This window comes from Marmota monax, unplaced genomic scaffold (assembly GCF_021218885.2).
Source record: "Marmota monax isolate L192 unplaced genomic scaffold, Marmota_monax_Labrador192_F-V1.1 WCK01_AAM20220418_F8-fsc00575, whole genome shotgun sequence".
Classification (NCBI taxonomy): Eukaryota; Metazoa; Chordata; class Mammalia; order Rodentia; family Sciuridae; genus Marmota; species Marmota monax.
Window position 1 is genome coordinate 103433 of NW_026692552.1, and position 144179 is coordinate 247611.

Sequence of the window (144179 nt, forward strand, 5' to 3'; positions counted from 1 at the left end):
CCGGTTTAAGATAATCTTGTTTAGGGCGTTCCCAGTTTAGGTTCCAGGTTTAAGGTTTAAGATTATTCCTGCTGGGAATAGGGCGTATCCTGCTGCCTGAGTTCCCCTTGAGTTCTCATGGGATTCAGAGTATATTTTGGAGATAGAAGCCCAGCGGAGGTGGATTTGGGCAGAGAACGTGGATTTCCCCAGAATGTGTTTGTAGACGGCTGGTGTGAGTTCGGGAATAAAGAGTTGCTGTTTGAATCTACAAGCTGTGTGGTGGCTCGTGATTGTGTGCCCAGCCAGACTGTGGCAGAGCCGCACAGCACCTCACTGACTTGCCTAATGCCATTCCACAGAGCAACCCCAGGACTGGGTGGAAAGCCCTGCTCCAGAGGCCTCCCTCTGTACCCTGCCCTCTCTGCTCCTGCTTGCTACCTGCAGACTTCCAGTGCTAGAGCCAAGCACCCCGTATAATGAGCCCCTGGCTGGCTGGCATCCACCTACCCTGCCTTTGCACTCCCTGATAGGACCACCTACACTTGCCAGATGTGACCTGACTTTCCCAAGCCCACCAGCTGCCCCAACACTGCTGAAACCTTCAGCGCTTGCTTTGCCTGTGCTTAGGGGTGAATCTCGGTCACCAGGCTGCAGCTGTGTTGAGCACCCAGAGACTTTCCCACTCCAAGTTTGACGTCTTAAGCTGATAGTGGTCAACATGAAGTGCCTCGTATCTTCATTTTATGCAGTTCCTGATGCAGTTGTTCAAATATGTGGGTCTGGTTAAATTTACAGTGTCCTTGAAGGAGCTCTGGTGTGGGGCGGGGGGTAAGGGAGTGGCCATCTCAGGATGGACAGATCACAGCAGGGCTTGACATTCATTGTTCAATAAATGCCTGCAGACACACATCTGCAGGTATTTATTAAACAATGTCATGGCAAAACTTCATGACAGCTTGCACGTACTAGGTTTCTTTGGGGTGAGTAGGGGAGGGTGAAGGGGATTCCCATCACCCACCTATATTTTTGGTGGACAATGAATTAAATTGACGTAAGGCAGGGTTGAAGCTTTGTGATAACCTGAGCTACAGAAAGGAATAGGGATTGGGGCTTCTGGAGGGGGTGGAGATAAGTTCTCAAAGGTGAGAGAAGTTTATGGTGAGTACAATTTGCCCTGTTGTGCAGATAAGACCTCTCAGGTGACAAGCTTTCTCAGGGAAGCCCCTGCCCGACACATGTACTTGGGCTAATGTAGATTTCCTTCTTAGACGTAATTTTTTTTTCTTTACCAAAAGGCAGCTTCTCAGAGATTCCTATGTCTTTAGTTTCTCAAAAGAATTATCTCAAAATAAGCAAAGACGTTCCTATGTGGCAGCATGTCCTGTCTGCAGCCATGTGTGTGGGGGGTGCATCCTGCATCCCATCCTGAGTAAGGAGGAAGCTCTGGAACCAGGCAGTGTTCATGGTCACACCACACTGACCCTGTCCTTTAAGCCGTTGAGTTGCTCATTTTAAAATGGTTAAATCAGGAAATTTTACATCATGGGTATTTTACCAGGATCAAAATAAACCCAAGAAACCTCAGGTTCTAAACAGAGCAGCAGCCTCTTTTGACTCAGACGATAGGTCTTTCTCCCATCTTGGGTCCCTCACTGTGTACCTGCTACAGGCCAGCCCAGAGACATCTGGGGTACAGAGCAGGACAGGTCTCTGTTGGGGAGGCCTTCATACCCCAGTGGAGGAGAAAGACCATGTCTAGTGGCCACAGAAATGGAGATTTCAGAGAGCAAATGTTGGAATGACTATAAAACCAGGTGTGTGAGGTAAGTGTGAGGCGGACAGGGAGGCTTTAGGACAGGAGGAGAGTGATAGTTCCCCTGGAGACCACAGGCATCCAGCCCCTCCCAGCCATCTGCCCCAGCCTGGGGAAGCTGCAGGTGGGGAGCTGAATTCTCCCTGGAGCCCCAAGAGGGAAGGACTTCGGGTCCAGAAGTAGGGAGAAGGCCAGGGTGGTGGGGTGGTGTGAAACAGAGCTGGAGAGTGGCTGGTCAAGGGAGTCCTGTCCAGGGGTGTTCCCTCTGTCCCGCTGAACGAGGTCTGTCTGCTCAAGCCCCTTTGGATAATGCACTTAACCCCAGAGAGTGAGTCTCATCCAGAGAACTTGAAGCTCAGTAACACCCAGTAAAGGGGAGGCTGGGAGGGGAGTGCAGATGTCCCCAAACAAGAGTCATTCATTAGTGGCACCAGCAACTAATGGAACGAAGGGCTCCTTGTCCTGGGTTGATGTAGGCCCAGGTGTCAAGGAGTGGCAGTTGGAACTAGCTTGTGGGACAGCCATTCTCTGGTTGCAGGCCTCGGGAGGGAGCAGAATCCAGAATCCAGCAGTGCTCTTCACATGCATGTGCATGGGAGCTCATGACTTTGCCCCACTCTGCCTTCTGAGGTGCAAGGTGTCTGTCAACAGTGCTCCCTGCAGTGTGCATCAGGGGCTCTGGGGGACCCCATCAGGCCTCAGAGTCTCTCATCCTCTCCACTTCACAACGGGGGACACAGGCTCAGGGAAACCCAGTCCCTTGCAAAGTCCAGGCAGCAGACCCTACCTTGTTCCCAGGCAGGGTGGCCGAGGAGCCCATGGTCTGGGTCTCTGGGTAATGCGACTGGCCACTCCCCGGACTCCCTGGAATGCAGGGCAGATGCCAGGGATGGGGTGGTGTCTCTGTCTGAGCTGCTTCAACAAAGTTCTGGGGTTCTGGGGGCTGGAAGTCCAAAGCAGTGGCACGTCCAGATTTGGGGACCAGAGAGACCCTAATTCCCAGTTCACAGGCCCGCCCTCTCACTGTGTCCTCATTGGTGGAAGGGCCAGGGAGCTCCATGGGGCCCCTTTTATAAGGACACTAATTCCATCATGACTCTTCTGCCCATATGACCCCATCACCCCATGAAGGCCTCACCTCCACATGTCCTCATGCTGGGAGCTGGGCCTCCACAGGAGGACTTCAGGGGGCACAGACCTTCAGGGCTCAGCAGGTGGGCCCCTAGATCACCAGACTTTGGTGCTTCCCAGTGGGATTGAGGGGACTTAACAAAAGTCACATTTCTTGCTCACTGAACTAGGAATGAAACACCTTCATGTTTCCAAATGCTAATCACTGGGAAACCGGGAAGAGGATCAGTGGCTAAGAACCTGGCTATGACACCTTCCTGCTGGACTCCTCCTCCTCCTGCCCTTCCTTTCCACTCCTCCCTCCACCCAGTGGTGGCCATTGGTCTAATGACCACTCGGACTCTCCCAGAGTCCACAAATTCTTTGCACAGGGATGAGGGAAGAATTCTCACCTCCTCCATTCCAGAGGCAATCACTGAAGGCAAAAGTCAATGGAAACTGCCCACCTCTTCTAAGGTCAGTCAGTGGCCACGGAGGCCCTCAGCCCCCACTGGTCTCCCTTTTCCCCCACTCTGAACAATTCTGGATATTCTTGTTTTATCATAAGGAGAGATAAGGATTGGTTAGGGAAAGAAAAGGCATCTACAAGGAGGAGGGAGGTGAAAATCACTCCTCATTAGCTGATTACAGTCCTTCTGGATGTCCTGCAGCTGTGCTCCTGTACACAGGCAGCTTCAGATTGCACATGGTGAGAGGAAAGTTTAACAATAATCATAGAAAATCTATTTATTCCCGGCTGTCAGTGCGGACACAATCCGCCCTCCCCATATCTGCTTAACGGTGGGTACTGGGAGGGCAGAGCTGCTCTCAGCAGAAGCTCGGAGGCTGTGAACCCAGCTGTCCTGCTCCAGGGGTTCCCTGGTGTCTTTCAGGGTCCCCATCCCATTTCTGAGAAGCTGACACTGGGATGGGAAATGCGTTGTTGGAGATGAATCTTGCCTCTCAGGACGTGGCGGACACCTGCTGGTTTTGTCCCTCTGCCATTTTCCTTGAGGACGACCCCCTCTGCTGTGGTCAGTCCACAAGGGCCAGGAGGCTGATCCAGCATAGCTCCAGGGAAGGAGAAGATCCAGGACCCACAGCCCCAGCCAGGAAATGGATTCAGCAGCAGCACTCAAAGGAGGCCCTTTGTCCTCCAGCTGCCCGGCTGCCAGGCCATTGGGCTGTGAGCCCGTGGGTGAGATTTGCATCCTTCACTGAGAGTCTGCTCCCACAGGCCCAGCAGCTAAGCAGGTGTGGCCAGGGAGTGGCTAAGGTCATCATTTCTCCATGGTGGCACCTACAACTTGTCCTTTTGCCTTCTGTGTAAAAGCCAAGCCTCTTGCAAAGTCCTGTCCTCTTGGACAGCTGTCCCTCACACCCCTTTCTCTTTCTTTTTCTATTAACCTGTTTCCCCCTCCCTGAGAGCAGCCTGGGGGTGTGGCTTATCCAGCAGTGCACAGGTGGAAGTGAGGTGCTCTTCAGGCCGCTCACCCATGACTCTCACCCCACTCACTGAGTGTCTGGTGCCAATGCCCAGGTGTGCAAATGGCAGAGGCTCCATCAGCCTGGGTCCCTGAGTGACTGCCTGGAGCCGAGTCACTGTCCTCTACCCCACACCCCTACACAAACCAGACTTGACCAAAAAAATTATGGACATTGGGGAGACTACTGAAAGGACATTTCAAATGCTATACCCCAGGGATTGTAAAGAGCGAGGGAGTGTGTTCAGCTTTGCTCTGTCATGACTGTCTGTGATAACTGCTGAACTCTGCCATTACAGGAAAACCACAAGGGCAAAGCACAAACCAATGGGCATGGCTGTGTGCCAATAAAACTTTATTTACAGAGTCAGGCCAAGGGCCACATTTTGCCCAGGAGTGCTGCTTGCCCATCTTTGCACATGATCCTCTGCTTTTGCCTCAACAGGGAGGCTGGGCAGGTACTGGCTAAGGCCAGATCCTATTCCTGCATGGGGATGGGGGCTTCCCTGTCTGCCCGCACACCCAGTGGACAGGGCAGGCAGCTGCCTCCTGACCTCCCTGCCTCCTGCCTGGGGAGAAGAAATCTATCTGGTAGGTGCAATTGCCATTCAGAGCACCCCCCACCCCACCTCCTGCCTCCCCTCTGCTCTATTCTGAGCCCTGTAAGGAGAGCTGAGATCTGGGCATGGGTTTCTTCCAGAGGGGATGAGAGCCCCTAATTTGCCCATAGATAGGGCCATGCCCTCTGGTCCAGCTTATCTCATGAGAAAGCAGATGGCCTTTCCTCCCCTGTTGGGCTCCTGTATCCATCTCTCACTTGGTGCCCACATGGGAGGCTAGGGTGCAGCAGTCTGGCTGGGCACAAATCACGAGCCACTCAAGCAGGAACAAACTTTATTTCCGAACTCCCGGGAACGCCACGCACGCGGCCTTCTCCCGGGACACACCACACACCAACCGGAAATCCCTCCTCAGGAACTTCCCTAACCAATGAGAACCCTCCAGGAATCCCCGGGAGAACTCCAAAGCAGCGGGCACCTGAGGCAGCAAGAGCCGCCCCATTGCCCGACAGTAAAGGTCAAATATACAATACAATCAATCCAGCATCACAGCAATTATATATAGCTTAACTCAAATCATCATCTAAATGGTTCGCTGGTGTCACCTTTCAACCATTCCCTCTGGCAAATGCCAGGCATCATTCTGACTGAGCCATGGCTCTCAACACTAGGGCAGGGGTCTTCTGCTCTCTTTGCTCCAGCTGGGTTTGGCTAACCAGAGGCACCAGTGGGGAACAGGGTGTGGGAAGAGGGTAGGCTGGGCTTTCTGCCCTGGCTCACCCCTTGTGACAGTATTTGCCCACTGAAGGCCACAACCCCTCCCTTATGGCTCTGTCCTAATGCCCACTTGTCCCTGTTCCAAGAGCTCCCCTTGTCCTCCACAATATTGCTTTATTTCCTTAAACCAAGAACCCACCTGTGTAAGTGTCCCTTTATAACTGCCTCCGGGGTGTAATGCTCAAATTCGGGACCCCCAAAGACCACCAGAGACCCAAGATCAATGCAAGCAGCAAAGAGGTGTTTATTGCGAGCTAGCTCGGTCCTCCACGCACACACAGAGCAACTGGTGATGCTGGGAGGCCCCAAACCCAGGGTTTGCAGCATTTTTATACATTCTTTGAAGATGGCAGGGACTTCACATACATCATAGCCTCTTTTAGCAAATCATCACACGCCACAGGAAAATCAAATAACAACTCTAAAACATGATTAGCATATTCACTGGTGGGAACAAGTTGGGTAGGGGTAATCGGTCAGTACAAAAGGGGTATTCATTTGAACTGATTGGTTTAAGCCAAGAGGGGTGTACATGCTGAACTACATGGTTTCCCAACTTGTTATCAACCACCATAAACTACTGGGAGGGTTATCTGGCATCCCAGGTATTTCCCAGTCTCATGCTGATTGGTGGCTGCCAGGGGGCTGCTATGGATCCCCACCTAGCCTGACTGAGTCAGGGACACTGGCGCAGCAGATCTCTCCTGTTATTTGTAGATAAACAACTTAGCAGGGTGGGAATGTGCCTAGGAGTGCTCTGTGGGTTTTTCCAAGGACAAAGGCCATGTCCCTTCCTTGGACAGGCTTTGCTCTGAGATAGAGGCTGGTTTTTCAGGGGTACATGGCCACTGTGCATTTCTTGTCTGCAGAGAGGGTAAAGGGGACAGAGCATCCTCTCTAATGCCTGCCCCAGGCTGCCTCTGTATTCTGTGGTGGGTTGAACGGTGGTCTCCAAAGGGTGTGTCCACCAGAAGTTCAGAGTGTGGCTTTATATGGAAAGAGGGTCTTTTTTGCAAGTGCAATTCAGGGAGGAATGGAGATGAGGTGTTCTGGGTTAGGAGGGGCCCTTCAGCCAGTGAGTGTCCCTGTGAGTAACTAAAAGACACACAGATCTGGGGACAGGCTATGTGAAGACAGATACTGAGGTGGAAGCATGCAGTCACAGGCCAGGCATATGGGGGCCTCCAGGAGCTAGAAGGGGCCCCTCTTGAGACTTTGGAGGGAGCTCAGCCCTGCGGGCCCTTGGCTTCAGAGCTGTGAGGCGGTACATTGTGTTTCAAGACACCCGATTTGTGGAAGCTGTTGCAGGAGCCCCCGAAACTGCAGAGCTCCCAGCTGACTGGGGTAACCTGGTATCTCTGGGCGGTGTCTGGGTTTCCCACCTAAGGACGGCAGTGTTTTATCCACAGGTGACACTGATGCAGAGGGTTCCTTTTCTTGAGGATACTTGAGCGTTATGCTCCTAGGAAAGACTTCTGTCCCCACATCAGCCCTGTCATCATCCTGCAGCTGCTGAGCGCCCGCCCGGCCTGGCCTGGCCCAGCCCTGCCCCAGCCCTGCAGGGAGGACAGCTCTGCTGACAGCAGCAACTTTGCATCTGCTCCAAGACCCCAGTTGCTCTGCTCCTGTTCTCCCCCGGGTCCAAAGTGTCCTTTTGCTTGCTTTTCATTTATGGTGGCATCTCAGGCGCCTTGCTTCCGTTCAGAGCCCAGATCAGGGCAAGTCCCATCACAGGATGCTTGTCAGCCCAGCTCAGCCACAGAGAAGAGCTTCTGAGAGTCCTTGAGTCTGGCCCTTTATGGTGCCAGGGAGTCTCATGGCTGTATGTCTTTTCACATTAGCAGGGACCCGAAGCTAGGAAAGAAGACTTGTAGTAAGTGTTCCAGGAGGAATTCTGTGGAACAATATCTCCCCTAGGGTCCATAGGTTTAGGACAGAGACATAGGAGCCAGGAAACCCACAGGCCCACAGATGATTTTAAAGCTGTTTCATATTGTAAGGGTCCCGCGAAACATTGGAGAAAGAGACCACCAAGTGACCACTCATGCAATTGGCAGAAGGGGATTTATTGAACCAGCATGCTGGGGCTCCGTGCCCACTCAAGAAGGGAAAGCAGCCCAGAGCCCCAAGCAGGGGCTGAGCACTGCTTAAGTACACTTTTTGGGGAGGGCAGAGGGCTTTGTATACATCAGAACAAATCATCATGAGGCGCTGGAAAATTGAACAACAAATCCTAAACATGATTAGTTCATTCATTGGCGGGAACAGGTCAGGCTGGAGTGATAGGTCATTCCTAAGGAGAGTACACATTCAAACTGATTGGTTCAGGCCCTGCAAGGCCTACGTGCAACCACACAGACCCCTTCAGTTATTGAACAACCAGACAACCAGGGGAAATGTTTACTGGGCGGTTCTAAGCATTGTCTTAACAACTACAGAAATTTCAGGTTTTGCAGGTAGCATAGAAACCTAACAATACCTCCTTTACATTTTAACTCAGACCTTGCAGCTTAGAAACTTTTACAACACCCGGTCTTTTACCCTTTAACTTTTACGCTTTAACTTCAATTTCTTTTACCCTTACAATATCTTACAGGAATTAGTAGCCCACATCTATGCATGGTCTGTTTTACATAAGAGTCAATTCATCTGTCCTGGACCTTCACCCTGAGAACAGTTGGCCCAAGTTGACCTATTAACTGGGCTGGTGCATGCCCATGAGACACTGCCCCCTCCTCTCCCTACTGTCTGACACCTGCCCTACTGGAAACAGTCACCGAGCCCAGGGGACCTCTCTAGATTGGAGTCTCTGCTTCTCTAACACCTTATCCAGCAAATATATGCTGGGTTAGGAGGGGCCCTTCAGCCGTCAAGTATCTATGTGAGTTACTAAAAGGCACACAGATCCGGGGACAGGCTGTGTAAAGACAGATACCAAGGGGGAAGTGTGCAGTCACAGGCCAGGCACATGGGGACCACCAGGCCCCTTCTAGCTCAGATATATGCTGAATATGTGAACCAGGCCATGTGCAGGGAATGGGGTGGTCAACCAGGCAGGCAGGGTCCCCACCTCTGCCCTCGAGGGCTTACCACTGTGTAGGAAACAGGGTCCTCATATAATGTGACAGGGAAAGGAACTTTAGCCTCTGGGATGCCATCTGGAAGACCCAGGATGGGCACTTGTGTCCTTCTGTGTGTCCACTTTTATTCTTGGTGGCATGGATCAGGTCCATGACTGCAGGAAGTTCCTGGCCCCACATTAGCTGTGCTTGATATTCTTAGTGTTAAATGTGAAATGACACTCCTGAGCTCCCAGCATCCTCCCGACCTTCTGACCTCCCAAGCACTAGCTCAGGTTGTTCATACTGGAAACAGACCTCAGTTTTGGACTTGGTGTCTATAATTAAAATTCTCACCCAGCTGAAACTCTTTAGCAAGCCTCCAAAACCTGCAAACACAGGATCTGTCCCCTGAGTCATCCCAAGGCTAAGAAAAGTCCTGTGATTTTAAAGTAATTAATTATCTGATGTATTTGAAGAAGTAAATTGTCTTAAAGGAACTGAGAGAGCCTCTTAATTAGGGGAGAGCCTGTGTTCACCTTGCGCAGGATGATGTTCACAGAACCAACCTGTTAAGTCCCGTGTCTACAGCATAGTTCTAAAGAGCACCTCAGCCAGAGGACTTAGACTTGGACATTCATCACCTGTGAATGCACTTTCCTCTTTTTTTTCAGTGTGATCTTCAAGACAATCGTGGGAAATAGCCATCTCCACAGCTTTGGGGCAGGTAACATCTTGCCCAGGAGTTAGATGTGACAGTGAGGCTGTAAGGGTAAAAGAAATTGAAGTTAAAGCGTAAAAGTTAAAGGGTAAAAGACCAGGTATTGTAAAGTTTCTAAGCTGCAAGGTCTGAGTTAAAATGTAAAGGATTAGGTATTGTTAGGTTTCTATGCTACCTGCAAAACTTGAAATCCCTGTAGCTGTTAGGACAATACTGGAACTGCCCAGTAAATATTCCCACTGACTCCCTGGTTGTCTAATAACTTGGGACTCTGTGTAACTTGTCACGTAGTCATTTAGGCCATAAAACCAATCAGTTTGAATGTGTACCCCGCTTTAGAACTGACCTATCACCCCCGCCTGACATGTTCCCGCCAATGAATGAACTAATCATGTTTAGGAGTTGTTGTTTGATTTTCCCATGGTGTATAATGATTTGTTAAAGGAAACTGTGATGTATGTAAAATCCCCGCCCTCCCCAAAAAAGTGTACTTAAGCAGTGCTCAGCCCCTGCTCGGGGCTCGGGGCTGCTTTCCCTTCTTGAGTGGGCACTGAGCCCCAGCATGCTGGTTCAATAAATCCCCTTCTGCCAATTGCATGAGTGGTCACTTGGTGGTCTCTTTCTCCGACGCTTCGCCGGACCCTTACAAGGCATGCCCCTGCCCCCGGTCCACTGTCAGGCAGAATCCCCACCATGTCCAGGAGGTGTGGTTTCCTCTTCTCATCCCCAAACCTCCAGAGCTGTCCCAGCTCTTTTCCTCTCCTCCTGGCCCTTGTCTGTTCAGAGACCACAGGGAGAAAGACACCTTTGGGTGCCTGGGCCTTGGCACAGAGAGGCCACCCAAGCCGGATTCCTCAGTGAGTCTTTCCACATCCTCAGCTGGCTGGAGGACATGTCCTGGAGCCCTGCCCAGCACTCCCCCTGTCCCTTTGGCTCGTGTCTAGTCTCTGGGCTCACAAAGCCACTCCCCAGCTGACTATGGGAATGTTCTCTCACACTCTAGGCTAAGTCTTCTCTGAGCTTTTACATCCGCTTTGAAATTGACTAGAAGACATTCCCCCAGGGACACAATTTTGAGAGCCCACAGGAAAGGAAATACTCATAAGGTACACTTTAATACTCAGAGGTCTAACCTGCTGCACGCACAGGACCCTGAGGGGTACAGTAGGTGTGATTCTCAGAGGTGGGGACTCCATCAAGTGGCCAAAGGCTGGGAGCTCAGGGCTGAGGATAACAGGGACCAAGGAAGCTCCCTAAGGTGAGGGAGGAGGAAACAGGAAATGAGGAATATTCCCTTTGGGTTGTCACCAGGGAGACCACCCAGCCTCCTCTGCCATCTATCACTGTGCCAAAAAATGACCACCAAGTGACCCCCTGGCAGCAAGTCACTCACTCAGGAGTGAAAGTCCCCCATAGCAGCCAAAAATGGCCCTATTATCCATCAACTGGTGGATCAACAAGACACGGTCACCTGTAGCAGGGCATGCTCAGCCATGAAGAGAAAGAAGTGGGGCACAGAGGGTGACATGCCAGAGGATTTTTTTCATGTGAAAGTCCAAAAGAGGACAGTCCTTATGATGCAAAGCAAATTAGTCCCCTCCAGGGCCGAGGGCACTGGGGAGAAGCGAGGAGTGACTGGGGGTGGATGTCCCTGGGTTTCCTCAGGGACATTAGGAATGTTGTGAAATCAGGTGGTGGCGAGGGTGCACACAGCTTTGAGAATCAATCCATAACCACAGAATCAAGCACTTAGAAAGGGTGAATTTTGTGGGTATGCAAATTATATCTCAACTTAAGAACAAATTCCAAGCCCCAGGGTTGTGGGTTTGGGGCCCAACACAGGTCACCTGCTGACCGGTGGCTCAGGGAATAGTAGAGAGGGGATGCCTCCTCTCTCACAGGCTTCCTGGAGGCGCATTCTGGGGGCTGGAGTCTGGGGTTGCACTCACCCCAGAAACCACACTCCGCCAGGCAAGGCCCCTTCCCTAGGTGCCATGAGGGAGGAGGGTGGTGGTTGCAGACTGAGACCCAGAGGAAGGCCCTCCAGCAGCAGGATGGGTGGGAAGGGTGTTCACAGCCTTCTCTGTATGTTTCCAGAGACTTTGATTTTTAAAGGAACAAACAGGCAATGCTTAAATAAAAACTTAAAAAAAAATAAAAATAAAACTATGCAGCCAGCCAGAGAAGGGTTCCACTTCCAAAGGGCTCATATGGTCACCCTGGACCTCCCCGTACGCTGCTTCTGGATAAGTATGAAGACACCAACTGGCAACCTAAGTCCATCTGCAAGGCTCCATTGGCCAGCGACGTGGAGGAGTCATGGACAGATGTCTCAGCACACTGAGGACACCCGAGGTGAGGACAGAAGCCCTGGGCAGCTTGGTGCCCTGCCCACCTTTACTCTGCCTTCTGCCTTCTTGTCTCAGCCCCACCCTCCTGCTGGAGCATGGACAGAACCGCTGAGTGTGCAGCTGCCACCCTCCTGTGACCTAACATAGCCAAGTGCATGTGATGGTGGAGGCCGGAAAACGGAGCCAGAGCCTGCATCTGGGACAAAACTGAGCTCTGCAGGAAGCCGGCAGCCCCATCTTCTCCTGCCACATCTTCAGATCAACTCTCATTTGTTCAAGGAACAGCTAGCCGGTGTTCTGTTCATCTCCTGTGGAACAAGGAGGGTGGAAGGTGGTGGAGGTTACCAAATGGCATCAGCACACCCTTCCCGAGATGAAGCAAGCAAACACTGTGGGTTGAATATGGTCTTCTCCTCCAAACCAGTTTAACCCCCACTGCAGGTATGAGGAGTGTAGGGACTCAACCTGGCTGTAGTGCTGAGGGGTGGGGCCCTGGGAAGTGAGTGGGACTCCATAAGGCCTGATCCACGTTATTCAGAACACACATCAGTGTCTTTGGGGATGAATTGACTTATACATTTCTTGAGAGTCTATCTCCTCCACCAGAATGCAGGATCTATAAATGCAGGGCCTGTGTTTTTCTTCAAGGTGGAATCTGGGCTGACAAATGGGTAAGAAAATGACAAATGCTTGTTGAATGAATGAATGAACTGTCAAAGGGCAAAACTAATGTTCCGCACTAGAGCTGCTACCAGGAAAAATGATACAGTGTCCAGAGCAACTCCAGCCCAAGAACTTAGAACTTCCTTTTGTGTTCCATTCTTTGCTTTTTACATCTAGTAGGAAGTAGCAGAGTCAGACCTTGCTGTTGAATTTGTAGGATGACCAAAGCTGTTTTATGAGCCCAACATATAGCCCTCATTTCCATGTGTTCAGTAATTTATTATGTATAGGTCCTGTATATGTATAGGTCTTATTATGTGTAAGGAAATCCTGAGCCAAATTAGCAAGTTCTGTCTTTCATTTTATGCAATATTAGCAATTTGGAATTTAAGCACAAACTAAAAAAAAAAAAGATCTGAAATTGCATCTTTGACTTAGGAAGGAACCCAGCATATGTGGAAGCAACAGGTTTCCTTTTTCCAATAACTCTCCTCTCCTATAAATCATGCTAATTGTCTCCATGTGCCCACAGCCTGCGGAGAGCTTTGCAATAGCCTTTGAGGAGATTAGTGGTCTCTGATGTTCTTTATGAAATTCAGAAAAGCATCTGGAAGTACTTTAAATTAAGGAATTAATGATTTTGAGGTTAAATAATACATGACTTAAAAAAAAAAATAAACACAGGAAACTCTATTAGCCCATGAACCTCTAGGTTCACACCTCCATTCCTGTGGATTTACCTAACCAAGATAAATGACCACATCATCCCTCAGATTTGTTGGATCTGTATTTTGTTTGATTGATTTTTAGAAGATAAATTAAATGAGGTCCCACAGTTAGACTTGCAGAGGGGGAGCTCCCTGTTTCCTAGGTCTACTTCTGCAGGGATGAGAAAGACAACCTCTGGGATGCTGGGAGGCCTTGGCAGGGCTTTGATACAAAGCAGAATGGCCACACAGTCAGGTGGGCTTACCAGATTGAAGGTCATCTTCCTTTTTTTTTTTTTAAATTTCCCCTTCATTTTGAGTGGATACTATTGTGTTGTGGTGGGTTCAATTTCCTCTTGTTTTATTTGCAGGGTGGAGTCCTTAATCCAGGGACCAAATCTGGCTTTGCACAAGAAGAGCAATGTTCTGTGCCAAAAGGAAAGTGCCAGTGCAGGGGAGGGGCAGCTGTTGGTCTGCAAGGGAGAGCAGGGGAGGGGAGGCCCCAATCCAGGGCTTTTATTTTTTGTTCCTATTATGGGATAGGAGGGAGAGAGGATGAAACAGATTCCAATCCCTCCATCAGAAATGGGAGATGTTGTATTTCTCCCTGATGGCGGGAGGCTAGGAACATTTAAATAAAAAAAATATTTATTCTCCATTGACTTCCAGGCTTAAAAAGAAGAAGAAGAGGAAGAAGAAAATGTGCCTTTCATTTTAGGAGCCCATCTACTCCACGACTTCTCCCCACTAGCTGGGCACTGATTTGAGCAATTACCGGCATAATTCACTTAAAAAATTAAGTCCCTACTCCCCAGGCCTATGAGAACCCACCTTTTGGACATGGCCGGCTCCCCAAGCTAAAAGAGAAACAATGAAGCATCATAAGCTGCAGCCTGGGCCATAGAATCTCCAGCCGCACCCCCCCACCCGCCCCCAGCAGGGAGAGGCTCCAGAGCTAGGGGTGCTCCAAAGACCTGGCTCCATCCCTGATTTCTCCTTGTGGGAGACTCAAATTCCCTTGAAGCTGAGTTGAGGGACCTTTCTCCTTTATCAATCAAGGACTTCTTTTCTTTCATTTCAAAATTCTTTCCTCGAGGGTGGGCGAAACATAACCCAGTCGTCCTTCCTTCTGAGGTTGGTCTGAGGTCACCTAGGGTGAGGGCCAGGAGCCCAGGGTAGGTGGGGACCACCAGGACCAGGGTGCTGTAGCTGATGCTGGACTGGGCCAGGTTTCCAGTCTCAGAACCCATCACCTTTCGCCCCCAGACACCAGAGGGAGCCGGGGTCCCGCCCTCTCCTTGCTTGCACCTGGTGGAGGGGGAAGCCCCAGAGTCCACATCGCGGCAGAGACTGCTCCAGGGTCCCTCGATGCGCGCGAGGGGAGCGCTGGGAAAACCTGAGAGGATGGAGAACAGGTCAGGAAGCGGTGGAGAGGACAGCCCTTCCAGATCCATATCCTCAGAGAAACTGCTCTTACAGGACAAGCCTGGGGCACGCGTGTGTGGCAGCGGCGAGCTGGGTTTTGTTTTGACCCCCGCCCAACAGTTAATAAAAAACACATGCGGCGCGACGTGCGAACCCAAGGGCATGAAAGGATATGCAGTGAAAAATGAGTCTTTCTTTGACCCTTCGTCCAGTCCCCTTCCTGAGACTGCTGGTGCCTTGTGTTCTCCACGCACCATGCTACACCTACGCGCATCTGTGTCCATCCGAGTTCCTGCCCTGCACGTTGCTTTCCCCACTAAATAATGCTTCTGGGAGATCCTCCTTAGCAGCCGCACTTGACTTTTAAATCCAGATGGCTCCAGATCTCAGAGCTAAAGCGAGGAATGGCTTGAAGTTGACGTTGGGGTGTGACGACCATTGATTGGTTCTGCAGTGAGCACAAGAGGCGGCGACCAGAGGGTCCAGCTCCATCCTGCTTGCAGGGTGCCTGGGCAGGACACTGCACAAAGGCAAGCGGCTGCGCTGCGAACACAGTGTTTCGCAGTGCTTGCGTAGCCCCCTGCCCTCCTCTCCTCTAGCTTTCCCCGCCTCCAGGGTCCTCCCCACCCTCAGGCGAGCTCCTGGTCCCCGCCCCCTCCATTCATCACGGGTCGTGGGCGGGGCGGAGAGGTGGGGGGCGTGGGGCAGGGTGGGCGGGCCCGGTGGGCGGGCCCGGTGGGCGGGCCCGGTGGGCGGGCCCGGTGGGCGGGCCCGGTGGGCGGGCCCGGTGGGCGGGCCCGGTGGGCGGGCCCGGTGGGCGGGCCCGGTGGGCGGGCCCGGTGGGCGGGCCCGGTGGGCGGGCCCGCCGGGCGGCTGCTTGGGGAAAAGTTGTCTTGGCCGAGCGCCAGCGGCTGCGGAAGCTGGAGCGCGGTTGCGTGAACGCTGAGAAGCAGCCAAACGGACTCCGCGGCTGCCGGGGTGTCCCCGAGCATGGAGCAGCCGGCGGGGGCCGCAGGCGGGCGCTGCGCCCCGGGCTGGCAGCGGGAGGCGAGAGCGGCTGGGAGCAGGATGCGCTCAGAGGGTGAGGCCCCCAGGCAGGCGGCGCCACGATGCAGGGCGCTGAGCCTGGTGTTGAGCGTGCTGCTGGGCAAAGGTAAGGTCAGGCGGGAGTCGACCGCACTGGCTATGGCGAAGTTCCACGGAGTCCCGGTGAAGGCCAGACGAGGGGAGCCTAAACATGGGGGTGCAGTGGGGACATTGACAAGGGCGCCGGTCCCATCAGGAGCCCTCCACTTCGCGCAGTGGGGCGGGGCGGGCCCCAGGCGCTGGCTCTGGGGCTGGAAAGAAGTGCAACCTCAAATCTACCCTATCACAAACCAGAACTCTCCTGCCCAGTGCTCAGGCCAGGTTGGAAATGCATTGGTAGAGACAACTTGCCAATGGATGTTAAAAAGAAGGCTTTGCTTTTCTTTTCTTTCTTTTTTTTGTCATCCGATGTGATTTTATTTTATTTTATTTTATTTTTTTAAATTTTTTATTGTTGGTTGTTCAAAACATTACAAATTTCTTGACATATCATATTCCACACTTTGATTGATTCAAGTGGGTTGTGAACTCCCACCTTCCCCCCATACACAGATTGCAGAATCACATCAGTTACACATCCATTGATTTACCTATTGCCATACTAGTGTCTGTTGTGCTCTGCTGCCTTTCCCATCCTCCACCCTCCCCCCTCCCCACCTCTCCCCTCCCCTCCCCTCCCCTCTCTCTACCCCCTCCACTGTATAACCCTGAGGGTCTCCTTCCATTTCCATGCAATTTCCCTTCTTTCTCCCTTTCCCTCCCACCTCTCATCCCTGTTAAATGTTAATCTTCTTCTCCTGCTCTTTGACCCTACTCTGATCTTAATTACTCTCCTTATATCAAAGAAGACATTTGGCATTTGTTTTTTAGGGATTGGCTAGCTTCACTTAGCATAATCTGCTCTAATGCCATCCATTTCGCTGCAAATTCTATGATTTTGTCATTTTTTAATGCAGAGTAATACTCCATTGTGTATAAATGCCACATTTTTTTTTTTTTTATCCATTCGTCTATTGAAGGGCATCTAGGTTGGTTCCACAGTCTTGCTATTGTGAATTGTGCTGCTATGAACATTGATGTAGCAGTGTCCCTGTAGCATGCTCTTTTCAGGTCTTTAGGGAATAGACCGAGAAGGGGAATAGCTGGGTCAAATGGTGGCTCCATTCCCAGCTTTCCAAGAAATCTCCATACTGCTTTCCAAATTGGCTGCACCAATCTGCAGTCCCACCAGCAATGTACAAGTGTACCCTTTTCCGCACATCCTCACCAGCACTTGTTGTTGTTTCACTTCCTAATGGCTGCCAATCTTACTGGAGTGAGATGGTATCTTAGGGTGGTTTTGATTTGCATTTCTCTGACTGCTAGAGATGGTGAGCATTTTTTCATGTACTTGTTGATTGATTGTATGTCCTCCTCTGAGAAGTGTCTGTTCAGGTCCTTGGCCCATTTGTTGATTGGGTTGTTTGTTCTCTTATTGTCTAATTTTTTGAGTTCTTTGTATTCTCTGGATATTAGGGCTCTATCTGAAGTGTGAGGAGTAAAGATTTGTTCCCAGGGTGTAGGCTCCCTATTTACCTCTCTTATTGTTTCTTTTGCTGAGAAAAAACTTTTTAGTTTGAGTAAGTCCCATTTGTTGATTCTAGTTATTAACTTTTGTGCTATGGGTGTCCTATTGAGGAATTTGGAGCCCGACCCCACCGAATGTAGATCGTAGCCAACTTTTTCTTCTATCAGAAGGTGTGTCTCTGATTTGATATCAAGCTCCTTGATCCATTTTGAATTCACTTTTGTGCATGGCGAGAGAAAGGGATTCAGTTTCATTTTGTTGCATATGGATTTCCAGTTTTCCCAGCACCATTTGTTGAAGATGCTATCCTTCCTCCATTGCATGCTTTTAGCCCCTTTATCAAATATAAGATAGTTGTAGTTTTGTGGATTGGTTTCTGTGTCCTCTATTCTGTACCATTGGTCCACCCGCCTGTTTTGGTACCAGTACCATGCTGTTTTTGTTACTATTGCTCTGTAGTATAGTTTGAAGTCTGGTATCGCTATACCGCCTGATTCACACTTCCTGCTTAGCATTGTTTTTGCTATTCTGGGTCTTTTATTTTTCCATATGAATTTCATGATTGCTTTCTCTATTTCTACAGGAAATTCTGTTGGGATTTTGATTGGCATTGCATTAAACCTATAGAGAACTTTTGGTAATATCGCCATTTTGATGATGTTAGTTCTGCCTATCCATGAACAGGGTATATTTTTCCATCTTCTAAGATCTTCTTCTATTTCTCTCTTTAGGGTTCTGTAGTTTTCATTGTATAAGTCTTTCACCTCTTTTGTTAGGTTGATTCCCAAGTATTTTATTTTTTTTGAAGATATTGTGAATGGAGTGGTTGTCCTCATTTCCATTTCAGAGGATTTGTCGCTGATATACAGGAATGCCTTTGATTTATGCGTGTTGATTTTATATCCTGCCACTTTGCTGATTTCATTTATTAGCTCTAATAGTTTCTTTGTAGAGCCTTTTGGGTCTGCTAGGTATAGAATCATATCATCTGCAAATAGTGATAATTTAAGTTCTTGTTTTCCTATTTTTATGCCTTTAATTTCTTTCGTCTGTCTAATTGCTCTGGCCAGTGTTTCGAGAACTATGTTGAACAGATATATAGAGTATACCACCCAACATCAAGCAGTTATACTTTTTTCTCAGCAGCACATGGATCCTTCTCAAAATAGATCATATATTATGTCACAGGGCAACTCTTAGACAATATAAAGGAGTAGAGATAATACCATGCATCTTATCTGATCATAATGGAATGAAACTGAAAATCAATGATAAAAGAAGGAAGGAAAAAGCATACATCACTTGGAGAATGAACAATAGGTTACTGAATGATCAATGGGTTATAGAAGACATCAAGGAGGAAATTAAAAAAATTCTTAGAGATAAATGAAAACACAGACACAACATATCGGAATCTATGGGACACATTGAAAGCAGTTCTAAGAGGAAAATTCATTGCTTGGAGTTTATTCCTTAAAAAAAGAAAAAAACCCAACAAATAAATGATCTCATACTTCATCTCAAAATCCTAGAAAAAGAAGAGCAAAACAACAGCAAAAGAAGTAGAAGGCAAGAAATAATTAAAATCAGAGCTGAAATTAATGAAATCGAAACAATTGAAAAAATTGACAAAACTAAAATTTGGTTCTTTGAAAAAATAAACAAAATCGACAGACCCTTAGCGATGCTAGCCAAGAGAAGAAGAGAGAGAACTCAAATTACTAGCATACGGGATGAAAAAGGCAATATCACAACAGACACTTCAGAAATACAGAAGATAATCAAAAACTATTTTGAATCCTTATACTCCAATAAATTAGAAGATAGTGAAGGCATCGATAAATTTCTGAAGTCATATGATCTACCCAGATTGAGTCAGGAGGATATAGACAACCTAAACAGACCAATATCAATTGAGGAAATAGAAGAAACCATCAAAAGACTACCAACTAAGAAAAGCCCAGGACCGGATTGGTATACAGCAGAATTTTACAAAACCTTTAAAGAAGAACTAATACCAATACTTTTCAAGCTACTTCAGGAAATAGAAAAAGAGGGAGAACTTCCAAATTCATTCTATGAGGCCAACATCACCCTGATACCTAAACCAGACAAAGACACTTCAAAGAAAGAAAACTACAGACCAATATCTCTAATGAACCTAGATGCAAAAATCCTCAATAAAATTCTGGCGAATCGGATACAAAAACATATCAAAAAAATTGTGCACCATGATCAAGTAGGATTCATCCCTGGGATGCAAGGCAGTTTCAATATATGGAAATCAATAAATGTTATTCACCACATCAATAGACTTAAAAATAAGAACCATATGATCATCTCGATAGATGTGGAAAAAGCATTCGACAAAGTACAGCATCCCCTTATGTTCAAAACTCTAGAAAAACTAGGGATAACAGGAACATACCTCAATATTGTAAAAGCAATCTATGCTAAGCCTCAGGCTAGCATCATTCTGAATGGAGAAAAACTGAAGGCATTCCCTCTAAAATCTGGAAAAATACAGGGATGCCCCCTCTCTCCACTTCTGTTCAACATAGTTCTCGAAACACTGGCCAGGCTTTGCTTTTCAAAAGTCATTACTCACTGCACTGTCTGAAATTCCAGAGGAAGCTGCTTTCCCGGAGGGGACAGTTTACCAGACCAGCCAACTGGGTGCCTTTGTGTTTTGTATGTGGTTCCTTTCTCCAGACTGCCCCAGGTGAATGCAGTGGTGCACTTGGAGGGTGTGTGTGTGTGTGTGTGTGTTGGGGGGGGGGGACTTTTTTGTTTTATTTGCAAGAGCTAACAACCAGAAGCCTGCCCTGAGTTCTGCTACTAGCTCCAGGTCCCTGCATTTCTAGGACTCAGTTTCCCCAAATGTAAAGTGGTCATTGGAAATGCCCTTCTCTGCATTTCTCACCAGGGTCTTTGGGATCAAAGGACCTAATGCACAGCAGGTGCTTCCTGGAGGGCTCTGTCTGGCTGGGTTGAGCCAGAGCAGAGCCCTCTTTCCCTTTTCTTCCCTATGTCCTTGAGAGGTCTGAATCAGGTGAGGACTTCAGTTGTGTTTTTTAAAACAAGTTGTGGGCTTTTCCTATTCAAAGCCTGCATTCTTGGTGTGTGTGTGTGTGTGTGTGTGTGTGTGTGTGTGTGTATGTATGTGTGTATCTGTGTCTTCTACAGGATTTCACTTTTGATTTGGAGTAGCGATTGCTACCTACATGCACGTGGAGGGTTAGGAGCAGCTATTTAGTGGGCATACAGAGCCAGTACCAGCAGTGGATGGGGGTGGGGTGATGAACATCACAAGCCAGGGAAGTCCACCCTATAGGAAAGCCACCTGCTTCTGCCTTGATGTGGTTGGTGGGCTTCTCTGTCCTTGCTGCAGTTTCACAGTGTGTGTGTGCGTGGTTTGAGGTCTGCAAGGGTCTGCAGTTCATCTTCTGCAAAATGTTTTTGCAGCTCATTTCTCATGATGAAAAGGAGCCGTTCAATCTGTCCTCGCTTCTGATTCCACCACACTTGCTTCATAAGAGCAAATCAGACTTCTTTAAGTTTGTGCTATCACAACAACAACAACAACACAACAACAGCAACATCAACCACCCTCTAAGTCTTTCTTTGTGAGGATCTACTTGCTGATTTCTGGAATCCTTGAGACCCACTGGTCAATGTTTAACACCAACTATATGTTTATTTTCAACTGTGGATTGAGAAGCTTTACAGTTTGTCAGGGCTCAGAAAATACATAGTGGTTCTTAGAAGTTTCCATAATTAGGACAGTTTTGAAAGAAGGGAATCTCTTCTTAAGATTTAAGATGAGCAAGTTGAGGCAAAGTATCTTTGAGCTGGGGGGTTTGATACCTGGGGCCCTAAAAAGCAGGTGGAAGGGCAGGTGGCCTGGGGGTACCCAGAAGCTCGTGAAGGTGGTTGGTCACCTGTGAGGCACTGTCAAGGTTATACAGGACCACAGTCTGTTTTCTGAAATCTGGGGACTAAAAATGTTTCAAGAGCCAGGATTATGGACGTCTTTGAATGGCAAGATACAGAGTAGAGACCTAGGCTGCACATTCCTAGCAGATTCCTTCCCATGCTTGGCTCGCAGTGGTGCCTTGCTGTGGTGCCCATGGAAACACGAGTCTCTGACACAGATCGGGGCGAAGACCCCACAGAGCTGAGCTTCACTTCACTTCGGAGCTGGCCATCCAGGGAATTAAACACCCACTGCCAGCTAGACCCTTGCTTCGTCAGCACTTTGGGAATTGGGGGTTTCTGAAAAGGGATTTGGGACCTATTGCAGGTGTGAGAAGGACAAGGAGGTCCCTGGGGTGGGAGGTCCTCCTCAGCTTGCCCAGGGTCCCACTGGCACCAGGGAAAGAGCTCACCTTGCCCTGCCCACGCTTGATGTGTGCGCAGGACACCCAGCACAGAGGCTCATGTTTTCATCCATTCAATCCCTTCCCATCCCTCATGGTGGATCTCCTGTGGCGTTCCAGCTTCCTGGAGCTTATTTTGTCTTCTTGGAAGCCATTCTGATTAACCATCCAGCTCTGGCAGGTGCCAGATCTCTCCTCTAATCCGCATCCCTTGACTAGTGCTCTACTTTGTTTAAAAGGGTTTATTAAGGTGTGACTGCATAGGGTGAAATTCACCCTTTCAAGTGAGTTTTGACAAATGTACCAACCTTGTGCACTGTACAGAGTGTAAGTGTGGCACAATGGAGATATAATGCATTTCCATCAGCCTCAGAAGCTCTTCTCCTCCTGGGTAGTCACCTCCCTCCTCCACCCCAGCCCCCAGCATACCCCCATCTCTTTTTGCCCCTGGACTTTGGCCTTTTCCTTCAAGCCAAAAAAGGGACGGTACAGTAAACATGCTGTGAACATTCACAAACAGGTTTTTAACATTAATGTGTTTTCATTTCTCTTGGAATTTCTAGGCAGTTTGGTGATTGCACTGCAAACTCATTTTAAAATGTGGTTTGAATGTTTTTCATTCTTTCTAGGCTGTGGATAAATGTCACAGCTGTGTTGTATCTTCATCAGCACTTGATATTATCATTTTGTTTGTTTGATTTTGGTAGATAGACAGCGAATATTTTGTTGAGATTTTTAACTTCACTCCTGACAGTGGCGAATATTCTTACTTGTGTTTAATTGCCATTCTTATTATTGGCAAAATGTGTTTTTCAAGCATTGTGCCCATATTTTATTGGTTGTTTATTTTCTTATTATTGACCTTTGAGGGTATTTTGTATATTATGGATGCAATCTCTTTATCAGATTTTGTTTTACAGACATTTTCTCCCATTGCATCTTTGGAGGAACAGAGATTTTAAATTTTAATGAATCTAGTTGATTTATCTTTTCTCTTAATGATTGTGTTTTTGGTGTCACATCTAAGCAGTCTTTGCCTAACTCAAGGTCAAAAGGATTCTATATATTCCAATTGGTATGTTTGTTCTCTTAGTTACTGAGAATGCTTATATCTCTAAGTTTGGCTTTGTCTATTTAAATTTTATTCTGCCAATTTTTGCTTTGATTATTTTGAAGCACTGTACCCTCTGCATTATTAGGTCCTTTGGTTGAATCATATTCATTAGTATAACGTAATGCCTCTCTTTATTCTTGGACATATTCCTTGCTCTGAAGTCCATTTCAGATATTAAGGGTGGCTGCCTCAGCTTTCTTTCAAGTAGCATTTATGTTCCATTTTTTTGTTTTAGTGTTTAGCATAGACCTTTGTAGAGAGCAGACAGTCCCAACGGAATCCCATTCACTTGTTCCTTCAGCCTGAAGGTCTTTGTCTTTAAATCATTGTGTTTAGACCATTTATATTTAATGTTGCTGCAGTCTGGCTGGGCACAAATCACGAGCCACTGAAGCAGGAACAAACTTTATTTTTGAACTGCAGGAAAACACTTCACACAGCTCCCGGGGAATCCTCCCGAATGCCACGCGGCTCGTCCAGGAACTCCCAGCCGGAAATATCTCTCCCGGAAATCCCTCCTCCTACACTTCCCCAACCAATGGGAACTCTCGGGGAATCCCCGGAAATCCCCACAAGAACTCCAAAATAGTGCGAGAACTCAAAAGTTGCGGCAGAGGCGGATAGTAATGCCTCGCCTGTCAATCGTTACTGTTGGCAAAATGCCAGGGGCCATACAGACTCGGCCGTGGCTCTCAGCATCTCCCCCTTTTTGTTTAATTAAACAACAAGCAATGTGGCTTAGGGACCGTGCCTGTTAGGCAGTCCAATTCAACATATGGTCCTTACCCATCATCGGATGAACTGACCTCTAGGCGTCAGCCTCCTGTCTTAGGTTGGTACCACTGCAATTGGATCATACCCATCACTGACTACCGGTCCAGCATACAGCCATACTTGTGGATAGGCCTTTGCACCAGTGGAGGGGGGTGAGGTTCTTTGCCTCACCTCTGTTTGCCCCCAAATTTGGCCTTGGTGCCAGTGGGGGGGTGAGGTTCTTTGCCTCACCTCTGTTGGCCCCCAAATTTTAGACCATCACTAGTAGAAGGGAGGAGGATGCAAAATGCCATGACACTAAGCCAATTGAGGGCTCCTTTGAAAAATTGTACCACCGGTGACACCATCAGCAAAAATACTCCAGCGCTACCACAATTCGCTGTACCAACAGATAGTTCACAATGCATACAAGTGATACATAGTCCAGGAAAGTTCTGCAAGCAATTCAAAGCAGAGGAATCTGTCAATATGTCCATTTCTTCCCAGAGTAAATCGACTCCTTAATTGAGCATTACTTGTTGAGTTATTATTCATTGATGCATCAGTTTTTACAGTTTGTTGTGATAACTATCAAAGAAGCTGTAGTTTGGTTTTATCTTTGTCTTCACCGGCACTGGGATGAAGATAGGAATTCTGGCAATGATGCTAAGAAAAAAATTATGTAACATTCCAACAGGCACTAAGAAAACAATTTTTTGAACAATTTACATTATCCTGAACAGAATTATTAAATATAATGAGAAGGAAAGGTGAAAGTAAACAAACAGATCTGTTAACCTCCTTATTTGTTCACATATTAAAACAATTTTCAACAGCTGTTTACCCAATCTAAATTAAACCATTAAAATCACGTGAATAAAAAAATTCGGATCCATTTATTCATGAGCGCTCCTCATATATGATATATGGACATACGCACATACAGACATACAACACAAAACAGAAGTATGCACACATAACATACAACACATAAGACAATAGTAAAGGCCTTTTAGCTTTACCTAGGTGACATCTCCATTGCAATGCTTAAAAACTCTACAGTCAAAAAATAAGACTGATCAGGAAAATATTAACCTAGGTCTGTATGAGCTCAAAAATAAAATAGAACTTTATGATGTGGGAAAAGGCAAATAATAAAATAAATATTGAAAAAAGCATCCTGGTTAATCACTGTCGCAGATGTAAGAATAGCCAAACTGGAGTTCTGGATATCAGCTGTTATGGATTTGAGTCAAATCATCTTCCTTTTGGTCTGTAGAAATTGTTTTAGTTAATCTCTCTGGAATCCAAATTGGCTGCTGTTCTCCTTGTGGAAAAACACAAACAGAACCCCGACTCCAGACAATCACTGGGTCAGGACCTTTCCATTGTCCTGTTAGAATATCCTTCCAAAGTACCTTAGGCTTATGTACATTTTTTGGACACATATGCCTTTCCGCAGCACTAAGCCCTGATGAATCCAAATTTAAAAAGTTAAGAGTAAAAAGGGTTATTTTAAGTTTATCTTTGGGTGATATATACCCCTTTCCAATTCCCTCTTTTTGCTTTAGTAAGTACATTTTAATAGTTTGATGAGCTCTTTCAACTATGCCTTGTCCTTGAGGATTGTATGGGATTCATGTTATATGAGTAATGCCAAATGATGAGCAAAATTGTTTAAAAGAGATAGAAGTATAACCAGGACCATTATCTGTTTTTAATTGTTTTGGAATGCCCACAGTGGCAAAATTTTGTAAGCAATGAGCTATAACATGTTTAGTTTTTTCTCCGGCATGAAGGGAGCCCATCAAAAATCTGGAAGAAGTATCAACTGTAACATGCAAATATTTTAATTTTTCAAATTGTGGCAAGTGTGTGACGTCCATCTGCCAAATATGGTTAGGTATCAGTCCTCTAGGATTGACTCCAAGATTAACATGTGGTAAAAATGTCACACAATTTTGACATTGTTTTATTATTTGTCTAGCTTGTTCCTTAGTTATTTTAAAACACTTTTGTAAAGTATTAGCATTGACATGGAACCTTTTATGAAAATTTGTAGCTTCTTCTAGTGTAGAGAAAATATGTATGTCATGTGTAGTTTTATCTGCTAAATCATTGCCCAAAGTAAGGGCTCCAGGGAATCCTGTATGGGCCCTGATATGTCCTATAAAGAATGGATCTTTTCTGTCCCAGATTAGACTTTGTATAGCAGAAAACAAAGAGAAAACAGTAGAGGAAGGGGAAATCCTGCCAGCATCTTCAAGGGATACTATAGCATTAACTATATACTGACTATCAGAGAATAAATTAAATACAGAATCTTTAAACATCACAAAAGCTTGTAATACTGCATTAAGCTCCACCTTTTGAGCTGATTGTTTGGGTACTAAAAATGTAAAAGTTTGATCAGGGGTAACTACTGCTGCTGTACCATTATTTGACCCATCAGTGAATACATTTGGAGCATTCATGATAGGGGTTTTTCTTGTCATTTTTGGAAAAACTACAGGATGCAAAGACCAAAAAGACAACAAAGGATTAGATAGTAAGTGATTATCAAATGAAACATTAGATTTACACATGATTATTGCCCAAGTATTTAACTCATTAGCTAACTCATCAATTTGATCCATAGTATATGGAGTAATAATTTTATTGGGAGAAATTCCAAATACTCCCTTTGCTGCTTTTATTCCTTTGAGTATTAATTGTCCTACAGCCTCAATATACCTAGTAAAAATAGTGTTAGGAGAATAAGATAAATGTATCCACAATAATGGACCTTCTTGCCAAAATACTCCTGTAGGAATATTTTTTGTTGGTATTACAATAAATAATAAAGGCAAAGTTATATCAATTCTATCCAAATGCATATTTTCCATATATGTTTCAATAATTTTTAGTGCCTTTCTTGCTTCAGGCATTAACATGCGGGATGAATTTGGATCTGATGGACCTTTTAGGATATCAAATAAAGGTCCCAACATTCCTGTTGGTATGCCTAGATACGGCCTTATCCAATTTATGTCTCCTAATAACTTTTGAAAGTCGTTAAGTGATTTGAGTTGATCTATTCGTATTTGAATTTTTGGTGGATGGACCATGGTTGAGGATAATAGAACTCCTAAATAATTAATTGGAAAATTTAATTGTACTTTATCTATTGCTATCTCTAGATTATAATTTTTTAATAAATTTGTAAGTGTGGCATAACATTCTAGCAATGTGTTTTTATCTTTGTGTGCTAACAATACATCATCCATATAGTGAAATATTTGTAGTTTAGGATTTTGATTTCTAAGTGGCTGGATTGCTTTGTTAACATAAATTTGACACATAGTTGGGCTGTTAGCCATCCCTTGAGGGAGTACTTTCCATTCATATCTCTGATCAGGACCTTCATGATTTAGTGCAGGGATAGTAAATGCAAAATGTGGACTATCCTCAGGATGAATTGGAATTGAAAAAAAAACAATCTTTAATATCTATAGCTAAAACGTACCAGGTTTTTGGCAAAGCAGACAATTGAGGAATCCCTGATTGAGCAGGTCCCATAATAACCATCTCATTATTAATGGCTCTTAAATCTTGCAATAATCTCCATTTACCATATTTCTTTTTAATGACAAAAATGGGAGTATTGTAAGGAGATACGGAAGGTTGTATATGTCCCTCCGCTAATTGTTGTTTGACCAGGTCATGGGCTGCTTGTATCTTTTCTTTAGTCAGGGGCCACTGAGGAACCCATACTGGTCTGTCTGATTTCCAAGTAATTTTTATTGCCTCAGTGACCCCTTCTGAAAACCCAGTCCATGTCTATTTATTCCCTGATCTATTTGAATGGTGCTGCTATGCCTTGTTCTCCTAATCCTTTTTCTTTCCTGAAACCTTGTCTAGCCCTAATAGTGGGTGCATTTGGATTGATGTTATTTGTTAATGTCAAACCTAATTGATCTAGGACATCTCATCCCCATAAATTTATAGGAAGATGATCCAATAAATATGGCTGTATATTTCCTTCACATCCTTCAGGTCCTTCCAATCTAATACCATTGCACTTCTATGGGGATTAGTTGCCACTCCTAGGCCTCGAAGCATTTGAGTGGCTTGTTGTAACGGCCAATGTTTTGGCCATTCTTGACGAGATATGATGCTAAGGTCTGCACCTGTATCCAGTAGCCCATTAAATTCATGTCCTTGAATATTTAGTTTTAGCATGGGGCGAGAATCTAAATTTAAAGACAGCATAGCCCAATCTACACCTGTGGAGCCTAATCCCCTGGAACCTCTTTCTATAGTACTACTGGAAAATTTATCATGTAGGCTGGGTATTATTAATAACTGTGCTATTCTATCTCCTGGTGAAATTACTGATATACCCTTTGGAGAACTAGCTATAATTTTTACTTCACCTTCATAATCGGGATCAATTACCCCGGGACTTATCATAAGTCCTTTTAGTGTAGAAGAACTGTGTCCTAACTATAAGCCTACTGTTCCTTGGGGAAGAGGTCCTTTTACTCCTGTGGGAATGATTTGAACTCCCATCTCTGGAGTTAGTACTGCTCTGGTGGAGGCACAGATGTCCAACCCTGCGCTCCCTCTGGTTTGTCTGATGAGAGATCTGATGGATAATGTGTCCTGGGCACTACCCTGATGGTTTTGCTGGGTTCCTCCATGGTGTTTCTGGGTTCCTCCAGTGCCCCGTACATTTGTGGTCGTGGGCCCTGGAGCATTGGGCCCCCCTGTCCGTTTTTTGATAATGGAGCCCGATGCCTTTCTCCATGATATCGTGGGTAAACACTTGGTCCTTATCTGTGTTTTGATAACAGAATACCCTCTATGGTGGTTTGAGAACGGCATTCATTAGCCCAATGTTTCCCTCTACGGCATCATGGGCAAATACCCGGTATTCTATTCCTTTGATACCTAGCTTTGTTAAACCCTCCTCCTATGGGGCAACTCCTTTTAAAATGTCCTGTTTGTTCACAATTATAGCATGTTTTTGGCCTGGCATCTAAAGCCTGTTGTACTGCTGCTAAGACTTGCCCTTGTTCATTAATGTCTCTACATAATTTAATATATGTGTTTAAATCTTCATGTCTCCATGGTCTAATGACCTCTCTGCAGCAACGATTTGCTTGGTCATAAGCCAGTTGTTTTATAAATGGAATTGCCTGTTCTGTATCCCCCAAAATTCTGGAAGCTGCTTGAATAAGCCTATCTACAAATTCAGCGTAAGGTTCATTAGTTCCTTGTATTACCTTAGATAATTGACCTTGTAAATCTCCATGCCCCTGTAAAGTTTTCCATGCTCTAACCGCATCTACAGCAATTTGTGCGTATATGCCAGGATCATATTCAATTTGTTGCCGTTGACCCTCATAAGGTCCTTTTCCTAACAACATATCTAGATTTCTTTGAAGGTAACCGGCTGCTGCATTTTGCCTAGCTGTCTCCCTGCAAAACTCCTCATTGGCAACCTTCCATAACAAATATTGTGCTCCATTTAGCACAGATTTACACATACTAGGCCAATCTGCTGGCGTCATGTCCAAGTTGGTAATGGATTCGACCATGCTTACAGTGAACGGTGCTTGAGGACCATAGGTTGTTACAGTCTCCTTTAACTGCTTCACTGTTTTGAAATCTAAAGCACGCTGAATTTGCTGCCCTCCTGCCTGCTCAAGTACAGGGCATGCTAATCTTTGAGGTCCTGTCTCAGGATCCCATCTATCAACTACGGGGTTTGAGGGCCACTCAGCTATCTCCATAGGGGGAGCTGTTGGTTGAATTACTCCCTCTGGTGATAGAACGGTGTTAGTAGCAGCCTCCTGTTGTACCTTTTTCCCTAATAGCTGTTTCTCCTCTAAGCTTTCTTCCTTTAAATTTTCTTCCTCTGTCTGACTAGCTTGAGAGACCTTCTCTTTTGCTTGATCTAAAATGTCTTTCTCCATGGTCTGAACCTCTAACAATTTACTTAACACTCTTTCAGTTTGTTTTTTACTAATTTCTAATCTGTTATAAAGATAACGCAACCCAATAAGATAACACAAAACAAAACCGAAACAGAATGAAACAAAAGTGGAACAAAAAAATCGTTGTATCAATTTTCCTATTTTCTTGATATGTGCATTTGTGGTCTATTTCTATCTCTTCCTCAGGGGCAAACAACTTCAAACCTTGAGCCAACCATTTTTCCCAATCTGCCTGAGAAAATTCTAGGGATAGGCAGCTTGAAACAAACACAAAACAAATCAAAACAAGAACACATTGTTTTTTAAAATGGTCACCCATTCTCTCGCCTTCCCTTAGGGGCAAGCAATTTCACTTACCCCGAAGGTTCAGACGTTCCCCGCACAGGCCGCCAAATGCCGCAGTCTGGCTGGGCACAAATCACGAGCCACTGAAGCAGGAAAAAACTTTATTTTTGAACTGCAGGAAAACACTTCACACAGCTCCCGGGGAATCCTCCCGAACGCCACACGGCTCGTCCAGGAACCCCCAGCCGGAAATATCTCTCCCGGAAATCCCTCCTCCTACACTTCCCCAACCAATGGGAACTCTCGGGGAATCCCTGGAAATCCCCACGAGAACTCCAAAATAGTGCGAGAACTCAAAAGTTGCGGCAGAGGCGGATAGTAATGCCTCGCCTGTCAATCGATACTGTTGGCAAAATGCCAGGGGCCATACAGACTCAGCCGTGGCTCTCAGCAAATGTGATTATCCATAGATTTACATTAAGAGCGAACATTTTGCTCATGGGTTTCTTCATGTCTCATCTGTTCTGTATTCTTTGCCCCTCCTTCTTCTGCCTGATTTTGGATTAGGTGTTTTTGTGATTCCATTTTATCTCCACGATTGGCTCATTACTTAGAGTTCTTTTTAAGTTTTAGTCATTGCCCTAAGCTTTACAAAGTGCATCTTTAATTAACCAAAGCTTATATTTGAGTTATGTTATATATAGGAACCTTGAAAGCATATATTCCCAGGCCTTTTTCCTGTTCATGTGATTCTTTTTCAAGCACACACCCTCTTACACCATAGGTGCGGCTACAAGAATTGTCAATTAGAGATTATTTGTGCATAATTATAAAAAATGAAAATCACACTTACTTGGCTTGCACTTGTTTCTGAGTGGGCACTTCTGATATCCTTGGAATCATTTTCCCTGCAGGATTTTATTCTCTCTTCTACCTGCATAGTGAGTTCTCTCGTTTATGTACCCTAGGGATTGAGAAGTTGCTGCTTTCAAGAAGATAAGACAGGTGATGTCCACCCCAGCTGTCAGGGGAGGTAGCAAAGTCTCCGAGACAATGAGTTCCAGCTACTCTCCAATGGGGTGATTTCTCCTCTTCTGCAGTAAGCACGCATTCTTTAATTAATGATCTTTGTATAGGTGTGTTCGGACCACCATACTTGCAAATGGCTGGTTCCCTAGAGCTGCCCCAAGGTTCTGTGTAGAAGATCCTCTCTTCTCTCTGTAAAACACTTCTTTCTTTCCAGCAAACTTTGTGCACTCAGCAGTGGGGTGAAGGTTTGCTCATGAATGAATGGGGTGGGGGGACCACAGTCTGTGTCAGAGAAGCAGAGACTTCATTTTGAGCCTCTGTTTTGCCGGTTCCTGAGTGAGTTGGTTTGAAGTCTTTTGTTGTTAGCAGCCAAAACATTGGAGGGCCACCTAGGAAGGAAGTCCTCAGGGATGGGGAGCTCACCATCCCACTGCAGGCTGGAGGGCCAGGTTTCGTGAGAGGAGAGCCTGCCTGCTCAGGGTCGCTGATGCCTGCCTTCTGTAGGGTACCCTGACTGGATATGGGGCTTTAGTCATTTTATTCATGCTTTTATGCTCAGTTTGTAGATTCCAGAGAGAAGGAAGCTCACAACCTTGATGAACTGTAGAAGCATCTGGAGAATTAAAAAAATAAAACACCAATCCTTAGACCTGCCCCAATGTGGTTGAGTGGGGATCTTGGTAGCAGAGCAGGGAGTGGGCGATGGGAGGGTGGATCACTTTTGATCCTTTTAAAGATCTGCGAGTGCTCCTAAGGTACAGTCAGGGGTGTGACCAGGTCACATAGGTTCTTCTCTGTCTAGAAGAGACATCTTGATGGACAGTCCCCCCCATTTCCTATCCAAGGAAAAAGGAAAAGTGCTCTTACCTAAGAGGCCGGGTGGTCACTGAAGGCAAAGCCCAAGATGCCTTTCCCACTGCCCCGGGCCTGCTGGACAGTGAGGACCATGGTCAGGGGCAGCTCTGCTGAACCCCAGGTGCCCTTCGGTCAGGTGAGGCAGCTCACAGTGAGCGGGTGGCCTTGCGCTCCTGGTGCAGTGTGTGTGTCTTCCAGGACTGTGGCACCTGGTAGGGACCACAACAGGGCAGCTTCATGCACAGCGAGGCCTGGGCTCCAGACTTGGCAGGCCGTATGTCTCCAAGGGGATCCACAATGCCTCCTCCAGCTCTGGGGCACCAGGGGCCTTTGGCATCTGGCTGCATCTCCCCAGCTGGTCTTCTCCACATGTCCCTCCCCTCTGTCTTATGAGGACACCTGTCATTGGATGTGAGGCCCCTTCTCCTCCAGATAGTCCTTTTGAGATCCCAAACTTAATAACACCTGCCAGGACTTGCTGTCTCAGTAAGATGCATCCACAGGTTCAGAGAGGATGTGCCAGGGCCCTTTCCAACCAGTGCACACAGTAGGATTCGGCAGGGGAAGAAGAGCACACCATCAACACAGTGAGGCTGCAGATGTTTACAGCTAACCAACGTCACCAACTAAGTGAACAGTGCTCTGGGAGAGGCCAGAACAGCGGACGCTGGGTTGGTGCAAGGCGGTCAGTGCAGGCCCACGCAGAGCCTGGGAGTCTCTTCTGCTGCAGCAGCGGGCACTGCTGGGCCTGGCCTCAAGGTGGTGCTCTGGACACTGTCCCCAAGGCCCTTCCCCTGGGCTCCCAGAGCCACCCTAACACCGGGGCAGCTCTGAGTCTCTTGGGGTAGCTTTCTTTGTCCAGTTCTGCATCTTTCTTGTTCAGCTGGTCGCTGAGGCCCTTCACTGTGGTTTGTTTCCTGCTGCTCCCTCACCGTCCCAGATGCTGTAGAAATGTGGATGTTACCCCACCCACTTGGGCACATGGAGAATCACTAGAAAATGTTTGAGGCACCAGGGATTCTTGCATTCACAAAATAAAGAGACTTTAAAGACGCTTTACCCCCTTCAAGACATACGCACATGCACACACACACATACACAAAGCTAACAGTTTCTGGTTTTATCATGAAGTTGCTGCTCAGTGATGATTTCAAGAACAAACAAACAAAATAGCAAAAACAAAAAACCTCACAGTGTAACAAAGAAACAAAACCCAGAAGTCTCACGCCCTGTAAACTGGGATCAGCACTGCCAATGGGGTTTTATTTCCACTGGAAACAGTGAGGTTGTGTTTGAGGCACTGGGGACAGCTTTCCCCCTCCTTACCTGATAGAAATGTTCTTAGAAGGTACACCAAATTTATTATTTTAGTCCTGAGTCCTTTAGTTGAAAATGCCAAAAGAACCTACCTTAAGCAAACCATATCAAAGCCAAAATTAAAAACAAAATGTTTTAGCATGGCGTAACTGAGACATCCATGTGGGCTTGCTTCAGGCATAGTTGGATCCAGGAATCAGGCAATGTCACTGGATGATGTTCCTCTCCTCTGTCAGCTTCTCTGTCCTCTGTGCTGGCTTCATTTTGAAGTGTTCATTAGTATCACCAGCAGCTGGCCCCACTCTTACATTCTTTTCATGCTCCCCTCCTAGAGTCCCCACCCTGGGTGAGGGCAGTGCCCATAGAGTGATGGGAGCCTGTCGCTGCCTAGGTCAGTCAGGACGTGCTGGAGGGAAGCTCCGTGGTTTGCAGTGCAGAGTCTCTGATGCCTCCTGCAGTGAACAGGGCTTGAAGAGGGCAGTGAGTCAGGAGGGCCAGCTTGCCCGCATCCCACCAGGAACACACCAGTGTGGCCCTCCTGGGCGTGGCCTGCTCACCAGGGATTCTCTTCCTTGGCCTGGCTGTCCTTTGGGAAGCACCTGTCCTGAGACATTGACAGGAGGTGTCTTGGTGCCCGTGCCATCCTGAGGAGCACCTGGAGCCAGATGCTTGGTGGTGACCAGGTCGAGGAATGTGCTGGAAGTCTGGATGGTGCGTCAGCTTTCATCTTTGCTACTGTGAAGTGAAGCCCTCTCCAGGGAAGCCGACCGTGATGACACCAGAAATCCGCTATGTTAAAATGATGCTCAGGAGATGGCTCAGGTTATTTTCTGACCACTGAGAGGCCACGGCCTGCAGTTTCAAAACCCTGCTCCTGAGGAGGCACCTTCGAAGCCAAGTGCTGAGCAATGCGGACGGGGTTCCTGGGGCGTGATGGGTGAGAGCTGAGAGGGTGGGAGGGCCTGGGTGCTCGGGAGTGGACAGGAACATGGAGGAGTCAGGGGGCAGCAAGGATGGGGTCCGAGGGGCCTGCGGTCTTGTAGGGCCGGAGAAGGATCTGGGTCTCCTTCTGTGAATGGTGGGGGGTCGCTGGAGGGCTTTGGCACTGGAGTGGCAGGCTCTGGTTCACACTGAGCAGTGGGCGTGAGATGGCCAGCCACTGAGTGGCAGAGGGTTGGTAGATTGGAGGCCATGGCGAAGGTCCAGGCAGAATATAATAGCTCCCACCTGGAAGGGGGGTCGCTGCTGAGATGGAGAGGTCCAGGGGTCACTCTCAGCCCGGAGCCCTGGGCTGGCTTCTTGGGTCACCCTGTGAGGAAATCACCTGAGGGTTCTGGGCTGCACCGTGGATTAGAAGTCTGGATACTCAGCTGCATTTATTGCCATCAGAGGCCCCCTGGAAAGTGGCCTTCAGGACTAGGGAATGCTTGGCCCCAGGAAGGTTTCTGAGCGTCAATCACTTGACCTCAGCTATAGTTTTGGGATGTGTCATTTCTCAGAGCTGACTCTGTGGTTGTTGTGATGTGTTGTCTGTCACTGTGGAGATGGATCATGCTTGTGTGCTAACAGGCAGAGTGTGGGGACAGCCGCGGGTGGCCATCAGCCCAGTGCTGCTGTTGAGGAAGCTCAGGGTTCTCAGGGAGCAGCTGCCTGCTCTCCGCGGTCCCGGGATCCAGCCCCCTTAGGTCCTGCTTGTGATCCAGCGGCTCCCTGAGAAGCTGTTACTCCAGGGCCTCTTGACTAGGAGGCAGTTGTGCCCACAGGAAGAGAGCAGGGGAGAGGGCCACCTCCCCAGGAGAGCCTTGGCTGCCTCTGCTCTACAGGAACAGGCACAGCCTCTCTCAGCCCTCCAGGAATCTCCACCCCCCTTGCCTTGGTCTGAAGTACCCACGAGAAATGCGGGTCTGATGGAGGCCACTTGGCTGGGGTGGGGGATCTTATGTTTTGATTAGTCGCTAGCTGACCATGTGGGGTTAAGCACATTTCATTTTGTCCTATGTCACATTTTCATTTTGTCCTATGAAAATTCACATTCTGCTAAAAGTAAACCTTGTGACCATTTAGCAAACCCTTTCAAATACACTAGTTGCTCGTCACTCATGGAGTCAAGAGAGAAAACGTGCACCATGAAGGGCACCAGGAAGCCTCCTGGGCTGTGACGGGCAGGTCTGGGGACAGCTTCCTGGACTCCAGCTGCCCCGGGCAGGCCCTCTGCAGGGGTGGTGGGTGGTCTGGGAACCTCCAGCAGAGGCCACTGGGGGACAGGGCATGGCCTGGAGGGCAGGGGCTTCCCCCATTTCCTGCACTCTCTCCACACGGCTCCCAGCAGCATGCAAAGTCTCTCAGGTGCCACTGTCCAGGGACGAGCCCTGGCCACCTTCTGCAGTATCCTGAGGGCCCAGCCACACTTCCCGTGAGGCCCAGGCCTCAGCCTGGGCAGGGAGGGTGCCCTTGGCCCTGGGGACTCTTCTCTGCTCCAGGGGTGGGCCTGCTCCTTCCATTTGTGACTCTTGTATTACTTAAAGTCTTAAAAAAAAAATCCCAGTTGTCACCCACCTCTGATTGGTAGCGATTCTTATCCTTGGCTCTTCCTAGTCCGATTGCAGGTGTGTTTTGCCGCAGGCTGATGCGTTACCAGGCGTGGTTATGCACTCACATGCCTATTGGCATGACCCTAGAGTGGTATTCTGGCCCCTCACCAACGCTTCTTGTCCGTCTGCCAGTTCAGTGAGTCCCCTGGACACTTCAGCCCCCTTTCCAGTGATACATGACTGTTTCTGGAAGTCCTCTGGGGTTTTCAGGATGCCCAGTGGGAGTCACTCAGGGTGACTTCCTCCTGAAGCTCTAGGTGGCTTAGCTGGTGGTTCCTGTCCTGTGTGGGGCTCCAAGTCCCCAGGGCAGCCCGTGTTAGTGGGTGTCTTGGGCCTCATCCCTAGGTGTGGGGTTGTGGACTGCATCTGTCACTGCGAGTCCTTCCTGTGGATTTTTCCCAATCAGTTCACGCGACAGCCCTATGGTGCCTCGGTGCCCACCTCCAGAGCTTGGGGCTCGGGGAAGCATCTCAGAGGCAGGTCAGAGGTCACAGGGACAGATGCCGAGTCCAGGGCTTCTGGTCCCCCACTCGTTCCCTTCTCCCTGACCACCGCTCCTTGTCGAGTGCAGAGTGGAGCCTCTTTTCTGTTCTCTACTCAAGTCATGAGGAGATTGAGGCAGGCAAATAATTTGTTTTCAAAATATTTTTTTCTCATTGTGAAGTCTGTTAAAGGGAGACTTTCATAAAGAGGAAAATGAAAATACTTCTTTCTCCTCCTGCCTGAGTCCCGTTTTGACGTGTCTATTCCTGGGGTCTTCTCTGGGTCCGTCTTGTTTCTGACAAGGCCAGGGTCCCGTTGGACCTTCAACCTGCAGCTGTCTCCATCCTGGGCCGTGGAGGCTGCTTGCGACTGCTGCAGGAGAGAGCCCTGGACACGGCGCTGGCCAGCTGGGCCTCTAGCCAGGGGGTCCCACCCTTCTCCTGGGACCAAGGCCCAGCACAGCACATTCTTTTCACAGCCGCTGTTCAAACGCAGGAGCCCAGGCAGGGAGCACGGATCCCTTGTCTCTTCTTTCTGCCTCACAAGGGCAAATGGCCTCTTTGTGGGTCTCTCTCCCCCCTCCTCCCTGCAAAGAGGAAAGAACCTCTCAATTTGCCCGGAGTGTCCTGGGTACAGCTGTCACCCCCGTGCCCTCCATGTGAATACCCAGCTCATTTAAAATGCCACCTGATAAAATGGCCTGGGTAATTTTCTTTGCAGATGAATATGAGGAAAAAATAATGATTGTCTATGAGGTCATGGTGCTGTGTTTGTAGTTGCCTCGAGCTCCTGAGGAAATGTCACATCTCTCCTGCTCCCCGCAGAATTGCCAATGAGGCAGAGGACAGCCCGGGCACCTCCCCAGGGCTCCCGTGGGCCTCTTCTCCTGTGGCTAGTTCAGTGGCCACTGTGCCTGCCCAGATGTCTTCCCAGGCAAGAGGAAAGGGGGACCTGTGGCCTGAGGTTTGTCTAGGGGGAGGGTGGAACTGCCCTCCAGACAGAGCAGTGTCCCCAGTTCCCAAATCAGTGCACAATTCAGTCCCATGGATGGAAGACCAGGAGTGACCCACCCACAGACCCCTGCCCCATGTCCCATGCCCTGCCTGTGCCCTCACCCACGCAGAAGGCTCCCTACTGTGCTCACCTCACCTTTCCTGAATGTCACTCTCTCCTTTCTCTGTAAGGTCTGGAGTGTTTGCTTTTTGGTTGATGAGGGTGAGCTTCTAGCTTAGAAACTTCGTTGATTATTTTAACTGAAATTTCATTTCACACCTTAGATGTGTCAGTAGATGGAGCCACTCAGGGCCATCAGCCTGGCTGTGGCAGGACCAGGTTCTGATCCCACCAAGGAGCCTCCCAGCCTAAGGCAGCTTGAACACACTCAGGACTGCTGAGTAAGGTTGCCCAGGCTGTGCACTGCCCACAGCTCTCTAAGCAGTGCCACTCACATTCTGGACATTGCAGATTTGGGAACTTAGTGGCACAGGTGAACAGCAGACAGCAGGAGGCGCCTTGTTGTGCCTGAGTCAATAGACTCATCTTTTTCTGAGGGGCGGAAGTGTCACCATCTTTTCATTTGTGTCCTGGGAGTGGACACAGCGGCCTGAGCAGGGCTGCCGGTCCCAGGAGGCTCCGTAGAGGGTGAGATGCCTTTGCCTGGAGTGTTGGGGTGGGGTGGTCTGCAGGAGGGGACCCACAGAGGCTGAGGTATCCTGGGTGGAGGAGACACATCCAGGGGGTGGCTGGGCCAACACTGAGCTCAGAGTGTGCCAAGTTGTGTCCAGAGGAAGTGACTCCTGATCCAGAAGCAAGGGCCACCCCATTCCCCCCATCCTCCATCAGCTTTCTGACCAGGCCAAGGGGGCGTGGCCCTTACTTCTGCTGGGTTTCCCAAAGCTTTCTAGCCATTTTAATCTCACCTTTTAGTGGAGGATGAGCAGCCCAGTAGCCAAGCCTGGGCAGGCAACAGCATCGCTCTGTGTGAGTTACAGGTGGTCCTAGCTTTGCACAGGAGTGTGGGACCTAAAACCTGCCAGACACAACCATGCGATCCGAGTTGTCAGTGGAGACAGAGGTGATTATTCTGTGACCATAGGATTTTAAAAAAAGCAGAACTAATATTCACTTAGTACGTTATAATTAAAAGTTAGTAAGTGGGGAATTTGTGCTGCGTTTCGTTGTGTAAAACTTGTCAAAGTGGCTGCAGTGACATCTGCTTCTTCCCATTTAGCTTCTGCCTGGGTGAAGCGGCTCTGTCCTGTGCACCGGGCTGCATGGGCAGACTGCCACCCTCTTTTCTGATACCAAATCTGCACCCCAAGGCTGTGCAGTGGCCCCGAGGATTCCTGGCTGTGGCATTTGGCCAGCGTCCTGCCTCTGACATCTTCTTGCTCCTTGTTCCCACGCTTTCCTCAGCTGGGCACAGGTCACCTCCTTAGGTTCCTCTGGCTGCAGATGCCTGGCCCTTGCATTGTGGTGGCGGCAGCATCTCCTTCCTCAGCTGCTCCTGCTGTGAGTCCCTCTACGTGTGGTTTCAATTGAGTTTCACTGTTATCACTGGACACTTCTGTACGGTCCCCTTGTCTTCATGGCCAACTCCACATTCTAGTTATCCTTGTATTCTGCCAGGTCACTTTATCACTGGGACAACAGGAGACAACACCAGCCCATTTTGCTGAGTGTGAATTGAATAACACACACATGGTGACCAGTCACCAGCAGACTGAAATAATTGGTGTGACCAGCCACTCTTGCCGCGTGTCTGTTGGCTAAGCAGGGTCTGGTGAGTCGGGGCTGGTGGCTGAGTTTGTGCTTCCTGTGCTCAGGGCACAAACAGGACACTCTGGTAACTGGAAGCTGAGCTGTGTACTTGGGGTCTGCTGTTGTTTAGTCTCACTGTGGTCACTAAGTCACGTGCACTGGAACCCTGCAGGGTGAGGGTACCTGCGTATGTGCTTTTAAGGTGAATTTATTGTAAGCAAATACTGACCCTTTCATTTATGGAAGAGCAAGCATCTCTTAAATACACCCCCCCCACACACACACACACAGACATAAAGGAACATATATTTATGTATTTAAATAAAATTATATAAAACTCTGAGTCAATTTAAAGGAATATTAAATAATAGTAGTATAGGTGATGGCTGACTGTGGCCAGAATTTCAAGGGCTGTGCACAGACTACAGTTTTCTTTTTTTCCCTGAGTTTGGGGTGGGAGAGAGATTGTGGTCCTTAAAGTATTATTTTCTCAAGAACCTGGAGGACCTTTCATGCTTTCTTCCCCAAAACGGTGCATGCGGGGACATCCTGGGCATATCCAGGTCCCAGCATCTGTGCCCCTTTTCTGAGCCACACAGGAAATATGGGAATCTTCTAGTCACATTTCTTTGTGACATCATGACACAACAGCAGGCCAATATGCACAAGACTAAATCGTTCCCTTCTTCGTAGTATGTGCTATTTCATAGAATGAGCATAATTTGGGGTTTATGGGTACACACCTATTATTCCAGAGGCTGAGGAGGCTGGGGCAGGAGGATTGCAAGTTCAAGGCCAGCCTCAGCAACTTAGCAAGGCCCTAAGCAATTTAGCAAGATCCTGTCTCTAAATAAAACATAAAAAGGGCTGGGGATGTGGCTCAGTGGTTAGGCACCCCTGCGTCAATCCCTGGTACAAAAAAAAAAAAAAAAAAAACCCAAAAAACAAAAAAACATGCACCATTTGTCAGTGCCATTATTAGATGTTTAGATTATTTCCTTTCCCTTCTTCTTCCTTTTTTTTTTTTTTGAGAGAGAGAGAGATATTTTTTTAAAAAAATATTTTAGTTTTCGGCGGACACAACATTTTTGTTTGTATGTGGTGCTGAGGATCAAACCCGGGCCACACGCATGCCAGGCGAGTGCGCTACTGCTTGAGCCACATCCCCAGCCCCAATCCTTTCTTCTTTCTTTCTTCTTATAATTTTTGCTCCTCCACTGATAGAATAAACACCCAGCCACTCGGTAAGGACCCACAGAACCAACTCACTCCAGGAAACTAAGATGAATCCACATCTACACACCAGTGTACACAGTGATAGCAGGCTAGCTTCTCCTGTCAGGAGTGCTTGGGATCTCACCAAAGACAGCACACTGGGCCACAAAATAGGCCTTAATAACTTTAAAGGGTTAAAAACTATTCAGAGTGTGTTCTTTGACCTACACAGAATTGAAAACCAGAAAGATAGCTGTAAAATCCCCCAACATTTGGTGATCAACCAGCATATTTCTAATTTACCCATGAGTTAAGAAAAAATTAAAAAGTCAAAATACTTTTTTTTTTCTGAAGGAAATCAAAACTGCAGCATGTCAAAATTATCAGTACTTATACTCCTAAAATATATAATAAAATTTCAAAATATAATTGAGATTTTAGAGACATCATAAAAAAGAAACATACCATGTTCATAGACACTTTTTTCCTCTTGAATCGACCTACTGGATCATTACACCAGATAAGAATCTCAGTAGGGATTTTTGTAGAAACTGACAAGCTAATTTGGCAATTTGTACAAGGCCTACCAACCTGGAAGGTATGAAACAGTTTTGAAAAATGAGAACTAATATGGAGGATGTCTAGTATGCTTCAGTGATCAAGATTACATGGTATTGGCATATGATAGGCAGAGCTCACTGGATCAAACCAGTGATGAGAAATAGACCCCCTCTCCTCCACGGTCACTTGTTTGACTCTGAAAGCACCAAGATTAATTAATGGAGAAAGGATGTCATCTCTAACAAATCATTCCAGATTGACGTTTGTATGAAGAAAATGAGCCCTGACTCTTATTTCTCACCATAGATATTAAACTAATTCAAAATGGCTCATAGGCCCAGGTATAAAACCTAGTATCCTAAATAATGTGAGAGAAAACAATAGAAAATCTTTCTGACCTTGGAGTGGTCAAAGGTTTTTATTTGGTATACAAAAACAAACAATTTTTAAAAATCCCCAAACAGAAAAACCAAAACCAAACACAAACCTTAAAGAAAAATCTGACTTTAAGTAGCATTGGAACATGGATCAGCACTAACAACGTTTACTTCTCCGAATCTACCTATAGTTAAGGAAAAAACACGTAAGATGTGGACCAGAAGAAATGCTAATCAGACGTGTCTAACAAGGGAGCTGTCTGTTCCAAGATGCTATCAGTAGAAGTGGGGTAAAGAGTCAAATAAAAGCTTCATAAAAATCAAGATGAGCAGGAGACCAGCAGACGTGAGGTTGGACATCAGCCTGGTGCTCATCATCAGAGTGATGCACCTTAAGACAGCTGCAGTGCCACTGCCTGCCACTAGGGGCCGCGGGTGGACCACAGCAGCGCTGGGGAGCCTGTGCATGACCAGACCTGGGGTCCTTCGTGGTCATGGCATCACAGCCGTGGGACACAGTGTTGCAATTGCTTATGATGCTAAACACAGCCTGTCTATGTGACCCGGTGGCTCCACACAAATGCTCCGTGATCATCAGCATCAGGAGTTGAGAGAGTCCAGCTGTGGTCAGCTGATGGTGTATGAATGAGGTGAAGCAGGTCCCTGCAGTGGGCCACTCCCCAGCAATGACGAGACCAAGAGCCAATACGTGCCCCAACTCTGAGACATTGAGAGGACATTCTAGGACCCACACATCTAATTCATGGACAGAAAGCAAACCATTTTTTGCCTGGAGCAGGGTTGAGGGCCATTTGGCTAGGCAGGGGCAGGAGGAACCTTGCAGGATACAAGTCCAGCTTTCCCACAGTGTCCCACAGGGCCCTGGTTTCCGGCCCCTGCAGATACCAAGACCCCCAGATGCTCAGTTCCTCATGTGAAGTGGCACCGAGTGAGCCCCCACCCTCTGTGACCCTACCACTTTCAATCATCCCTAGGTCACTTACAATGCCCATCACAACCTAAATGCTATTTGAACACCTGTTAGGCTGTGCCATTTATGGACTAATGACAAGAGGAAGATCTGTCATGTTCAGTACAGACACAGTGTTTGTGGGATTTTTTGACCTGGGATTGGTTGGTCCCAGGGCTGGGAACACTCAGGCACAAAGGGCCAACTGTGTTCTCTTCTGAGTTGTCATGGTGGTTACGCGCGTCTGTGTACTTGTCAAAAAGCATTAAGCGGATATGATCTTAAAACAGGTACATTTCATTGTGCGCAAATTATATTCCCAAAAAGCTGGTAGAAAAATAAACGATGTGACATTTTGGTTGAAGGCAAGTGGATGTTAAAATGTGCCCCAGGCTACCTGCACTAGTAAGATTCTTGAGAATCCTGCTGAAACAGAGCGCTCTGTCTCCACTGAAAGGCGTCCTTCAATGTTAGGGAGAGGAAGGCAAAATCAAAACAGGGGCTGACGTGGCTTTGGTGGTGGGGAGGGTGGGAACTCAGTCTTCCCCTGTACCGTGGGGAGGCAGAAGGGGACGGATTCTCCTCTGATGTGTCCTTAAAATAAGAAATGCTGGTGACAAAGTGGGTGTGGAGCAGGGGGCCATAAATTGATGAGGGCCCTGGAGAAGAGACAAGTCATCTGCAAACTGGGAAAATCAGGATACCTGAAAACAGCCACTGCCCACCTGCCATCTTGGATGTCTGCTGACAAGTGCCCCCTATATTTTGGAGGTGAGGTCTAATGCATCTCTAGCTCACCCAAGAACCTGTTTCAGCCAGGAACCAAGAGGCTGCTGACCCAGCAACCTGATCTAAGCTGCCCCATGGGTTTTATTCCCACCAGTGTCACCATTGTCTCAGGGTTTTCCTATACCTCCACCTGGCCCTCGCCTCACAGAGTGACTCCTTTTTGACATTCTTGATCTTTTGTCCTGTTGGTATGTGACTGTAGGAGCTTGAGCTGCATCTGAGGTTGGCTGGCTTTGTTCTAGCAGCCTTGAGGCCTCAGGGAAGGTTCTCTTGGCCTTTTCCCCCTAAGTGTAGATCATGATCACAAAACGGCTGCTGCACAGGTAGATACACTGTATCTACAGACTCACAGTGTCTCTGTTCCTGACCATAAGAAAGGTAAAGGAATAATGGCCTTTTCTTTATCAGGAGTCGATTCAAATGCATTACGTATGCCACATTCTCAACAAGAAGTACTGTGTTGCCATAAACACACGTGCAGCCTCCCACAGAGACGTTCATCTCCCCATGCATACATATGCAAAGACGTATGCCATCTTTATTTTCAGTCCTGTATTTCCATCCCTGTACCTTAGAAGACCTTCTTAGTGGCCTTTTTGCACACGTACTTGGGGTTGAAGTCCCTCCTGCCCCTGGATGAATTGTTTATCCAGGAGACTTAAGTCTCTGACACTGATTTAGACCAATCCAACTTATCTCCTGGGGTTGGCGGAGGGAAAAACCCTCCCAGAGATCAAGGTCTTTCTAATATCTGAACAAAATGGGTCTTGGTAGCATGAAAAGGGGGAGATGGATATTGGGAGGTGACACAAGGATCCGTTGCATGTGCTCAGTCTACCTACCTACCTTAAATCAGAGGCCAGCGCAGCCACGCTTTCTTTAGGCAGGATGCATTTAGCTGAGGATGCAGCATTTTGTTTGAGGTTCGGCTTGAATTCATTCATTCATTCTGTGAGTGTTAGCTGAGCACTTACTACATGACAGAAACTGAGGATACTGCAGACAGTGAGTGAATTGCTAAATAAGTAACCTCAGAACTTCCTGTGAGTGATGTGGAGGGGAAGAAACCAGGGCAGCGGTCAGCACAGTGATGGACTCTTTGGTTCACTAATTCAGGAGTTTTGGTCAGTGAACAGAACCTGGGGTGGTGTTTGAGCAGATTGTGAGAAGGACCTGGCTCTGGGAAGAGCTGGAAGGTAAGGAGATGTGGAAAGGGGCAGACTCAACCTGAGAAGACCCTATGGGAGTGTCTTCAGGGTGGTATCTCCTGTGGGCTCTGGTCTCTGGGGTAAGCAGGCTGTTCCCGGGCAGGACCCTTTGGCCAGCCCCTCGCCTGTCCTAGGAGCCGTCCCTTCCCACTTACCCCTGGAGGTGACACATGAAGACAGTGTCCCTGTCCTTTCCACAGGCCTCAGAGCGGGAGTCAGAGGCTGTCACAGGACATGTGTGTACTAGGTGACTCGGGCTCTGCCACCTGAAACTCCGTGGCCGGTGCAGTTTTCTTCCCCCATGTAGGGAAGGGCTAGAGAATTCTGTGCTGAGAACTCAGATTTCTCACCGGAAGTCTGTAAAGTCAAAGGACAAAACTAGAAAATCTGCCCCAAGGCATAACTGACACCCATGAGGACCACGTTAGTTTTCCAGAGTCAGAAACCAGTCAAGGGAGGCTGGCCTGGGAGCACCTGGGCGGGAGGACGGGGCATCAGAGTCCGAGGCTTCTCTCTCACTGCAGGGCTGACATGAACTCAGGGTACGGGCGAACCTCCTAACGTAGACTTTTGTAGCAGGGAAAATGGAGGCACACAGTCCAGGTGACAGAGAAAGCCTTTGTGCCATCTCCTAATACAGACTTCATTCATCCATCTGACAAAGGGCTCTGCAAATAGCTGCACTTACAGGGACGGTATTAGACGAGCCTCTTCCTCTGTTCTACAGGGTGTCAGCGTTAGAGGCAAAGGGTGTTCGTTCTGAGGCATTTTAGATCAAGAAGAAGAGTCTCATCAATTGATCTATTAATCAAGCTGTTGGTGGATACACCCACACACCCGCCCGGCTGCCCCCAGCACCCACTGACCCTGCCCTTGTTCCAAGGCAGAGGGCCAGTTGACCACACTGATGGTCCCTGCCCCTCAGCCTGCCGAGGGAGGGGCTATCAGGACAAAAACCCCTGTATTAATCTCGGATGAGAACACATGATTGTGGGAATTAAAGGTGGTGGAGTGTCGGGTTCTAGGAGAGGGTGCTACGACTTTTATGTGATCAAATTGAGTGTTTGAGAAAACAGTCCCTTACCCAAGTGTACAGGTTAGTGGAGAGCCCAGGATTCCAGGTTGGAAAGTGGGGGGTTCTAAGAAAAGAGGGGGGAAGATCAGTGGATCAGAGGAAGGGGGCTGAGGAGGGGAAGGAGGTATGGGAAAGGGAGGACTGTGGAATGACATGGGCCAAATGATGCTAGGCACATACAAGTGTCCCCCATGGATCTCAATTTATCTATACGGCAGTGATTAAGGAAAACACATGAAGGCCAGCGGAGGAAGGGGACAGGAGGGATGAGGGGCAGGGACGAGGAGGCACTGGGGACTGAAGTGGAGCAAGGACGTCAGGAGGACCCACCACTGAGCGAGACTGTTACGCACTAATGAAAATGTGAAGAGGGCCGCCCGGAGTCTCCCCACCACACAGCATGGTGCAGATGCTGTGATTGTACACACAATCTTTCCAAGCTCTAATTTAAATAAGTAATAAGAAAAATGTCCCAGGAGAAATAAGCACCCAGAAGAGAGAAGAGGGGCTCTTGACTGGGCGGCTTCATCACCACTCTGTCCTCTCTGAGCCTCAGCCTCTTCCTCTGTGTGTGTGGGGGATGGACGCACCTTCCTGCTGGCCCCCAGGGTGCTGTGACTCTGCTGTTGCAGCTGATGTGAGGAAGGGTGTGCCGGGGATGTGAGTCACAGCTGCCCTCAGGAGGGGGAGGCGTGCAGGTGCTGGACAAGCTGGCCATGCAAATGGGTGTGGTGCCCTGCAGGCATCCTTACCCACAGGAGGGCTGGCCAGTCTCTGATTGAGACTGACATCCTGTGTTGGTCCTCTGGAGCTACCTCAGCAAAGTATCACCTAGGAGGTGTCTGCAGGAACTTATTCCTCTCTATTACCAAGGCTGCAGTCCAAGGTCAAGGTGCTGGTGAGGGAGGTTTGGTCACGAGCCCTTCTCCAGGCTGCTGGAGAGCTGTCGTCTGGCTGTGTGCTCTTGTGGCTTCTCTGTGGTCTCTTCTTATAAGGACACTAATATTGGCCCCACCTTTGTGACCTTAACCTATTTTCTTCCTCAAAGGCCTGATCTCCAAAGTCTCCACAGTTGAGGGTTAGAACTTCAACATTGGAATGGGGGGTGCAAATATCCACACTGATGGGGAATTTCACCTGAATTAGGCAGTGATTGAGTGTGGCCCAGCCCTTATGCAGAGGGCTTCCAAGTCTACCTGGACATTTGAGAAGAGACAGGAGCAGATGGTCAGTTCCTTTAAGGGGGAGCCGTTGGGCCACCATCCTAATTTCAGATTGCAGCCCTGCCAGGTTTCTAGGTTTCACCCTAAGTTAGACCAGCTGAGAGGGTCATGCTGGCACCCCTCAGGGCTCTGGGTTAGGGAGCAGGTTGTCAGTAGGAGTTGCAGAAAGCCACATCTTATTGGACCAGGTGGGGTCATGTGCTAGACCTTGAACCAATCCGTGAAGCCAGAGGAATGCTGGATGCTGGTTGGCTGTCAGCTGGTGCCCTGGAAGCACTTCTGCTGGAGGGGTGGGCTCAGGCCCAATCAGGAGAACATGGCCTGAGAGGGGTCAGGGGTCAAGTTCCCCAGAGCCCCAAGCAGATGAGGGGCCAGACTTTTCTTGTCCTTAGATATAGCCAGTGCCCATCTTCTTGAAATAATAGGCCACTCTGTCTTCTCTCTAGGGTTTTTTTTTTTTTTTTTGATCCTTCAGAAATGATTTCCAAAGTCTGTGATGACAAATCAATGTACAAATTGGATAAACACTGGGCACCTGTGAACAGTGCACTGTCTAAATTACAGGGTTCAGGGATGTCTCTTTGCTGCTATTCCACTTCACCTGCGTTCCCAACAGCAAACACAGCTTCTTAATTTGCAGTATTCAGGGCATAGATTTTTTTCTTTGTCTAACAGGATTAGCTCAAATCAAATATCCAAAATAGCTCATCTGTCCCCTTGCCTTTGAAAGGAGCTTATTTGGGGAGCAGCAACCCAGAAGGAAATCATTGAACCACACTTGGCTTCCTGCTCTCATGGAGCCACAAACCCTCTCACCCTCGTCTTCAGGGGGAGGTAGGCAGAGCCACCAGTCACCAGGCATCCATACTGCTTCCTGGCCCATGGGTGGTCTGAGCAGGGTGTCATCAAACAGCTGTCTAAGACCCCAGGGTCCGCCAGGGGCATGATTAGAGACATGTGTGCCATTGATGAGGTTGTACAGAGTAACTTCCTGGGGACAGCTACGTTATCCCTCCTGTTTCCCAAAGACAGCCAACCACTGTTTCCTGGGTTGATTCTTTGAAAACAAAAAGTGAGACCTGTGCAAGCTTTCAGGGTGTACAGATGACTGAAGCTTGTGACTTCATCTTCACATGAGGAGGTCCAGTCAATAGGCAGTTGCTTGTTTTGCAAACTGAATTTTGAATTTGAAGGAAAATATGCAAATGCCGCACTAATTTCCCCAAAGTGTGGAGCATTTTTTTTTTTTTTTTAAAGAAAGAGAAATATTGGACTTTCAATTCAGGAAGAGCCACATGATTGTCACTATTTTTGTCTTCCTAACAAGGTGAAGGTCAAGGTTTGCCATTTTGTGCCTTGCTTTAAATACTCCAGAAAACCAAGCCCCCACAATAGCTCCCCCAAAAAGGTATGTCCAAAGGTATGTCCCCCTGGTACCTGTGAATGGGAACACACTTAGAAACGGAGGCTCTCAGTCAGGGATCTGAGAAGATCCCATCCTGGACTTCTCCAGTAGCCACTGTCGTTAAGAGCAAAGGGACAGCTGGGATACCCAGAGGCTGTGTGGAGATGAGGTGGGGATTGTCCATGTGCCCCCCCCAGGCCAAGGCGCTCCAGGAACCACCAACACGGAGAGACTGAGCCTTCTTTCTGGGTGATTGTGGCCCAGCTGGTACCCCAGCCTTTCAAGATAGTTTCTGTCATTTTAAGTCACCAAGATTGTGGCCACTTGCTGTGCCTCCCAGGGACACTGATAATACAAGCCCACTCATGTGCTTCAAGACTCGGATGAAGAAAGGATATAGTTGGATTTGATATAATTCAGCTGTGGAGACAAAAATAGGTCTGCCGCCTGTGTTTCATGAACTTGAGTCCTGAAACCCTTTTCTCAATGCCGGGGCACATGGTAGATGACTTAGTTTGAATTATAATAATATGGCAAACTGCTTATTTTAGATATTAATACTTAGGTCTAGTAAGGAAAAGATGCTGCATGATTTATCAAATGGATTGGAAGGATGGCTTCAATACTGACACCGCACATTTGGTCTTGCCAGGTTCAATGTGGAAAAAAACCATGGAGACGAGCATGTAATTTTCATCGAGTTCTGCTTCTTGCTACCTTCTCTCAGCTCCTCCCAAGATAGAAATTCTAAAATGCTGTGAGTGGAAAAAGTGGGACAGTCTTCTGTCAGGTTCGCCCGTTAGGATCTGCAGGCTTCTCTGTTGACAGATAGATTGTTCACAAAAGTTCTTAATTAGCCAGGCTCTTCTGAGGTGGCACTTGGTTTTGAAGGGGGTTGGCGAGGCCCAGGAGGGAGGGCTGGGGAGTTTTCTGTGGCCTGCCTTCCCCTCTCTCTCCCACTCAGGCTCTGTGGTCTCACACTGTGGTGTTCATTAATTTGTTTAAACACGCTAAAGTTTACAGGCTTGTGCTAGGCTCCAGGAAACCAAAAGTATACACAAAACCACACCCAAGACAGCCAGCTGATGGGTGTCCCAGGAGGAGGCATTTATAAGGCACTTTGGGGACACAGTCAGTGGAGGAAGCAGCTTGTCTGCCTGGGAGAAATTGTCAGTCAGGAAGGCCACATGTGGAGGCCGGGCCTTTGAGAGTCTGGAAGGATGGATGGAGAAAAGTCATGATGGGAGTCCTGAAACCAGCGACCCTTTGGAGCAGCTACCCAGGGCCCGGCAGGTCCTGAGTCCTACCTGCATCACCTACATCAACACTCAGTCCACTTTAGAGGCCCAGTGACCAACCACCTCTTATGGATAAGGAAACTGAGTCGGAGTAAGTCTGGGTGACAGTCCTAAGTGGCAGAGCAGGACATGGACCAGGGCCACCCTGAGCCACTGTGCCACCTGCTGGCTCCTGCAGGAGGAGGAGCACTGTGGGGAAGGAGAGCTCGAGGCCCAGGCGTGCTCAGGAGAGGCCAGCCAGGGTTGATCCTCCCAGGGTCAGTATGGGGCGCTGGCGCTCCGCCACAAGAGAAGAGCTGGCCCCCAGGACCGCAGTGGCCCCTCCAAGTAGGGTGAGAGGTGGACCTGCTGCTGGCCAGTGAACCCAGTGAGTCCCCTTCCCTCCCCTCCCTCTTGTGTTTCCCTTGCTTCTGGTTCTTTCCTGCTTTCAGAACAAGTGTTCCCTGGGAGCAGATGCTGGGGTCCAGTGAGGAACCAGCAGGCAGCGAGGTGGAGTTTTTCATCACACAGTAAGATCCGTCCCTTCTCTGGTTCCCTGTGCCTTATGGCCATTGGACCAATTCTGTATCGGTCCATCGATGGAAGTGGAAGTTGTGAATCACTTTCAGTGAGACGGGCAGATTAAAGAGACAGGCAAACAGGTCAGATAACTTTCAGATTGTGGCAAGTCTGATGACTAAAGCAGGTGACATGGAGAACTAACGGAGAGCGGGGTGGGCTGAGAAAGACCCTCTCTGAAGACTAACAAGATGCAGAGACTCGCCTCACACCTGGCTCCACGTCTCTGGTTGCTCCAGTGCTGGTGTGGGTTTTCTTAAGGAGCAGAACTGCCCAGGGGTGATGCAGCCCCGGGCTCTGGGCGCTGGTGGCAGGTGCAGCACTCAGTCTTCCTACCTTGGCTGAGATCCTTGAGCCTCTGTGTTCTCATCTGTAAAATCAGAGCTCTGGCTCCTCCTCACAGACTTGTTTGTGGATTATGTGAATAAAGCCTGGGAGACATAAGCGGCACCCACGGTCCTCCGTATGCGTCCAAGTGCTCTGTTCTGATCCTTTTCACTCGCGCACCCGGTAGCCCCCGAGTGTTTGCTCAACAGCTGGCTTTTTAGATCAGCTGCTTCCCACCAGGAGACCTTGGGAAACAGAGTGTTGGGTCCTTACTGGACCTCCCCAGCTGAGGGGCACTCTGCCTGGTGTCCCCGTGCTGTCAGGTGCTGCTCCATGCTGGGCCCCGATCAGCCACGTCAGACTAACCTCTGCAGGACACAGTGGTCAGTGGGTTGACCTGGGACAGCCGGTCCACACACCTGCCTCTCGGCTTCTCTAGAGCAGAAGGCCTCTGGCTTGCGAGGTCCCAGTCTCCTGGTTGGCTCCTCCTTGGTGTCTCTTTCTGTCTTTCTGTCTGCAAGCCCGGTTGGTCTGCCTCCCCTGGCGGCTCTGCTAGCTCTCTGGATTTGTCCCCTCCAGTTTGTCCAGGTCCCTTTGTCCTTTCCCATTTTGTCTCACTCCCTCTCTCTCTCTGTCTGTTCTCTCTCTCTTTAGGACCGTACTTGCTTGCCCATAGTCTCCCTCTCCCCTCCATCTTCCCTCCCTCCTTCCTCGTTCCTTCTTGCTCTACTCTTCCACCTCTCTCACCTCCCCTCTCTTCCTTTCCAAACCATGGATCCATCCACCCACCCACCCACCCACCCATCCATCCAGTGGCCTGACTGAAGGATGGACAATGAGTGCAGCCTCCTTCCAGGGCTCCCCCTGCTTCCTGCAGTCACCAAGCCCTGGCCAGTTCACAGCACTATCAGGGAGTTCATTCATATTTAAGTAAGGCTATCCCTGCAAGCCCAGGTCTCAGCAACACTAAGTGTGTCCTCACTGGTGACCTCAGCCCACATTTTAGGTTTTAATGGAGCGGATGCCATTTGCTTGCTAGCCTGGTGGCAACTGGGAGTTGTTTTAAATTTGAATTCAGCTCAAACTGGATGAGAGTTTTTTCAGACAAGAGAGAAATAGTTGACAGGTTACGCTGTCATTAGCGGCCTGACCATCAGGGGAAGGAGAGAAGGCACAGGTGGCTGCTGTCAGTGTTAGAGCTGGTATGGGCTGCACAGGACCCCTGGAGGTGGAGTGGAGAAGGAAGCAGGCTGGGAGAAGGGCAGAGCCAGCCTCCATGGTCCTGCGCCTCTCTGGCTCCTGTGCCCCATCTCTGTGGCAGTCTTGGTCTCTGGGGCTCATGGTTCTCTCTCACCCTCCCTGTCTCTGTCCAGCTTGGCTAACGGTGCCTGTGGGAGCCTCTGCTCTTCCGCTCTGGCCCAGGTTGGATGTTACTGCCCACTTTACAGAAGAGATGATTGCTGGCCCGGGGCCACTAGGAAGTCTGTGGTGCAGACAGATCTCCTGGCTGTAAATTGAGGGGCATCCTTGTCGACCTGGCCTGCTCCCCTGCCATGGGTGTGGGGCCTCCAGGGAAGGGTGCCGGATCCCGTGTCCTCTCCAGCTGGTCAAGTGAAGCATTTGAGAAACTGAGGACATAGTGACTTTGGTGTCATTTTGGAAAGTTGGAGCCTTGGGGTGCAGCTCCTCTGTCTTCCCCACCAGGACTCAGGGAGCAAAGGACACTGGCATGGTTGAGCCCTTGGGGAAGGATGACTCTGGTGAGAGCAGAAACCAGCTAGGACCCATGGAAGCTGCTCTGCAGGTGAATTCTTGACAAGGACATGACCATGACGTGTCCTGGAATCCGAAGGCTGTGAAGGGCCACCTGCCTGAGCTCTGCAGGAAGCCTGCTCCCTGCCAGTGTTTCACCCACCTCTCCACCTCCCGCCTTGGCCACTCTGCTGGGAGGAAATGCCCAGCAACTGCCCTTTAGTTAATGTCTTTCTTTCTGGAAAGGAGTCAGAGAGACTGAGATCTCTTCATCCCCATTCCACATGCTTTATCTGGACCAATCGATGGTGACTGGTGGGGGACAAGTCCATTTTGTATAAAATGGTGACTTGGCACCTCATCACCATTCCCAAAGTGATGGGAATGAGGAGGAGGGAGGTTTCCAATGGATGGTCCCTGGGTCACATTGGGCAGCTTTACCAGGGTTCAGTATTTGGTGTCTTGTTCTACCTCGGGCAGTGTGGGGGTCTCCAGTGGGGTTCTCCTCCCTGTGGTGCCCACACTGCTGGTTTTTACTGAGAAGGTGGTGTCATGTTTCAAAGCCATGGCAGAGGTGGAGAGTGGGGGAGTGGCCTCAAGTTAAAATGCCACCAAGGTCTCTGTGTTTGACCAGGACCTGGCCCTCTATTTCTTGTATAAATGCTCTCCCAGTCGTAAAAGTGTTTGGAGCATCTCCAGAGCCCAGGAAACATTATTTTGACAGCGTTTGCCAGTTTCCTTGTGACTTTTATGGAGAAGAGTGTTTTCCGATGGCTTCACTGTGACTTTGCCCTTGGTATCACCCTCATGGGACAGAGGGGCCTTCCACAGAGGAGTGTGGAGATGCTCTCTAGGCATCAGACCTGGGGCTTCCGCAGACAGAGCAGAAAGGACTTGTTCTGTGGTCAATGGTGGATGTTTAGCAGTTTCCGCTACCAGATCATTGTTTTGATATAATATTGGACGTGGTAATTGCTCTCTCGGTGTGCCAAGGGTACGTAGGGACCTACTTTAGGATTTTATAGAGGCTTAACTTATTTACATTATTTTGAAATTATCTTTTCAAGACCCCATCCCAAGCTGGGTGTGGTGGTACACACCTGCAATCCCTGTGGTTCAGGAGGTTGAGGCAGGAGGATCACAAGTTCAAAGCCAGCCTCAGCAATTTAATGAGACTGGAGGCAGCCTAGTGAAATGCTCTGTCTCAAAATAAAAAATAAAAAGAAAGGGCTGGGGTTGTGACTCAGTGGTTAAGCACCTCTTGGTGGAATCCCTTGCACCAAAACAAAACAAAACAAAAAGCCTCACACCAAGGAAAGAACACATGTCAAAACAAGAAGATTGACTTACCACCCTGTTGGATTGGGCCGCCACCTTTCCCACGTGTTCCTTATAAATTTTATATTTTCTCTTGAAAATTAGCTATTATTTGCAGGTTTAATATCACTGCAAAGCAAATCATGTATAAAATGGTACTAAAACTCATACTATGTTGGGGAAACACAGAGGATGATTATTTGCATGCCAGTCATTTAGAACACCGCCCGTCTCCGAGTAGCTCAGTCTCAGTGGCCAATGTGGTTGTCATTCAAGGCCCGCCCCCTCTCTTGCCCCTCTCCTGGTTTGGAATGGAGAGTGGGAGGGGCCAACTGAGGACACAGAGTGTGGGACCTGCCTAGTGCATGGGCTGAGTCAGGGACTGAGGAGAGGAGTGATGGGCGATGGCCTGTTGGACCCTCCTGTGGGAGCTGAGCCAATGCTGTGGACTTCCGCTGCTGAGCTGAGTTGTGCAGCTGTGGCCGGCTGTCTGCTTGGCCTTCTTCTCCAGCCTGGTGTGGAAGTAGCTTCTCCACCGTGGTCCCTGCGTGAGCCTTGAGGTGGCTCTTTAGCTCATTCGTTGAGTGAACATTCTGAGCTCCACTGTAGCAGCTGCATGGAGGGCTGTGCTTACAGCACCTTCTGTCCTGAGGTGGGCACAGATGGTCTGTTCAATGTCCATAAGCTCCCTGTGGAGTAGGGGTTTGTTTGTCCCTGTTTGCAGACCAGGGAACCTCTGCATGGGAGGTAGCGTGGGGCAGAAGCTGCCCAGACTGTGAGAAGGCTGGACTGTGCAGGGGTCAGAGAGAAGGGGACAGGAGAAGGACAGGGAGGTGGGCAAGGCCCAGGTGGCCCTCCTCAGTGAGTGGGATCCTACCTTAAGAACAGTAGGGCACCTTCCAGGGGTTTTGATCTGGCAAAGAGATAGTCTGGGTTGGAGATCTTGAGCCCTGTGAAGAGAGACCCAGGGAGAACCCCGGGGTCAGCAAAGCTGACCAGGCCAGAGGTGCTGGGAGGTCAGGGGAGCTGGGAGAGGCGACAGCAGGAAGTTGACAGATGGAGATGAATTAGGAAGACAGAACCCATGAGCCCCCAGGGGTCATCAGGGTTTGCAGGGGAATCTCTGGGGTCCCGAGAGGTTAGGGAGGGGCCACGGTGCCCAGCCCAGGTGCGCAGAGGTTTATGATGAGACGAGTTCTCCTTTGCTCTTTGTGCTGTTGTCTTTCTTCATTTGAAACAAAAATGAAGCGTGTGCTCCTGTGTTACTAAGCCCAGAACAGGCAATCATTACACAAAGGACCCTCAGACCGAGCCCTGGAGAATGCTGGGAGAAATCCTGTGCCGGTGTGAGCCTGACAGATGCAGGAGGTGCAGAGTGTGGGAGGAGGTGGAGGAGGGAGAAGCTCGGGGCTCCCCGAGAGGCTGGGTGCCAGGAGAGGGTCTGGCTGCCCGTGTGGCCATCAGTCTGGCTGGACCCCACCTCACATGGCTGCATCCCTGCAGGCTCTTAGGGCAGAGGCGGTGCTGGCCGGCCTCACCCCACTCCCTGGGATCCAAGCTTGCTCACTGGCACCTCTTCTCTCCTTCAGGACACGGAGGGTTTGAACACCGCCATTCTCACCGGAAAGCCAGTCTCGGTCCCTGTCAAAGTCATGGGGGTTCAAGAGGACGGTTCCGTGGTAGACGTGTCAGAGGCTGTGGAGTGCAGGTCGGCCGATGAGGACATTGTGAAGGTACGTGATGGCTTCGTCTGCCTGTCTCCCAAGTGCATGTGGCTTTCATGGCTCACTGTGTACTAGTCTGGATATCTGGTGAGCACCCTGTGCTCCTAGGGTTGTGGGCCAGAGTGACCTCACTAAGCAGCAAACGGCTGAATCAGAGACACCTGGGTCAGACAGCATCTGTGGGTGGCCGAGCTGCTCCCCTCTGCCAAGCCTGAATCTCAAGGGCAAATCTGTGCCCACGCTCAGTTCTATCTCCCTCCCCCTCCTCCCTCTCTTTACTCATAGGGTGCTGTTCTCTTAGCATCAATAGTTCCCATACCATCTCAATTGGTACCAACTCTCTGTGCCCAATCATTTTATTTACTAAATATATTTTCTTTAACTGCCTCGCTGTTTTGGAGAGGCTGGTTGGCCCCGCTGGTTGGCGTGTGGTGTTAATAAATGCCTCCCTGTTTCAAACTTAAAAACAGATTTCGTCTCATTACAGGATAATAAAACTCATGAGCCTGATGTACTAAATTTTTGTTAGTAACATTAAAATAAGTGACTATTAAATTTTTTAATAGCTCATCCTGTGCTACCTGCCCTAATTTGAATATAACCTGAGGCACATAGCTCAGTTGGGGAGTCTGTCCAAGGGACATTTTACTGTGTGCTTCATTCTAATTAGCTACACTTCTGACTCCGAATTCTGCCAGGAAGCAACCCATGTTTTCAGTTTTCCACGGTCTTCACAGGGTTCTCCTTGAACTGCTAAATTGGGTGTTTCTGCCCACTTTTTCTAAGTACATTGGTTGCTGCTTCTTTTTGCAGCAAAGACCTGGGGAGAAGGGACTTCAGTCTTGAGGACGATCCTTCCTCCTCCAAGTGCCAAGAGAGGCCTCGGGTCCACTCTGTCCCCATGTTTTAGGAGAAGATGTCAATGCCCAGGCCTGCCCTTCCTCACCTTCTCCCAGCTCTGGTTCAGACATTCAGCAAAACTGTTCATGGCCAACAGGAAGGCCTTCCAGGGTTCTCCAGGGAGAAAGGGTCACAGAGGGGTTTATTTCTCCTCAGTGTGACCTGCGGGAGGCTGTGTCTTGGTCTAGAGACAGTTTAGTAAAGAAGAAATGGTGTATTTGTGAGATCTAGTGAAAAATAAGGAGTCTGTAGGAAACTCAAGCTTGGTGTCGGTGGTTTCCTGGGCTTGGAACATTAATTCTTCATGAGAAGAAGGCTGGACCAGCTTAAGACCAGGATACACGGCCCTGTCTGGTGCCTGGAGATGGAACAAGCCCAGGCCTTACCTTCTCAGCTCAGGGGACCAAGTGCTCGTAGGAGATCATGTGCATGGATGAAAACATGGTCAAAGTGCCTTTGGCCACACACACTCCTCATCATCCCCTGCCTTCCAGAAAGCAGGAGCAGACACTGGTAAATGGAGATGGCTCCGTGTGCTTATGCCATCACGGACCCCGACAAGTGACTCCCCTCAATGGGTACCTTAAGCCCTCAGTCCCCTCTTGAGAGCCTCTTGTGGAGCCCCACACAGGATCATTGTTCTCCTGCCTGGAGAGCTCCACTGGAGGGAGGCCAGTTCAAGTTCAAGTTCACGGATCCCACCAAAAATATCCTCTGTCCCTCCTGATAGATACAGTTTTGGAAGAGGACAGGTTTTGCCTATTGCAGCCTCATGAAAAAGCAAGTTCTTTAGCAAATGATTGTTTACTCTTCTAGGTGTGAAATGGAGCCCACAGATCACCAAGCTCAGCCCTGCAGTAGGACAGGTCCTCTGCCGGTCCCTGCTGCTCGTGTCAGTGGGCCAGACTTAATTAGACAGCTGTGATGCACAGCCTGTGGCTTCACTCTTAATTTTTGTAGTGAATTTTGCTGTGACTCTAAGATGGATGGAGGTGTCCACAGAGCCCTGTGCTGGCCTCAGCCTCAACCCAGGGACAGCCCTGGACATTGGCACAGTTGTTAGTACCCTCAAGAGAGCCCCTCCATCTGTGGGGCTGCTGCTCAGCCTCTCCTTCACAGCACAGGGAACACCATGGGGTCCTAAGGATGAGTTCGCTGGGTCCCCAAAGATCTTCATGCACTGGGGGTTCAGTGGCCTGAGTCTGGGATTGAGATGGTAAGGAAGTGGGAATCCAGGAAGATGCAAATTATGGCAATGCACAAATTAGCTTCTTCAACCTGGGATGGAATGACTTTCGAAGGACAGAATCTAAAGGTATAAATATTTTAAAAACCTGGAACCTGACCCTAACTGGGCAAGATTGGAGGGGATAAATGTCAAGTTTTAAGTCAACAATTACTCTGAAGTTAAAAATAAAAAAAAGTAGGGGATGTGGCTTGAGAATGTGTGTGTCTGTGTGCATGTGTGTGTACGTGCATTGTGTACATACACGTGGCTGGCTGCCTTTTATTCTTTAATCATTCTGGTCATGTAAAAATGGACAAATTGGCACAGAAATTTGGATTTCCAGTTTCTAATGAAAAATCACGAGATCATGTGGTCCTGGGCCTTGGGCCCACGTGGGCTGCACCTGGAGTTGAATAGAGGAGACCCTTTGTGTAAGGCCTGCACCCCCCAGCTCACCACAGTCCCCACTACTCCCTCTTGTCTCCCCCAAGGAGGTGGAGGGACATTTGCCACCTCAAGTCATTCTGAGGAGGCTGGCTTTCCGATCTTAGATTTTAGATGAAAGTGAGTTTTTTCTCATACTGTGGTCTCAAAAAAGAGAAAGGAGCATTCTGTCATCCTTCAGGCCCTAAAAGGACACCAGAAAATTGGATTGTGTTCTGCCAAAGAATGTCTGGGTGGCCAAGGGTTCTTGAAATCAAATCACAGGAGGAAAGACTACAGCAAGGGCGAGTGTTTAGCCTGATGATAAGAAGAGGCCCCAGGGTGAGGTGGTGAAGGCGCTTTTAAGTCTTTCAAGGGAAAAGGGAGATTTGTGCTTTGTGTATTCCTAAAGTGGAAGTTAAAAAGGACCATTTTCAGTTCAAAGTAAAGGAAGGACTGCAGAGGTGGTGAGTCCTTTGGTTAAGCATTCAGACAGAGGATGGGGTTCAGATCTTAACTCCACCTTCCTTACCACCAGACCTTGGGCAAATTGCTTAACTCCTGTGAACTCAGATCCTTATCTACAAATGGGGAAAATAATGATTTGGTGGAAAGTTACCTTCTACAGAGGTAGAATGAACCACAATCAAAATAGTCCTGGAAAGCCCGTTAGAGGAGACCTGGGGTTTGGAAGTACAAAAGACAGTTGATTAAAAAAATGTTTTCCTTGCTTTAAGCCACAGGCATAGGGCAAGGGTTAGTTTAAAGGAAATGCTGGTGTGTGTGTGGGGGGGTTGCCCAGGTAAGCTGGACATGGGCAGCTGCCTTTTACTCTCTGTGTCTTCTGGTGGAGGTTTCATCCAGTGGCAGCCCAGCTATTCTGAGCATGTGTAATTGGATTGCTGTTTGTTAAATCTGTGTGATGAAGTCCCAGTGTGAATTTGGGGAATAATTGAATGAGAATGTACATCTAAAGGAAGTCACAAAGTGTTTGAGCCATCATATGTCAATGTTGCATTGATAGATGTGCAAATTTAGATCCAGGAGCATACGCATGTCCATGATCACGTTTACAAATCTTAACCTCTACTTGGTTGTAGGGCCGAAGTATCTATGGGTGTGTCTGTGCTGTTCCCAGCCCTGAGCACAGTGTCTGGAACAAGTAAATGTTGGTTGAATATTCAAATAAATGAATGCCAGGGATTCCTGGAGGTAGGAGGAGATACCATGCATGAGTGGCTTTCTCATCTTTGGGGGCATCTCCACTGAATTTCCTGTTACTGGAAATCTTCAAAAAGAGGCGGAGAGAGCTCTAAAGCCATAGGACTTGGCGATGGGTGGAGACATGAGCCTGGCCTGCGGTCCACCTTCTTCTGACCCTTGGGGATATTCCATTCTGTAACACGTCTTGATCATCTGCTTGTGGAGGGCAATGCATATAGAGCCCCAGGAGCTACCAAGGTGGAGTGCATGTGACATGTTCCCTTCGCAGTTTTCAACAGCACATGAGTATTAAAGAGGCACCTCTGGTTGAGCATTTATTAAGTGCCAGGTACTACACAATAAGGACATTATTACTGTTGACTAACTTCATTGTCACATGGGCCTTTAAGCTAGGAACTATCAGGGCCTGGAGTTTGCACACGAGGAAACAGCAAGTAGAAGGGCAGTGCCACTCCTTGCACTCTAGTGGATGTGGGGGTTGGATCCCTTCCAGGGCCCTCAGACCCGCATATCCTGATTGTCACTATAATGTCATGTACCACACCATGTGGGTGAGGTGGCAGGGACAGTCAGGGAGTCACTTGATGATGGCTTACTCTGGATCTACAAAGGACCTGTTTCCGCCCACAGCACCTGGAAGGTGTGTGTGTTAGTCCCTGTGGTTGCTGTAGCAGGTCCCCATGAACTTGGTGGCTGCCTGGGTTCTGGAGGTGGGAAGCCTGGGAGAGGCTGGTAGAGCCACCTCTTCCTCCAGCTTCAGAGGCAGGCTGCCTTCCCAGCTCGTGTCCCTCCTCCATCTCAAAGTCAGCAGTGTGATGCCTTCACCTCTCCCCGTGGCCCCTGATCCCATCACCACGTCCTCTTATCTGACTGCAGCCCTCCTCTGCCCCTCGCGAAGACCTGCCCAACAACCACCCCAGTCTAGGTCCTTAAAGGAATCTGTGACATTCCTTTGCTACACATGTTGCGTTCCTAGGGCTGGTGTCACAGGTTATACAAATGGGGTGACTTAACACATGGAAATTTTTCTCCTGGAGGCTGGGAGCCTGAATGAGGGCATTGGCAGCCCTGCTTCCTCCAGCGACTATGAAGAGGGTCCGCCCTTGCCTTGCCCAGCTTCTGGGGGCTCCAGGCATTCCTGGGATTATGGCCTCCTCACTTTAATCTCTGCTTCCCTTGTCACCTCTTACCTGTGTCTCTGAATGACCTTACTTTCTCATACTGGTGCTTGTCATTGAATTTGGGGTTACCTTAATTCAGGATGATTTCTTCTTGATATCCTTAAAGTTTACCTCTGTCAACCCCTTGTTCCAAACAAGGTTGTGTTTTTCTGCACTTGCGATTGTCTTGTGTCAGTGGATTGTGGCTTCCAGAGCCACTGAGGTCAGTCGAGTTTCTTAGCAGGAGATGAACTCGTGCATGCTCCCAGAGAAGTAAATATAAGTTCATGCGGATCTTGAAATTGTGCCTCCATCCTGTGGCTGCTATGAGTAAGTGTCTGGCCTTCAGGTATCAGCTGGACTCATAATAAGGAGATATTAAAGGGCCAATAACAGAGCACTAACATGTGAGAGCCTTACCTGCCCAGGAAGTGTCTCATCTCCACAGGTGACCTGGGAGGGGTCAGGTCAGGCAGAGGGTGTTAGAAGAAACAAAGTCAGCAGCTGAGCAGCCTGTGGGCTGCTGGTCACCAGACAGTCTGGAGGACCCGGTCAGCACCTTGGAGAGCAGCCTCACTCTTGGGATCACTGTATCCCTATGAGGGCTGCGGGGAGTTTCTCCAAGAGGCTGGACTTTCAGACAGGACGGGCTGGACGATGGTGTGTTCTTAGGGGGAATATATCACATGGAATATATCACAGTTTGTCCCCGTGGATGGACATTTGGGTTGCTCCTGGTTGGGATAATGCTGCTGGGAGCATTCATGCAAGCTTTTGTCTGTCATTTCTGTCACTTCAAGCAGTCATATCTCTAGGAATAGAAGAGTTGCACAATACACAGAAGCACATGTTGAACTCCTTAGGAAGCTGCCAAATTGTTTCCTGAAGTGGGCATGGCATTTGCTTTCCTGATGCGAGTGTCTGAGAGTCCTGTTACCTCCACAGTTGTGCCAGCACTTGGTGTCATCGTCTTGTTAATTTTTGCTATTCTGATGGGTTCAGAGAGGTGGGCCATATTGGTTTTAGTTTGCATTTCAGGAATGATTAGTGCTATGGAATGTCTTCCCACATGCTATTTGACACCTACAGATATTTGGTAGAGTGCTGCTCAAATTTTTTGCCCATTACAAATTTTTAAAAATGCTTGTGATTGACATTATCAGGTATGATTTGAGAGACTTCATCCCAGACTTTGACCTGTCTTTCATGATCTTTCATCTTTTGAAGAGCATAAAATTTTCACTTGGTGAGATCCAATGTATAATTTTTTCTTTTATGAATTAAGCTTTTGCTGTAGAACCTAAGAAATATTTGCCTCATCCTCGTTCACAAGATTTTTCCTACATATTTTTCTACATTTTCTAAATAGTTCAGCTGGTACATTTAGGTCTGTGATCCATTTTTTCAGTTAATTTTTGTGAATGTGAGATAAGGGTCTAAATTCTTCTGTTTAGCATGGATTTTCCGGTCCTCTCAGGACCATTTGTTCTCTGTCGTTGAAGACATTCTTTCCATGTTGAATTATCCTGGAGTCCTTGTTCTCTGTAAAGAGAGCTTTATTTCTGCCTTTCTTGTCTGGGTGGCTTATTGTCTTGCTTAATCACCCTGCTAGGCTTGCCTGTAAAGAATCCCTCACAAAGCCTTGACCAAGTGGCATGAGTGGGTGTCCTCCCTCAGCCCTTATCCTGGGGAGAGGACGCTCTCCTGGCTCCAGTAAGTTTAACTCTAGCAGTTTCTGTTGCTCTGCACACGACTTTCATCGAGTGTGAGGAATTTTCCTTCCAATCCTGTTTGTTTGTTTCTGTGTCTGTTGAGATGACTGCATGGGTTTTGTCCTTTGTTCTATGTTCTATATTTCTTAGAGAAAAAGAGCTTTGAAGTATTTCAAAATTCTTTTTTCTTGATAAAGTGGGAGATGACAGCACCGTGGCCCAGCTCTTTTTGGGCTGTGTTTTAATTTTTATATCTAAGTTAAAATTCTTGCTTGTTTGTTCCCTAATTCCATAGGAGGGTGGGGAAGTTGCACCAATACTGTCTTTGGTTATTTAACAACACTGAGAAGGAAACGCTCTGGGAGCAGGTTCTTTGGTGAGCTGAGGAGCTCGAGTTCCCAGGGCAGCAGACTTGTCCAGCGGTCACTCCCAGCTCCAGCTCCTCCCTGTCACCTGGGGAGCAAGCGCGGCTGGGGGAGTGCACGGATGGCACCATGGATGTGCCAGAGGGAAGGTGCAGCAGGAGTTTGGTGTGGCCCTCTCCTGAGATGCAGGGCTCCCTGCTCTGCCCTCTCCCGTGGTCAGCCTCCAGTGGCCCTGCTGCTGGTGGACTGGCTGTGCCGCCCCCCCTCAGCCCTCCAATGGGGCAGGATACTATCCGTCTGGCTCCTCAGTGCATCCTGGTCACCTGCCACTGAGCCTGGCACCAAGCAGCTGCTCCACAAACAGATGCTGAGTACAGCCTCTGGCCACTCCCTGAGGCCTGAAGAGGACAGCACTGCTGTGGAAGAGGGGGGCTGTGCAGTCAGGGATGCGGGTCTAGACCTACTCAGCCTTCACTCTCAGGGGATCCTGGGAAGGCTGCTCTTTTAAAAAAATGGTTCTTTTTAGTTAAACACAACAGCAGAATCCATTCTGCATAATTATTCAAGAACAGAATGTATCTTATTCTGGTTAGGACCCCCTTCTTGTGGATGTGTGTGATAGTGGGGTCCACGGTGGTGATTTCATACACGAACACAGGAGAATCATGTCACACCCATCCCACTGCCTTTCCTTTTCCTGCACCCCTTCCCTTACCTTCACTCTCCTTCGTCTAATCTGCAGACTTCTATTTTCCCTGCCCTTTATTGTGGTTTACCTTCCACATATCAGAAAAAAACTTTCAACCTGTTTTTTTTTTTTTTTTTGGGGGGGGGGATTGGCTTATTTCACTTAGCATGATATTCTCCAGCTCCATCTATTTATCGGCAAATGCCATCATTTCATTCTTCTTTATGGCTAAGTAATACTCCATTGTGTATATGTATCACACTTTGTTTATCCATTCATCCATTGATGGACACCTAGGTTGGTTCCATAGCTTAGCTATTGTGAATTGAGCTGCTCTAATCATTGACGTGACTGCATCACTGTAGTATGCTGATCTTAGGTCCTTTGGGTATAGACCGAGTAGTGGGTCAAATGGTAGTTCCTTTCCAAGTTTTCTAAGGAATCTCCATACTGCTTTCCAGAGTGGTTGCACCAGTTTGCAGTCCCACCAGCTGTGTATGAGAGTACCTTTTCCCCCACATCCTTGCCAAAATTTATTGCTTGTGTTCTTGATAATCTCCATTCTGACTGGAGTGAGATGAAATCTCTGTATGGCTTTAATTTGTGTTTCTCTACTTGCTAGAGATGTTGAACATTTTAAGTGAGCTTCGGAGCCTGACTCTGTAAAGCCTCATAGGTACTGGGCACCCACACATTTCTTGTGCATGAGTTCATGTGATACTGTGCTCACAGTACCTGAACACCACAGTCAGTCACCCCACCTGAAGCGAGTACAGGGCGCCATCTTGCCTCTGAGCAGGGCTCTCAGGCTGCTTTCTTTGGTGCTCCTTGACTTCACCCTGAGCAAGCCCTGCTGATCTCTGGGGTGGGCTCTTCTCTCCCCACTCTTAGACTGCACATTGGCCATTTTAAAGACACCAATGAGATTGTATGATTATTACCTTCTGCAGATAAAGATGTGTCCTCTTTTTCTCTTAAATATCTCAAAGGTCTACAGAGAAATTCACTCATGTGAGGAACTAACAAACCTAAAAAGAATGAAAGACTGGAACTCCTTTTGCAGCCAAGGTCCTGGCACCGAGGAGATGCGAGGAACATAGATGAAAGATTCTGAGACTCTCACATGCTTTCCCCAAATACTCATGAAGTTTAGCTCGAGCAATTTATTAGTGCTTTATTGATGTTTATCACTAGACTGCTACAGACTCTTGGAAGTGATTGCTGCCCATTCAGCTGGTGAAATATGACTTTTATCTCAGTGGGAATCAAGGGTATGTGCTTCCTCCAGGAGCAGGTGGAGTGGATTATGTGGTCTCCTGTTCACAGACCCAGGCTTCTTGCTTACATCCCATTGTTGAGAGGAATGGGCTGTCAGTAGTAAGAGACCACTTCTCACACACACACTCTTCTCACCCTTCTCTGATTATATTGTCTCTCCCCTGCTCTTGGTTTGTTTTCTAGTTATAATAATGAAAGACCTGAGGCCAGGTAACTTTATAAAGAGAAGAGGTTTAATTTTGCCTCATGGTTCTGGAGGTCCAAGGTCAAGGGGCTGTATCTGGTGATGATCTTCTTTTCAGCAGAGTTCTTAGGTCATGTGGCCAGAGACAAAAAGCACACATAGAAAACTTGCTATTTCAAGTAGAGGTCAAAGTAGCCCCTTTGGATAACAGGAATTTTGCCTCTATGCGAAACATGCTCTCCTGTCCAAACCCAAAGAACGGACCAAGAGACACAAAATATCACAAACAGTGAGGCTTTACTGACAGTCCTGCCAGCACAGACACACCCTCGACTGTTCCAACCAGCATTTTGTCTCCTCGAGGTGCAAGAGCCCTCCTCAGCTCCTCAGTGTCTGAGAACTATGGGGTGCACAGTCTTCCTGAATGTCACCTAGGTTTTACTGTCCCCTATTAGTTATTTTAAGGGATGTACCTGGAGTTTCCACATCTCCCTTTGCTTTCCTGGGCAGGAAGACCTTTCCAGGATTAATATGTCCCATGTGGGGTTTATCCCTGTTGGTCAGCCGGGCCTCCCCCCACCTCCTGTGAGTCGATTTGTCTTGTCTCCTCACTCAGGCATCAACCGCTGGTTTAATCATTTGCTCTGTTTCCTCTTTGGCTAGTTTTCTTATATCCTCAGTAATTTTGCGTTGAAGGCTAAATTCTGCGTTCTGATAATGGACCATGGGACTCTCTGTTTCTACCTCCACTGCAGAGATGAGGAGACCAGTGCTCACAGAGGTCAAGTGTTCAGACCCTGAAGGTTGAAGGAAGGCACGGGAAGCTGGAGCCCCGGTTCGCATCACTCCAGAATCCGCACTTCACCTGTGTGCTGCCCACACAGACGTGATCTGTAGAATTTAGGGAAGATTTAGTGAATCCGGAGGATGCTGAATTGGGAGGGGGGTGTCTGGGGTACAGGACATGGGAGGGCACAGGTGAGGCTGGAGGACATCGTGGTGAAGGGTAGTGAAGGGTACTGAGTGAGTCAGAGCCCTAGAGAGATATGTCGGCAGCACCAAGTGAGCAGACTGCAGTCCTGCTTGGAGCCCGGACTACTGGTCTGCTGAAGGTGGAGAGAGTGTGCGGCTGCACAGCTGGTTGGCATGGGGAGGGCCACTGCTATTGAGGTGGAATTCCCTGAGGCTGGACTTGGAGGTGACATCTGGTCATTGAAATCCAGAACATGGATCATTAATAAATCGATGACCGTCCCCAACCCATGACAGTTCAGGGCCCAGGCCCATCGACAGCAGAGCACGGCTGTGGTGTCCTGGCCGGAGGAGGCCCTTCCGAGGCTGCCAACAGGCACCACCCGCAGCCTGCCTGAGCTGGATTCTGTACGGAGTCTTCTCAGTGAGTCAGGGAAGATGGGCGTGAAGCTCTCCGAGAGTCACATCTATAAGAATAGAAACAAAACAGTGCAGGAGAAGCATCCATGAAAATCTTCCTTTGAGATGTGCACTCTGCCTTGGTAGGCATGCCATGGGGCGGCCTGGTCCACTCTCCCCTGAGAAGGAGCTGAGCTCTGCGTCTCTGGAGGCGGAGGCAAAGGTGTGTTAATCAGGACTGTGGCTCCGAGTGGCTAGGTCCAACTTAGTTCCCCCAGTAGAGGGGTGTGTTGGTGTCCCAGCAGACAGTGGAAGGCCTGGGTCTTGGTGATGGCAGCAGCCAGAGAACGGAGCTGCTCACTATGCTTTCTGTCCCTGTTACCATGCACGGACTTTGTCCTCCCAGAGCAGCTTGTCCACAGCCGTTGTAGCCTCAGGTCCCATCTGTATAGCCTTGCAAAGAAGGAGGAGAAGAATCTTTCACTCTCCCTGTTCAAAACTTTTGAGGCAGTGTCCTGGCCAGTTGAGATTGATCCAACTCCTCAGCTTTGTGCTGGGGCCAGTGGTGGGAACCGGGCTGGGGTGGGATTGGGGGCCAAGTGATGCGGGCATCCTCAGGGAGCCGGATGGGCGTGCCTGGGTCACCTGCCCATCTTGCAGGCAGGATCTTAGGACAAAGGAAGGGGCTAGGGTTGCTGGGTACATCAACAAGACAAGAGCCCCTCTGCAAACATTTTTGCTTAGAAATTAGAAATTCAAATGTGTTTCCAGACCTAACTGATGAGTCTGGGAAATCTGGAAATACAGGCAATATTCTGGTTACCAATGTCTGCCCTCAGTACTCATGTGTGGGGGACAAGCAAGCTCAGACAGGGGCTTGAGCCTCCTTGTGAGCAGGGGGAAGTTTACCTTTGTTCTCTATGGTGACAGAGGGCTTTACCAGGTAGACTGAGAACAGCCAGTTCCCCTTGGCAGAAGGCAGCAAAGGCAGAGATTCAGAGGAGTCGGAAACCAGATGGCCGTGAGCCTGGGAGGCAGGTGGGGGCTGGGTCAGGGTGGCCACTCCAGCCATGGCAAGGAGCTGGGGGCTCTCTCCTCTCATCACTGGAGGACATTATTTTATTAAGTGAGAATTTTAGAAATTAACTGAAAATGAGGTGATTTTGGCAACAGAGAGAGGGATGAGTGAAAGGGAGGAAGGGTCCTTGAAGAATCCCCTTCATTTCTCCAGTGAGAACCCTGGAATGGTTCAGACCAGCGAGAGATGGGGCAACGAGGCTGAGCAGATTCAGGGTGAAGAGGACCTTGCCATCCTCGTGGTCCATACTTTCCTTCACTCCTGCCCAGTCCTGCCCAGTCCCTCTCTGCCATCTCCTTATTGTCACCCATACCTTTAGCTCTGGTTGACATTGTGATGTTTATGTGCTGACTTATTTATTGTTGGTGTTTGGGTATTTGCTGTCCCATGTCCCACATCGTTCTGTGAAAGGACAAAGTATCAAACATATGATCAGGTGCTTATGGGGCAGGGTTTTCATCTTGTTAGGAACCGGTGATGTGAGGGGACATCTCCCAGTAGCACACTCCCCCAGAGGAGGCAAGGTCCCCTCTCTGAAGTGGGTGCCATGAACAGGGAAGAGCACTGTGGAATGTCATGCCTGGCCCTTGGGGGACAAGCTTTGCTTCCTAATCTTGACTGTGGTCTCATGAGCTCATAACCAGGTCACAGGAGAGAGGCTCTATGACAGATGCTCCTGAGCCTGTCATGCCTTCTGACCCCCTTGGATCATAAGGACAAAGGCAAGAGTGCAGATCTGTTTGAGGGGCGGGGACTGGTGGTCAGCCACGTGAGGGAGAGCGCAGTTTGGCCTACAGATGACACAGTGGGAAACGCTTCTTCGGTGGTCCTTGGCTCCCGTGAACAAGGTGTCGATCACCCGTGATGAGGAAGTGGCCAGTGTGCCAACCACGTTCACTTAATTAGACCAATACAGGAGACACCTGTGGGCATCTGCCCAGGGTGATATTATCTTTCCCCCTTTCTTTCTGGTAATTGCTTCCCTCACTTCTCCTTGCACTTGTGGGCTGGCTGCTCGCCATGCCTACCCTGCATGGCCTGTCCCTGAGGAGCCAGCCTAAGGGCCGCTCATCCCCTGAACAGGACCCAGCGCACTCTCCCTCCCAGGACTTGAAGTAGTCAGCCTGGGCTTCGCTCTAACAGGTGAAGTCCCCATAAAGTGTCTGCCAGTGCCTGGAAGGACAGGGCCAGTCCCGCCACAGAGTGAGAAGGGGCAGCTGAGAAGCCGAGAGGCAGAAAGACGGGCCAGGGACGTTTCCTGGTTGCAGTGAGGCTCTGCCACTTTCCTGCCTTAGTATGACCCACCCCCACCCTTCTCTTCTCAGTGGAGTCTGTGCCTTGTAACTTGTGTGTCCTCACTCACGTGGTCAGAATGCCTAGTTGTCACTGAGCCCTCCACTGCCCAAGCACTTTCCAGGCAAGACAAGCTTCAAGGTCAGTGCTGATTCCCTTCAAGGTGTGCAAACTGGGGACAAAGGCAGAGGACTTGCTGGCCTCACACCCCTCCACCTCCTCCCTCAGGAAGAGGCTTCTCTGTGGCTCTCTCCCCTGCCCAGGTGGCTTTCCACCACTTGGTCAAAAGCCCGCTGCAGCTGGTCCTGCCCCAGGTTTCAGGACCACAGACAGAGCAGCAGGAACTCTTGGAAGTCACAGGAGGGCAGGGGGAGCTCATTTCCCAGAAGCCCTCAGCAAACGCCTTTGCATGCCATTGGCTAGCACTGAACCAATCACAAGGCAGGAGGGTGCCCCCAGGAAACCAGCATCCTGTATTGTGTGTTACTGTGGCCAAGGTCACCACGAAGTTTAATGTTAGCTGTGGGTTTTCGGAGGTGCTCCTCATCTGGGCCAGGAAGCCCCTTCTGTCCCTAGCTTGTCATCCCTGACACAGTTGCTTTTAGGTTTTGTCAAGTGCCTTTTTTTTTTTTTTTTTGACTGAGATGCTGGTGCACTTCTGTTCCTTATTGGTATGGGGCACTCCCTCAGTCAGTTTTCTGATGTCACTCCAGTCCTGCGTTTCTGACAAATCTGACCTGGCCATGGTGCACAGTCTTCATATAGGTTGCTATATATTCCAGGATCCTGTTGGCTATTTTCTTGAATACTTTTACTTTTCTTTGGTTTTGGTATCCGGCTAAGAGTGGCCCCATGAAATGAATCGGGAAAGATTTTCTCTTGTATTATTTGAAAGAGTTTGTCAAAGGTTGGTGTCGGTTCTTTAAACATTTGGTGAATTTGCTGAGATGCCACCTGGGCATGGGCTTTTTTTCCTGTGATCACCAGTGCCACCTGTGCTTGTCACAGGACTGTTCAGGTTTAGGTTCCTCCCTGAGTCAGCTGGAGGAACTTGTCCATTTTCTCTAGTTTTTCTGATTTGTTAATACACAACCATTCATAGTGTTCATCTGTAGCCCTTTTTCTTTCTTTAAATGTCGTAATAATGTTCTCTCTTTCACTCCTGGTTTTAGTTATTTAGGTCTTCTTTCCCTTTTCCTTTGTCAGTCTAACTAAATGTCTATTTTTTATTTTTAGTTGTCAATGGACATTTATTTTTATTTATTTATATGTGGTGCTGAGAATTGAACCCAGGGCCTCACACATGCTAGGCAAGCATTCTACCACTGAGCCACCACCCCAGCACACCTAATGTCTATTTTGTTATTTTTAATGTACCAATTCTTTTCTGTGTATTTTCTCTATGTTTTTCTATGATCAGTTTCACTAATTCAGATCTAATGTTTATAATTGCTATTTCTTCCTAATATCTTGCCAGTTTTACTAATAACAATGTCCCTTCTTGACAGAATCCACTTGTCTCCCGTTGATAGCTGTTGTAGTCTTTGTAGAGTGGTGTGTACAGAGCTCCTTCCTTTGCCCTTTTCCCCTCCACCTGGTTCACCTCTGGACATAGGTGCCTTTGCTGCAGGCATCACATAGTGGGACCTCCTGTTTCCGTCATGTCTGATGATCTTTCTCTGTTGGGCTTTCAAACCAACTCACGGAACATTCTATTGATATATTTGATCACCTCTTCTTTACACTTTTTGCGTATTATTTTCCTATTGTTTTTCTCTCTTCCACTTTTACCAATTTCTTTTGCACTAGCTGAACACTTTCTAGTGTGATATTTTAATTCTTTTAATGATTTGTTTAAACTACTTTAGGGTTAATTTCTTATTAGATGCTACAGGATTTCCATACACATCTTATCATATCAACTTGAGATTTTTGTAGTAATAATTCCTTTGAGATACAGAAGGATTACTTCCGTATAACTCTTATCCCTCTTTGTGATATTATTATTGTGCATATTAAATATGTCATAAGCATACCAGTGCATTGTTACTACCATGTAATTTATGACTCATATAGAAGCTTAGAGCAGGAGAGCAGGTCCATAATTAGATAATTTTAAAATTAACTTCCTTATTTACCATCTTGGCTTGCTCCTTTGGTTTGTTTCTATGGCTCCAGCCTTTGGTGTCGGACTCCCACTCCGCACAGCTTTTCTCCTGCCTATCTCCTTTTTCCTGTTATTGTTCACCATATTACATTTCTACATGGTTTGGGCCCAACAGTACAATTATATACATACTGCTTGAGATAACTGCTTTTAAAATCAGTTTAAAGTAGGAAAACAAATACACATTTATACTGTCTTTTATAATTAGGCAATTACTTTCAATAGTATTTTTAATGTGGATTCAATGTACCATATAGCTAACTTGCTCTCAGCTTGAAGAACTTTCAGGAATGTATTTCTTTTGCATTCATTTTGAAATAATCTTGCTGCCTATATGATTCGTGATTGACAGTCCCTTTTGAACCTTTTTGATGGTGTTCCTCAGCCTCCGGTTCCATTATGTCTGATAAGTCAGGTGTTAATTTGAGTTTCCTTTGTGCATAATGAATAACTTTTCTTTTGATGTTTGTATTATTTTCTCTTTGTCTTTCAAAATTTTTATTGAGATGTGTCTGAATGTGACTGTCTCAGTGTTTACCCTGCTTGTTGTCAAGTTTTTGGATGTGTGGTGTTTTCATCAGGTTTGGATGGTTTTAATCATTATTTCCTCAACACTTCCTGCTCCTCCTCTTCCCCTCATCTAGCATCCGGGTCCACGTCTGTGGGTGAGCTCAGTGTTTCTCTTACGCTGTGTTCACTTTCCTCATCATCTTTTCCTTTGTTCTTTGGGGTATGATCTCTATCAATCTCTCAGCTTGGCCTCTTCTTTCTGTCTACCTCATCCTAATTTTGATCTTCTCTAAAAGATTTTTTGTTTCAATTTTTGTGCTTTTTTTAATCTCTGGAATTTTTTTTTCCAAAGAATAATTTTGCTTTCTGATATTTTCTACTTGTTATGACATTGTCATATTACTACCCTTTTATTATTTAAAAATATATGATATTTTATATGCATTATTTATAATATGTAATATATGTTTATATATTGTATGATATATATTTTTCCATATTTTAAATCTTAGCTAAGATCGACATCTGAGCTCTCATAGGAAGTTTCTGGCACCTGCCTTTCCTCCTGTGGGTGGGTAACAGTTTTCTGTTTACTGTGGACTGTATGTTTGAGTCCTTCCATCAAATCCACATGTTGACACCCTAACCTCCAATGTGATGATATTTGGAGGTGTGCTCTGGGGCATAATTAGGTTTAGATGAAGTCATACAGGTGGGACCTTCATGATGGGGCTCATTCCCTCCAGCAGAGGAAGAGGACAGACCCTCCTCTCCTCTCTGCATGCCCCAAGGCCTAGCAGTGGGAGGAAGGTGTGCATATAGTGGGAGGCAGGGCTGGGCAGGCTGGGAACACTCTTTCCACCCCTGCAGTCCCCAAGTGTGCCAACACTGTGGTCTCAAGCTTCTCACCCTCCAGAATGGTTAGAAAACAATGAGGCTGAAGTTTCCTAGTGGGTCATATTTCTTTGTGGCAGTCTCAGCTAAGACATGCTTCTTTTCATGTCTTGTGGTTTTTCTTGTTGTTACTGAAAACCTGCTGTTTGGGGTGATACACTTGACGGAGCCCTAATTCAGGCTTTGTTGTTGTTTGCTTGTTTGTTTATTTAGGACCTGTAATTAGAGCTTCTCTTCCCTTCGTGTGGGGCTCCTGCTGCTCCTCAGAGGGCACAGCCCTGGTCATGCTCAGAGCCTTCTGGTAGTACAGTGGGGTCAGTGTGCTCTTCCACTGTCTAGTACTTGAAGTCTCTGCTAAGCTGTCTGAAATTCAAATTGTGGCCTTGCAAATCCATCTATAGATGTTGCTTCAGCGTTTCTTCAAGCCTGGCACATGTGCCACTTCTGGTACAGAACATGAGACTTGGTAGGACGTAAAACAAATAGCTATTGGATTGTTTCTAAAGTACCTCAGTAAATGATGCATTTAATGCAAGGAGCCCACCCCCCACAGACACCTGCCTGCTGGGGGCCAAACTGGGTGGGAAGAACTGAACTATTACTGGTCGTTCCCAAACTGAGTGAGCTGGGGAGACAGGAGCAAGCTGTGTCTATGAAAGTTATGAACCTACAGCAAGTGACTTCCTTCTGGGATCCTTGGAGGGATGGGGAGATTGAGGTTATGAGTCACCAGCAGACTTCCTCCTGCTCTCACTTCAAAGCCTCACTGGCTATCTTTCCCAGTGGGAAATCAAGTTGTTTATGATGTGGAGACGTGGCCGAGTGGGTGACCACACCACACAGACAACCGAACTTTGGGAGACTTCGCCTGAGAAGCCATTGGCTCAAACCTCACAGGAACTTAAGTCTCCGTTAATCGTGTGTGCAAAGTGAAATGGGGACAGGAGAGTGAGGGCTGATAGGCCATAGTGACTTCATGGAGCAGGTGGTGTTGGAGCTGTGTCTCCGGATGTGTAGGATTTTTACAAGTCATTTACAGTAAGAATCCCTGTAGTTTCACCCCAGGGGCTCCTTCTCAGACCAGCCAGAACCAGGATTTTAGCCAGGATTCAACCAGCACTTCCCATGCCAGAAAGGACTCAGAGTCAATTAAGGGGTGGATTCTGATGACTGACTGGGCCATCACGGCCTGCCTGAGCACCAGGCTTTCCTCTCTGACCCTGGTTGGGGTCTGTTTTCCTGGACCCCCCTGGAAATCTTCACTGTGAGTGTGAATGTGGGTGTCCAGACTTCTCTTGGCCCTTCCAGGTGTCTAGCCTGGGCCTTCCTATGACCTGGAGTAGGTGGTATGAGGCTACTTTTCCCAAAATCTCAGAGATGAAAATTCTTAGCTTCTGATTTTTACAAGTTCACAGTTCACACTATTCTTTTTGCAAAAGTTTCTGTTCTTAAAAAAAAAAAAAAAAAAAAAAAAAAAAAAACAAATTTTCAGTTGTCGTGGCACACACCTGTAATCCCAGTGGCTTGGGAGGCAGAAGCAGGAGGACCACAAGTTCAAGGGTAGCCTTGGCAACTTGGCAAGACCCATCTCAAAAAATTAAAAAAAAAAAAAAAAAAAAAAAAAAACGAGCTTGGAAGGTGGCTCAGTGGTTGAGCACTCCTGGGTTAAATCTTTAATCCCTCCCCCACAAAAGTAGTTTCAAAACAAGTTTGAAAAACACAAATAATTCTATCCTTCAATATTCTTCTCTTTCTGAGACTATGATTCAGAATCCTGCAAAATATTTGTCTTTTAGGTGGCTGATCTATATACCCACCCTGAAGACTTAAGCTTGTGGCCCCTGCACCTGTGTATGTGGCATGTGGCATTTATGCTGCAGAGATGCTCCCCAGAAGCCCAGGGCCCTGGTCACAATTGTGCAGGATGCTAGCAGCACCATGTGCTGCTGGGCTCAGCAGGTGGACACTGTCTTTCCAGGCGCGGTGGGATGCATGTGAAGTACGGGGCTCTCATATAAACCTATATTGGCAGTGCATTTTAAATACTCCCTGTGAAGGGATAAAGTGCTTAAATGAAGACATCCCATAGACAAGTACATGCTAAGCTTTGCACCAAATCCTAACCTTGGGCCTTGGTTGTTGGCATTGAAAGAATTCCCCACACAAAGACACTTCGCTGGGAGAATTCCAATTTTATTGCAAAAAGCAGTGTGCTTTTATAGAACTAAGGGGGAGATGGTAGGGCTTAGATAAATGGCAGGCAACCAACCCGTTTATTGGCAAGTTCTTTCAGATATCAGCTCCAGAGCCCAGGAATTAGTTCTCATTGGGGCTAAGGTTCCCCGCCAGCGAGATTTGAAATTGGCACCAGCGGGAGAGTTCACAGGGGCGGGAACTTTTCCTGCCACTGCAGAAAAGAAGAAGGTAGGAAGAAGAGGTGCTTAGGCGCCATGTTGGGGTTTTTTTTTCTGGGGTATGGTTGCCGTTTATACTTTTCCCAACAGGCATAGTCTTGATAAGGGGCACCATTTTGGTAGTGCTTGTTTAAGCTTTGCTGAATGCAATTTGGGTAGCTTTTTTGTTTCTTCCTTTTTTTCCTCTATAGAGGTGGTCCAGTGGTGGGGGATGAGGGACAGAGAGTCTCTTTGGGCAGGAGATGTCATGGGCACCTCAAATTAAGGTGAGCAGCAGCCCCTTCTTGTTGTTTGGATGGACTGAATGCAGCCAGCAAGACCTGGGCATCTCGTAAGCACAGAGTGCACATGTGATTCTACAGTGCAGAAAGCACATCAGCAGTTACACAGAGCCAGGAACTCAGGGAGTGATGGATGGAAAAGAGGCATTCAGGGTGACAGGAATATTCTGAGTGGAGGGTGGGTTCATTGGTGTATACAGCATCAAATTCATAGGACTGTACCCTTTAAACATATGCACCATGTTAATTATAAATTATATCTCAGCAAGGTTGGTTAAAGATCCCCATGTGTGCATTTAGATCTTGCCTTTTCCCATCAGCCTATGGTTCTCTGGAGGCAAGGCCACATTTTCCTTGTGTGGGGTACAGCAAAGCAGCAACACACTGTACCTAGGAGGCCTCTGACACAGACCCCAGTGTGAACCCACACTCTGCATCTGCCCTTTGTGATCACTGGAGAAGCAGCCTAACCTGGGCCTCAGTTTTCCCATATGTAACATAGGGACAAAACACCTCATATACCGAATATTTGGAGAGTCTAATTGATATGATTCTAAGTAAATCTTTGAAAATAATTGTTATGTAATAAAAAATACATGATAGCTACTATTATTCCTTTTTATTTTTTGGCAAAAATTCAAGGTAAATTAAATAGTTTGGGATCTATTGTACCTTAGAGTATACTTTGCTAAACAGTAGTATATACAAAGTGTTTGGTTCAGATTTCAGTTAACTAGGTTTTTCTTTTTGTCTGTTTTGGTATAAAATTTCAATATATTCTGTGAATTTTGTGAGCAACATACTACCTGATTCTGTAGTGCTCTTTCCTTCTAACTTAGTGGCACAGTTCTTGGGTTGGGGGAGGTGTCCTAAGGAAGAGGTTTAATGCAAAGTCTCCCATCTCTAACCAATGGGTCAACAATTTGGCAAACACAGAGGACTGGTAATGCAGATGAAATTCCTGCTGCTTTCCTAAACAGAAAATGAAGGAAATTATGTCTTACAAGATCCCCAAGGAGATATCTTTACATCTGTAGTGTCCCCTTTGGTCTCTTTTATTCATGACTAATGTAGTTGCAAAAGTGTAATTTGACAGTAAAAATATTAACCTCTAAAGGCAAGTTTCCTAAGATGACATTTACAAGCCATTTTACACATACTTATAGATTAATGTGACACAAGTTGTCTGTTTCCAATCCTGTCCTCAGTTCTTCTTATATTAGGATTGATAGCATTTGGTTTTCAATGTTCCTCTTGGGGCTCAGACAGCCTTGAAGGTATCATTTAGAAAAATGATGGAAATCAGACTCTAATTTTTATCTCATCATAAATATCTCATCATTTATCTCCTAAAATTTGTCTGCCCCAATACACATGTACTCTGTATAATTTCATATATAGGGATCTCAATTCCTAGTAAAAAGGCCAAATTGACCCCTGGGACTCCAAGGTCATACACGTAACAGCTTTGTGTTTTCTTACCTACTTTGTGTCTTCCCACTGTATTTTCTCTAATGACCTTTGAAATTACTTTCATTTTTCTTTATGCCATCAACATGAGACCTCAGTGCCCCTGTTTCCCTTTCACCAAGACACATACTGCTTTTGGTGATGCCTGGGAGGAACAGGTCCCAGAAGAACCGGTTGTGACCTGGTCACACATTCAGCATCTACTTATTGAATGCTTTCTAAGCACCCTGCACTGTGCCAGAGGAGTGAAGAGGAGACAGGTCCACATCCACAGGCAGATTACCTTCAGGTGGAGTCCAGGGATAAGAATCAACCAGGAGCATTCCAAGAATAGCTACTGAGAAGGAAATGATGTAGCATAACAGAGCAATCTGGTTCAATTTACTAATGTAAATCATGCAACAATACCAAGCATAAGGAAATAGTGTAGTGTGTACTCAGGGGCACGCACAGCAAATTAGAGGAATGTGGAGTAACATAGATGGAGAGGGACACCAGAAGGGTACAGGAAGTTTGGAGTGGACAAGCCTAAAGGGAGGCCCTCTGAGCAGTGGCCCTTGAGCTGGGGTCTTTGGCATGATCTTAGTGGTGACCATGAACATGGTCTTCACAACGGTGCAGGTCTCCAAGTCAGCCCTTCTGGCAGAGCCGGTCCAGCAGCCTCTCCGGGTCAGGGCCCAGGCAGCACTTGGGTTCCTTCCATCCTTACCAGCTCACAGCGCCAGGCCCTGGCCAGCTCCCTGGAGGTTCTTGGAGCCTGGGGCAATCCTCTTGCATTTTGAAGAGACAGCATCCGGTGGAAGGATGTGTCACTTCTGGAGTGTCTGGTGAAGGAGCCCTTTCCCAGAATCCCGAGTGGACTTCTCACACGACATTGGCCAGGGTCGTACCACGTGCCTCTTCCTAGCCAATCAGTGGAGGGGCAGCGAGGCCGAGGTGGGCAGAGTGCCATGGTCTCCTGAAGAGAAAGGAAGTCGTGGTAGTGTTGGAACCCAGGAGGTGTGGGCCGAGGGCTGCTGTGTGGTGAGTGGCCGGTGGTTTCCTACCTGTGTGACCCCCAGGTCTGCGGACACGGTTCACATGGGGAAAAGTGGTGGAAGGATGCGGGCGAGATCGCTGCCTGTGAGTGGGGAAGCGGCCCTACGCCTCAGGGGATCAGCTGCCTCTGTGTGGCCTCAGCCCCTGGGCAGCGCTGGGCGTGGTCTGCCCCTACCCCCTCAGGAAACTGAGCATATGGCAGCCTTTTCCTGCCTGGATTCTGGACAGGTGAAGTGAGCATCTGGACCCCTCAGGGAGTAACGGTGGGGCTTGTTGTGTGGAGCGGCAGGAAGGGCCGGCAGTGATACCCTGGGCAAAGGCGAGTTGCCCCCAAGGCGGTGGTCCTGTTGGAAGTTGTGGTAAAGTGACAGGGAGCACTTAGCTGGGGGTGTGTGCGTGGGACAGGTGACTCAAGAGTTTTCAGTGCAGTCTATGTTTCCACCAGTCACCACAAAAGTCCTATGAATGTTGCTTTTGGGGTTACAAATAATTTTTAGAAAGCGTGAATTTACAGATACAGAACCCATAAGTAACAGGGCCAGCTGTAAATTGGTGAATCCGTGGAGTGGGGAACTCTGTTTTTTGTATATCTGATATGGCCCCTGTATGTTTTCACGTATTCAGATGTTAGCACTCAATATGATAAACCATATTAAATGAGCTGTTTTAGTTGAATCACACAAGGATGGAGAACGTACATTTTTAAAGGGTATTTATATCCTTGGAGAGAAAAAATGATAATAACATATAGAACTGCTAAATTCTTTCACTCTTTTACATTTTTAAATAATTAATTATTTTGTCCATTTCAGTTGCACATCGATTCCTGAAATACAAGGCAGGGTTCTTCACATGCTCTGAAAGGGTGCAGAATCACTGAATTATGATTTCAATTCTAATGACAGAAAAAAACTCTCATGGTTTCCAAAGATGAAGTGCTCCTGGCAGTGAGATGTGGTTCAGAGTGATCCAAAGTGGAATTAGTTGTGGGTGGGAAGCAGTTGACAAAGAAGAACCAGAATTTTTCATAAATGTAGGAGAGTTGAGGTCTGTACTCTAAAACGTAGGATTGGGAAAGTCCCAGCAATCGGTGACAACTATTTGCATCAGGAGAAGGTGAGGGCAGAAGGGAACCTCCTAATATGTGCATTGCAGCCTTCTGATTGGCAGGGAACCAATGGATTGGTCTGCAAGGCATGGGCAGATTACATTCTTTTGCTCCAGAGGAACTGTTCTTCTTGAACCTCCACTTGCCCCAGTGTAGTGCTCCCATGGGAAGAGGGTTTGCTTTGTAATAGGACTTCTGTTACCATTCCTAAGTATCTAAATGGATGGCAGCCAGGTTTAACTTTGAGTCAGCATCATGGGATTTTAAAGTAAGAGCATGACCCTCCATTCCATTTTTCTGCTCTAAATAGAAATCATATTCTGATTGTTCCCTTTCCTGGGCACAATAATGTAGATTTAAGTTCTTTATTCATGCCCCCCAAAATAGCTGATTTTTTTTTTTGCTCTTCATTTTCTCCCCTTTAAAAAAGTAAAGCAGAGAAAATGGGAAAGTATTCTTTTTTCCTAAAATTTGAAGAATCCAAGAATTGCCCTTTTCAGCTCAAACTGTAATTATGGGGCAAAGAGACTTGTTAGCTCCACTGTCTACTATCATCTTTTAAAGAAATTTTAAAAATTGTTCTAATTAGTTATACATGATAGTAGGACACATCATACATAAATGGTTTATATCTTCTCATTCTTCTGGTTGAACATGATGTAGAGTTATATACTCATGAAATCATATATGCACATAGGGTTATAATGTTTGATTCATTCTACTATCCTTCTTGCTCCTACACCCTTCTCCCCTCTTCACTCCCCTCTGTACTAATCCAAGTACCTCGATTCTTCCCTAGCCCCCCCACCCCCTTATTGTGAATTAGCATCTGAATATCAGAGAAAACATTCAACCTTTGTTTTTTGGGGATTGGCTTATTTTTCTTAGCATGATATTCTCCAGTTCCCTCCATTTACCAGCAAAGGCCATACTTTTATTATTCTTTAAGCTGAATAATATTCCATTATGTTTCCATGCCCTACTTTCTTTATCTGTTAATCTGTTGAAGGGTACCTAGGTTGGTTCCATAGTTTAGCTATTATGAATTGTGCTGTTATAAATATTGATGTGACTACATCACTGTAGTATGCTGATTTTAAGTCCTTTGGGTATAAATCAAAGAGTGGGATAGCTGGGTCAAATGGTGGTTCCATTCTAAGTTTTCTGAGGAATCTCCATACTGCTTTCTGTAGTGGTTGCACCAATTTGCAGCCCCATCAGGAATGTATGAGTGTGCCTTTTTCCCCACATCCTTGCCAACATTTATTGTTGCTTGTATTTTTGGTTATCGCCTGAATCATCTTTTAAAAACAGTATTATTTTAATTCTATAAATTCATGGGTACTGTGTGATAATTTATGCTTACATAGAGAACATAATGTTCAAATCAGGGTAGTTAACATTTTCATCTCAAACATTTCAAACTTTAAATGAACACAATAATTGTACATGTTTATGGGCCACAGTGTGATATTTCAATACATGTATACAGTGGGTACTGATCAAATCAGGACAATTAATATTTCCATTTTCTTCTCACTACCATATAATTGGGGCCTTTGAGCTTTTATCTCTGGTTAGACATAAAACATAATAGGTCATTGCAAAGACTTGTCCCCCAACTCTTTTGTAGAGCGCCAGAACTTATTACTGCTATCTAACTCTTTTGGTACACATTATCTAATCTACCACTACCCACCCCTCAACACTTCTCAGCCTCTAGTAGTCACTGTTAAACATTTAGATTAACTTTTAAAAACATACATGTATAAAAACATGGAGTTTGACTTATTTCTCTTAATGTAATACCCTCTAATTCCACCCTCTTTACTGTAAATGATGAAATATCATTCTTTTGTGGCTGAATAATATTCCATTATATACAACTGTGTGTATATAGCACAGCTTCTTTATCCTTTCATCCACTGATGGCATCTGGGTTGATTCCATATCAGCTACTGTGAACAGTGCATCCATGAATGTGGGTGGCAGGTATCTCTTTTATATGCTGATATCATTTCCTTTGGAGATATACACAGAAGTGGATTATATAGTAGATCTACTTTTAGTGCCTCCATCTGTTCTCCATATGACTGTATTAGTTTGCATTCCCATCAATAATGTATGAAAGTTTCCTCTCACTCACATCCTTGCCATCATTTGTTTTTTGTTTTCTTTTTGGTGATGACCACTCTAACTTTGGTGAGATAGTATTTTTTGAGTCTTATGGCCCTGATGGCTAATTAAGTTGAGGGATTTTTTCCCATGAATTTGTTGGCCATTTGAATTTATCCCTTTAAAAATAGACATGCAGACCAGTGGAACAGAATAGATTCATAAATAAACCTATATACTTACAGGCAAATGATTCTCAACAAAGGTGCCAAAAACATATGTTGGAGAAAGGAGAATGTCTTCAATAAATAGTGCTGGAAAAACTGGATATTCACTAGGAGGAGATTTAAATTTGACCTTTATTTCTTCGTATGAAAATAAACTTGAGGACTGGGGTTGTAACTCAGTGGTAAATCACTTGCCTGGCATGTGGGAGGCCCTGGTTTCATCCCCCATAACACAAACAACAACAAAAAATGACAATGAGAACAGAATGGGTAAGAAACTCAAATGTAAGATCTGAAACTGTGAAACCACAAGAAGGAACCAGAGTAAACATTTTGTGACATTGGTATTGCCAATGGCATTTTTCATAAGACCCCCAAAATATAGGGAATAAAAGTAAAAATAGACAAATAGGATTAGTCAAACTGAGAAGCTTCTATGCAGCAAACTTGCCATAGAGGGAAGAGACAGCCTGCAGAATGGGGGAAAATTTTTGCAAACAATTAATGTGACAGAAAGTTACTATGTGAAATATACAGGAACTTAAAATACTCAATAAGAATAGCCACATGAGCAACAACAACATCAACACAAAGTACTCCACAAATAACCCACTGTGATGCCAGGGCAGATTTGTTGCTCAGAAGAGAAGATTCTGGAGAGAAGGGGACTTTGGACTACTCCATTCTGACAGGGTAGAAGGGGACTCCAAAATGACCCAGTTGCTCTCTGGCTACCTCTGCGTTGCTTTGTGGACCAGGGTTACTCAGTCAGGGTCACTGTGATTTCAGCTGATCTTCTAGTTAGTGGCCTAAGTGAAATACACATTTTTTAAAATTTTTTATTGTGGGTTGTTCAAAACATTACAAATTTCTTGACATATCATATTCCACACTTTGATTCAAGTGGGTTATGAACTCCCACCTTCACCCCATACACAGATTGCAGAATCACATCAGTTACACATCCATTGATTTACATATTGCCATACTAGTGTCTGTTGTGCTCTGCTGCCTTTCCCATCCTCCCCCCTCCCCCCTCCCCACCTCTACCCTCCCCTCCCCTCCTCTCTCTCTACCCCCTCCACTGTATAACCCTGAGGGTCTCCTTCCATTTCCATGCAATTTCCCTTCTCTCTCCCTTTCCCTCCCACCTCTCATCCCTGTTAAATGTTAATCTTCTTCTCCTGCTGTTCGTCCCTACTCTGATCTTAGTTACTCTCCTTATATCAAAGAAGACATTTGGCATTTGTTTTTTAGGGATTGGCTAGCTTCACTTAGCATAATCTGCTCTAATGCCATCCATTTCGCTGCAAATTCTATGATTTTGTCATTTTTTAATGCAGAGTAATACTCCATTGTGTATAAATGCCACATTTTTTTTTTTTTATCCATTCGTCTATTGAAGGGCATCTAGGTTGGTTCCACAGTCTTGCTATTGTGAACTGTGCTGCTATGAACATCGATGTAGCAGTGTCCCTGTAGCATGCTCTTTTTAGGTCTTTAGGGAATAGACCGAGAAGGGGAATAGCTGGGTCAAATGGTGGCTCCATTCCCAGCTTTCCAAGAAATCTCCATACTGCTTTCCAAATTGGCTGCACCAATTTGCAGTCCCACCAGCAATGAACAAGTGTACCCTTTTCCCCACATCCTCGCCAGCACTTGTTGTTGTTTGACTTCCTAATGGCTGCCAATCTTACTGGAGTGAGATGGTATCTTAGGGTGGTTTTGATTTGCATTTCTCTGACTGCTAGAGATGGTGAGCATTTTTTCATGTACTTGTTGATTGACTGTATGTCCTCCTCTGAGAAGTGTCTGTTCAGGTCCTTGGCCCATTTGTTGATTGGGTTGTTTGTTCTCTTATTGTCTAATTTTTTGAGTTCTTTGTATACTCTGGATATTAGGGCTCTATCTGAAGTGTGAGGAGTAAAGATTTGTTCCCAGGATGTAGGCTCTCTATTTACCTCTCTTATTGTATCTTTTGCTGAGAAAAAACTTTTTAGTTTGAGTAAGTCCCATTTGTTGATTCTAGTTATTAACTTTTGTGCTATGGGTGTCCTATTGAGGAATTTGGAGCCTGACCCCACCGACTGTAGATCGTAGCCAACTTTTTCTTCTATAAGACAGCGCGTCTCTGATTTGATATCAAGCTCCTTGATCCATTTTGAATTCACTTTTGTGCATGGCGAGAGAAAGGGATTCAGTTTCATTTTGTTGCATATGGATTTCCAGTTTTCCCAGCACCATTTGTTGAAGATACTATCGTTCCTCCATTGCATGCTTTTAGCCCCTTTATCAAATATAAGATAGTTGTAGTTTTGTGAATTGGTTTCTGTGTCCTCTATTCTGTACCATTGGTCCACCCGCCTGTTTTGGTACCAGTACCATGCTGTTTTTGTTACTATTGCTCTGTAGCATAGTTTGAAGTCTGGTATCGCTATACCTCTAGATTCACACTTCCTGCTTAGCATTGTTTTTGCTATTCTGGGTCTTTTATTTTTCCATATGAATTTCATGATTGCTTTCTCTATTTCTACAAGAAATTCTGTTGGGATTTTGATTGGCATTGCATTAAACCTATAGAGAACTTTTGGTAATATCGCCATTTTGATGATGTTAGTTCTGCCTATCCATGAACAGGGTATATTTTTCCATCTTTTAAGATCTTCTATTTCTCTCTTTAGGGTTCTGTAGTTTTCATTGTATAAGTCTTTCACCTCTTTTGTTAGGTTGATTCCCAAGTATTTTATTTTTTTTTTTTTGATGATGTTTTGAATGGTGTGGTTGTCCTCACTTCCATTTCAGAGGATTTGTCGCTGATATACAGGAATGCCTTTGATTTATGCGTGTTGATTTTATATCCTGCCACTTTGCTGAATTCAAATATTAGCTCTAATAGTTTCTTTGTAGAGCCTTTTGGGTCTGCTAGGTATAGAATCATATCATCTGCAAATAGTGATAATTTAAGTTCTTGTTTTCCTATTTTTATGCCTTTAATTTCTTTCGTCTGTCTAATTGCTCTGGCCAGTGTTTCGAGAACTATGTTGAAGAGAAGTGGAGAGAGAGGGCATCCCTGTCTTGTTCCAGATTTTAGAGGGAATGCCTTCAGTTTTTCTCCATTCAGAATGATGCTAGCCTGAGGCTTAGCATAGATTGCTGAATTCATGAATTTCTTAAATTATATTTGACAATCATATTTGGTTGAAACAAAAACTTAGGACCTCATCAATGTGGTGCTTAAAGTACATAGAGGATGTCTTTAAAACAATTGTTTGTGAAAGCAGGGAGGCCAAGGAACCTAAATGGAATTAAGGTGCTTACCTTTCAAGTGGTCAAACTTTGTTACCAGGTCAAAGTAAGTTATGCATGGAGGTTAAATTGCACACCCATGCATGCATACAGGCACAAGTGACTATAAAGTTGGTGAAATCTGAATGAGCTCTGTGTGTGCCAAGGCCAATTGCTTGGTTTTGGTATTGTCCTCTAATTACAAAGATAGTCACTTTGCAGTACTGGGTAATGAGTGTATGGGATCTCTCCATACTTTTTTCTTTCTTTCAGTGAATTTGTGATTATTTCAATATTAAAAAGTTAAAAGAATTAATAGAATACAGTTTATCTTAACCTAACAGAACTGTTTTATTTCAATAATTCAGAACTTCTAAAAGTTCACGTATTTACTGACAACTTTTATCATACTGCCACGTTTTAATGAAGTGTAAAATATACTTTATAATGCACTTCTTTCAGTTTTATCCACTTAATTAAGGGGAACTTCTCATCACTAGCACAAAAAAGACAACTGGTATCATTTATTATAAAATAAATTGTATCAAAAATTAATACAATGGAAACAATGTTTTAAATTTGTGAGTAGATGCTGTCTCTCTGTGTGTCTTTGTTAAGTATCAGGACAGCATTTAAAGACTTTGTAGCACTGAACAGAAACAGTGCTGGTGATGTATTCTGATGGACTCAAAAATAGAATGGGAATGACTTTTCAGTATGTAACAATGTTTTTAATGCTGTGTCCCTTTCCTTCTGAAGGCATCTCTCTTACCCATAAAGATCTTTACTTCTCGCTTCAGGAAACTGGAATTGCTGGTCACAGTGCTGGTTCAAGGAGGCAGATTGACCTATTGTGAATAACACATATTTCAGAAATCAAATGGAACTGGATTCAAGCCTGCTAGTTAGCAGTTGTCACATGTTTTAGTCAGTTTGTGTCACTGAGATCAGAAGACCTGACAAGAACAACATAGAGAACGACAAGTGTATTTCAGCTCATGGTATTAGAGGTTCAGTCCATGGTCAGCTGACTCCATAGCTCTGGGCCAGAGGTGAGGCAGACCATCATGTCAGAAGGGCAGGGAGGAAGAAAGCAGCTCAGGACCTGGTAACCAGGAAGCAGAGAGAGCACCACACTCAGCAGGGACAAAATATAAACCCCTAAAATCTACTCCCAGTGACCTGCCTCCTACAACTATACCCTACTGCCTACAGTTACCACCAGTTAATACATATCAGTGGATTAATAGGTCACAGGACAGGTCTCATAATCTGATTTTTTCACCTCTGAACATTCTTTCATTGTTCTGTATATGAGCTTTTGGGAATGCCTCAGATCTAAACTGTAACACGTGTTAATCACTGTGAGCCTTTTGTCCCAGCCACAGTAAAGATGAGGTTAGTTGTAGAGCCAGTGAGGATGCACACAGGGACAACCAGATTGGGCTTGGCCCTGCCTCTGCACATGATCAGTTATGTGGCCCCTTTCTTATCCACATGATCAGGATAGCAGTCCAACTTCAGTCTTCAGGTTTTGTGAGGAATGAATGAGTTAAATGTGTGGCTGTTGTAAAGTCAGCTGTCATTGTGGGGAGACTAGGCCCATAGTAGGTGTAACAACAGTACATAGGAATTGCTGTCATTTCATCCCCTGATGTATTACTCCTCACTGGTGGTCGCAGACTAGGCAACAGCCATGAATCAAAGTCCTCTCCTATGAGGCCACAGGAGAGGTTCTTCTTTAGGGGAAGGTTCTGGAATTGCAGAACCAGAGGATTTCTCAGGGTGGGCTGTGGACAGGTGGAGAGCATGTGCCAGGATTGGAGGAAAGGCCAGAGCCTTGGGGAAGGAAAGCAAAAGCCAGGATGGGTGAAAGGAGAGATCCACTCACAAGTTTTACCAGTAACACGAGCAGCTTTGCTCCCAGAGCAGTACTTGTGGGGAGGGCAGGATGTGCCAGGGGAGAGCGCTCTGGCACCCCAAGGGCCTAAGCAGGAGGAAGCTGCTTCTATGGAGTCCACTGGCCCAGGCCAGTGAGGAATGGTATATGAGAGCAGGCCAAGCCCACTGGCAACTGGTTTATCTTTGCAGTTCCTAAGGGGCTTTCCCAGTGTCTTCACACCTTGATGTTCTTGGTCCTTGATCTTTATACTCCCAAAGGGGAGGAACAGGCAGCCATTCTTATTTTCATTTCCAGCATGAGGTACCTGAGCCCATGGGAGAGCAGAGCACCTGGCTCAAGGCCCAACAGGGAGTGCAAGCAGGAATCCAGACAGCTCCTCTGTCTCAGGACCTCGCATTTCTGCTTCAGAAGCCATGGTCTTGCTTCATTCCCACATGGGGAATCATATTTTGATGCCCAGTTTCCAGAAGGCAAATAGCAGAGGCTCCATTTCTGCCTGTCTGGTCTAGAGTCTCCTGTGGCAGTGGACCAGGGAATCCAGGGTGCACTTGCTGTCCACCTTCTAAGTGTGAAGCAGCCTGTGTGGCTCACGGTGACTGCTGAAAAGGTATTGAATGAATTAACTGCTGAAAGTTGAGTGAATCAAAGGATGAACAGATTTGGCCTGAGAAAAGCCACTTTATTTCACTCTGCACCGTCACCTGGACTCTAAACCAGGGCACATGACACTCCTTCCCAACAAGGACGCTTACTCTGTTGTGGTCTGTTTGTGTTCAGGCCCATCCGGGAAAGCGAAGACGAGGAGGACGAGGAGAAGAAGGGGCGAGGCTGCTCCCTGCAGTACCAGCATGCCCTGGTGCGCGTCCTCACCCAGTTTGTGACCGAGTCATCTGACTTGGGTCAGCTGACCTACATGTTGGGCCCAGACTGGCAGTTTGACATCACTGACCTTGTGACAGAGTTCATGAAGGTGGAGGAGCCCAGAGTCGCCCAGTTACAGGATGGCAGGACCCTGGTTGGTGGGGAGCTGGGAATCACCACTGTTCAGGTACAGGGGGTTCATGTTTTGCCACCTCTCCAACACCAGTACCTGCTGATGATGCAGGCAAATGCTGCCATGGAGGGGTGTGCACATGTGTGAGGGTGATTGTGCAAATGTGCAGATACCGAGTCTTCCTGTAACAGAATCATGAGAAGCAATAGAGTATTCACCAATTTAAATAACCTAAACACATTTTGTATTTTAGAGAGGGTTGAGAAAAATGCCTGATCTGTTTTTACCAGAGAAAGCTAAATGAAACACATAGCATTAGTCACCCTTTTCCCAATATGACACTTTTTTTTTTTTTTTTAATCTGTACTAGGAGGTGGTAGAACTTCTGAAAGCAAATTTCTCCTCAACCTTGACATTTAACCATTTAGCTATATTATACCTTTAACAGTAGGCAATGATTTTTTAAAGCATGTATTTGGCTATAAATCACAAAGAATCCATAGTTAAAAGCTCTCTATTTTCATCATACTAATAGTAAAATAATTTCTAACTGATTTTGGCAAGATTATAAAAGAAAAAGTCACAGCTTGTTTTATTTTTGCAAATTTAAAATATTGCTGCTCATAGTTAATTATGTCTTATTTTAGGTGTTGTCAAAGTTAATTTCGACAAAGTTGAATTAAATATGTAACATTCTATATTCGTGTCTATTTCTGTGTAATGTATTACCACCAATTTAAAATTTCAAGACAACAGTAGTTTATTATGTTATATTCTGTGGGTACACAGTCCTGGTGGGTAGGCTGGTTCTATGCTCAGGGTTCCTAAGGCTGAGATCCAGGTGCTGGCTGGGCTTGGCCCTTAATCTTGGAGTTTTGGGAACTCATTGGCTTTTAATCTCATTCAGTTTCTTGGAAGAACTTAGCTCTTTTATAGTTATAGCACTGAGGTCACAGTTTCCTTACTGTCAGCCAGGTGTTGCCCTGTCCTCTAAGAGGACCCCTCCATTCCTTCTCACATGGTCCCTCTCTCATCAGTAATGGCTGGATTCAGTCCTTCTCACACTTAGAGTCTGAATTCTCCTGCTACCAGCTGGGGAACACACTCTGCTGTTAAGGGTTCCTGTATAATTCGGGAGACCCTTGTTTTAGAGCCAGCTATGCCATATAACAGTGTGATTGTAGTGTGTTTTCTCATTGTGTTTGAAGGTTAAGGTCAACATTTAGGGGACTGTTCTAGAAATTGTGCCTTTGACATATTCCTGTCCCAGTTTCAGTCTCCTGTGGTTGCACATTATATGGTAAAGTGGTAGGAACGGCTCCTTAGGACATGACTATTCCCTGCCCCACTTTAACTGTTCATCCAGTTATCCCACAGTGGTCCACACAGTGATCATATTGTCCCATGATAGGCATCTAACCTGCCCATTGGAAGGGATGTGAGCAGGAGAAGAGGGCTGAGCACCATTTACTTCAAAAGAGTTGACCACAGGCCACTGCTTTCAAAGCCTGAATGTCAGTTGTTGGGAAAGCGCTACTCTTTGAGTGCTGAGTACCAAGGCAGGCAATTTGAGTTATTGCCTCTAACTTAAAACAAGCTTATCTCAGAAAATACACTGTTGTTATCATGGCATGAATCCCAAGAAAGGAAGTGGATTAAGGTGACCTTTATAAAACTCCTTCAAGTGCTAAGTTTAATTGGACAATGGCAGGATACCTACATAAGCAGTCTTCCTGTGTGCGCTCTGTAGAGCACTGCAAAGTCTCCCGAGGCCCCGCAAGCTCCAGGACTTGAAATTGTCACGTGGGCAGAGACCGCGCTTTCTCACTTACTCCCCAGGTCCTCTCCCCTCTCTCTGACTCCATCCTGGCTGAGAAGACAGTGATTGTCCTGGATGACCGCATCACCATCGTGGAGCTGGGTGTGCAGCTGGTGGCTGGCTTGTCCCTCTCCCTGCAGCCTCACAGGGTGGACTGAAGGGTCATCGTCTCCACAGTGGCTGCCCAGGATGTCCTCCAGGCCCCACAGCAGGTGAGAGCCTGGAGGCCTGTGCCCTGGTCCATGGTCAGCTCCTCTCCAGGTCGTTTTGTCCTACACAGAGGGTCAGCAGGGTCTCGCAGCCCCTTGCTGTTCTTGGAGCTGCTCCCTACATCTCCCCCAGCACATTGGATCTTGGAAAGCATGTAGAGACGGAGGCTCATTTCCTCTGCCATTTGTTCTCCAGCAGGATAACCTGTGATAGGCACAGTCTGCTATTGGACTGTGAGCTGAGGGCCATGTTTTTTTTAACTTGGCCAAACCAAATGGGTAATTTTTGATAAGTGCATCTTGCTAAGTTGCTGAGACTGGCCCTGAACTCATGATCCTCCTGCCTCAACCTCCTGTTTGGCTAGTATTACAGATGTGCATCACTGTGCCTGGCTGTTGCAAATCATTTATAAAGATAACTGAGGCACTGGGCCGTTCAAGTAGTCCAACTTCATAATCCATAGTTTACCAAGAAATTTCCCAGAGTGTGTTTTGCTTCATCAGCATTGGCTTCCTAATAAAGAAGGTTCAAAGCAATATTATCTTTAGCAGTAGCCTGATTAGTTGCACCTAAAATTGATTCAGATAAATTGCCTGATCTTTCAAAGTGTTTATAGAAAGGTCAAAGTCAAATTATTTGATATGGCATGCAATAAATTAATTTACACTTTAGTGCATTCATGAAAGCTTATTATTTATTTCTCATACCAGTGGAGCTCCTGCAGATTATTGATACCAGTTCAAGGCATGACAAGAACTGGTAAAGATTATAAAATGGAAGATTTTTTTCTACATATACTTAAAAGTGTTTATGTAGGAAATCTTGCTTATGTTGTAAATTTGAAGGGAGCTGATCATGCTTTGATTTTGTTTCCCTCAGGAAGCCATAGTCAGTTCTTGGATTTTGTTCAGTGATGGCTCCGTGACACCTTTAGACATTTATGATCCCAAGGATTTTTCCATAACTGTCTCATCATTGGATGAAATGGTGGTGTCTGTCCAGCCAAACTTGCAGTCCCAGTGGCCGATTGTGGTTGTAGAGGGCGAAGGACAAGGGCCCCTGATCAAGTTGGAGATGATGATCAGCAAGCCTTGCCAGAAGACCAAGAGGAAGAGTATTCTTGCTGTGGGTAAAGGAAGCGTCAAGGTCAGGTTTGCACCAGGCATCAAGGAGGAGCACAGAGGAGGCAGCAATGACATTGAGGGCATGAACCGGGAATACAAAGATCACCTGAGCAACTCCATACAGCAGGAAGGGAGCCAGGAGCGAGCAGTCCACGAGTGGCTCCAGTGTGGGGGCCCTGCTGGCCCAGAGGACAGGACCAACAGGAGCACAACCCTGCCGCTGCCTGGGGAAGGGAAGGACAAGAAGTTGCTCAAGAGTGGTTTTGCAGATGCCTTCACCAGCTTCCCCACCCAGGGGAAGTTTCCAGAATCCAGTAACCCTAGTGACCTTACAGAGGCCTCCAGCAGCTTGACGGACTTGGAGATCGGCATGTACACCCTGCTCTGCATCTTCTGCCTGGCCATCCTGGTCTTCCTGATCAACTGTGTGGCATTTGCCTGGAAGTACAGACACAAAAGGCTTGCGGTGAGCGAGCAGGGCAACATCCCCCACTCCCACGACTGGGTCTGGCTTGGGAACGAGGTGGAGCTTTTGGAGAACCCAGTGGACATCACGCTCCCCTCAGAGGAGTGCACGACCATGATAGACAGGGGGCTGCAGTTCGAGGAGAGGAACTTCCTGCTGAACGGAGGTTCCCAGAAGCCCTTCCACAGTCAGCTGCTCATACCTTCTGACTCTGTCTATGAGAAAGGGATGAAAAACGAACCTGTAAACTCTTCTGGCCCGAAGAGGAAGAGGGTCAAATTTACTTCCTATACCACCATCCTCCCCAAGGATGGGGGCCCGTACACCAACTCCATCCTGTTTGACAGTGATGACAGCATCAAGTGGGTCTGCCAGGACATGGGGCTGGGGGACTCACAGGAATTCAGAGACTATATGGAAAGACTGCAGGACCAGATGTAAACTCCTTTCTTATGTTGTATTCACCTTTATGCCTTCTGTTTTCTGAAAGGTGGAGCAGTGAGTCTGATCAGCAATAGGGTGATTTCACAAAGCTGAGTTCGTGGAGGTCTGGAGGGAGCCCTTTCTAAGCATGTTTCAGAGGCCTGGAGAGTTACATCAGCTGGGTTTTAAGCTGGGAAATGCCTCTAAAACAGCTACATGTAGGGACTGGAGGAATTCTGTGACAACAAACAGTTTTGCCTACAGCCTGGTACCAGCTCAGTGCAGGTAGAGTAAACCCGACCCCACAGACATTGTTAGTCATCTCATGGCGAATGGCTGTGTGTAGTGAGGAGAGAGTTGGATGGTGATTTTCCTGTTCCTAGACCTTTTAAAGCACAGTGGGCAGGTACAGCCTGTGGCCTGGGTTTGGACACATGAGAGGTGACTGAATGTAGCTATCCTTATTTGTTAGGAGCGCTGCTCAGTATTTTTATATACATTTCCACCTGCACCTGTTCCTTTGACATCTGGAATTTTTTTTGAAACATGAAGAGAAGAAATTTTAGTCTTTGAGATCTGTGTGATTTACAAATGAGTTTTATTCCCTGGGAATTGCCGCGTCACGTCATTTCCTGGGTCTCCATACAGGATGTCAGGTTTTTCAAGTATGGAGCACATCTTTCTTTAGTGACAGCATCTAAGAAGCTTATTCTCACTTTCTTTTTCATACCTTTTGCTGTTGAACTTTCTTGGGTATGACTGGGACAGGGGTTTTGCTTAAAATGTTGATATCCAGTGAGGGAGGGTCATCTCTTTACATTTTTCTATGTGAAGTTTAAAACAACTTGAAGAAAAGTTGTGAACACACACATTTATTTTTGTCCTCTGTTTGCTAAGAATCCTGGGGAGCTCCTGGAGTACACTGCTGAGGGCAGAAAGCCCTTAGGGAGCAGTGATTATGCAGGTTCTTTGTAGTCAACACAATGTACCATCCAAACTGAATCTAAAGGTAGAATCCATCTACATCTGCGCTGAAGGGAAATTGTCCAGGAAATAGCTTCCAATTAAACTTTCCATTTTACCAGAAAAAAAGAAAATTAAATGATGTTTCAAGTTAGCAATACATATAAATCATCCATACAATAACTATCTTCACAGGTGTACGTTTGTGGGAAAAGCAATGGGTTCCTCCCAGAATTCACAAAAATAAATGACTGTTCCAGAGCCCAGGAAGCAGCTATTATGAACAAAATATAGCTATTGAAAAATCAAAGTGCTAAGAGGAAAAAAGTGATTCTTGTATAATTTTTAAATAAAAATATTTAGAATCATCATGAGTCATCATCTCAAAGCAAGAATTTCAGATTAGCAAAATGTGATATTTTTATTTATTAAGATGCTATAGGTGGAAAAGCAGACACTGGAATAATCTGTCTCATTATGAGTTAACTGAGCCATTTGCATCCCTAAGAAATGGAATTTGAAAGGCCCAAAGTAGGAGGCACATGCAGCAAGTCACCCTTACTCCCAGTGGATGACAACTGAGCTATTCAAAAGAGAATTGTTTTCATTCAATTGCTCTCTTATTTTAGATTCTCATGGATGGAAACTTGACAACTCAGCCTCTTCTAGCCATGAAGCAGCAGCCAGAAATTTCTCCTATCCTATATCTCTTGAATGCCACAAACAGGGCTGAAATTGCAGGTGGTATAGTGGTGACCTCAGAGGCTGGTATTGAATTGGTTTTATAAGTATTTAAAATGGCACTTAGGAGCTGAAGCCAGGGACTGCAGAGAGCTTCAACTTAACTGGAGAATGAAGTAGAATACCTAGGCCTTAACTGCAAAAGGAGTTTGCAGGACAGCTGGCGCCTTTTAGGAAGAGCTCCCTGGTTAGCCAGTGGCCTTTCAGAAGGCTTAGTGGGAAGGTAGCACAGAACAACTGTGAGGACAGAAGAGAGTTCATGCCTGGGATGGATGCACAGCCAAGCTATCCAGGAAGTCTGGCTCCTTCTAGGAGATGTTTTCAGTTCCATCTTCTTTTGGAGCTTCAATATCAAAGAAATAATGGAGGTCCTTTCTGAAAGTGAAGAGTGTGAATTGAAGGGGAGGAGTTTACTCAGCAGACTGCCTCCCAACCACTGGCACATCAAGACTTTGGTGGGGGCATAGTTTGGGAGGAATTGCCATTGTCGTGGGGAGCATCACTAAGGAACATACAAATCGGAGCCTTTCCTGAGGTGGGAACATGGGGCAGGGACAGAGAGCAAAAAGGGAGTATTGGGTTGTGCCAGATCAGCCTAAATGGAGCTGGATGCTGACCATGATCCTGAAGAAGCTTCTGGTGGACAACACAGACTCACCCAGCATGAATCAGCGCCCATATAGTCACCTGTGCTCCTTCACATTAGAGTTCATTTAGTTCAACATGGAGGAAGTCAAATGGAAGATCATGGGAAAAGGTCCCTTTTACCATATAATATCTACTCACAAACACATATACATATGTACACAGGTGTGTGCTTGAAGCTGAAGAGTCAAATGTAGACCATTTAGTGGGACTCGAGTGACAGTTGTTTTCAGATGTGGCATGGACATCTTTCATTGAAGTATTTTATGCTCCTATTTACTGCAGAGTATAAACCATGGGTTAGATCACCTTGTTTTCCAGCTAGTCAGCCACAGCTATTAAGCACTACACCTCAAGATACCTAAACCCAAATGGGAACAACATAAACTATTAAGCCTTGAACTCCAGTTTCCAGTCCCCATGCTTTCTCCTGTCTTCATTCTCTGGGTTTTCATGGTTGAGATATTCAGATCCTGGGGCTCGATGAATAACCTAGCTCCAGGTTGTCAAGGGCTGCCAAGTCCCCTTTTCCCCATAGAGTGGCATGCTCAGACTCCTCCTGAGGGAGGAACCAGCAGGTGTTTGGAGAGGGCTGCAGGCTGTGGACATTGGTCGCAGGCAGGGAGCTTGAGATGTGAGCTGAGGACTGCGTTGCTTGGAGCAGTTGAAGATGTGCAGTCACTGTCTCCAGGTCCCAGTGTTCCTCTTTCAAGTCCAGAGTACAGGGACCAAGAAGCAGCTGCCAGACCAAAAAGCCTGCTTTAAACATAGGTGTGCTGCATTTGAGAGAGCAAGAAGAGGAAGAAAAAGATCCAGCAAACCCCAGAATACTCTGTGTACCAAGAGGAGGAACATCACCTTCCTAGCTGTTGCACACAGTGGCCAGGGTTAATTCCCAGCCTACAATAATCCTCCATATCTACACAGAAAGTTTCGATTTATGCACATGAATGCAGTGAAAACATGGATGGTGTTTCTGTCCCATCACCATATCTGGAGATATGTACTTGCTGATTTTTAAGTTTTAAGAAGTCCACCTTTGTGTAAATCGATCAGCTTTTTAGAAAGGGATCTTTCTAATATTGGCAAATTGAGACCATAGTAAAAGTTTTGTCAGCAAAGATCCATTCAGTCCACTGAGGGTGGCTTCATCTGAATCCTTCATGCCACTGGCACCATTGGGCTTTCTACTCTAATCATCTTAAAAACTATCTTAATTCTCCATTTTGGTCTCTGTAAATGACACCTCAGATGGTTTATAAACTTAGTAACCTTCCTCTCAATTAAAATTACATATGTGTTCTGTGACGTACATCACCTGTATGTAAAGGGACAGGTTGGATGGTGGAAAAGCTATGCTGAAATGTGCATATTAGATATTTTTGTATGTAATATAGACATTACACTGAAACTCTGAGAGGTGTATCAGAATAAACACATTTTAAAATAAAAAGCATGCAAAACTGTAGCATTTAAATGTACAGACCTCCAACTCAAAAATATCTCAACTGATGATGGGAAAAACATTAGGACCTGACATCGTGAAATGCATTGAGTTAGGAATTCTGGCCTGGAAAGGACGTGGCTCATGTTGGCAATGTTGATGAAACTTGCTGGAATATTTTGATTTTACTCTTCATTACTTTTGGATCTTTCCTTTTTTCCTGGAAATATTTCAGAAATAACGTGACTTCACTTTTTCAGCATATTGGTATATTCTAACCACAGGGTAATTCATCGTTTTTAACATGAAAATAAACATTTAAACATTCTTCAATTGTTTCATTATTTTACCTACATGTTCCTTTTCTAATTTCAACTTCTATATGATTGGCTATATTTATAGATACATATATTTTTCTTTTCAGCCATCATCCTTGATGACGTAATAAATGGACACCAAAACGAAATATTCCCTAAAAGTCAAAGATGACTTTGAGATTTAAAAATTTTCCCATTTGTTTTCCTAACAGGCTGGGGAAACTTTCCAGATGTCTTACAAAAAGGACTCATTTCTCATGTCTCTGTTGAGGGTCAGACCACCTTGAAATCAGGGCTAAAGTGCAAGGTGCAGTGGGTGTTTGGTAGTGTGATAATTGGCCACCCTCTTGCTTTCCCTGGTCAGTGACTTGGTTTTGTGGATGCATTTGGGCAGTAGCTTTGCATGGGCTTGAGCCTGGGTGCTGAGGATCCAGATGGAAACTCTAGAGATGCAAATGAGACATAGGACAGCTGGGGCCTCTGCTTCGAAGATGAGATAGCTGGTTCATTTGAGGGACTGGTGGGTGTGTTGGCCAAGTACCTAAGGCTGCAAGTGCATTTCTTGAAACTGCCAGTGTTATCTTTGGCACTTTGGCAAATACTACCCATTGTTCCCATGGTGCAAATGAGTGTCTCCGGCAGTAACTTGGCATGTCGTAAATGTTTCATGCCACACCTGGTCTCTCATCAGACCCTTCAGACCCCTGTAAATGCTGGCTTGTGAAATCTAGGCTGTGAGGTAGCAGGCTTTCTTGCTTATTTATAAAATGTTTGGCTCATTTGGCAGCAAATGAGCCAAAAAACTTTGCTAGGTATACAAACCCACCCCCATCAGGAATATTTTTCAGCACTTGGGTAATTGTTACCCACTAACAGCTTTCAAAGCCTCTTTCTCCTTGAAACATGGGAAGTCTGAGCCACAGAACCCAGATATCTTGTCCTAGATCTCAGTGTGTCTGTTCACAGTTTATATCTCAAAAAGAGAAGGAACAAGAAAGAAGTTTGAAATGAGATATGTAATACAGGGATCACTTTGTATTTAATTTTTTGTGCATATGAGCACAAAATGCAAAAACTGTATTTCAGTTTTTTAAAATATTAAAGTCCTTAATACTTGTTAGTTTCATTATGACTTTATACAATTTGGATAGGTAATTGAGTGTTTTTGTTGTTTGCTTTTAGAAATTTCTAAAAGTATAAAAGTAGAGACATCTAACCTGGGTTACAGTGTTCACAGACTGTTCCATGGTTCAAACAAGTAGGACACCAACACTTTCCAGGTGGAAATTCAAGTTCATTCAGGGACATTATCTTCCCAGTTTAAGGAAGCAATAATGTTGTCAACTCAATGCTGAACAACCTTCATGTTCTTTGAAATGTCTTCAAAATTTCTTTGGCTTTAATTGCTCCTCTTGGTCAGTTGTTCAGATGAAACATTGTCATTGTATGTTAAAGATTGAATCTCCTTAAGATGCTGCAGAAACTGAGAAGACAATGGCTTTTTCATACATCTCCACCGCCCTCTGCAGTGATACATTTAGAGTTGGATGCTGCTTTGGAATTTGGGGTCTGTGTGATGCTGAATTTTTTTATCTGTTTGAAAATATTATGGTCCCTTCTTCATATCTGTAGTACTTGATTCCAGGTCCCCCTGAAGTTACAAAAATCTGAGGATGCTCAAGTTCTTTATGTAAAATAAGGTATAGTAGGATTTGCCTAGAACCTATACAACCCTCCTGTAGAGTTGAAATGATTTCTAGATTACTTATGATTCCTAACACAATGTCAATGCTATGTAAATAGTTGTTATACTGTACTGTTTAGGGAATAATTACCAGGAATAAGTATTCATGTTTAGTACAGATGTATTTTTTTTTTTTTCTGAATGGGTTGATCTGGGTTGAATCAGTGGATGTAGAAGCTGTGGATATGGAGGGCCATTGTACTTCTTCAGGATGGCGGAACTCACTTTTGACTTGGCACTTCTTTTTCACTTCCTTCTACCAAAAGAGCACATGGGATTTTCTACTTTCCATTCTAAGGTTGGAGCTGTTCCCTCTCCTGTAAGAATCTGACTCACTGAATGAAATAGCTTATGTTGTATTCACTTCACTCTAAGATGCTTCCTTAGAGAATGTGTCTTTTCTCCTGATCACTATACACTTATTTCCCGTGTATATTCCTAGATGGTACAAGCATTTCCAATCCATGAACATCGTGGGCTGACAGGAAGCACACCACTCCTGCACTCAGCATCCATATTGCCAATCTCCACTGGACACTTCTGGAAACATGCAGTAAACCTTCCACCATCCCAGTTCTCCTGTGCAGTGAAGTGTTCCACAGCCACCAGTTCAGACACCAGAAGATGCCAGGACTGGCAGATGTCCCTCCTCTTAGCACAGATCCAGTGGCTTCCTTCCTTAGTTGTCCTCCTCTGGAGCCTTACTTTGGACTTACAGCAAGGGTGACAATTCAGAATTCAGAGTGGATTCTGAGAACAAACCCCTTGTCCAGGGCTCCATTACGAGATATTCTAGGCCTTCTCCACATATCGTTGTTGGTTTAAGCAAACATCAAAACTGAAAGGCAGGATCTGAGAGTGGAGAACTAAGGAAAGAAATGCTTGAGCTCAGAGGAAAAGACGTGAGACCCAGTGAGAAGCAGCACACCCACACGCTGAGCACCACACTGCAGGGCCACGCTCGCAGGGGGCAGCCACATGTCTTCTGTGGCCAATCATTTTTACAGTGCTGATAGATGTCTAGAGAGCATGATGTTACCTAGAGATTTAAACCTGTGTCCCCCTTATCAGGCCCAGCCTCAGATGCCTCTTGTACAGGTGGACCCTTGGCTGTAGACCATAGTGAGTGGCCAGACACACTGGACCCAGTCAACTGTACATTCTGGGTGGTTTCCAGGCAGCAAATAGAAGAAATAATTTTTATCTGGCATTTGGAAGAAAAGGGTGTTATCCCTTACTTTTTACTTTTCTGAAATCGGATTCTTAATGCCAGATATTATGAACAGAGCATGCTGGTATCACCCTGTGCTTCTCTGACTCTTGGTTGTGTAATGTATTTATCCATTTCAATGCCCATGGCTTTCAGTACAACCTGTTGTGTATGTTCCACAATGTACCTCACCATACCTGTAAAGGCACTTCCAAATATTTTAAAAAGAAGAAATAAAACATGTTGGATGATTTCTTGTGTTAGTAAGACAATTAATTGGTAGGTTCCAGGAAAGGATCTCTTCAAAAAGACATTCCAAGGAAGATACTGAGAAATCCTCAAGTTGTACATAGAGGTGGCCATAACTACATTGTCATAGTTGTCATTGTCATGGACATCTATTGTCTGAGACCCTCAGAGTTAGAGAAAATAATGACTTATTTAAGTCTGAGAGAAAGATTCCAGGAGAAACAGGCTGCCCTTGAGTTCCAGGGAAAATCTCGAGAACTTGTTGAGTCCAAGTCTTGCTCATCACTGACATTCCCAAGTGGCCCTGAGTGTCTATAGCTAAGACAGGCAAATTCAGTTCTTGGAGAAGGCCAAGAAAAGTCCCTATTTCCATAAAGCTTACAAAGTTGAATTTTAATGAGAGAAAAAAACTTTATTCAAATGTGTCCCTGCCAGACAGGGGCTGTTAGTTCTATGTTTAAAACTGGAGACGCAGGAAAACTCACGCAGGCGCCAATTGCATTTAACTCGGGAACAACTAGAATACTTCTGTACATTGTGCTTCCAGGGCTTCACACATGTAGCCACGGAAGGCACCCTGCTGTACCACACTCCTGCCCTGTATTGACAGTTGGTTCCAATGTCTGTTGCCTGAGCTGGAGTCTGTAGAGAGGACCAACCATGTGAGAATTCATTCAGCTTTAGAAATACCCTCCACGACAGGGTAAGGTTGATGTCAGGCAGCCGTGGCATGAGCATGAGCTCTGCCCATGTTCCCCGGCTCACTGTGATGCTCGCAGGTTCTACAGCACTTGTCAGCAGCAGCGTCATGAGCAGTACTCTACTGTTAGAGAGGAATTTACTGAACACCTGTATCGTCGTGCCAAGGACAGTAACTTCCAGCACCGAGAAGGGATGGCCAGCATACGCATGCTATGGGCCCAGCTCTCCTTCGTAGAGGTGAAAAAACTTAAGAAGTCAACATCTTCAAGAAGTTTGGTGCCACTTTGGAGCAAGGGTAATGTGCAGGTGAGTGTCCCTGAGGTCCTGAACTGCCCATGAGCACTCTGCTTGGCATTGGAGGTCACACGGGTCCCTGCTGCTGACAATGTGGCATCTTTGTCAGGTCTGCTGCATTTAAATATGTAACTGGCCCAGGTGCAGAACACTCATGTGGCTTTATACAATTGATTTTTAAAGCAGTTAAAAATGGAGAAGAGATATGCATTTATACCATGTTTATAAGCACCTGATCACCTTTTCCAATGCCACCTGTCACCTGTCACCATCTGCTTTCATCCTGAAGGACTTTCTTTAGTATTTCTAATAAGGAAAATCTCCAGCAACAAATGCTCTCAGTGTTAGTTTCCTGGGCTGGCTTTATTTAGTTTTCCTTCTTGATATTTTTTCTAGATGTGGCATTTTGGGGTGATAATTTTTCTCATTAGTTTACACGCCATTCCACTCCCTCTTGGCCTCCACAGTTTCTGATGCAATAGAGTGTGACCTTGTTGTTGTTCCCTGGTATATGAGGAGTTATTCTTCTCTTGATACTTTTAACATTATTATTACTATGTCAGAGTGTGGATCTCTTTGCATTTATCCTATCTGAAGTGTTTTGAGCTTATCAGGGGTATAGATGAATGTTTTCTATTAAATTTGGGAAGTTTTCAACTGTTGTTCTCTTAAAACTTTTCCCTTTCCTGCCTATACTCTCTTTGTATATTGGTGTATTTAATGGTTTCATACAAGTCTCAGAGGCTTTCTTTTTCTCTATTCTTTTTTCTTCTGTGTTCCTTGTGTTTTTTTTGGATTATATAATCTCTATCAATATATCTTTTTCACTGAGTATGTCTTCTGACAATTTCAACCTGCGGTTGGGCCTGTTTCATATATATATCTCCATGTAGAATAAGTGATATGAATAGCAGCACAAGGAGGGTTAAATGAAGGGACACTGCTAACAGTTCTGCATTATACATGAAGTGCTCTATATCTGTGCTATTAGGTGATAACTAGTGATCTAGGATAAGACTGAAAATGCAGCAAGGTATATTGAATAAGGTCATAGAAGAGAAAAATTGGAACACCAAATAATACTTGATTAATATGAAGAGTTGTTTGACAGAAGGGGAAAAAAAGAAGAGGTGACAACTAGAAATCAAATGACTGAGGCCCACTCTATCAGCATGTCAGGATTAATAGGAAGAGAGCCATCTGAAGTTCATAAGAGACATACTTTATTTTTAACATTTGTTCTTTTTAGATACACATGGCAATCAAGTGTATTTTGATTATATAACTTATCCTAATTAGGATCTCATTCTTGTGTGTTGTACATGATGTGGAGTTTCACTGGTTGTGTATTCATATATGAACATAGGAAAGTCATGTCTGATTCATTCTACTGTCTTTCCTAATCCCATTCCTGCTCCCTTCCCTTCATTCCCCTTTGTCTAATCTAATGAACTTCTACTTCCCCTGCCCTTATTGTGTTAGCATTTACATTTACATAGCAGAGAGAACATTTGGCCTTTGGCTTTTTTGGATTGGCTTATTTCACTTAGCATGATAATCTCTAGTTCCATTTATTTACCAGCAAATGTCATAATTTCATTCTTCTTAATAGCTGAGTAATATTCCATTGTGTGTATACACAGATTTTATTTATCCATTCATCTGTTGAAGGGTACCTAGGATAGTTCCATAGCTCAGCTATTGTGAATTGAACTGTTAAAGCATCTATGTGGCTGCATCACTGTAGTATGCTGATTTTAAATCCTTTGGGTATATACTGAGGAATGAGATGACTGAGCACAATGGTGGTTCCATTCCAAGTTTTCTGAGAAATCTCCATACTGCTTTCCAAAGTGGTTGCACCAATTTGCAGCCCCACCAGCTATGGATAAGAGTACTTTTTCCCCCACATCCTCACCAACATTTATTGTTGCCCGTATTCTTGATAATTGCCATTCTGCCTGGAGTAAGATAGAATCTCAGTGTAGTTTTAATTTGAATTTCTCTACTTGCTAGTGATGTTGAACATTTTTTTTCATATTTTTGTTGACCTTTCATATTTCTTCTTTTGTAAAATGCCTGTTCAGTTCTTTTGCCCATTTATTGATTTGGTTATTTGGTTTTTGGTGTTAAGTTTTTGAGTTCTTTGTATATTTGGAGATTAATGTTCTAGCTGAGGATTAGGTGGCAAAGATTTTTTTTCCCATTCTTTAGACTCTCTTTTCACATTCTGGATTGTTTCCTTTGCTGTGAAGAAGCTTTTTAGTTTGATACCATCCCATTTATTGATTTTTGATTTTACTTCTTGTGCTTTAGGAGTCTTGTTGAGGAAGTCAGTTCCCATGCTGACATGATGGAGAGTTGGGCCTGCATTCTCTTCTAGTAGGTGCAGGGTCTCTGGTCCAATGCCCAAGTCCTTTATCCACTTTGAGTTGAGTTTTGTGCAGGGTGAGAGAGAGGGGTTTCATTTAATTTTGCTACATATGGATTTCCAGATTTCCCAGCACCATTTGTTGAAGAGTCTATCTTTTCTCCAATGTATGTTTATGGCACCTTTGTCTAGCATGAGATATAGCTGTGTATATGTGGGTTTGAAGAGACATACTTTAAATGTGAAGAAACAAAAAATAAAAGTTTGAAAGAAGATATAATATTCAACACAAATAAGTTTTCCAGTGTGACTAGGCAAATATCAGATAAAGTAGACTTTATAAAAGAAGGGTCATTACCTCAAACGGATACCATCATCATCATCATCATCTTTTCCCTCCTCCCCTCCTTCTCGTCATTGTCCTCCTCCTCCTTCTTCACTATCACCACCACAACAACATGGTCAGCTTATTGATATGAAAATCCTAAGTGGACATGCACTAAAAATAGAACTTCAAATTAAATGAAGCAAAAATAGCAGAACTGAAGGGAAATTTGAGAAATCTATCAATTTATCTGCATGGAGATTTCAACACTCTTATCTGAGAACTGATAATAATACGAAAAAATTAAAATATAGTTAAGTGGAACTATGCCAATCATTTAAATTTAAATATATTTTTTGAGTTCTTTGTATATTCTGGATATTAGGGCTCTATCTGAAGTGTGAGGGGTAAAAATTTGTTCCCAGGATGTAGGCTCTCTGTTTACCTCTCTTATTGTTTCTCTTGCTGAGAAAAAACTTTTTAGTTTAAGTAAGTCCCATTTATTTATTCTTGTTATTAACTCTTGGGCTATGGGCGTCCTATTAAGGAATTTGGAGCCCGACCCCACAGTACGTAGATCGTAGCCAACTTTTTCTTCTATCAGATGCAGTGTCTCTGATTTGATATCTAGCTCCTTGATCCATTTTGAGTTAACTTTTGTGCGTGGCGAGAGAAAGGGATTCAGTTTCATTTTATTGCATATGGATTTCCAATTTTCCCAGCACCATTTGTTGAAGATGCTATCCTTCCTCCATTGCATGCTTTTAGCCCCTTTATCAAATATAAGAAAGTTGTAATTTTGTGGATTGGTTTCTGTGTCCTCTATTCTGTACCATTGGTCCACCTGCCTGTTTTGGTACCAGTACCATGCTGTTTTTGTTACTATTGCTTTGTAGTACAGTTTGAACTCTGGTATCGCTATACCTCCAGATTCACACTTCCTGCTTAGAATTGCTTTTGCTATTCTGGGTCTTTTGTTTTTCCATATGAATTTCATGATTGCTTTATCCATTTCTACAAGAAATGCCGTTGGGATTTTAATTGGCATCGCATTGAACCTGTAAAGAACTTTTGGTAATATCGCCATTTTGATGATGTTAGTTCTGCCTATCCATGAACAGGGTACATTTTTCCATCTTCTAAGATCTTCTTCAAAAAATTAAACAATAAGATAACAAATAACCCAATCAACAAATGGGCCAAGGACCTGAACAGACACTTCACAGAGGAGGAGATACAATCAATCAACAAGTACATGAAAAAATGCTCACCATCTCTAGCAGTCAGAGAAATGCAAATCAAAACCACCCTAAGATACCATCTCACTCCAGTAAGATTGGCAGCCATTATGAAGTCAAACAACAATAAGTGTTGGCGAGGATGTGGGGAAAAGGGTACACTTGTACACTGCTGGTGGGACTGCAAATTGGTAAGGCCAATCTGGAAAGCAGTATGGAGATACCTGGGAAAGCTGGGAATGGATCCACCATTTGACCCAGCTATCACCCTCCTCGGACTATTCCCTGAGGATCTTAGAAGAACGTACTATAGGGATACTGCCACATCAATGATCATAGCGGCACAATTCACAATAGCTAGACTGTGGAACCAACCTAGATGCCCTTCAATAGATGAATGGATTACAAAAAATGTGGCATCTATACACAATGGAGTTCTACGCAGCAATAAAAAATGACAAAATCATAGAATTTGCAGCGAAATGGATGGCATTAGAGCAGATTATGCTAAGCGAAGCTAGCCAATCCTTAAAAAACAAATGCCAAATGTCTTCTTTGATATAAAGAGAGCAACTAAGAACAGAACAGGGAGGAAGAGCATGAGGAAAAGATTAACATTAAACAAAGATGAGTGGGGGGAGAGAAACAGAGAGAGAAGGGAAAGCATATGGAAATGGTAGGAGACCCTCAATGTTACACAAAATTACATAGAAGAGGATGTGAGAGGAAAGCGGGGGGGGGGGACAAGGGAGAGAATTGAACAACAGCAGATGAAGTAGAGAGGATGATGGGAGGGGAGGGGAGGGGGGATAGTAGGGGAAAGGAAAGGTAGCAGAATACAACAGTCACTAATATGCCATTATGTAAAAATGTGAGTGTGTAACCGATGTGATTCTGTAATTTGTATTTGGAGTAAAAATGGGAGTTCATAACCCAATTGAGTCAAATGTATGAAAGATGATATATCATGAGCTTTGTAATGTTTTGAACAACCAATAAAAAATAAAAAAAAAATAAATTTAAATATATAAGACTGTATTCAATAACTGAACACAGAAGCACCCATAGAACATTCTCCAAGATAGAAAATTCATTGGGGCATGAAACCAGTCTCAGTATAACATCAGAGGGTTAAATTCCTCTGGCATCTATTCTCTGATCCCAATAAAAGTAGATAAGAAATCAACTGAATAAGACGGGTGCAGTGGCACATGACTAATCCAGTGGCTTGGGAGGCTGAGATAGGAGTATCACCAGTTCAAAGCCAGCCTCAGCAATTTAGTGAGGCCCTAAGCAACTTAGTGAGACCCAGTCTCAAAAAGTAAAAAGGTCTGGGGATGTGGCTTAGTTGTTAAGTGACTCTAAGTTCAATCCCTGATTCAACAACAATAAAAACTGAATAAGAAAGCTATTTAGCAAATTTCCAAATATTAGAAATTAATCTGCACAATTCTATGGAACCCATGGGTCAAAGAGGAGAATCAAAAGAATCTTTAGAAAACTTTTTGAACTGAATCAAAGTGAAAAATCAGAGTATATCAAACTTTGTAAGATGGCTAAATATTCATGACATATTTTCATTAATTATAAATGAAGAGCTTATTAAAGCTGATAATCTATGTAGGAATCAGTAAACTATAACTCACAAGACAAACCTGCCAGATGCCTGTTTTTGCCAATAAAGTTTTATTGACACAGAACCATTGTCACACATTATATAATGTCCATGTCTGTTCTTGCACACAATGGCAGAGGTGAGTCATTGCCTTAGAGATTGTGTTGTCTACAAAATCTAAAATATTTATTATTGGGCCTTTTTTAGAAACAGGGTTTGAAAGTTCTTGATCTAAGCCATCACCTAAGGAGTGTGTAGAAGAAGAGCAAATTAATACTGAAGTGAGTGAAAATAAGGCATAGATAATGAGTGGGCACACATGGCCAAAATTTATTTCCCCAGAAGAAGTCATAAAATCAACAAATCCCTAGTAAGACCAATGAAATAAAATGCACATTATGAATTGCATCACAAGAAGAAATTACTACAGCTCTAGAAGCATTAATAAGAAAATGTTATGAGTAGCTTTATGCAATAAAATGTGCAATTCAGATAAGATGGACAGATTCTTTGAAAGATGCAACTTAGCGTCAAGCTTGTCAAAACTGAGACAAGAAGGAATCAAGGTCTGCATGGACCAAGTCAATTAAATAAAATATTCCTCACAAAGAAACTTAAGGGCTTGATGGCTTCACTCATGAATTCTGTCAAATATGTAAGGAAGAAATAGTCTTCTTAGGGATGGGAGTGTTGCTAAATAGTAAACCGCTTGCCTAGCACACAGGAGGACCTGGCATTCATTCCCAGCACTTAAAAAAACAAAACAAAATGGAAAACTATTATCCTTAAAGACATGCTGTGAAAACGCAGAGGAGGAGAAAATAGTCCGCTATAGTTAGGAAGCCAGTCTTAATGCTAATATCTGAACCAGACCATATAATATAAGCAATGAGATACAAGACTAATGCATAATGAAGCAATTTCCATATTCTAGAAATAAAAAAATTGGAAAAGAAATTTAATGAATATCATTTACTGTATTATTGAAAAACAAAAAAATACTCTAGAATAAATATAAGAAAGTAAATATCTGCCAGTCATTAGAACAGGACAGTGTCTTGAAATAGATCCACTCTTTTATGATTGTTTGATTTTGGAATACAGGAGTCCTGGGAATTCCATGGGTGTTAAGGAATCTTTTTTTATGAAATGATGCTGGAAAAAGTTGATATGCATGTGGAGAAAAATGAAATTTCACCCTTAAGTCCCACCATACATCATGTCATAATGAATCACAGACTTAAATGTAAAATGAGATTTATAACCTTTTGAAGACAACATAGGAGAATGCATATTTTTTAATCATGGGGCAAGAAAAAGTTTCTTAAGACAAAGTCAATTAGCATAAAGAAAAATTAATAAATTAGACTTCACAAAATTAAAAATCTATGATTTAAAACATCCTTAAGAAAGTAAATGGGCAATCCACAGAAGGGGAGAAACTATTCTTAATTCAATACTGTTATCTAGAATGAAAGAACTACTGCATTTCAATAAAAAGGCAAGCAGCACTTTGAAAAGTGACAGAAGAGTTGAAGAGAAAGTTCCCAAACGAATAAAGAAAGAAAAAGTGTCCCACTGTCTTTGTCAATTTGGAATGGAAATTAAAGCCCTGGCAAAGTGCCTTCACACACCTCTATTGTGCATAACACCCAGTGCTGGCGAGGGCTGGGGACCAGCACTGAGGCACTGTGGGAGGCTGCACAGTACTGTCGCCATCTGGGAAAGGTGCTGTCACTTCCTGGCTCAGTTAAACAGATACCATGTTACCTAGGACAACACTATTTGGCTTTCAGCCAGGGGAGTAAAACCACGATGGAGACGTGAGCAACATGTTCCTAGAAGCGTTATTCATAATGAACAGAAAAAGAAGGAGCCACCCAGATGGCATTAGGAGAATGACAGGAGCCGTCCTCAAGTGGTGAGAGGTGGGTGCTCTTCAGAAGGAAGCTGGCCCATGTAGCTTCACGAACTGCAGGAGGGTGAATGTGGAAGAGTGGCCCTGGTAGTTTTCATGGCTTGACAGGTAGCTGCAGGCAAACCAGTCTCCGAGAATGGACAGCAAGCATGCCTGCCTCCACCAGGGCCTGTGCTGACCAGGAAAGTTGCCTTCATCTAGACCTGGGACTCACTGTGTAGGTGAAGGCTTTTTAAAAGCCCTCAGAGCTGTGCCCTTAAGATGTGTCCATCCACTGAAAATTGCACTCAGCATAAGTCATGTCACAAGGAAAACAATCCTCTTCAAAAACCAGATACCCTGGAAGGCCCACCTTGTTTCTCTCCCTGCACTTGGGGCAGAGTCCTGTACCTGGAGGATCGGCTCCAGCTGCCTGCCCCTAAGGACACTAAGCAATCAGCAGGAAGACTCTGAGGGGAGGTTGCTGTGACCTGGGCCAGAGGTCTGCTGCTGGGCTAATGCAGGAAGAGTCTACCTGGAGAAGCAGAGGAGCCACAGGCAGTGACAAGACACACACGCCCCTGCAGATGCTCCGACCTTCCTGCCCTGGACCATGGGTGCAGAATGTGGGTGACTGGCTTAGCTTCCATCCTCTGGGGTCCAAATTACCAGTTCCAGCTGGTCACCTCTGCCCTTAAGCATCCTTACCAATTTGTACCTCATGCTCTTCACATATAAGAGGTTGGACAATAGGTGACACCTCCTTATTGAACCTGGCTCCCTCTCTCAGTCTGCTGACAATGCTCCCCTGGTCCCCTTGGTCAGATTCCAAGCATCACAATCCACAGGGTTCCATGTGGCCCCAGCAGGGGACTGGCAAACAGAGGCAGATCCACAGGGCCCCTCAGTGCTGGCCACCACCCCATCACTTCCAGCTCCTGGAGAGTTGGGCAGGTGCCCCTGGTGGTGCCTGAAGCTCTTGACTAAGCCAGTGTTGCTCTGCAGAGGGTGTCAGGGCCTGCTGTCATGGTCTCTACAGTAAACATTCATTTTAATGTGGCAAAAATGGTAGCCCAGTGATTTTTGCATGAGTTAAAAGATTTCATGAAATTCAAGACCAGCGTCACCTGCTTGGAGAGCTTGTAGAGACCAAGTCTCCTTCCACCAAAGTCACCACTCTCAGCCAGCCAGAGACTCTGTGTTTGATGGAAAGTAATACAAATCTGAAAAAGTCCATCTCTGAGAATAAAGCAGACCTTCTCCAAAAAAGAGAATGCCGCACCTTTCATTTTAACTGTTGATGGCTCATTTGAGGATGGCTGTCATCCCAAGAAACAAAAGCCCCCAACCCTAAGGGGTCCAAGCCCAAAGGGACCTCAGAGCCCGGGAGGGTGTTAGGGGACGCTGACCTGCTTTCACAGGAGCCGAGGGGGAGAAGGAGAGGATCTGGATGAATAGAAGATGGGTCTGCCCAGCTTCTACTAGGGACTCTGCTGAAGATGTCACCTGCCCTCCTGGGGAAGATCCCCAGAGGGTGACAACTGGGAGTTGGACAGAAAGTGAGTCCAGAAATGGAGACCACCTGGGTCACATGGAAAAACTTCTTCATAGGAATGGATGTGACAACCAGGCTGAATGCAAGCAGAGCATTAAGAAATACAGGGGTTCCCTGTAGAGAATCCGATGAAGGAAGCACTCAGCGACCCAAACTCTCCCAGCTGGGCTTGCCTCTCTGTAGTCAGAAGATGCAGGGCAAGATGAGCATTGAAACCAGCTGAGGAAAAGGAGTAGGAAGTGGAGGGACAGCGCTTGGCGAAGCTCCCCGGGAGAGTGCACTGGGAGATGCACCATTTGGGGATAGAGATGAACCTTGCATGTACATGAAAACATCAGTTCCTGAGAAACTGATGTGACTCCATTTTTGAGAAACCAGCCTCTACCTCAGAGCAAAGCCTGTCCAAGGAAGGGGGTGTGATCCTTGTCATTGAAAAAACCCACAGAGCAGTCCTAGGCACATACCCACCCTGCTGAGTTGTTTGTCTGCAAATAACAGGAGAGATCTGCTGTGCCAGGCATCCCTGACTCAGTCAGGCTAGGTGAGGACCCATAGCAACCCCCTAGCAACCAACAATTAGCATGAGACAGGAAAAATACCTGGATGCCAGATGACCCCCTAGTAGTTTATGGTGGTTGATAACGTGTTGGGAAACCATGTAGTTCAGCATGTACACCCCTCGTGGCCTAAACCAATCAGTTCATACGAATCCCCCTCTTGTACTAACCAATAACCCCTACCCAACTAGTTCCTGCCAGTGAATGTGCTAATCAATGTTAAGAGTTGTTGTTTGACTTTCCCGCGGTGTGTGATGATTTGCTGTGTGATGTTGTGACTCATAGAGTATCCCCCAAAACCTATAAAATCTCACTGAACAAAGGACCAGGGCTCACTCCCCGGGACCACTGTGTCAGGAACAGTTGTGAGTCCAGGCTTGAGCTTGCAATAAAGACTCTTGTGTGATTGTATCGGATTCAGCTCCTGGAGGTCTATTGGGGTCCCTTGAACCTGGCATTACATCCCCACCTCCAGCAGGTGCAGAGGGCTTAGGAAGGGAGGAGTCCCTCTTCCCAAAGCCAGATCCTCTAAGAGGAAAGAGGCGGCTGGGGCGGGCCTGCGGCTCCATGCCGTCAGGAGCTGCGTGACATGGGTGAGCAAATGCACACACTGGAGGTGAGTGAGTGGCTTAAATCTGAGCTTTCATCAAAGCCACTTATGCCCCTGCTGTTCCCAGTACAGGGCTCAACAGAGGCCAGGCAGGGGACCAGGGCATCCCTTGGATATTCACACACAATGAAGGAGGAGGGACAGACAACGAGGAAAACCCAGCATGGTGACTGCTGGGTCTGTTCTTCCGTTGCCCACATTAAGTAGAAAGATGTTATCTTTCATGAAAATAATCTGTAGACATATGATCTTCTTTCTTTTGTAAAAATTCAAGGTTGGGGTTGGCAGTAGGGAAACTAACACTTTAAGAACATGACAACCATCTGTGTTGAAGTATACTGCCACCCTCTCTCTAAAACCAGGTTTCCAGAAATTGACACTCACAGGAGGGTGGCGTGGCTACTGTCCAAGGAGTTCACATCATGTTCAGATTATCAGGAGCATGATGTTAGTACCTCCAGATGGTTGCTTAGTGTCCTCTCTCCCTGGGTTGGGAGCTTCAAGAAACCAAGGCAGTGAGTGTCTGGTGCTGAAGAGCTCTTTTTATTGTCCTTTATTTTGATTGACAATAACTGAAATCCATCAACATCAAAAAACCAGCGTTTATGGATAACTTGTAATAGAAAAGTCAGGATTGTGCCGGGGATGGTGGTGCACACCTATACTTCGATCGGCTCAAGAGGCTGAGGCAGGAGGATCCCAAGTTTAAACCAGCCTCAGCAGCTTAGTGAGGTACAAAGCACCTCAGTGATTCCCTTTCTCTAAATAAAATACAAAATATAGCTGAGGAGATTGCTCGGTGTCAAGTGCCCCTGAGTTCAATCCTTGGTACCCCACCCCCCAAAAAAAAGTCAGGGTTGTGATTTCAGTTATAGTTTGATCCAGCTGTTTAGACAATACTTTTAGCCATTCTCTTGCACTTTCTCTGTGCCTGAGATATGTTATCCTCTGCATTGACTTCATTTTTCAGATAACCTTTGTGCACATGGTAGCACATAAAGATACAAGTTGATTCAGACTTACAGTCTGTTAGCTCATAACCACACATACCTGGAAAAAGAGATGAATGAGGAAGCTTGTGTGTCTGGGAGTTTCTGGCAGCCATCTTGTGATCATGAGGCATGCTTGGGATATAGTCACTGCAAAAGAGAAGAAGACAAGAAACAAACACACCAGTTCTGTGGAAGTAATGTCAAACTGGGACAAAATGTTGTGATTCTTTAAGTGAAGCACTAATTTGCCTTTAGTTTTTAAAGTCATTTTGATTCCAGTTTTCTATTATTAGACATTGAAAAATTTCAAACTGAGACTAATGAGCCTGTTTTTATGTACAGCTGAGAGGATTTTAAAGAGTACATTTATTTGTAAGGAAGATACATATAAGAGCTGCAAACAAATTTTTATTGTTATTTTCATCAGCAGCTTGATTAACTTCCTTCTTAATGTCTTTCATTGTACTGATGAGAACTCCTACTCCTCCCGTCCTCCTGCCTCAGGCTAAAGTCTCATTTAAAACACTCCATGGAACACCCCTTGGGGGCTTGATCTTTGTGGTGACCAGGGGGTGCAGCAATCTGTAAGGTGCGAGCTTTACATCCAAGGAGGATGTCATGAAAACAGGGTGGAAATCATGAGCATGGTTGAGACCCCCCAGAGCCTGGGGGCAGAGGCAGGCGCACCCCTGCAGGGCACAGCAAAGCTTGTGCAGCCCCTGTTCAAAGGGATGAGAAGACCTTAGGTGTGGAAGGAGAAGCGGTGCCTTTCTCCTGTGGCCTCTCAATTTTTCATGGTGGTTTTTTTTTAGCTTGCTGTTTAGTCTTTTTCTGAGTCAAGAAAACCCAAATTCTCCAAGTTATTGGCATGAATATTGCAGTCGTCTTGAAGCAGTTGATGCCAGTTTTAAACGCAGCGCCTGCACACAAGCCTGGGTACAGAACCCCCACATCTGAAAGTCCCTGATTCCTAGCTGGGAAGGCACGTGTCCTCTGTTCTCACTGCAATGGTGTCAGCACTGCACAAATGGACTCCCCCGTTTCTTTCACTTCCTGGTGTGATGCCACCTGCCGGCCAGCTTGGCCCCAGCCTGCCAGTGAGCAAGGGGGGGCTGTCCAGAGAAGCACCTGGCATCATCCTCCCCGTCTCCTCCCTGGCCTCACGGCAGCCTGAATGGTGGCTGATGCTCCAGGAGAGACCGAGGCAGGAATGGGCCAGGCAGCTCTTTGGCTGTCATGGCTCCTAGGATGCTGCTGCCTTCTTTTTGCATTCAAAGCAGCTGCAATTAGGTGTCAGCGCCTATTGGGGCAGCTGAAGCATCCCCTCCTGGGATGCACCTGCAGTACTCACTACCCATCCTGCTGGCCCCTGAGGCACCCTGCCAGCCTACCGGGTGTGCTGCAGGCTCTGCAGGTGACAGGAAGCCAGGTGCTCTGTGCTCCTGCACTGCCCTCTGCCCCCAGACTGCACTTCCAGAGCACAGGTCCAAGGATTTCAAGACGGTGAGCGCAGCACAGCAGAACAACTGGGGGACCCTCTGGGCACGGGATCTCGGGTACCTGTGAGGCTGGCACTATCTTCCCAGAGTCAGAGGAAGGAAGGATGCTGGGATTTCATGGACACATGGACACAGTTCACAGGACTTGAGGGAGGCTGTATGGGGACTCAGGGGGCAGAGAGCTGTTGGGAAGGTCACTAACCCAGTGCTCATCTGCACCCTCCTGGAAAAGGCAAGGGAGGCATCTTTGACATTCCATGAACTGTGGGTAAGAAGCAGGATTCTCAATCCAGACTTGGTCCTTACTTGGTGCTGTGTGTGGGGGGGGAGGGGACTGACCTCTTGGACTCCTGTCTCCATCTGTATCTGGAGAGAGCAGGTCAGACCACAGTCTGCAGCTGAGAGCGGAATGAGGCGGGACTAGGCGATGGCGAGATGAGCTGGTCCTTCTTGGTCCTGTGCTCAGTATCAGCCAAGGCAGGGACTCGAAGCAGGGTCCTTAGACTGGTCAAGTTAAGTCCACCTGCCACCGGTGGCATCCTGGCTGACCACATGCTTGAGACCCAGGGCCTCAATGCTGCAGAGCCATGGACCAACTTTGTGCCTTCAACTTCACCCAAGGATCTGCGTCTCGCACTGCCACACCTGGGTGGGCATTTTTAGCTTTGAACATCTGAACGCGCAAGATAAACTGTGCTGGAAAAGCTGCGCTGCCAGCATCGACGGCACCATCCTGGCTGTTGGGTTCTCTCCTCATTTTGAGTTTGAGGAGAGTGAGGCCTGGACACTAGAACAAAACGTAAAGGCCAGGTGGCAAGATAGTCGGGATTTGAGCCCATAAACGACATGCAGCCACTCTCCTTGCCCCGTGTCACTATGTCACCATGTTCCCCTTGGTTTCCGGAAAGTCTACTTATTGCAGAGTGTATCAGAGGGTTGAGTGACGTGTGGCGGTCTCACAAAGCATTTCACATGATGTCCCTTTCTGTAGATTCAGGGGTGCAAAGCCAACTTCCTGACGACAGGGAGAGGATGCACTTCATGCTGACTTGGTAGGGGCCTCTGCCCACTGTAGGCCATGGAGAGGTGAGGGGCAGCAACTTGAAAGTCATGAGTGATCTCTCCTCAGACTATGGCCCATTTGGGGGATTCTCCGGGCTGCACCTTTGAGGAGCACCTCTGTTTTGTACAGTGACTCCAATTCTGCTTTGGGTCCACAGACATCTGATGTCCCATTATCCCTTCTCCTGACCACCCACCCCCCTGACTCACTACTGGGCATCTCCTCCAAGCCAGCTACTTGTGGGCAATAACTCATCCCCATGAGAAAATGTGAGACACCAAAAAGACCAAAGCAATAAATTAGTGAAGAAACTACAAGTATAAATAAAACAGATGGCCCTTATTGACTTTATCAAACTGATGAATTTCTTTCCCCTTGAAACAAGGGCAGTCCATATGGATTTCCTGGCAAGTTTTGAAATAAAAAACACGGTCATTATTCCAGAATATCAGGTTAAAAACATTCTTAGGAAACGTGCAACCTTGTTAATTATATGTTATGTTTTTCTTCAAACTGGAGTGAATAACAGAGTGACGTTCACTGCCTCACACTAGATTTGTTACTGCGCTGCTCTTAACAATCACATGTTTGTGTTTTATCTGTAATGTCCTTTGATCTGCCTCAGGCTGGTTGGTTTCTGTGTGAGGAAGATACCTGCCACAGCAGGCACAGCAGGTCACGCTCAGGCTTTATCATGAGGAGCTCACCAGGCCATCACGTGCTCACACCCAGGAGCTTCTCTCGGTCTTTCCTGGAGGTACAAACCACCCCATCACTGCATTCTTACCATGGAAATTTCTTGTGCCACCTTTGCTTTTGAGCTTGATGGAAGGCACTGACCCTATGCATTGTAGTCTCTGCCTCAGAGGTCCTGGTGATGCCCTCCATCTGGGGATGATGATGATGATGACAGCAACGGTGATGATGACAATGATGGCGATGGTGATGGTGGTGATGGTAGATATGGTGGACATGGTGGAGGTGGTGATGGTGATGATGATAATGATGGTGGTGATGATGATGATGATGGTGATGGTGGTCATGGTGGTGATGGTGATGATGATGGTGATGGTGGTGATGGTGGAAATGGTGGGTGGTGGTGATGATGATGACAATGATGGTGATGGTGGTGGTGATGGTGATAATGATGATGACAGTGACTATGATGGTGATGACAATGATAGTGACAATGATAGGATGATGGTATGATGATGATGATGACCATGTGGTGATGATGAGTGTCAGCAGCTGAGACGGAGGAGATCATTTGCTCTCTCTCATTGGGCAGAGTCCAGCCTCGATTCTGTTGCCCTCAGCCTTGGTCATGTCACCTGTTTCACCAGTGGGAGAGAGTGGACAGACAGAGGATTCTTTGGGAGGCATGAGGACTCCACTTATACCCACGGTTTCTGTTGGAAACATACCCTCACATCTCAGCTCTCCAGAAACAGGTTTGAGTGGAGGGAGGGTCTGTGTCACTGGATGGCGTGTGCTGAGTTCCTGTGCTAGATGTTGATTCAGGATTTGTCCCAACAAACATTTATTGAGCATCTCTGTTCTAGGCATTGGGCATAGAATGTAAATGGAGCTTGTAATTTTGAGGGGGGAGAGAGAAAATATATGGTAGGCCAGGAGGGGTAAAGGGTAATGTGGGGGGCACAGGAGTGCCCATTGGAGACAGGGCTGGGAGGGGGAAACCACCAGACTATTGAGCAGCTGGTCCAAGCAGGACCCAGGAGGAGTGAGTGGGCAGTCCATGGGGTAAGTGGGGAAGGGAAGGTTCTAGACAGGGAGAAGAGGAATGACAAGGGCCCTGAGGGACATATCAAGCTGACCAAGGGGGACAGTCATGAGTGAGGAGGCCAGGAACTCCAGGCAGGGGCTCTTGGTCAGCCATGGCAGCCATCATGGCTTGGGAGGGCTGCAGATGACACTGGCCATTCTGAGTATATCTGCCCACCATGGGTGTCCCTTCCTTATAGCACCTGCCACTTCTGCTCAGGGTCAATCATCTGATTTACTAACCTGGGCGGCTCTACAGTTACAATCCTGTGGTATTTCTGGTTAGATGTAAACTGGACTTATTTAATCCTTGCCCCTGTTCGGCAGGTAGGACCAACAGGTACTGAAGTAATTACTTTATGGATGTGTGTGTGAGTACTTATTGATAAAAGTGTACATCAAGACTCCCTGGAGAACATTATCCTAGAGAACTAATGTAGACATTGAAGTCTGAGCACTTTGCAGCTGGATAGTGACCTCCAGAGCTCCCCGCCCCCAATGATGGGGGACTTTGAGTAGTGTTGAAGTGACTTTCAGTCTGTTGGCTGGCTTGGCAGCAGAAAGGGCGAGCATCACTGAACCCCTCTGAGGTGGAGCCTGCCTCCCAGGTGAGGGACATGGTGCTCCTCTTGCATGGCTGCCCTTCCATTCTTTACTCCGCATTGGGAGGCTTCAGTGCAGAAAACATGTCGTCTCTTTCCCAGTAGCTAGATGCCAGCTCCGGTCAGAAGTCAAACCAACAGCCATTTGTGCCATGAAGAATAACAGTGATGGATTCTTTACACATGAAAATATATGCTGAGCAATACGTTGGAGTTATAAATATAAGATGCTAGAAGATAATGAAATTAATATTTTAAGTATCATGCCCTGTTTAAATGGCAGTTAAGCTTGTGGCTGGATCGGGAATCAGCACATTGTTTCGTTCTGTTGGGTAAACACTCATCAGCCTGTGATGACATGCTGTAATTAGTGAGGACTTGAGGAAAATGAGATTTTCTTCACTACCTGTAGCTTTAGCTCATGGCATCCTTGAGGCCGATTGGGGCAAATCTTTGACTACAGGTGTCCCTTTACCATCAGGTAAGTTGTTGTAGCAGCTGGGAACAGCTCTCCCTAGCTTGGGGGTAGAGTCTAATTCTAGACCTGGATAATTAGGTCAACAGCCAGATCTAATTGCCACCAAATAGCAGAATCAAGTTCAGGCTGATTAGCGTTGCAAAGCCATTATTTGGTTCAGTGAAAAGTGCACCTTTTTTTTTCATGAGCAACGACAGCACACCAGAACAGTGCATGGGTGCTCACTCGTGTCTCTACTGGGTGCTCCGTAGGCATAGACTTATTTAATCCTTGCCCCAAACTTATCACTTAGGAGAGTCATTATCTCCATTTTAGGGGCCAAGGGAACTGAAATTCAAGACATAGCTTCCCCTTTCCAAAGCATGCAGTCAAGCACAGAGCTGAGATACCATTTTAGGGATGCCTGACTCTCAGACATCCTGAGAGATGACTTTGCAAAGATCACTGGACTATTTATTTGCAACACTCCTCACAATCTCTCCAAAGCAAAAGTTGCTATCAGGATTCAGCTCCTGCCACCTCTATTTAGAGTACCCCTGCTGGCCTGCTGGGTCTTCAGGGTCTCCCGTGCCTCTAGCACCAGCAAGAGGGAACACACCATGGTGCCCCTGGGCTCCTGCAGATGCAGAGTGCACCTGGGGACATAGCACCCTGCTGAGGCCACAGCTCCAGCCCTGCAAAGCAGCCTTCTCCAGTTTGTGGCCTTTCTGTCCCCCTTTCCATTGTTTTCCTGGTCCTCCCCTCCCCTCTATTTCAAGTGATCTAAGTCAGCGAACCCTTTTGTCAAAAATGCAGAAATCTACACAGAACTCATCTCAACATTTCAAATTTCAGGAAATCACAACCCTTTTTGCAGATCCCCTACAAGAGCTTTGATCATATTGGAGCTCCTTTGATGTAAGGAAAGGACCATTTTCAAATTAGAAAAAAAATCTTCTGCAAACAAACAAAGCCAATGTGGAGTTTCTAAATGAGTTCTGCATATTAAATGTTCACACTTGAATTAGCAAATGCTTTTAAATTTTGCAAAAGGTGTAATACAGGGGCTGGGTTGTGCCTCAGGGGTAGAGTGCATGCCTAGCTTGTGTGAGGCACTGGGTTCGATTCTCAGCACCACATATAAATAAATAAAATAAAGGTCCATTGACAAATAAACAATATTTAAAAAAAATTAAAGGTATAGTACATACTTCATAAGGGACTCACAGGGTTTGGGAGGCCCATCCCCAGGACAGTAGAGGACACGGGGTGGGGGGGGAGGGAATCCTCTGGCTTGTGATGAAGGCCCATTTCCCCATCCCATCAGGGTGGCTCTAACTTTGGGTGGGGAGTCTTCTCTGGACTCCAGGCCCAGGCTTACTGCCCCAGGAAGGTGGGGCCTGAGCACACACTTTGCTGTCCCTTGAGGATGGGAGCCCTTGGCCTCTGCCTCCTCTTTCACTGGGTGGGATGGGATCGTGATGTGCACATACTCAGGGAATTTCCTAGCACCTGTGACAGCCATGACTGCCCTAAGGGATGGCCTGGATATGCTTGTCACAGTCCCTGGAGGAGATACGATAATGAACGCCCTTTCTTGGAGGCTGAGTGCAGAGACGCAGCTATAAGCATTGGCGTGAGCCTTGAAGCCAGGGGTGTCTGAGTTGGGAGCAACCACAAGACGGCCACTCAAGGAACAGGAGAAAAGTGGGGATCACAACAAGGAGCAGGCCTGCTAAGCATGGATGTTGAAGGCCTGCTGGAATGCTGGCAGCTAGCTTGCGTCCAGGGTCCTTGGATGGTAGGACATGACCCACCACAGGGACATCCAGGAAGATGGAAAGAACACTGTGACTTAGAGCCCCAAGGGAGAGAAGGTTCCCATTAGGGCCACAAGGGGCTGCACCCACGGGCTGGGTCATAGCAGTTGGGGTGCTAGGGGCAGCCTGTGTATGCACAGTGGAGTGGGATTGGCTGGATTGGAAGGGCGCCCTGTGGATTGGTGGTTTGAACATCTTCTTGGGCTCTTGAGCATGGATGAGGGTTGTCCAGGGTGGCAGGGTCTCTGTCCCTGGAAGTCCCGTGAGAGACCATAACAGAAGTGCCTGGGGGTGTGGACATAACTAGTGACTGAAGAAGAGAAACTGCCCCTCCTCTAGCCAGGAGTTTAAAAAATGGATCAGAAAAGACTGAAACTAATAAATCTACTACACAGTTCCTACCTTGGGGGACTGTGGACTGTCTACATGAGAAATGCCTTCCCCATCCCAGGCCAGTGTCCTCGGGGCTTCGTGTCTGGCAGGACCCTGGGTGAGATGAAGACCTTCCTCTCTCGCAGCAGAGGAAGCTAAGGCTGGGCTGCTGGAGGGACGGAGGACTTGCCCACCAGCGGAGCTGCTCTAGGCACCAGCCTTGGCCCAGCCCGTCATTGGCAGTGTTCCTGGGAAGCCCCTGGTCTCGTTAGCTCTGGTGATCCAGGACTGGTGGCCCAGGGCTTTCCTAGTTGTTCTACGTAACTACTGTGGGACACAGCAGATGTTGAAGGCAGCTCTGTGTGCGCAGTCAGGCCTGATGGGTTTCTACTAATTCATTAATCGTGGAGGCCGACCTGGAGAGCCGTGTGCAGGAGTGCCCTTTCCCTCGGAGGGAAGTTTCTGGAACCCCATCTGTGCCTGTAGGCCACTTCCTCTGGTCCACACGCCCTCCCTTTATGTTCACATCCCCACTATGATATGGCAGAGAGGGGAGGGGACGCTCCTGAGGGGTGCTTTCCCAGCCATCACTGCAGGCCACCCAGAGCTGTCCAAATGCTATGTCCTGACCTGCTGTCCTCTGCCCCGAGTCTGGACGTGAGCATCACGCTCAGCACCTCTGTGAACTCACACCCCCGCCAAGAGGAACTGCCACAGCTAGAGCCATGCTGCTCCAGCAGGGAGTCAGATGTCTCTGAAGGAATGCTTCAGGCAGGTCTATGAGCCCTGCACAGGTGGACCGTGTGACACAGTGACCAGTGACCATGCCTTTGGCGCTGTCCCTCACCAGTGGGGTTCTCTTGCATGCCCCAAGTCATAGGTGAGGTAGCCTGGCAGCATCCTTTAAAAGATGGGAGCAGTGTCCCCAGGATGGATCCTGAGCTTCAGAGGCACTCACACCCCAGGTGGCACCCACCCCTGCCTCGGTGCATGCTAGCAGCCACTTGGGGACCCCTGAGAGGCAAAAGAAAGGGCAACCTTCCAGCTTTGTCTAAGGATAGACACTGGCACTCACAGCAGCGCCAAAGCCATGCAGAGACCTCTGTGCTGTGCAGAGCCCGCCCTGGAGCCACAGGACACTGAGCTGAAGACACTCCTGGGGACCCCAGGCAGGGCCAGCTTGCCTCTGGATTCACCCATCTGAGGGTGTGGGAGCCATGAACAAGCAGGACGGGGTAACGGGGAGAAGCAGCCCCTTTAGTAAATTCTCCCCAACTTCTCCATCCAGGGTCTGTGGTTTGTTTTGGTGCTTGTGGTTGGACAGAGAGAGACTGATGGAGGGAAGGAAGGAAAGAAGGAGAGCCACCCAAGGAGAGGCCACCACCACAGAGACCTCTTCGCCATTGGCCACACCATCGCCTTCTGCTGATGGTGCTGCCATTGCCCTCCTCCCGTCCCGAGAGACTGAAGAGCGTTGGCCCCTGCAGGCGGCTCCATCTATCTGCTCAGGGCAGCCCCGACTGGGCCGGGGAGCTCTGTAGCGCTGTGGGGAGACATTGCCCCCTGCCCCATTTCCCCATGTCCCTGAGTGAGCCGAGAGGCTGAGTCTGCCAACCGGGGGCAGCTGGCACTGCAGATGGGCAAGCAGAGGGCAGTGCTCTAAACAGGGGACAGTAACCCAGGGCTCCTGGGAACCCATAGCAGGGAGTGAACCCAGGAAGCCCATGGCGATGGCAGGGACAGTTGATTAAGTGACAGCTCCTTCACCACTTTGAGCTGCTGAGCTGGGTCCCGCAGCAGATTGGGTGGCCAGCATGTCTGGGAGCCCAAGGTCTTCTTCAGTGTTTGCATCTGGGGACATTTTGTGTTTCCTCCAGTTGCTCTTGAAAACTGCGGGCCTGGCGTGAGGAGCACGTACTCCAGTCTGCCTGACCCGATTTCAGCCGGTGTGGCCTGACGCTGTGTGGACTGGCATTCACCTCTCTGCACTATTCGGGAATGCTCTCCCGTAATGAGGCATTTAATGATGAGCAATCCCAGTGTTTGTCTCCGACTGTGGTGTCTGCCAGTAAATAGCCAGAAAAATAATAAGGAACATTTTATTCAGGGGTCCCAGGGCCAGCCATGACCCTGAAGATGTGCCAAGTGTTTCTTCGGGTTTCCTAATGACCATCTTCCATCTCCACAGGGTACAGGAAGCAGAATGACCCCCCACTCTTGAGCGCTACTGCTGCTTGCTCTGTGACATTGGGCAGGTCAAGGACCTCTCTGTGCTTTGGTTTCATAACCTCTGAAAGGAGCAGTCATTCCAAATCAGAGGTGAATTGTGATCATGAGCTGAATATCTTTTGCAATTCTCCATTTCCGTTTTCTTCTTTAGGGCAGAGAGACTGGCCCAGTGAAATCCATGTCACACAGCTTGGGTTCTGCAACTGTGACCCCGCAGCCAGTTTCCTTTCTACTCGTTCTGCCCTCTCCCCACCTCTTGCTTGATTGTGTGAAGCAAAGTACAGACATTGTATGGCTTTGTTTGTAAATAGTTACATAGGCCTTGGAAATATTCTACATATTGTCAAAGATCATTTAACTGCTCAGATGTACCTGTACTCTCAACAAGCAGTCGGCGCTGCAGTTTTCCCAAACGCATCTCAAAAATCCCCTTTCCCAGCTCTTCCCCCCATCAGGGACACCAGGGAGCCCCTGTTTCCCCACAGCCTGGCCCTGGAGCACCCGGCTAGGGAAGCCCCTGGGTGTAGTGTCAGCTGCCGGGAGAGACCATCTTGCACATGTAGCATCTGTTTATTTTTTGGTCGGTTCTTGTTCATAACTCTTGCCCATGTTCCCACGTGGGCCTTGGTGTCTTTCTCCTCTTCTTTTAGAAATTCTTTATGTGCTGAGATGAACCCTCTTCTCTGATGAAAGTTGTGTCTTCTCTTAGTTTGCATTTCTGATTATCTTATTTTCAGAGGAAATTTTAATTATCCTTAATTTTTTTGTAGTTGTCAGTCTTTTCGCCTTACTGCCTGTGGAGTTGAATAGAGAATATTTTACCTTTTCCTAAATGGTAAAGAATTCACCCTGGTCTGGGGATTAGTTCCCTTGGAAGGGTGCCTGCCTTGCATGACAAGGCCCTGGGTTCAATCCCCAGCACTCGCCACCCCCCAAAAAAGAAACTTCACCGTATTTTGTTTAAATACCTGCATCACCACCTTTCCAATCCTTATTTCCCATTTATGTTGTCTTTTAAAATTCTCTGAGCCCGGACACCACCCCAGACCCAACAGCAGAGCAGAGCAGAGTGGACAGGCCTCTGGGCTTTCCCCTTAAGGAAGCTCCCATTCCTGCCCTTGGCACAGTGTCCCTGCGGAAGGGGCTGCTGCCCTGTGCACGAAGCCCAGCAGATGATTTCAAATGCTCAGGCTGCCAGGACGCCCAACACAGGACAAGGAAGGGCCACAGGTGTGTGGACTTTGATCTCGGGTGGCCAGGACGCCTGGCGGTGGAATGTCACTGATGAGGAGGTGGGCAGGTGACCGTGGGGAAGTGCATTACTTAACAGTGCACGGGAAGGCCAGAGGATCCACAGAGGTTTCGGGCAAACAGGAGGGAGATGCCCAATTATTGAAGGCCAGAGGGACAGGATTGTCATGTGTGCTGCGTGTCACACCCCTGTGGAAATGGAGAAGATGAGGTGCTCTGCCGTGACTGAGGCACAGTCGCAGAGTTGAGGCCAGGGTTTTGTCCTTGGTCACATCTGCCTCAGTGCCCAGCACCCGTGAGGCTGCGGCCGTGCTGAGCTGGGCTGTCTTCTCTGTGGCTGTCCACTGTGGTGGCCACGGGGGTGGGTAGGAGGGTCGGGTGTCTCAGGCGCGGGTGTCTCTGAGAGCACTTCCCCCCTCCCTGCTGTAGCTCTTTGCAGGACCCTGGGCAGCAGCTGGGGAGATGCCCTTGCCTTCGTTTCCCAGGTGGGGAGCCCAGCAGGTGACTGCTGTGCAGCAGCATAAGCTTGCACCCCAGGGACATGCTGCTCCTCTAGGGCTCAAGAGGACAGGGACCCCTCTGCCCTGGGTGCAGGAGTGCCAGGCTGGAGGCTATGGGGCAAGGAGGGGGGATTCAGCTGCTCCTCTCTGTCATTCTGAGGTGCTTTAGCTGGCCTGGGGGCTGGGGGAGGGTTCGGGTATGTAAATTAAAGAAGCCCAGAGCCTCCTCTGTGTGGCACCAGGGCCTCATACTGAAAGCTCTTGTAAAAGCCACCAGCACCCTGGGCTTCACCCCCAGCAACAGGGGGAGGAGGAGAGGCCCCAGGGCTGGAGGGCTGGAGCGGGAGTGGAGGTTCCAGCAGACTCCCAGGCAGGGCAGGGTCCCACAGACGTCCCCCAGCAGTGCCCTTAGACAGTCCCCTTAGCAGGATGCCATAAGCTGGAGGAAGAAGGGCCCCGGAGCATGATACCATGAGGCTTCTTGGGAGGTTTGGGAAGGAGTTCTGAATTAACTACAATTCCACTTGAATGGCAAGCACTTGCTATTTATTTTATCCTCGGGCTGCTTGGCCATGAGCACATGGCTCCACCTGCAGGATGCAGGGTGGCAGCAGGGTCTGTGGGGGGAAGGAGCAGCAAGAATGTTAATTTTAGCTCCCGTTATTGGAGGGGACACTGTAACTGGAACACTGGGTAGTTGTCGGCTACTCCTGTGAAGAATGGCCGGGTGGCCTTCAGCTCTTCCCGTCCATGGTGACTCACTGCTGTGACATGAGAGTGGCTAAAACCTGGTCTATTTAACCTCCCAGATGACCTGACCTCAGTCTGTCATGGGGCGGTGCTTTAATGCCATCTCTACTGCCACCTATTTTAGAGAGGAGGAGGAATGAGGGGAGAGCAAAGGTGAAGAGGAGCTGCTAGATGACTTCTCTATTTCTGTGACCATGCTAGGACACCATGCCCAGTGGCCTCTGTCCACTTCTCATCCCTGGGGACTGCAGGACATGTCTGTTCTTAACTGTTCTTAACTGCAAGGAAGACTGGGAAGGGTCTGTGCCACCAGCTTGAGCAGAACTCAGGTGTTGTCATTGGGAAGAAGGGAAGAGCTGCTACGGGGACAGTGACCGGTTGCATCTGCCAGTATCCCCATCACATAGATGAGGGGACTGAGCTGTGGGGACTTCAGCTATTTTTCAAAACCACATAGGGCATCTGGATCTGAGTTTTTGTGGGCCTCAGGGATGGCCTCTCCCAACTAATAGGCTGGGCCCAGTGAGCAGGTCCAGGTGGCTGGAGCAAGGCGGGGGATGGTAGGGCCCTGAGGGTAGAGGAGAGGGGCTGGGGACAAATTCCTCATGGCAGCAGGACTGCAGGCTTGGGTGTCCCACAGCAGGGGGCAGCCAACTGCTTCTCACAGATTGTCCAGCTGGGGTCAGAGGGGATGCAGGGGTGTGGTCTGAAGGCCTCTGTGGGCAACACAGAAGCGCAGTTGGGTCTTCATTAAGAGTCTGTGTGACTCCTTTCAGAGTCCCTGCTGGGAAGCCTGGGCTTGGGACAGAGGAGAAGACTGCTCTGCCTCTTGCCACCGGGCGGGAATCCCAGTGCCCCCAGCAGGTCTGCTCTGGAGGGCCAAGGCTGGGGGTCGGCATGTGGCTGGAGAGTGAGGGGCATCCAGCATCTCCTGGCCAGGGGTGGCAGTTGTGGAGGGGCCTGGTGGTGCCACCTCAGCTTGTAGTGACCACGAGCCAGTGTCCAGAAGGTCCCAGCACAGCGTGGTCATGATAGCCTGCTGGCTCAACATCTCTCTAACACAACGAGGGACATTCTTTTCCCACAATTTTCTGTCAACCCAGAATTCCACAAACCCCAGCGGTTCACTTGTCCTGATTTTGAAACTCATTATGGTTGAGACAGGGCAAGATGAGAGTTGATTAAGAAAATATTTGTGACCCAAGAAGGAGTGCCCAAGTGAATGTCACAAATGGGACCAGTGGGCAGCTGCTGCCAGCCCTTCAGGAGGAACAGTGACTCGGCCTGACAGAGAGGGACAGTCGCTGAGTTCACAGCTGAGGCTTGGTGTTTGTCCTGTGCTTAGATGGCCTCTGCGTGAGTCCGGCAGCGATGCTCTGTATGGATTTCACCACCTCCAATGCCTCAGTCTGCTTAACAACTTAACAACCATGGAGTTGGACAGAAGGGAAATCGCCACCAGAAAAGGAAACTGGAAGTTGTCTTGTCAGTGGGCGCCTGTCTCATGCAGCTCTCTCAAGACCTGCTGACTCTTCTGGAAAACCCTATCCTCCTCCTTTGGCTCTGAGCCTTGGGTCTGAGATGGAGAGGACCAGGAGGCGTGCCCAGCCCGAGGGGCAGACTTGTGCTGTTGCCTGTCCTGTGCTCTTGCTGGTCCTGGGCTCAGCTTCTGATGCACTTCGTGAGTCCATTTCTCCCTGGCTACCCATGGCCGTACCTGGGGCCTCTGTCTTAGTCCTTCAGGCTGCCATAATCCTTCAGAATTCAGAAACAACAGAAGTGTGTTTCTCACAGCGTTGGAGGCTGGAAGTCCGAGGTCAAGGCCATGGCAGATTTGATGTCAGGTGAGAGCCACGGACAGCTCATGGATGGTGCCCGCTCCCTGTATCCTCACTCAGTGGGAGGCTGGACCAGTGCTCTGGAGCCTCTTTCATAAGGCACGACTTCCATTTGTGATGGCTCTACCCTCCTGATTTGGGTCATCTCCCAAAGTTCCTCCTCCTGATGCCACCATCAGAGGAATGAAGATTTCAAAATCTTAATTTTACGGACACAAACATTCAGATCTCTGTGGCCTCCAAACACCAAGGAAGTTGTCCTCCATGGTGGAGGAACACAGAGGGCCACTCACATAGGTCTCCTTGGCCCTGGAGCTGTGCAGACAGATGCATGGCCCTGCGGCAAGGCCTGACATGCACCAGAACTGGACCCCGTGGCCAATTACCCAGGGCCCACAGTTTTCTAAATATACAGCGTCTTACACCGACTTTTTACAAGTTACTATTTGTCTTTTACTCAACTTACCGCTTTTCCTTAACAAACATCTCAAGATGAATCACAAGTCACAGACATAAATGTATTAGCTTATGGCTTTCTCTGTCATTATAATTCTATATTTCAAGAATAAAAATTGATGTGCCTTGAATCATGACCTTGCATACTTCAGCTTGCTTTCAGAACCAGCAGGGACGGTGGCAGTGATCAATGTGACATGCTGACATGGCACTGGAGCACGGGCAGACGTGGGGTTGTCACATAGCTCACTGGCCACATGTCAGTGCACATGCCTGGGAATGTGTGGGGATTATCTGGGGGGAGCAGGCAGGCTGCAGAGGGAAACAGGCCTGGTTTCCAAATATGAAATAAGCTGAGGGTGTTTCTTGGGAAACAGGATGATGTTGTGTGACTTTGCCTTACGCTGGTGCCGCCATTCTCAGGCTTCACTGCTAGGATCTGGGTTGTCCTGGAGGCTTTTAAAAGTCCCAAATCTTCTCTCTTAACACTCCCCTTGAATTTCCAAGTTCTCAGTCTTTGGTGCAACACCCCTCTGTGGCCACAGCATTTGTTGACTATTTAATGTTTTTCTTTAAAATACGCTGCTTAAATCCATGTTTAAAAGGGGAACCACTTGGACACTAGGAATGCAAAACAGTATCATTTCCTATCAGTAGAAGATAACTGTTACCAGGGAGCATCACACCAGGGAAGGCCTGATGCCACCAGGTCCATCGTGAGGGATGTTGGTGTGGTTGGGGAAAGGGCTGAAGGTCCTTGCGAGCTGAGACTCCCCTTAAAGTATCAGAAAGTCTGCAAGAGATGTGCTCAGGGAAACTCTCCTCCCTGCACCATGCAATGGTATTTACAACCCAGTTAAATGACACCGAAACCATCTGGCCTGTCACCTAAAATTCTGTCTTTTATCACCAGGTGATGTGCTGCACAATTTGTGGCTGACACTGGATCTGTGTTCAGTGGCCAATTCTGGATTTTCTCAGATATTAAGCAGCCGCATTTTGCACAACCCTCAGTCCGGGGCATGGATCACAATTGGTTTAACCCACGATTGGCCTCATTACAACTTATCTCCAAGATGCTGCCATCAGGGGCTCTTGAGGGCTGCAATCTTCTTGAGGGAGATATAGAGTAACTGAAGCAGGTGCCAGAGCCATCACAACATGGAGGAGGGGGATGGACCAAAAGGAGGGAAAACAAAATAAATTTTAGGTGACTTTTCCTTTCTTTTTTCTTCATTTGTCTGTTAAATATTTAATGATCACCTGCTAAGTACCAGGCACTTTGCAATCCCAATCTGGAGGGATGGCTCCCTTGTTTTCATCTTTCAGTGGTGTTTAATTCTGCTCAGTGATGCTTTGCTGCCTAAGGTCACTTGCTCTCTGGAACCTGAAGCCTGGGCTCTCTGGTTGATGCTTCACGCTCTTCATATGGGAAATACCGTTGGAGCCAAGTGGAGTCTTGGACAGAATGAAATGACAGAAAGGAAGGAAGTGGATGTCCCCTCCTTCCTCATCTCTGTTAGCTCAGCCCAGCCTGTTGCCCCTTTCCTAGAAATTAGACCTCAGTGGCACCAAGTCCTCTTGTGTCAATGATGCCTCCCAAAGATGGTACCAGGATCGGGTGGTTATGGACCTGTTATGATGGGTGGTCATGTGCAGGGGAAGGGGTAGCCTCTTCTGAGAATTTTTCTTTTCTATTTGGGTGTCACTTCCCACTGCTAATTAGCAAAATGACCCAGCAAACAAGTTGCTATGGCTTAAATATGATGTGTTGCCCCCAAATCATACAGTTTAACCCCAAAAATCTTATATCAGTGGTATGGAGAGGTAGAGACTGGATCTAGCTGTGGTGTCTAGAGGTGGGACCTTTGAAAAATGACTGCATTAGATATGTCATCAGGGTGGAGTCCCCATGATTGGATCCTAGTGGCTGTATAAGTAGGGGGAAGGCCACAGACCCAGGGATGCAAACAAGCTCCTGCCATGATGAGATGCAGCCACAGGGCCCTTGGAAGCACTTGAGCCATGCTGGTGAGACTTCCAGCCTCCAAACTGCAAGCTAAATAAAACTCTCTTTTTAAAAATAAAGTAGCTGCCTCACATATTTTGGTACAGTACTTGGTTAATTTTCCAGGAGCAAGTGCCTTGTTGATTAGGGTTTTCATTCTGGTTTAGAGGATAAGAGTGAAGAGTTGCATGTGCCCAGCTATTCTCCACATGCTCGTGGAGGAGGTGAGCACCATGCCAGGATCTCCATGTTTTCTAGGATGGTTATCCTGCTCAGTTTACTGACTTTGCTGTAGAGACTTGTGTTTGAATGCAGCTAACACACTGTAGAGATTTTAACATCATGGGGTTGGCCTCTTAAAGTCTTTCATTTTAAAAGATTAATGATACACAGAATTAGAGAGGGAAACATACTGAAGACAAATATATCCTGAATAAAAACTGCCCAGAATTCGTGGCTGGGTCACATACTAGGCTGTCAACAGAGCCCAATGCAAACCTGTGATTCTGGCTCTGTGCTCAGGCATGTGGGGAGGCTCTGTGCAGGGAGGGCTCCTCTTATCCTGCTGGAGGGGATGGGGTTCTGCAGGCCTAACTACAAATAAGCCCCACATGAGCTCCAACTTCCAGTATTGCAAGGGAAATAGGGCAAGCTCAAGATGGAGAGTGACCCTGGGACAGAGAGTGACGCCAGGACGGAGAGCGACCCTACCAGTGGAATTAGATGTTAGTTCATGGCTCCAGCACACCATGGAGGCAGGCATGGGGGGGGGCTGGGAAGAGAGAGAGAGAAAGGAGCTACAACTTCCTGGTTCATCTGCAGAGGTCACAGACATAGGTGGCCCTTGATGGACTGAGGTGGGTGTGTTTCTGGCTGAGGGACAGGGAGTGTTCCAGAGACGCCACGGGAATCCGTGAATGAAGCCAGTTCCCTTCAGGCCTCAGTGCCAGCCACACCACCCACAGTTCTTCCTACACACTTGATTTGAAATAGTCCTCAATTCCCTGGAAGATGCAAAGAATCACGGGTCCTGCGGACACTTGGCTCAGCCTCCCAGACCTGGCATCTGGAATGGCCGTGCAGAACACCAACCAGGTGGTCAACGTCAATGTCATCTGGCAGCTTGTTCCCTGTCATCAGTTGGGTGTGCAGGCAGCCTGTGCTTAACTTAGCTTCACAGTCCAATTGGATGTCCCCGTGGATCTTGCTGTGGCGGCCACACCAAGGTGTCTGACCTGTCTGACTTTCCTTTGAGTCACCCCCTAGAGGCTCAGCTCCTCTCCACCTACCCGGATCCCTGGTAGCCCGATCTGTCCCCACCCCTCCAAGCTATGTCAGTGGGTAAATATGTTACGTAATGGAGCCATGTAAAGCGTGCCCTCTGAGACGCCTCGCTGTCATGCGCCCTGGATGTTGAGCTCGTCTTGAGGATCAGCAGCTCCTTGGTCTGCCCAGCATGGTCCCTCAACTTATATGAACCCCGGCTTCTTAAATCCTTCTTAAATCCTCATTAGAGGAGTGCAGGTGGCTGCCTGGGGTGCATTTTGAGGCTGTTTGCTGAGCCTCCAGATCTCTCCACAGCACTTGAGATCTAGCATTGGCCACTGCAGCAGGATGGGCCTGCGGCCTGCAGAGGGATTGCAGAACTTGGCTAAATGGGAATTTTAGCAGATAAAGACATGAAGAGCGACTATGTGGTGGTCTAAAGTGAGAGAGGAGTGGACATGAGGTCATGACATGTAGAGTCAAGAAAAATAGGCAAGCGCCCCCGTGAGCCCCAGCTGTGCCCAGAGAGCACTTGCTTCCCAGCCACCAGAACAAGCTGAAAACCACTCCAGGGTGTCCCCCGCCCACATCCCGTGGAGTCTCTCAAGTGCAAACTCATAAGCTGACATTATTTGCCTGAAGCCTTTATTTCATGGGATGTATCGATGAGCATTAAACAGGAAAATAAAATTAAAGTTGTGTGAAAGATTGAAGCCATTGGGTACTAATGAGAGACATCTGCCTCTTCCTGGTTGTGCATTTACCCAGTAGGCAGATTTTTTTTTTTTTTTAAATAAGTTAGTAATAAGGTTAATTAAAAAAAGGGAGGGGGGGAGCAAAACAAACCAGAAATGGTTGCCGGTGCTCTAGGAAAATGGACAGAAGAAGGCAAAATTTGGTCTTAGAAAATTTGTGCTGTGAAAGAAGATCTGCAGTTCTTTCCGTTTCCCATAGATATCTTTGCATTTCAGTCTTGCAGATGCTCCGCTCGACTCGCACAGACTGCCCTTCCTTCACCCGACAGGTATGAATTGAGCTTCTCCATGAGCTGGCGCCATGCTACTGCTGCTGAGCCACCTGGGTGACCGAGCCAGACTCGGCCTGGCCCTGGGGAGGCAGTGCGAGAGGCTGAGACAGGCAGGAATTACTAAGGGCCACCGGTCCTCACCGGGCAGGGGCACCTTTCTAAGGGCTTTTCAAACACAAACACTTTTTTAAAATTCACTTGATAATTCTAAGAGGTAGTGACTGTCATTATTTTTGTCCACAGAGCATGGATGAGTGACAAGGCACTCAAGCATGTTGGGAACCTGCCTACACCACCTGGTTTTGTGCTGGGTGCTGGGGACGCAGTAATGACAAGTCACTGCTGTGGGCTGAATTATGACCCCTCCCTTCCCTCTGCTTATTACCCTCCAAAACCTCCATGTGGCTGTGTGTGTGAGACAGTGGAATTAGGGTCTGGGGACCGGCAAGCCTCTGTCCCCTCTGCCTTCTCAGAAGTTCAATGGGCAGAACATGGGCAGCCCCTTAATGAACCTTTGGGAACTTGCTGGAGCTGCTTAAAGGGACACTTAGAGAGCGGTCAACTCGTAAGTGTCAAGAAGCGTCCACGTAAAAAAGGAGGAAGGTGCTGGCCTGCAGCTCGGGCTGGGCATGATTCTGCCCCGTGGGTTTTATTCAGTGGGTTTTCTTTATAAAGGTGTTTTCTGTATACAGGGCAGTTTCTTAGTATGGGCTGTGTTCTGTTTCAGTTAAGGACAAGCCTGGGCCTCCATCACCTGCAGAGCCCCCGTGAGGACATGCCTCTGTGTCGCAGCTCCCCAGGGATGTCCTGAGAGCTGAGCTTTCAACACAGGGACCCTAGGGGACAGGCAACACCCAAGCTCCTGCCTGTGACAGGATCAGGACCATTTCAGCTTCGTTGGTCTCAGCTTTGTTGACTGGATGAATCTGGTTTTAGGACCATGGGAAATTTATATGAAGTAGGGGTCTCTGGTTTAAAGTAACAGAAGTGACCCTGAGTCAGCTTAACTGAGCTGCATGTCTATAAAAGGAGCTGAAGGAGCTGGCTTGTCTGCTGGGCTGCAGGGGGAGCTGTGCCCGTGTGAGAAGCGAGGCCCTTGGCAGACACGGGGCCAGGAGGTGTCCTTCTCTGTGCCTCTCATCCCCCCTCCAGTGGTCATGGCCAGACCACCTCGGGGCCACCTCCGCATGGCAGATGGAAGGCGATTTCCTGCAATGTCCACCTTTGCACTGACGACCTTGCCGGGAGCAGGCCCAGGCTGGAAAGCTGAGCCGTGGCGGAGTTTTCCTGGTTGCGTGAAGATGACACCATGCATGAAATGTTGCTTCCAGTCTTGAAGTCAACAGCTGTCATCAGAGTGGGGATAGGAGCTGTCCAAGATTCAGACACTCTGACTAGTGCCCAGGGCCTCCCAGGATCACGGGCCCTATCTCAAAGCTCAGAAAAATTAGGGTCAAATGACACCTTTTAGTCACTGTCCCTGCACCTGCACATTAGTTATATGATGCTCTTTTCTTTTCTGCCACTCCCATGCCACCTTCCACAATGGAATAGCATTTCTCATGCCATCACACTGTCCCCACCTGTGAAAGGGTGTGGGGAACAGAAGAGTGTCCTGTTTCTCTGCCATGATGTCAGGTTCTTCTCTCGTGGGGGAACCACAAGCACCCCCTTATAGGCTCCAATGTGATAGAGAAGTGGTCCCTGGCTTTGCTGGTCGTGTGCACTCCAGATGCAGCGGGTGGCTTCTGGGGTAGAGAGCAAAGTGCTGATGGTCCCAGGCCTGGGCACACACTTGCACCATCTTTAAGGGACACTTTCAATAGACCTCTGATTCAGAGTTTTATACCTACCAGTGGAACAGAAAGGGAACCGAGGCTGAGCACAGGACAGAGGGACGAACCCAGCCTGGGAGGCTGAGAAGGGATGGTAGGAGGGAGGTTAGTGCGGCTGAGGTACGCTGTATCCATGGTGAGGGGTCCGTCTGCAGAGAGGGTTGGGTATTTCTGGCAGGTTCCCAGCACAGGTTCAGATCCTGGGAGAGCACAAAGCAGCACCTGTGTGGGGGCAGTGGTTCTCGTTTACCTGGATGCGTGACACTGCTGCTTTCCATGGGACCAGGGAAACCCTCTCACCGTCTCTGCCTTGGCTGTCTTCTGTCCAGTCCCCTGTCTGTGTTCCTTGGAGACATTGCTGAATGTCACAGAGATAAACCTGCTCCTGTGTGAGCTGGTGGGCAGCAGTATGTGCCTGTGGGTCCTGGCACCCAGGGGGACACGGGGACTTCTGCTGGTCATGAACAACACTGTACCATTGACTGAGGCGTGATCTGTCACTTGCATCCAACTTTAGAAAGCCGAGGCCATTATCTTTCTATAGTAGCCTTCGGATAATGGCTATACAATGATTTCTGTTCCTGTATTGCTCTGGGAGAGGGAAACTTCTCAGCAGACATTATTAAAAGGCTTTTAATCTATGAAAGCTTAACCAGCCAAACTGGTTAAGAGCACCAGGGCCACCGCTCGGCTGCCGTGCCCAGCGTCTTTATCCAATAGCCGCCATCCACTGCAATGAAGGTTGAAGATCAAAGCTGATGAATCAAAACTTTTTCAAATCTGTTTCTGCCAATAGCTCTGGATGTTCATAACCTCTTTATTGCCTTCTCCTCCTTTGAGAGCTGAACGAGGGGATGGATGTTCTTTTCCCTCCAGAGTCCCTGAGGCCTCGGAGTCAAATGCTTTGTGTTCTCCCTCCACATACAAGGGACCAGACCCCACAGGGCTGGTCAGGAGCTGTGGGAAACAGGAAGCTCCTTTGTGTGTTCAGAGCTTTTCACATAATAGAGTTTCTTATCCGGGTCTCCAAAAAATAATACTAAACAGTTTTGTACCTGGTTTCTTATTGGGAAGAGGAATTTCACCCCACTTTTGGCTCTGAATTACAGACAGGGGCTCACACACAGGGTCCCAAGATAATGACAGAATGACAATAATGGTGGGCACCTGAGAGTGTTTTCCCATCTAATTCGCACACCCATCATGCCACAGGCTGGACGCAGAGCCAAGTGCTGTCCTTGCACTGTCTCCTCCAGGTTCAAGGGTGCCCAGGAGAGGTTATGTCATTGTGGCGAGGACTAGCCTTTTGGCGGTCAGAGGCAGCAGGCCCAGCTCCGGGGGTCAGTCTGCATTTCACAGGCTGAAGTGCTTCCTCTGAGAACTGGTCAGCCCAAGAGGGGCAGCCTCTCTTCAGCCAGAAGGTGGGATTTCAGGATGGCAGACACCACAGTATGCAGTCCACTTATGCAGCACCTCAACAGCTGTGCGCAGAAACCTTCAATAGGGAGGGTCAGTGAGCAGACAGTTCAAGAAAGTCAGATGTAGTGGCTTCTGGGTTAGCTGGGACCCATTCTTTTTTTTTTTTTTTCTAAAGAGAGAAGGAGGTGGGGGGGGAGAGAGAGAGAGAGAGAGAGAGAGAGAGAGAGAGAGAGAGAGAGAGAGAGAGAGAGAGAGAGAATTTTTTAATATTTATTTTTTAGTTATCGGCGGACACAACATCTTTGTTTGTATGTGGTGCTGAGGATCGAACAGGGGCTGCATGCATGCCAGGCAAGCGCGCTACCGCTTGAGCCACATCCCCAGCCCATGGGACCCATTCTTATAAGTGACAATATTAACTCCATCAGCGGTGTGGCCAATTTTTCTTTAAATTTTTTTTTGTGGCCAATATTTCAATCTTTCAATATATTTCTTTCAGTTAATGCCATTGGAGGAAGTGGTAGGAGATTAAACTCTGGATTAAAATGAGAATTAAATTAGGAATTTTATCCAAGGAAGGATCCATTATAAAGCTGTTTTAACAACCTTTCCTGCAGCCATGGGAGGGAAGCACTCTGCTGCAGGGGTAGAGGAACTCTCTAGACTCACACACATGCACATTCAATCACATATTAGAATAAAAGTCAGATCGATTTTCCTCTTGTTGGCTTAATACACAATAAAGTAAATGGCCCATAAAGAAGAAGGAAAAGGTTTTCTTCAACAAGAAAGTATTTAAATATGCAAACATTTTGATTTTTAATAGGGAAGTGCCGCAGTCTGGCTGGGCACAAAATAACCAGAGGTCACGAGCCACTTGTAGGTTCAAACAGGAACTACTTTATTTCCTGAACCCCACGGGAACCCCACGGGAACTCAACTGAAACTCCGCGAGAACCAATGGGAACTCAATGGGAACTCCCCGAGGACTCAACGGGAACTCAAAAGTAGCGGGCACCCGAGGTAGCAGGAGCCGCCTTATTGCTGGACAGCAGAGGTTTATATGCACAACTGAATACACAGCTTGTTTCAATTTAGCATCATCCAGTTACCACAATCAGTCTTAATAATTATACACAGCTTAACTTAATTATCATCATCTTAATGGCTCGCTGGCTCCAGATCATGGTGTCTTATTTCCTTGGAGTTTCCAATTTAACCTCAGGGTGATAAGGTGACATTGGAGTATTTTAACCTGTGAGTGATGTCATTAGCTTTGTAATTAAGAAATATACTGACCAGGTATAAGATAAACACGTACTGGGGACCTCATGTCCAGCAATGTGGCTGTAGCATTGATATTGTCCCTGTTTGTCTGAAATAAACTGAGTAGTTCCCAAGTACTCTCACCACCCGTCAGAAAAGAGGAAGTGATGGGTGTGCTAATTAGTTTGATCATAGAAATCATTCCACAGTGGAAACTTCTAGGATGTAATTTCTATTTGTCCATCATACTCAATAAATATGGACAAAAATGCAGAATATGAGGGTCACAGGGTGGAGAATAGACTGGGCAGAAAGGGCTGGACGAGCTCAGCTGGGCACGGCAGGGCATCTGGGAAGGAAGAGGTGTCAGAGAACAGATTAGACGCCATGGCTGTGGAGGGAAGGGGGCGAATGTGCTCCTCTGTCCCAGCACCAGGGAGGCACTGGCCCAAGTCCCACCCCTTAAGGAGCCTCTCCCTTTGTGCTCCCAGGGATCAGGATGGATTAATTCAGCTTTCCGTCCCCATCTCCATGAAAGCTAAAAGTCCCTTAATGAACAATGCACTACTGAGAAAGAATGATGCCAATTGCAATTTTGAGACCCCATCGAATGCATGATGCATCCCATTCTCAGTAACATTGAAAGGTGAAGGAATTATCACTAGATAACTTACTAGAATGGAGAATGGAATTCCCTGATCTTCTGTGTCGCTGTAGCCAGCCTGTGAGTTCTGCAAGGGTGCGGACCTCGCTTCATACTTCTGTAAACATCTCTGGCCAGCTTGGAACCAGGAGCATGATAGTTGTTGCATAAAGATAAACTGAGCTACAAGGAGACAGTGTGGTGGGGAGGAGCTACTGCTTCAGTATTAGGAGGACATTTTATATTTTGGAAATGAGGAATCTGTATATTGTGGAGAAAAAGTGGCAAAAATATCAGTACCAACTTGCGTTTAAAAATAAAATTGAGATGACTTTAGAATTTTGGAAGAGTTGCCATGTTGCCATACATCCCACACACAGCTTGCTATGTTAGCATCTTATAAAACCAGAGAACAATAGTCAAAGAAATTCATCGAGGTGCGCTAATAGTGACTGAATGACAAGATTTATTTGGAATTGCTTTTCCTCCTGTGTGCCTTTACATTCCAGTAGGAGCCAAGTCTCCTTAGGCTCCTGTGATATAATGTGCCATACTTCTGCCATTCTCATTCTGGGAGGGACTGAGTGCAGAGCTTTCCTGGGCCTTTGATGGTTCCTGATTTTGCAGCTGGGTGGCTGGTGGTCACCCCTCTTGGTCTACTGCAACTCTGCGTCCAGAAGTTCCTGTCCTCAGTGGGTCTCCTGAGTGCTGGATGGATTTGTGCTTTGTTAGCTCTGTCTTAGGAAGGAGTCAAAGTCCCTGCTTCTGAGCAACCTGTGAAATTAACAGATAAAGATTCACTGAATTTTCAAATGTTCCTTTGAAAACTTCCATTTTATATAGATAATATCACAATCTTGGATGAAATCTAAACTTGGGTGCTAATGGATTAAATTTAGAGTTTTGCTTCACTCCTTCAGTTATTCTCTGGCTTTTGATGCCTCTCATCACTTCAGGCAAAGAAATGTGAATTGTAAAGACAAACGTCCCCCTCCCCCCATGTTATTCTAGTTTGAGGGAAAGCTAAGTACCTTGTGGAATCAGAGGGTGGAGAAAGCAAGCAAGACAACAAGGAACTGTCTGGTGCTTCTTCATTTGCTGCTTTTGGTCATTCAATATTTCAAATTAACAGAGCAAAACAAATAGAAGCTCAAGGCTGGTGCACACCCTGGAACCCTAGGGAGCAGACAAAGGTGCCAACATGTTTGTAAGTTTGTTTCCCTTTTAAAGTGACATGTATTGAACCAGTGGATTTCTGAGCCACAAATATTGATGACCATTCCAGGTTTTAGATTCATGACACCATAGTTAATGACCCCGACGATCAATAGGCATTACTTGCATTTTTATTTTCCTATAAAGTCAACCAAGGAGGGAAATAATAGAAGAAGCCTCCTGTTTAGCCTGACCAGTGACTACAAGGATCTTTTTACATTGACAACTCAAATGATTACTCTGTGCCTAAATTCTCTTTGCATTTGATCTTTATTACAACGATGATCAGATTAGCTGACAGTCACTGCATAGAAAATGATAGATTCTCTGCAAGAGGCGGGATTTGGGGTGCATTTGCAACTCAAAGACTAAATCAATTCATCCTAAAGAATTATATCCTTTCGTGTGAAATATGATATGTCAAGAACTATGTAATGTTTTGAACAACCAACAATAAAAAATTAAAAAAAAAGAATTATATCCTTTCTATTTACAAAATTGAGATGAAACTATTTTCATAAAGTAGTTCTCACTTGCCTGGTTTAGCATACACTTCCAAATTTGTGCTCTTTGGTAATGAGAGAGGGGAGGAAAGAGGAGGAAGAGAACAGAGTGAAACTGAAGCTCTGAGTGTGGGTCCCTCACCCTTGAGTTGCAGGCGCCCCTGGGCTTACCTCCACCTCCTGTATTTTAACCCTTTTGGGTTGTGTAGAGCGTCGCAGTCTCCACTGGAACCTCTTCCTACTGTTAATAACCTAAACTCCATTTTTTTTAAAATTCACATTTTGTGTTTTACTGGAAAGTCAAACTTTTTTCCTCCTTTTACAGTGATTGTCCATAAAGACAAAGGGATGAAGGAGATCACCAGATGTCTAAGAAAAGATGAAGGATTTAGGTAATGAGATTGAAAACAGAGAGTGACTGCCAGGCTGCAGAGCTTGGGTGGCCTGTGAGACCCTCTCAGCCTCCAGAATGCACAGCCCTGCTGGCCCTTGTCTCAAGGGTGTTGGTCAGCACCCTCGCTGTTGCGGGTGGTGAGGTGCAGACCCACCCCGTGGGCCTCTGGCTGAAATGTGCACTTTTTATGTGGATGTTGAAGTGTGCTTGGAGGAGACCTCATTCCCTCTCACTCCATGATTTTTAGGAGCAGGAGGTGTTGCAGGAAGCTCCGTGGTGATGGTGTGGTGTAAATCGCGGAAGTGGGTCTTGTCCTGCTCCATCACCGTCCATGGGTCTTAGGCCCAGAACTCATTCATGGACTTTAAATGTTGACATTTAACTCTAGGCTGATAATTTTTCTTTTTTAAATAAAGATTTCATGCTGTAAAGCACTGATTCATTCTTAGAAATATAGTGATCTCAGTTTCCAAAAGATCCCTTGGCTGCAAAGGTCATGAGAGCTTCGGTACAACTTTAGGGAGAGGATGCTTCCAAATGCATCTTCCTATGGCCTCAGAGGAAAGGTGATGGGTGGGTGGGAATGGTGGGTTCCATTTGTCAGGGCAAAATGTGGTGTAAGCCTCCCTGTGCTACCTCTGAGGGCAGGCACAGCTCAGGGACCGAGAAGAAAGGTGGGTGGTAGCAGAGGGTTCATGCAGGTGTATTGAAACCTAGTTCCTCTGGCCCACATAGAGCTCTCATATTTAAGCATCAAAACTTAAGTCATGTTTAACAGGAACCTTCTATAAACCTGCCTCATCTGAGCAGAACACTGTGCGTACTTGTGTATATGTGTGTTTGTGTGGGGGGTCACTGGTGATTTTACTGTGAAATTACTGGGCACATCCATGGCTGCCTTTCTAAGTATCTGGCCTCCCATGAGCAAGTCTTTTAAAAGCTCCTTTTCCATTGTTACACATCTCCCCTTTCAAGGTTTCTACTGTCTATGCTCATGGAGGGGCTTCTCCTGGGACAGTGCCTCAGGTAGCTTCCTGGGGAAGGTAGAAGCAAACCTCTGCCTGAGAAACTGTAACCTGTGTGCCCGAGTAGTCACAGCCACCTGTGGCCTTTAAATCCAAATTAATGAATATTAAAAATCTGTCCCTCATTTGCACCAGTGCACCACCCCCCCCCCCGCCCCAGTGCTGAGTGGCACAGGTGAGGAGCGGTGATTCCTGGAGGGGCCAGAAGCTCCGCCAGGGGAGAAGGCTCTGCTCACCTGGCTCTGTGACGTGCATCCGCTGCCAAGCTGGTGAATAATCAAGCAATTTGCACTTGTCAGTGTGTCCACAGAAGTAAAAATTGGTTCTGAGGCTTAAAGGACTGCTTGTTTTGTTTTATCCAAAGTGTGTGAGAGTGAATACTCAGGCCCCGTAAGTCTGTTCTGGCTTCTAGGTTTTGAAAAAACAGCTTTTAGTCATTCTGTTGCATAGAGTTGTCCATCTCTTCTCACTTAATGTCCTCCTTCTCCTCCTCATTCTCCCGCCTCTTCCACCTCATTTTCTTCTTCCTCCATCCTCCCCCTCTTCCATCTTCCTCTTCTCCTCTTCTTCATCCTCTTCCTCCTCTTCCATTCTTTAGTCATACATGACAGTAAAATCCATTTTGATAGAATTCATAAGCATGGAATGTGTTGTCTTCTAATCAGGAGCCTGTTTTGGGGGATGTGCAGAATGGTGGGGTTCACATGGTATGTTCATGGCTGGATCTTCTGAGGAACACTGCTTCCTCCCCCGACAACCCTGTGTTCTGGGGGTTGCGGGAGGCCTCCTCCCAAGACATCCCAAGTCAGGTCCTTCCCTGAGTTCTGCTGTGTACCAGGCCAGGGGCCACAGGCTCTGGAGCAAGCCATAGCCACTTCTCTCTGGGCTTCTGTTTCCTTGACCTTCTTACTTCTCCTGTCTTGGAATTCTGTGAGCACTGTCCTGACATGTGGCAGCATCATGCAAATCTCTTCAAATCTACAGCACACTTGTGTCTCCCGGGCAGTTGGCAGATGAGGATGTTCTCACGTGGGGGATTCGCTTGAAGAACCCATGTAGCGCTGCTTTCTCTTTCATATTTTGAGGAGGAATTTGTTGGGTAAAATTTTTAATTCTGCTCATTTTTTTTTAAAAAAAACAAACAAACAAAACCACGTTTTATGTTCTTAATATTATGATGGGAATGTTCCTGTAATCCACACCTTGACTTTAATGACACAAACTACTTTATTTCCATTGCTAATGAGAAGGCCATTTAGAAAATATTTTTGCTTAATACATCTAATTATTTCTCTGATTGAATGGGAATTTTGCTGTTCTAGAAACCTTTTAAGACTAACAAGAGGCTGACTGTTCCTCAGAGGTTTCCTTGCCTTCCACAACCTTTGTTCTTTCCAACAGCCTAGAGAGTACCGCACGTGCCTCCTCCTGAAATGCTTCCAAGTCTATGTCTCCACAAAAGGAGTCTCCCTTTTGTCTTTCTCTATCAGCATTTCATTTCTTGAGACTGGAAATATCAAACCCTTCATACAATTATTAGAGTCTTTAAAAATGTCTTACCACCTCATAAATTCTAATTTTCAAACCTGGCCTTTATTAAGGGCCAGGTGTGTGGTTTGGCCATGGCATTTGGACTGTGCACTGACTTTGTTGTTTGAGGGTTTTTCGTTGTGTTGTGAGGAGCTGTGATCAACGGAAAAGTGAATTATTTAACATATTGCCCTATGACATGCTCACTGTCAGTTGAGACTCCCTGAGGTGACAAATTGGGAACAAAGTGAGACGGGGACGGCTCTGCACACACTGAACATGCACTTCACAGAAGAAGGAGGGGAGAGGTGCTGTGGTAGGGCCATCAGATTTGCCAAATAGAAATGCAGGACCCCGGTTAAATCTGGAACTCGGGTAGATATGAAAAGGGCTAGTGTAGCGCTCTCCTCCGGGATACCTGGGGTGAACTTATAGAAACATTCCTGCTTTATCTGAAATTCAAATTCAGCTGGATGCTTGGGACGTCAGCTAGAAACCCTATTTATGGTGAAGAAAGTCTTTGGAAAAGAAAATAATAGCTTAATAAATATATTTCACATCTACAGGGTCTCGGCACATAGTTTAGGAACATAAAATGACTCTGCAGAAGTGAGAATGAGGAGCAGCTGTGAAACCAGACTGGATGAGATACAGAGCTAAGGTCCCAGGTGATGGCGACCTGTCCTTTCCAACTCCCTCCCTCAGGGTGGGAGGTTCTGGACTCTTGGATGCACAGCGCCTCCTGTGCCATGAGGCCTGCGGGTGGGAAGTGAGGGCAGTGGAGGCCTCAGCCCCACCGCAGTGTCCTCTTAGTGCTTTGTGGACCACACGCACTAACCTGCTGGCCCTTGGCCTTGTGCCTGGAAATGGATGGAGGGGCCCACAACCACTTCCAGGCACATCTGGGGGGCCAACGACTTGGTGCAAGTTCCCCAGAGCTACAAGGGAGCGTATCGATGTGTCTTTCACACTGCAAGTTCTGGGTCAGAGCCTGTCCCATGCTCTATTTCATCCACAGCTCCTAGCAAGTGCCTCGCCCATGCTCAGGTGGAAGAACAGAAGCATTTGTTGGGGGAAGGGTGGATGCCAGTATGTGCACTGGTAGACTTAACTGTTGTGTAGAATACAGGGATGTGGTGTGTGTGTCTGCGTGTGCACAGATGCACACACATGTCACTTAGTATGATGACGGCTGTTGCAACAAACTCCTGAGCACACGCAGGTGCCACCATGACTGAAGACGGGTCCTGGCTTCAACAGGTCTCACATGCTGGTTCAGGGCATGGGGTGGCTCTCTTCTGAGCAGTGAGTACAGGGGTTTAGGCCCTTCTGCCAGTGGCTTTTGCAGGTTCACCACGTGGCCTCCAAGGTGGGCAGGATGATCAAGATGGAGAAAAGGAGTGAGCAAGTATGGGAAGCTGAGTGGGCCCCATCACGGGTGCTCACCACACCACGGGCAAGATCTGCTGTGTGGCCCCTGGGGAGAGTTCAGGGAACAGAGTCTTGGGTGGGTGCTGCCTTCCAGCCCCTAGGAATAGGAAGTGGCATCTTTGGGTGGATGGCAACCCTGCCCTACTGCACCTGTCCACTTATCAAGCCAGGGAGGTGGATGGCTCTTGACAGGAATGCCCATGACCCTGCCTCTTGACATTCGTGCTGTTGGGGCTCAGAAAATGGCACCCCGAAGTGTGGCACTTTGGGAACAGAGGCAGCTTCAGATGGCTTTCTCTGCCCTCCATCCTCATGCCCCACTCCAAGCCCCCAGGAAAGCCCTGGAAACTAGAATTCCTCTTCTTCAAGGTAGTTCATGGACCTGGAGCCCCTCCCCCAGACAAGCCACAAAGTCAAACCTCTGTGTCTTGGAGCTGATTACAAAGAAATGCTCTGACTTCCTTTGTCTGGTGGTAGATCCTAAGATCCCCATTTTGGAAGAGGTCCTGCCTGCCCCTGGAAGGTGAGAAGGCTGCACAGGGAGGCCAAGAAGAGCTGAGGGCTGTGCTGCCCAATCACCCTCTGACTGCCCTGCTCCACAGGACCCTCTGTCCTCCTCACGCTGATCTCATGGGGAGCGCAACCCCATCAGGTCTGAGGAAGTTTTGACCAAGCACAGCAAAGACCCTGGGCCTCGGACCAACACTCTGTGGAGTGCTGAGTGTTTCCAGCCACTGAATGGGCCACCGGACCTCAGGAATGCTGGAGCCTGGCTCTTGTCATCACTGCAGTCCTGTGAGAAGCCCGGGGCTAGGACTGTTGCTGCAGCTTCGTGAGACACCTTGGAGCAGAGGGCTCAGCCGTGCCTGGATTCCTGAGCCAGGAAACCCAATATAAGTGTGCGCTGTTTTATGTCACAGGGTTTCGGAGAACTCTGCTGTGTAGAAATAGGTGGTGAAACACGTCGACTCCGAGCAGCCCCATGTCCTGAGAAGGCAGGACCTGCGAATCTCCGCCATAGTCAGCACGAAGGACTTGCTGGGTGATGTGAGACTTACCCTGTCTTGTAGAAATTAAAACTGGTTATCTCCTTGGTCTTCCTAGGGTCCTGTGACCACCTCAAACAATCAACAGGACACCTTAAAGTCCCCCAGACTTGCTTTAATGTCCTCTCATTTACCTGTTGGTGGAGAGGTTACAAGGAGAACCAAGCACTCAGCACCGGGTACCACACAAAAGAGCCCACAGCAGCTTGTGGTCACCTGTCCTCAGGCCAGAAAGGTACACAGGATACCAACAGGCCACACAGGCTGTTCCCAGCTGCAGGTGACTCATTATGGGGGTGAGGATTCACCGTGGGAGGCAGCAAGGCCCTGGGAGGCAGCTTCCCTAGTGTTAAGAGGGCCAGGTGACTCAGTTCCCACCGGAAGATGCAGCGGGCTTGCGGCCATCCTTCTGCAGCGGCTGCCCAAGGATAACAGGAGCTGGTGTGTTGGGAGGCTCCTGGCAAGGAGATGACTCTGCAGGGGCAGGTTGGAAGGGGGACTTAGGGTTAAGTAATTCGAGTCCTTTTCAATTTCCCCAGATGTCAAGGCCACATAAAATATTGGGCCTTAATTTTAGGACCTATATTCTGTTTAATGAAAAAGTAATTTTCGTGAGGGAAATAGGGTGATATTAGAGAATGAAACTGGAAAGGTACATAGAAAATAAGTCACATGGGAATGTCCACCTCATTTGGTGGCTTTTGTGTTGTTCCTTTCCATTTCTCCCTGGTGAGCATTATTTGCATAACAAGGCTTCAATCAACCATCATTCTTGGTTTGTGCAAAGGAGTTTTAGCCCCTTTTTCCAAGTTGATTATTCACACTGGTGTTCCTTGTGTACACGTAAACATTCCTTCATCTCAATTTAGTTCAAAGCATGAAAAATACCTATGTGTAATTAATCACTATTTTTCACAGGATGGGATGGAAGCCAGCGTGATTGGGTCAGTTGTTACCAGGAGCTGAGGGTCTTTTCCATTTAATAAGGAAGAGTAGATGGAAAGCCTGCAGACCCAGACTTCACTTTCCATTCTTCCAGCATGTTCTGCTTGAGTATTCTTTGCTGCCAACAATGAGCTGGAGATGGAGGGAGAAGTGGAGAACCAGCACCACCGTCTCCCCAGCTGGGGCTTCTTTGAAACTTTATGCAGAAAAGAGTCAGCCATCCCTTGGTGTCTGTGGAGGATGGGGTCATGGCAGGACCCTGGGGATAGTCAGCTGACCTTCAGCATCTATGGAGGACAGGATCCAGGGAGGATCCCTGGGGATGTGCCCATCCATGGCTGTCCAAGCCCCCTATGTAACTGCATTTGCACAACCTATGCATCATCCTGTACTTAGCTGATAGCTAGCTTGCTTCTCACCCCTAAGACAGGGGAATGCTGGGTAAATGGCTGCTGTGCTCTATTGCTTGGGGGAGAATGGTGAGGAAAAAAATGTCTGAACACAATTATTTTTTCAGAATACTTGTGATCTAGGGTGGAGATCATATAGATGCACGTAGAACCTACAGATACAGAGAGCCAACTGTGATTTTGTCTCATAGCCTTGTAATAAAGAAGAAAGACCAGAGTGCAGTGGTTTAGACGTGAGGTCCCCCCCAAGCTTGAACAGCCATGGCTTGTACAGCCCTGCATGGGCACACCCCCCGGGGGCCCTCCCTGGACCCTGTCTTCCATAGACACTGAAGGTCAGCTGACTATCCCCAGGGTCCTCCATTTACACCACAATACAGGAAAGCTTAGCAGGGACAGGATTGGGTTATGAACCTGATCAGTGCACTAATCCCCTGATAGGGATTAACTGGGTGGTCACTGGAGGCAGATAGGGTGTGGCTGGAGGAGGCAGGTCCCTGGGGACATGCCTTTGGGGTTTATATATCTGCTTTCTGGTGCCATGTCCCCAGCTGCCACACTCTTCTCCCATGATTTCTTCCTGACCTCAGGCCCCAGCAATGGAGTCGAAGGACTGAGACCTCTGAACCGTGAGCCCTTAGACACATATTTCTCCTCTAATTGTTCCTGTCTGGTCCTGGGATCATAGCAGTGAAGAAGCTGATTAGAGCAGTCTGCTGGCGGTTTCCTCCCTGCACCAGGACGACCTTCTGGGCATTGTGCTCCTCCCCAGGACAAACAAAATGGCAAAGATTCCAGTTCACTCACTTCTAAAAAGTGCCCCTAACCCTGCCGAGGTGAGCCCACTATGTCACTAAGCCGCGTTCGTTTGTTTTTTCCTGTCTCTCCTGCGCCCATTTCATGCCAAGGCTGGTTGGTGTGAAGAGCCTGCTGTGCCAGGTTCTTGTCCAGCGCGGCTTCTTGGGCTCCTGCGGGGCTCCTTGTCCTCTGCATGTCATCTGCCTGTCCTCACCTAAGAGCGCAGTGCGTGGTCACTGTGGTGAGGCTCCTCAGACACACCTAGCGACTCTCCTGTCCTCTGCATTAGCTCCTCTGGCAATGGTTGCTTCTTTGATGTGATAATTGAAGATGGTTGTCTGCACCTGGGCCCTTGTGAGGGCCTCCTTGCCGGCCTTCTTTCTTCACATAAAACAATGACAGGTGTTCAGCTATATTAACTGCACGGCTGGGTGGGCTTAACTGCCACCTCTCCATCTGTGTGCGTATCCTGCCTTGATGGCATCTGCCCTCCCGGCTGCTGGCTCTCGCCCCCGCCTCCCCTCCCTTGGCCCCCATCTCCTTCCCTGATCAACTGTTACTGGCTCCACTCACCTTGCCTGGGTGGCCCAGCTGAAGGTGGAAGGCACTCAAACATAGCTATTTTGCCCTGGGCATCCAAGAGCAGTCAGACCTGGACAGAGTCCTGTTTTCACATCTTCTTACTCATGCATCTTCTTACTCATGCACCTCCTTCCTGAGAGGGTCCTTAGTTTTCATTCTATATCCCCAAACTTCATGTCAGCTAAAGGAGGGGAAGGGTTACAACAGGGACCCAGTTCCTGCACCTGAATCTTAGTGTGTTCATCACAGGGTACAGCTCGTGTTTGTTTCTGTGTGACCCTTAACTTGGACTCACAAGGAAAATCTGCCTGCATTTTGTGTGTCCGCAATAGTCCAGATTGAAGGTATAGATTACCATATGTGGGATGAAGGGGATTTTGCTGTTTTGGTCAGTTTCATCCTCTGAGTTGACCCCTTGGTACCACCACCAAATGACAAACTGGTTTTAAAATCTCGCCAAAGACGAGCACAGTGGGGTTCTGGATTGTCTCATGCTGGCCTTGCAGGGCTGGCTTTATTTCTGTCCCTGGGATCCCCAGCAGGGGTACCCCCAAATTGGCCATTGCGAGTTCATTTACACCAAGCACAGTAGGAATGCCATGAGTTGGGGCTCTTCTCTGCAGTTGCTGAATCTGACTGGAACACCACAAGGCAAGACACTGAAGGGAAAGCTGTTGTTGATTCAGAGAAAACAAATGTAGGATTTTTTAAACAAATTTGAGAGACCTGTGAATCTGCAGAAAAA

At 47.0% G+C, this 144179-nt stretch overlaps 1 protein-coding gene across 1 annotated transcript; it reads left to right on the forward strand.

Moving 5' to 3' along the window:
• The first annotated feature begins 54579 nt into the window (after window positions 1–54579).
• On the forward strand, window positions 54580–97318 carry LOC124093519 (transmembrane protein 132B-like). The gene is given in 4 exon segments (XM_058579763.1): window positions 54580–54692; window positions 85745–86015; window positions 87801–87992; window positions 88870–97318. Coding segments are annotated over 4 exon segments (1728 nt in total). The 3' UTR covers window positions 90022–97318.
• Window positions 97319–144179: the final 46861 nt, after the last annotated feature.